Source organism: Abramis brama, assembly GCF_963993115.1.
Source record: "Abramis brama genome assembly, chromosome: 1".
Taxonomy (NCBI): domain Eukaryota; kingdom Metazoa; phylum Chordata; class Actinopteri; order Cypriniformes; family Leuciscidae; genus Abramis; species Abramis brama.
In genome coordinates, this window is record NC_139963.1 from 58,037,207 (window position 1) to 58,180,148 (window position 142,942).

A 142,942-nucleotide genomic window follows, 5' to 3' on the forward strand; every position below is an offset into this window, starting at 1 on the left:
TCCGCCATCGTCTTCTCTACTCCTCAGAACCTGAGCCGCGCGGGCGGAGGCGGAGGGGAGTATAAGCTTGTGGCACCGCCCAGTGGAGTTACTACGTCACAACTCCAGTCTATTTTAGCCGGCATTTTAGCGTCTGCTACTGATTCACAGCCATTTGAATGCAGAAATACTCAGAAATACAACTTTGAGCTTATTTTTCTCAAGATATGTCCTCTAACATCAGAAAAATGCCACAAGAACATGTTAACACCTAGAAAAACATGATTTTCATCGGAGTGGGTCTTTAACACGGTTTTGCTTTACGTGTGGTCAGTGTTTGGGGTTTTTAACCCCCTGGGGTCGACGGTATCGCCGGCGATACCAGCTCGCTTTTTTTCAGTTCAGTTCAAAAGAAATTAATTTTGCTCTGTGGACTTTAATATTACAAGCAAGTTTCATACATCAATCGATTCTGTTAAATGTGTATTATTTTTGTGTATACACACAATAAAAACAAAGTGTTGTGCTTTTTGCCAAATAAAGAAAAAAACATGATGCGAGTTCTGCCTTCTCTCTGTCAGTGAAGACCATTCTGAAACGCGTCCGAAAATGAACTAACTCAGCGAATACTCAGTCAAACAGGCATACAGACACACAGGCACGAAGCTCTCATCTTGTGAAATCTGTATTAAAAGAGAGCGATTCCAGTCGAGCTAATTAGAGCTCATTCAAATGTAATGTGACTCCGCCCACGGAGAGCGCGTGCTATTCAAACGCAAATTACTGAGGCAATCCTGCAAACCTGTGAACGCCCCCATATCAGCTCGAGAAAACACAAGTTTAATCATATCATTGTAGCCTATGTGTTTACACCATCTGGCAGCGCTGTGAGGAATAATAATAATGGAAAATCAACCTCAGAGTACGGGTATTGTGAGGAGCAAGGATCCGAATACTGTAGTAAGTTTTTTTCCTTCTCAAGTTAATCGCGTTTCTGTGAATGAATGAACGGCAGCCGCAGAGATGCGCGCTGTTTACACTGCAGGAACTATGTAAACTTCTGCCCTACCATACCGTAACCTTATGCTATTCTCACCTCTTGCAAAGCTTTCCCTATTTCTTCATCAGTTATTAAATTATTTGTTGCTTTGAATGAAGGCTGGCCTGCAAGCCTGCAATCACTCCGAAAGGAAATGGGGTCCTGGACCTCCATGCACAACTGACACAGCAATCATCTTTCCTGCCAGGTAGTATTCATCCTCCCTAACAGCTGTGAATTAATTCATATTGCAAAATAAAACAAACAATGCATTACTGTATATACTGTAATATACAAGCATATGTCATGTGATACATGTGGTCAATGAGCATTAACCAACCATTAGTAGCCTATAGTACACATCTAACCAATATGCATACCATTTGCATTGTAGACCAAGAATCGATGTCCTTCTGGTCCATCAAAAATGGGCCGGTCTTTTAGGTGTTTCATTAGTAGAGTTAAAAACTCTCGTCTTGGACCACCAGTGTCAATTCCCTCTTCCAGAACACCATTATCATCAGTAAATTTCACCAGCATGTCACAGGTTTCAGAATATGTTGTACGCTTGAAACCTCTGACTGCCCCATCCCAAACATTAGCCCTTGAGATGTTGAACCGGCTGACTTTTTTATGATCAATAGGAAGGTAACGTAATGTCCGTCTCCTCTCTGTAATGACAAAAAGTGACTTCATTTGTGGTTACTCCAGATATACCAGAACTATTGTACACTACAGTGAAAAAACTGGAGTGCTATAGTCAAAAGCTGTCATATTACATTGCTGTGTGTTGGAAATTCTTCACATTGACAGCAACCGGCTCTTCATCCTCTTGCTCAACATTTGGTGAATACAGGTCTGTGTATTTACTGTTGGGAAATTACCATTTCCATGTTAAAACATCTTACAAACACAAATGTCTTCCCCATGTAATCAGTTAAAAATAGGGCTGTCAAAGTTAGCGCGTTAATAACGCGTTAACGCAAAATCATATTAACGGCACTAATTTTTTTAACGGTCGATTAACGCAGCGCGTATTTTCTGTTTGACACATGGCCCAACCACTAGTTGGAGAAACGGAGATACACAGTGTTGCCAACTTAGCGACAATGCAGACCCCTTTAGCGATTTTTTCCCTTCAACAAAGCGCGCAAACCTTATTTAGTTTCTGAGAACCGGTACCGCGTCCGCCGGTACTGCTCTCTCAGCACGCGCGCGCTCCTCCCTCTCTCTCTTTCTCTCTCTCTCTGCGTCTCGCGTGGAGGAGCAGCGCTTTAATTCAGTTAAACACAGATGTTGCTTCACTAATTTGACAAGTATAGCCGAAATCAGAGCACGGATATTGGGTCTCATTCATGAAACATTCGTAAATATACGAGTAAATATGTGAGTGATTTGCGCGTAAAGAGACATTCCCGAAAATTCTTCTCCTGATTCACAAATACTTCGTAAACGTCAGATTTGATAGTGAAATGTGTGTGTGGGTTAATGAATTCCAAACAGTCGTAAATGGGACGCGCGTGCACGCTCATTCTTAATTACCATAAATCCCGCCCATTAAAACCGACTGACAACTATATATGGGCATCATATTATGACACCAAACGAAGGATTTCAACATGTCTTCCCAAAAGCGAATGAAGAAGAGAAATTTCTCAGATGCAGAAATTGAAGTTTTATTATCAGAAGTTTATTCAAAATGCCACTTTTTTTTTTTCAAGCGTACATAGTGGCGTATCAGGTCTTAAAAAAAGGATTTTTTAGGTAAAAATGCTTGGCAGCATATTACAGATGCAGTTAATGGAGTTTCATCTGTTAATCGAATAGTCCCAGAAGTGAAAAGAAAATGGTTCGACATGAAGCTTGACTGCAACACTTGTGACTTGCTGACTTGTAAAAAAAAAAAAAAAAAAAAAAAGAATAAACAGCTTGAATATAAAACAATTTTTTAAAAAAATTAAAAAAAGACTTGCGGACTTGTGTTCCGTTTGCAGATGCTATTACTGGCTCTCGTAATAAAAGTAAAAAGAAAAACCGTATGTAATTACTATATATAATATTTTTTCAAAATGCTTGTAAATATGTACCCGATTAAGGTTAATTAAAAGGCAGCCTTATTAAAGAGCAAAACGTTCGGATGTTAAACGCACTATTTACGCGTGGCTGGGAGCAGGTGTAGATTTCTTTCGTACCAACTAACTTTTGGCAAATACGAACATTTTAATGAATCCGAAAATTTACGCCAGAACCCCTTTACACACGATTTACACACAAATTTGTTCTGCTCGTGTTTCATGAATGAGACCCATTGTCTTTATCTTATGTGTATTTGATTTCACCAGACGACGGCTCGATTATCAGAATCTTTGTGCAGATTAACATCTTGGAAGGGAGAGCTGTTTATGTTTATTGGGTCGCGTTTCAGTCACCATTTCAAATTCATTCCGTTGTTTGACAACAGAAACAGTAAAATATACCAATGAAAACAGTTTTATTCAGAATTTAGCTTCATCAAAATGGGCGCAGAGAGAGACAAACTACAATGTAGCCTAATAATAAATCCTAAATGTACATTTAGCATTTTCAGAAGAGCTGCCCTGCATGCAAAAATCTAAACATGTTTGTGTTAGTAAATTGCTCAGTGCAAAGAAAGAGAAGTAATGGAAACCTGGTATTTCTTTGTTCTTTCTACATGCATCTAATAGACATGAACAAGTTCTTTGAAAAACATCTATGACCTTTGAAACATGTCTCGTCTTCATGCTCTATATTGACTATGTTTATGGTTTCAATAATAAACATACATTTGCATAAAGCATCTACAGTATATTTATCCATGCCCATGTTGATTTAGAGTATTACAAACTTGAAAAGTATTCATTTAAAGTACATTTAGAACAAATTAAAAAAAGTGTGATTAGATGCGATTAATCGCGAGTTAACTCATGCAATCATGCGATTAATCGCGATTAAAAATTTTAATCGATTGACAGCCCTAGTTAAAAACATTTAAATTATGTCAGTCTTTATCTTCTTTTTATTTTTACTTACCTGTAGCAAGAAGTTTTTTCTGGATTTGTTTCAGGTGGATCCAGATCCTCAGAATCAGAGATTACTATCTGAAAAACAGATTAAAATGTCTGAAACAACAACACTGAAAGCAAGAAATGTCATGCTGTCACAGTCTGCCTTATTACCTGTCCTGGCTGAATTGTTGATGATTGTCCTGGTGCATCTCTGAAACATGATAAAACAATCTGGCATGGAAATGTACCAAAGTCATTCCATTGTATAAAGGAGGGGACACTCAAAACATGAACAATTACAGACCTATCTCAATAATTAATAGTATCGTGAAAATTGAGAAAATTATTTTCGATCAATTATCTAATTATCTCTCTCATTAGGCCTGTCACGATTATGAAATTTGGCTGACGATTAATTGTCTAAAAAATAATTGCGGTTATGCCGATTAATTGTCAGTTTTAGGGCTTTGACGATTAATTGTCTGTGTTAGGGCTTTGGCGATTATGCCGATTAATTGTCTGTTTTAGGGCTTTGTGCTTCATTCATTAAATAATTGTGATGAATTTAATCCTTTGTAAGTTATCATTTTGCAGTGTAAGATTACAGTTAACACCTTTAAATATTAAATAAATATATTCAATAGCTATGACAATTTGTTTATTAAACTTAGTGAGTGTATAAATCAGCAGCAAAAAGTAATTTTTGAAAACATCTGCACAGTAATTTTATAAAATCTAAACATGTTAATAAAAACAAATGTGCACAAACCATAATGATATGATACGCTTCAAAACAGAGCGGAACAAAGCGTGTATGCGCATCGCGGGTGCAGAATGATGTGCTTAATGCAACATGGAGTCGCAGTGTGCAGCGCTCGCTGCACAAGTGCGCATTTAAAAGTTCACGGCACAAAGCGAAGAAATGTCGAGGGCACAAATCCTAGTGTATATCTGTCCAACAGTTTATTGATCATTTGTTTCTTCACAGTTTTAAACTCCAGTTATTGTGCGTCTGATGCCAATTCATAGTCCTTGTGCTGTGTAGGCACACGGTAGAGAGCGAGTCATTTAGAAATAGCAAAAAACTCCAGCAAAATAAAGTCATTTTATGCAAATCCACAGCCTTTTATCTACAGATCAAGCATTATAACGTCAATGTCACATTGGAGAAAGTTTTACTGTGTATCCTGTCGTAACCGGACGACGCGCGCTGTTTGAATGCTGAATGGAATGATTGACAGCTGCAGAGTTTGAATGCTGAACGGAATGATTGACAGCTGCAGATGAGTTTGTGAACTTTAATTTAACAATGTAAATATACTACTGTCCCTCACATTAAGCTATGGAATGGCTTCAGATGACTTTGAATATATTGCTAGAAAACGTAATTAGTGCTTGTCTATTTATTTTGGTTCATGACTCCCCCTTGTGCCGTAGGTCTATAAAAGAGCGCAATAATCGCGGTTGTCTGAAACAATCGCGGTTAGATCAAATAATCGCGATCAGACGGTTATTTAATTATCGCGACAGGCCTATCTCTCATAACAATTTACTATCTCAATGCCAGTCAGGTTTCAGGAAACACTTCTCAACTAACACTGCTCTTTTGAAATTTACAAATGATATTTTTTCTAGTTTTGATAACAATAAAATGTGTACTGGTGCCATCTTTTTAGATCTTACAAAAGCATTTGATTTAGTTGATCATTATCAACTACTGGATAAATTATATTCTATTGGCCTCTCCCGATCATCTCTTCTGTGGTTTAACTCTTATTTCCATCACCGCCGCCAGTGTGTGTCCTTCAGGGGCAGTCAGTTGAATTTTACTGGTGTAGATAAAGGCATACCTCAGGGCTCTTCGCTTGGGCCTTTGTTATTTTCCATTTTTATTAATGACTTGCCACTATGCTGTTCAGAATGTGACATTCATCTTTATGCAGATGATACAATTATGTATTGCTCTAAACCAAATATTCCCGATATAAATTATTCTTTACAACATGATTTTGATTCTGTACAACAGTGGCTGTCATTTAATAAACATTTGCTGAATAAATCCAAATCTTACTGTATGCTTTTCCAGAAGAAAGATAAAACAATCTTAAACTGCATTTTCTTGATTCTACTCCTCTAGAGCCAACCGAAAAGTTTAAAGGAGCTGTATGTAAGAAATTTATTTCAATTAATCATAAAATGGCCCTGATATGTCACTAGACATTAAGAAATCATGTTCATTTCAAATACTTATATCACTGACAACAGTAGTACGGCCAGGATATTGTCATTTAAAAAGTGAAGTTGCAGCCCTCAACTGATGTTGATGTTGTCATGTTGTGTTTTGGCCTGATGCCCCACCCTCCACCTATCTGCCAATCACGAAGTTAGTTGTGTTTCAGCATCCGGGTTGCCAGCTCTGCTCTAGTTACCACAGCTGCAGCTACAAACTGTAGCCTAAGTTCCTGCTGGATCCTGCAGCCTATCTGGCAACCTCGAGTCAGGGGGGAGGGGGAGGGGATACAGTAATTTGAAAGTGATTGCAGTACCAGTTTTGGCCACAATCTTACATACGGCTCCTTTAACAACAAACTTAGCTTTCGTCTTAAAACATTATATCAATCTATAGACTGCTTTAACTTTCAGGTTAGGAGAAGAATAGTCTCTCAGTTGTTGCTACCTATTCTGGACTATGCGGTACCACAATTTTAAAGAATTCAGCAATTTTAAACAGATCGTCCTTGCGACAGCGATTAAACTGTTCTGTGCTCGGAGATAGTGTAAAGGCAGTCAAAAAGCAGTCAAACAAAGAATGAATTGTAATGACTTACCAACTGCGCAGCCACAAGAAGAGTTCATGGATACATTTTTGCCATAATAATCCGTTTTTTTGTGAACGAGCCCCCAATTAATGTTACATCCCTGGTCTAAGGTCCAGGAGAATAACATAAATAACTTCCAATACAACTGACTTCTTGTTTCTTTCTTTTTTTATTACTTTTTATAACAAATTGTTCAAAATGGAAAACAGCAGCACAAGACATCAAAAAGAATCAAATTAACTTCAGGGTTGAGAAAGCCAAAATAACAAACAAAATTCAATCAACCTTTTTTTAGAGAAAACTTATTATCCTGTCAAAGAAAAAGAAAAGACAAATACAGACTGAACCGACTCCCTTACTAGCCAAAAAACAGGAGAAAACGTATGTTCACAATAAAGCAAAAGTGGCACCCCAACCCCTACGGCTTCTGTGCTGAAGTAGTGACATTTACTATAATTATAATAATAATAACACCATACACAACACGTCTCATCATAACATACCTGATACACTTTTCAAAAGTTTTGTGAAGAAATAATCAGTATGGGTTTCATGACCTTATTTCAGTGACAATTTTTTTTTGTATTTTCACAAACCACACATAAATGACATTATCTCAAAACTACAAACTTTTACATACATGCTGCTGATATATTATTGTAGCAGAGTTTGTGCTGAATACAGTGTAATCAGACTTTAGCCATGGAAATGTCAAAAGTAACAGAAATAAGCACAAATGTCAGAGCAAGTCAGAACACCTCCAGGACCCAGAAAACAGCTCAGACCCCAGAGGGTTAATAGATATCAATCAATCAACAAAGTGTCCTGTGCTCACCACACACCGGCTATAGGTGGAGAGCAGAGATTTGGCTATAGAGTGATGTGTGTCTAACTTACACAGAAAAGACTTTGTTGCTCAGCACATGAACATAAACTACTTACCGTGATCTCAGACTGTGTTGATGTGGTTTCTCCACTGTATGGATCTTCATGTGTCGCTTCAGGTGAGTTTTAAAAGAGAAACTCTGTCTACACTGATCACACGTGTGGATCTCTCCAGTGTGGATCCTCTCATGTGATCTCAGATGTGATGACTGACTGAATCTCTTGTCACAGTGTGAACACTTGTAAGGTTTTTCTCCAGTGTGAATCCTCTGGTGCAGTTTTAATTGATCAGCTGTAGTAAAAGTCTTCTCACACTCAAAGCACATGTATTCTCTCACACCAGTGTGAGTTTTCTTATGTCTGTGTAAATTACCCTGCAGTGAAAAACTCTTTCCACACACAGAACATGAATGCGGCTTCTCCTTCGTGTGAACTCTCAGGTGTGACTTCAGGTGTGATGCACAGATAAATGTTTTGCAGCATTGATCACATGAGAACGGCTTCACTCCGGTGTGGATCCTCATGTGTCTTTTAAGGTGTGAAGATCGACTGAAATCTTTCCCACATTTATCACACTTAAACGGCTTCTCTCCAGTGTGGATCATCATGTGTCGCTTCAGGACACTTTTAAAAGCAAAACTCTCTCCACACTGATCACACGTGTGCGGCTTCTCTCCAGTGTGGATAAAGATTTCATGTGATCTCAGATGTGATGATCGACTGAATCTCTTGTCACAGTGTGAACACTTGTAAGGTTTTTCTCCAGTGTGAATAATCTGGTGCAGTTTTAAATCGCTCGCTGTAGTAAAAGTCTTCTCACACTCAAAGCACATGTACTCTCTCACAGCACTGTGGATTTTCTCATGTTTATGTAAATTACCCTCCAGTGAAAAACTCTTTCCACACACAGAACATGAATGCGGCTTCTCCTTCGTATGAACTGTCAGGTGTGACTTCAGGTGTGATGCACAGATAAATGTTTTGCCGCATCGATCACACGAGAACGGTTTCTCTCCAGTGTGGATCCTCGTGTGGCGCTCAAGACCATCTTTGCGTGCGAAACTATTTCCACACTGAGTGCAGGTGAAAGATTTCTTGGCTCTTCTTTTCTTTAAAAATGTATTTTTAGTCTTTGAGCGACTCAGTGGTTTTTCTCCAGGTTTGACATGATGTTCCTCCTCCACTTCACTCAGTTCTTCACTCTCCTCCTCCACTTCACTCAGTTCTTCACTCTCCTCCTTCGCTTCACTCAGTTCTTCACTCTCCTCCTTCGCTTCACTCAGTTCTTCTCTCTCCTCCTTCGCTTCACTCAGTTCTTCTCTCTCCTCCTTCGCTTCACTCAGTTCTTCTCTCTCCTCCTTCACTTCATTCAGTTCTTCACTCTCCTCGCTCTCTTCCATCAAGTCTGACATGAAAGAAAAATGTATGAAATAAAATTTTCAGAACATCAAAATAATTCATTGAAAGAAATATAAATTGAAAGGACATGAAAGTGAGCCCTAAAGTAATAGTAGAAAGTAGACAACTGTTATAACTAGAGGTGGGCCGTTATCAGTGTTAACGTGCTGCGTTAACGTGAGACTCTTAGCGGGCGATAAAAAAAAAATATCGCTGTTAATCTATTCTCAAAGTTGGGTTGGGAGCTGGGTCTATACTACGCAAGCTATGATGACTTTCACCTTGATATTTTAGCGTGGATGTATACCTAGCAGAAGTGCACTATAGGGGGCTTCGAACCTGTGTGTATGACTACTGTGAAATTACCACATCAAACGTGACGTGCTAACATGGATGCAGCTATGAAGCCGCCGGGTTTGCTTCAGGGAATATGGATTTCTCAGATTCTCAGATCGGATAGCTATGTGATTTAACAAAACGATTCCATTTACACCTGGTCACATAAATGTGTTTTTGCGAAACGGATTTAAATCCGATCTTCAATGCCCGCGCTATGATTTAATGGAGCGCACGTCACCGAAAGCAACAGATATGAGCTGCATTTTATTGATCAGCTAAAATTTCTAAATCAAAGACCGCAATAAGAGAGAGCGGCAACAGCCCTGGTAAGATCATTTAGTTTCTTTACTTTTAATGACGATGATTGGGGGTTAAGCGTCTGTGACTTACTTTCACTTTGATTTGCGTTAGTTTGCACGTTGGCTTAATGAATGCTCATCATCTGCGGTGACGCGCGTGTTGCAGTAGCGTCGTCATATCTGGCTATAACATTACATATAGCCTATTACACGCTCTCACACGTTTATTTAGTTTTTTAGGGAGGAGTACAATTTATATAATTATGTGGTTTCAACAACCAGATGCATTTACACTTGTCCAGTTTCGTCTGGAATGCGTCTCAGATCTCCTCCTGAAGTGGTTTGAGCGATCGGATTCAAATCCGTCTCGAATGCGTTTCGGAGGGCACTTACACCTGGTCTCTTCACGATCGGATAGCTATCCCATCTGAGAAAACGCATGAAGTGGCCAGGTGTAAACAGCCTTTTAGTCATTATTTGGGTAGCACACATATTCTGAATGCCTTCGGCAGAATTCAAATGAGCCATTTTAATCTAGATTAATTCCAAGATTACAGTGAGATTAATCTAGATTAAAAAAAAATAATCTATGCCCACCACTAGTTATAAAATATTAGAATAATTTAATGCCTTTTTATACATTGATTATTTATCAGTTAAAATAGTATTTAGCTTGATCTGATGTTGATAATCAATATACAAATTTCTCAAACCTCCCTTTACTGACAAATTTGTTGAAGAAAAACCCAGAACATTCTGTTCCATTTTATAATTGAACTGTTTATCTAAAAGTGATGAAGTGCTTGAATGTTTCTAACATGAATGTTCTTCAGCATCATGAATGAATGAAGAATAAACACCAACCTCTTTGTTCTTCAGGATCTTCAGTGTGTTTCATTCTGCAGGGTTCTGGATCACTCATGTTCTCACTGTCCTCTTTAATAAACTCAGTCTTTGCAGATTTCATCTTCCTGATGCCCTGATGCTCGTCTTCACTTGTAGCTGATGGGAATTTACAGCATTTATTGGAGAATTACAGTGGGAGGAGCTTCACTGACCATGTGACTGATGTGGGAGGAGCTTCACTGATCTGCCCAAAATCTAAAATATATCAGTTACTGAGTTTGTTTTTATACTAAATTACACTTCTATGCAACAAATAAATGTCACTTCTAAAATATTATGATTATTTGCAGAATGCATTTTTATAAATTGTATGTCCTTGAAACTTTCCTTGAATGAGGATGAGGTAAATTTATCTTCCAATTATTATTTTTAATTCATTATCGAATCTGAATCCAGGGACAAATCCCATTGTTGCCATATTTTGTCTCCAACTTTGAGATTGATATTTATTTTACTAAAAACGTTTTGAATTATTAATGGCCATTCACACTAGCCTAGACTTTTCCTTCCACTGACTTCCATTCATACACATGTGAAAGTGGGACACCAGAAACACAAGCTCAAGTGAATAACCTGTGAGAAATAACAATCCATTCATTATTTGTATTGCTAATCCTAACATTATTCTGCTTTTTCATTAAAATACAGGTATCTATAGAAATAAATAAAATAATATAACTAATTTAAATTCTTCCAAATATGAATAATGTTAAGAAAAACAGTTAAAATCATAAACACAGAAATAAACAGTCTCTGTTCCAGTATGACACTTGATTTGTGAATTATTTGATTTTCACTTGATACTCGACATTCAGTAACAGTTCTCACTCCAAACATCGAGACAATCACACAAACAAACACAAAATCGCTCAGGTCTGAATGAACTCAACATATTCTCCTCATGCTCGCTGCTGCTGCACTAAATGTTTATTTCAGAAGGAAGACGCCAGAAAAGACGCACAAGTATCGCTGTGATCGATGAAAACAATACAGAAATGAGCCTGTCGCTTAATCAAACTGTGTAAAGTGTGTTTGATGGTTGTGTAAATATGAGAAATACCGTGACCTGCTCTCTCCCATAGACAGTAAAAGAAATGGACACAGCAACTCCATTGGATTCAACGGAGACATAAGCTGTGTCCCAAAGTGAAGGCTGCGTCCTTGGAAGGCCGTATTTGAAGGCCGGATGGCCGTATTTGAAGGCCGATTGCGTCACCGCGGCGAGACGAAACGTCACATCGGCGCGACGAAGGACGTCCCAATTCAAAGGCTGCATCCTTGGAAGGTCGCATTTGAAGGCCGATTGCGTCACCGCGGCTCGATGAAGGCTGTCCCAATTCAGTTCTGCATCCTCCGAAGGCCGTGTTCGAAGGACGGTTGCGTCATCGCGCCGCGACGAAGGCTACCCTGATTCAAAAGCGACGCCAAATGCGCCCTTCGTTTCCCCGTGAAAAGAAGGATACATAAATGGACACTTAGCGGCCTATCCTACCCCATAAGTCATTGCGCGCCGTTGACGACAGGCCGGCGGCCGAGACTAGACATCGGTGGTGGACAGCAAATTCACATTTAAATGTAAGTAACGTTAGCCTGTTATGTTTTCATTTACTCAAAAAGCTAGCGAAACCACAGTTAAAGTTTATTATAAACTTCATCTTAACTCCTTCGTCATCATTGCATGGCTTCATTTGTCAGGTAGTTTTAGGCAAAACTTGTGGTAATAAAGTTATTAGTTAAACGACCTATTTGCACTTGTCTATCTCACTTGTGTATTATAAGAAATATCACTCACCCTAAAGCCTAAAACAACCAACCCCCAAATTTGGTTTTTAATGTTGGTCTAAATTGGTCTTGTGTCATATTTTGCAGTGTTAACAATGCACTTAAGATTGCACCCCTGTGTTAAGTACCCTTTTCTGCTTTTTTAGAACAATTCAGGGAAAAATGGGTCTGGGGTAGGGTGACCATACGTCCTGTTTAACCAGGACATGTTTGGCCAGGATTTCGAGATCGCCCAAAATGCCCGGGATTCGGCTTTTGCTTTCTACAGTCACCATTCATTATGTTTACATTATTACATTATTTGACACTGACACGTACGTGCCAGCTTTGCAGGTCATGCGTTCTGCTTCACACGGATCCCGATCGAGACGAAAACACAGGAATTTTCTTAGCAATGATAAAACGCAAGACAACCGATCACTTGTTTAGCGTTCATGTAAACACTACATTCAGATTCACCAATCGGAATTAATTCAGTCCTAATGAATTAAAAGGTATGCATGTAAACAAAATGAATGGCGACGATAAAGCAAAAGCCGTATCCCGGATATTTTGGGCGATCTCGAAACCCCGGCCGGACATGTCCTGGAATATGGTCACCCTAGTCTGGGGTATGTAACTCCCATACAGGCACAAAATAATATATATTTTATATATATATATATATATATATATATATATATATATATATATATATATATATATATATTATTTTGTGCCTGTATGGGAGTTACATTCCCCAGACCCATTTTTATATGGGTATATAATTTTATATATATAAGAAAATTAATACACACATCTTTGCTGAAATGTATTGTGCTGTTGTATTGTGCTGTTGTTGTTAACAAGCCATGGTTAATTTGCTCTGCCTTAGTGTCCTGGGACAGGAGAGGGTGTGAGTGGGAAACCCACTGCTGAAACTTGGCCCTGGTTTGTCCTCATGGATGAGGTGTTGGGACAGAGGCGTTGCACCAACCCCCTGTCCTCATGGCCTCAATCCCTGAGGACAGACCAGGGCCGAGTTCAGCAGTGTGTGACCAAGAAGAGGAGGAGGCAGGACCAGCACCAGCACCAGCACCAGCACCACGAAGAAGGCGAGACAGAGAGGATGAGTTTTTGGACTTGATTAGAGAAGACATGGGACTGCAGAGGCGAGGAGAGCACTGGAGAGTAGGGAGAGGATGGACAGGCTGTTTTCTCTTCTTGAAAGAATTATTGAGAAATATATATATATATATTCTTGTTTAACTTTTTTTTCACCTATATTTTTTAAAAGGAAAAAAAAATCTGTACATTTATTTATTTTTATGCAACTTTAAATGTGTAAATAAAAGAGAATTCATTGCTCTGGACATTGTTTATTTTTGTAATGATAGTCATAATTTCTACATGAAACAAATTTTTCTATAACTTTTTTCCCCCCAACTATTTACAACATACGTTAAACATATCAAATTCAACATAAACATTTAAATTTACAGTACATAAAATAAGAAAAATGATGTAGACTTTTATTCAGCTGAGTGGGAGACCCTGGTGTGCTGCTGGGATGGGCTCCACAATAGAGATCCTGGTAAGGCCTCCTGCTGGTGGGACATCATCTGGGATGCTCTCCAGAGTGTTTGACTGCATATTTTCACTATCCACTAAGTTGTCTACCAACAGGTTTGCAGGGCTGACTCATGGAATAAATATTGAGATACTTTATTACACTAAAGTACTTTTAATAACCACTAATACCACACTGGCGAAAAACTACTAGTCATATATTTTAAACCTTAGTTAAGCAATTTTTTTTATTTATTTTTTCATTATCTTGCATACTCTAATGTACTTAAGGTATCAAGAGTAAAAGTAAAGGAATTCTGCATTTCTATTACTGCATGTTGCATTTTACTTAAGAATATTTTCAAGGTTGATACATTTAAACTATATACTTTTGTGTAGTTTAATGTAAAACAATGCATCATGTTGTAAAATAACAGTTTTGTAGTGTTGCTGTCCCGTGTGGGAAAATTACTTCGAGTATTAACGAAGTATGTAGTTCCTTACATACCACCACTGGTTATTTTGAAAATTAAAGTAACAAAATGTAGGCCTATTGTTACAATATTAACAAATTGTTGCTAACTACAGCTCCGTCCCATTTCAAAGGGCGCATCTGAAGCGCTCGGACCGGTCTAGCCTACAGAGGATTGTTCTTGTCGCCTAGCAACAGTGACTGACAGCTGCCGATGACGAGCGGGAGTAACATTCGCACTGGACTTTTTATATTCAAATGGGTTTTATATTCAAATGGGGTTAAAAACCTGTGTAAATATATTTACCATGGTCCATTTATGTGCATAATAAAAAGAATACACTAGCCTACAAAATCGCATCAGGGTAAGATATAGGCTAAATGAACATTTGAATCTTCGGCTAAGCCGAAAGTATGACCTGAAACATCCTTAATACCATGTCCTCCAGTAAAAAATAAAACATAAAAATGACAATAGCCAGTTCTGGCTCCATAGCATATCAAATGAATTGTCAGGATGGCAGCATACTCTCGCACCGTTGCTTGGCGCCTGGAGCGGTAATCGGGAACACCTGGCTGCGCAATTAGAAAATCCTACGGAGGCTACATGGTGCGTCCTTCGGAGGATGCATAGGCTGCATCCTTGAAGTCTTCAGTCCTTCGAAGGATGCAGCCTTCACATTGGGACACAGCTAAAGTGAAGCCCATTAGAAACTCTTACTTCCTGGGGGTCCAGCGTACTGCGCAGACTCAAACTGAGCTTGATGACGTAGAAGTGACGTGAGCAACCCGTCTGACAATTGTAAGTCTTCTAAAAGCTGTGCCAAGAGAAATCAATCTGAATCACCCACCGAATCTTGCAGAGACGGCGAACGTGAACAGCAGCAAATTTTGGTAAGTATTCTGATTAATTATTTTGTCATTTTGCGTAGTATTTATTTCTTTATTTTAAAATTTAACGCCAGTACGCTATCTTTAAAGTTAATGCATAATATTAAGAAGTTATGATAGAACCTGTGATAAGTAAGCATATTCTGATTAATTATTTTTTGTCATTTTGCATAGTATTTATTTATTTTAAAATGTAATGCCAGTACGCCATATTAAGTTAATGCATTGCATACTATTAAGAAGTTAAATGTATATTCATATTACAATAATGAACATGATAATTTACATTATAGGCCTGACACAAGAAGTGGCTAAAATCGACATTAAAATATAGCCTACTTTGGATTGGAATCGTGAGAGTAGCCTGTTCTTAGTAATTTTAGTTTGTTTATAATAAACTATAAATTATAATAAAACACACAAAATAAAATATATAACAGAGAAATAAGTAGCCTAAATGTAGGCCTAAATCTCAGCACAATCTTCCAAAATTCAAATATGATTCAAATAGGAATTTTTGGAATTCAAATTTAAAAAATTAGACCCGTTTATGCATATGTGTGCATAAACTTGTCTAATTTTTTTAATTTGAATTCCAAAAATTCCTATTTGAATCATATTTGAATTTTTTCAAAAAAATTTACCAAAAAGCACATTTACCAAAAAAATCCTATCTTCTCCGTTTCCCTCTATCTACATTAAACCGAATAATAACCCATTCAAAACAATACTATATAAGCCAAGGAACCATACTGTAAGTCGGCCTATACAATATACTATCCCCTCGAGTCATTTTCGTATCCATTCAATATTAATTTTAAATAGTCTCTTAAAATGACTCATTGTACAGTTCATCTCTTCACGTAATACATTGACCATATAATATTCCAATTTATAAAAAATGATGAGCTGTTAAATCATGCAGTTTTGGCTAATAAATCATGGACAAACACACTTGAACAGAAACGGTTTTCTTTATTTTTTACATTAGGTTATGTAGGATAGGACATGTTGTATATGGCTTCCGACCAGGATGAAAGGGATCACATTCATCTTCAAGCGTATCTGTAAATAAATAAAGGAATAAAGTTAACCGCGATTGACATTGAGATGTTTTTTTTTCCATTGCATAATTTCATGATAATTTCTCCATCCCCCGTTAATACCCCGTTACCCATACTTCATTATTTAATTAAGTAGATACATTATTTAAAGATCGTGGATAAATGTTAGGCTACTTCATGTATACTTGCCACATACCGAATTATTTCCAATTCCTCAAAACGTTGTTGCACAATTTTTCCCCGTTGCTTTTATGGACTCTATATGGGCTTCTCCCTTGACTCTACGTCCCCCCGATTGCCTCATAGAGAGCCTAAGTCCCTCCCCTTCCTGTCGACCACCATGGGACCTTATTTCGGAAAAATATTGTATGGTAGTCAATGGCGAGAGACAACAAATATTTTGATCTCGTTTGAATTGTGCCCTGATTTACACATATGATGTTTGTCAATTTAAAAGATACATTTTAAAGTCAAGAAAGTCGCAGTTTGATGTAAAACTGCTGAGGTATAAGACTGTGAAAATACGTAATTACAAAGACTACAAACCCAAAAGGCGCACGCGTGACGTCATACCTTTTCTCTCAATGAATGAAGCTAACTTTACTGAAGCTAACGTCTGTCGTTTTTTCTATAGTCTTACATTATAATCGTAACGTAAAGCCGTCATGCCTGAGTGTTTTGAGCCAGACTGCACACATACGAGCAACGGATCTTGTGACGTACATAGTGCGAGACGAGAGATGTAGTTCATTGAGCGATTTTCACATAAAACTAAACGTTACTCTTCTGTTTTATGAAAAACTGCGACTTTCTTGACTTTCATAATTACCTTTTAAATTGACAAACATCATATGTGTAGTTCAGGGCACAGTTCAGACGGAATAAAAAGATAAGTTATCTCTCGCCATTGACTTCCATACATATTTTTTCAGAAATAAGGTCCCATGAGCCGGAAGCGGAGGGGCGGGACTTAGGCTCTCTATAGACGTCTATGCTCATAAAATATTGCCTGCGAGCTTCTCCTCCTGTCCATACGGTAATTTTTTACTGTGCGACAGAGAGTCGCGTGGCTATGACGCAATCATTAGCCTACTTTTACAAAAACTGCTTCTACAGGGCCATAACATAAGCTACAAGGTAATGGAGCATTTTATACATTGTCGTGTTTCTTTAGAAATAAATAATGGACAAATGGAGTCTTTAAACGCCTCAGATGTGAAGTTATTCGCTGTCAAAGTGACGCCAAAATGAATGGGAGTCAATGGGATGCTAACTGCAGGTGGGGTTACGTTAGCCAATGGCGGTGTCCATCAAAATAATACAAATCCCTGCACCCTTGCTCTCTCCTCACCTCAGAAGACTCGACGCTGAAACTCAATGACGGAAGAGACGGCGCGCGCTGTGACGTCATCGGCCGCCAATGGTGGATGATCAAAGACGCGCCAAATATTTAATCCTCAGTAAATAAGTAAGCAATTAAAACTATTTCAAATTGTAATTACTTTAATTGGTTTACACTAAATGATGTATAAAATGTATAAAATTAAATCTTACACTTTTTAATGTTTTTTCTATCAACTATTTCTCCTTTATTTTATTTTTATCTTTGTTTTAGTTAGTTACGCATTGCTAACTTCTTCCTTTATTCTGTATGTTCAGATAACATTGTACATATTGTTGTTACATTTTGTACATCTTTTTTATAAATTTGTTACAAAATTGTATTGTATACCATGATTGTCATCTCTGTACTGTTTGCAAGCATAATAAAATAAAGTAAATAATAAAATAAATAAAAAAAATGCGGCAAATACCCGGGGCATAAAACAAGGACATGCGGCGGCTCCATTCTTATTTCTTCGAGACTTTCCTCGCTAGTATGGCAAGCCGTTTTAGCATTAAATACCCCTGGCACGACTAGTTGTAATTTAGTTTTAACTTGTCAAAATTAAAATTACAGATATCTTAAGTGATCTACAAACAGTATTTTAGATATCTTAAATGTATTTTATGACTAGTCAAAATTCAAATTCCAGATATCTTAATTCCAATTTTGACTTGTCATAAAATACATTCAAGATATCTACAATACTATTTTGACTAGTCATATTCTTCCATTGTAAAATATTTCCTGATATCTTCAAATGAGTTTTGAGTTTTTAAAGATATCTAAAATTGATTTTGTACCGGGCATAATCCTAACTAGAGATATCTCAAATTACAATAGTGATCATTCAATTAGAGATATCTCTAACTGAATTATTACTAGTAAAAATTCTAACTCAAGATATCTCTAACTGTTTTTTTACTAGTGAAAATCAAATTGAATATATCTATAGTTCATATTTTTTAAATATATCCAAAATACATTTGTAGATATCTGAAAGTAATTGTTTACTAGTCAAATTACAATTGTAGATACCTTGAATTGGATTTTTGACTATAGGCAGAACTTAATAAGAGATATCTTGAATTGGAATTATTCCTAGTCAAATCTCATTTAAAGATATCTGCAATTCTGTTATGTATTTCTCTAACTTATTTTTGACTAGGAAGTCCTTTCTTTGGAGATATCTGCATTTAGCTTTGTAACTAGGAAGAATTTCAATGTAGATATCTGGAAATAACATTCTGGCTTGTCAAAATTACTCTAAAGATATCTAAATTGTGTATTCAAATCACCCCGCTGCTAAGCATTGCCTTTTCTTTTCTAACCAATCCTGATGTGCATTTTGAAACCCAGCGGTCTTCAGGAGCACGCCGAAAAACGACTTACACTCTGGATTGATGTTTTCAGGTAATATTACTGTAAAATGCAGGATATTAACACTTGGATTATAACTGCATTATTTGCTAACGGACATCACGGGTATGTTTTCCGTTATTGTTAATGAACAGCTTTCTGAAGTAATATTACAGTGGTCAGAATGCTATAGAATTTGCACGAAATCATTTACATCCATGTTTTAATGTTGTCATATGGAAGCGCCACAGAATAAAACATTTTAAAAGATAACTGCTACTTTTCATCTCACAATTGCGAGTTTACATCTCGCAATTCTGACTTTATTTCTCAGAATTGCAAGATATAAAGTCAGAATTACATGAAATAAAGTCGCAATTGCGTGTTATAAAGTCAGAATAGCGAGATATAAAGTCAGAATTGCATGAAATAAAGTCGCAATTGCGTGTTATAAAGTCAGAATAGCGAGATATAGAGTCAGAATTGTGTGGGTTGGACGCAACCCATAGGGGGTTGGAGCTAATGCGCTAACAGACCTATCACAGATCAGTGCGAGTACGTTTGATTTCACCAGCAGAAACCTGCCGAAAACATGGATGAAGAAAGCTGAGTAGTAGGGGTTACCATCAGGGCTTTACATTAACACCCGCCAACCCGCCAAATGCGGGTGGATTTTGCTCGTGGCAGGTAACATAGTCGCTACAACTAGCCAATTTGGCGGGTTGAATAATTGTAGTCTTTTCAAAAGGCATCTGAAATAAGTGTGACACTACAACACTACAACTCCCATGAGTATTAGGGCTGTCAACGAATATTCTAGTTTTAAAAAACAGAATTTCGAAGGTGAAAATTAATATTCGAATGTGGAAAAACGCCCGCGGTAGCAGAGGCGCGGCTGTCTGCTTTGCGAGTGGGCGCGCTGCCTGAGGGGTCAGGGACAGCTAACAGGAAGAAGCTTAACGTTAAACAGAAATAAGGTAGCTTAGATACAGCAGTTTCATGCACTGAAGGCTTCCACTGGTTTGATTATTTACCGTTTCATGGCAAGGAAAATTCCGTTTACCACAGCACAGCTCGCTCGGAGCATTCAATGTCGGTTCTATATACTGTAAAACTTCAATTAATGTTAATAATATTTGTTTCAATCACTGAATGAAGCCTGCTATATAAGAGTCACAACCTTAAATTGCTTGCACAAAACTCTTGATCAGCACTCAACATTTGCTATTTGTTGTTGTTCATTTAAACCGTTATTATGCGCAGAAAGCGCCGCAAGACCTCCAGACGCGCGTAAACGCGTCTTTACATTGACTTAACATTGAAATCACTCGCGCCAGACGCTGTATTCGCCTTTGGTGTGAACGCAGTATGAGGGTGAGGGCGAGAGAGAGAGAAAGAGTGCCTGCGAGTGAGCAAGCGAGCGAGCGAGTGAGGTCTGGTCTTGGCCATTAGTTGATTTACTTGTTTTTGTGCTTTGTGTAGTAGGTAATACGTAGTCAAATATGTTTAAACTTAAATAAACTACCTATACAAGTAGTTATGTATTAATTATGTATTAATTTATTATTTGTATTAATTTGTCCTGTTACTGATATAATGCAACATTTGTTACATAATGCAACATTGACAAAATACGCAAACCAGATGTTCGAATAGTTCGAATATAGGCTGTGGTTTTTTTTTAGAGGGAATATTCGAACGTCATTTTTGAGCAATTTTGACAGCCCTAATGAGTATTACATGCACACAGTGTTGCCTTGCGCTTGCGGCTATGGGAGCTATGTGGTGACATATAATACATAATACATGGTTTTATTTAAAAAAAGGAGCTTTACACACAACCTTATCAGAGCTAATAATAATGACCTGTATTGTTATATATTTATGTAGTCTTGATTTGGGTGTGTACAGTGGTTCTCTTACGAGAGTTCTCTCGTACTGCGTTTTATCAAAACGCTACGGGAAAAGTCTCTTTTCACGAAACACTGAAGCAAAAATTATCCTTTAATTTTTCATATATGTAAAACGCGTTGCGGCAGCAGCAGACAGCTGAAGCAAGACGGCTTGTCTGCTCATTGGCTGCTCTGCGGCAACTGCATAAGCCTATCGAGCGCAGGCTGATGCAACATCAGACCAATGAGGGCGCTTCGCGCCCTCCTCGCCACTTCCCGCCGAGACGGGCGTGGCTTACCTCTATAAAATGAGCTCGAGAAGGCTGACTCACTTGATTTTAATCTCTTCAGCGAAGCGCACGCATCGCTGGATCACGGAAGCAGCGTCGTTCGAAGCAAGCACTTCAGCGGGACGAGCCCTCGAAGCCGCTGGCCTACGCCGCCTTCTACAGCCGTACCTGCTGCGCTTTCCGACGCCCATATCCTTTATTGTGCTCTGTTTTGTGTGTGTGTGTGAGTGTTCTCGTAGCACTCACCCCCTAAAAGAGCGGCGTCTTTCTAAAGATGCCTAAATCCTGCGGCTCGTGCAGAGCCCCACTCGCCGGGGGAGACGACCACGTCATCTGTGTTTCCTGCCTCGGTGAGGACCATGCAGCGCTCGTGCTCGCTGACGGCGGCTGCCCTCACTGCGAGCTTTTGCCTATGGTGGCTCTGAGGACCCGCCTGGCATCCTTCTCGAAGCCTGCATTCTCCGCCGCGATGCCGCGCTGTAAGAAGCGCCGCTCGCAGCGGGTCCCGGAACCCTCTCCACCCCGACCAAGCTCGCCGGTTCGCCCGCCAGCTTCACCGACCTCCCCCGAATCACTTCCTGATGCTCAGCGCCCGCAGCCTGCCGCCGCTTCATCAGAGGAAGTTGTTTCGGAGGCCGCGTCGGGGGAAAAGGATTCCTGTTCTCTCCTCGCTTCAGGCAGTGAGGATTGGGCGAGCTCTGAGGACCTCGCGCCTCCTGCCCGGAAGCCCTCAGTGAGAGCCAACATTGAGACGGAGCTCATGCGAGTACTCGCTTTGGCCGCGACGAGCCTCGGCCTCGAGTGGTCTGCACCGGAGCCCCCCTCTCGCACCCGGCTCGATGGTAGCTTCCTCCCAGGCGAGCGCAATTCTCCGGAATCTAAGCCCGCTCCTTTCTTCCTGAGTTACATGAAGAAGTTGCGAAGGCCTGGAACGCGCCCTACTCTGCGCGTACGCGCTCATCTGTGTCGCCTGCATTCTCCTCACTGGACAAGGCGAATGAACGAGGCTACCTCTCTCTGCCGCCGGTGGAACAGGCTATAGCGACCCATCTGTGCCCGCCCTCTGCTGGACGGCGGACTAAACCGGTGTTGCCTTCAAAAGCCTGCCGCATGACGTCGACGCTGCTCGCGCGAATATTCTCCGCCGCTGGGCAAGCCGCGTCAGCGCTACACACCATGGCTACATTACAGATTTTCCAGGGTGATCTCCTCCGTAAATGGGACGAGGTTGGACCTGATGCTGTCTGTATTGCGGATTTGAGGAGTGCTTCGGACCTCACGCTCCGAGCCACCAAAGCTGCCGCACAAGCCATGGGACGCTGTATGGCTTCCGCCACTGTCGCTGAGAGGCACTTATGGCTGACGCTCATGGAGATGGCCGATTCCGAGCGCATCGCGTTTCTCGACGCCCCGCTGTCTTCCGCTGGCCTCTTTGGTTCTTCTCTCTCCGAGTTCGTGGAGAGATTTACCGAAGCCCAGAAAGCGTCTCAAGCCTTCAAGCACTTCCTACCGAAGCGCTCTGGTTCCGCGGCGGGTCGAGACAAACGGACCCCGTGAACCTCACAGCCTCAGCCCCCGCCTTCGGCCGCCTCTTCGCAGCAGCCTCAACAGCGCAGCTCGAGACCCCGCTCTCGATCGAGCGCCCGGCGCCCCGCGCGCGCGCCGCGACCGAGGATTGTGGTGAAACCAGAGGCCCCGAAGAAGTCCTAGCCCGCCTAGGAAAGCGCAGGTGTGTGAGTCCCGTTGCGGCCGGCCTCCCACCCAAGCGCCTCGCTGTCTCAGCCCCAAGCTTCGCGGCTGTCCCAGCGTTCTCTGCAAAGCGCAAGCCTGTACAAGTGCCCGCTTGCCTGCACTCAAAAGCCGTTTTTACGGCTACCCAGATACGTCTCGAAAAGAGTGTGATTTCTGGTGTCCCGGCCACGGCCGATGGTGCTATAAATGTAGTGTCGATGCCCACTCCTCTGTGCCCATCCATACACATAAGCACAGCCCTGCACTCAGGGCTCGCGCAAATAAAATCGACTCAGGTCGATTGCGCCCCCCACATAGTAAAAGTGCCCACTACTCAGTGCCCACGAACACTATGTCTATCAGATCACAGGCTCTCTGTAAAAACGAGACCTGTGAGCGTGTAAGCAGCGCGCCCCAAGCAGTAAATGTGCCCGCTCCCAGCCCACATCTATTTGCACACATGAGTCCCACGGGGCTCGCGCAGCCCTCCCTCACTCAGTCAAACACTGTTGTAAGGTCGAGGGCGAGCGCTCCGCCCGCTGTATTAAGCGCGCCCCCCGCCTCAAATGCCGCAGGCATAACGCCTATGTTTGTGAGCCCCGTAGCACCTCTGTCGCACGGCGAACAGAGCGCGCTCTGTATCCGGCCCTTAGCCAACCATGCAGATGCATGGGCAGCGCTTCCAGGGGTTTCGGACTGGGTCTTAGGCATTATAAAGAGAGGCTTCTTGCTACAGTTTTATCGACGCCCTCCGCGCTTCACAGCGCGCGTCGAAACTTCGGTACCGCTGAATGTAGCACACCTACTTCGCGCCGAAATATCAAAACTGATAAGCAAAGGGGCGATAGAGCTTGTTCCCCGAGTTCAAAGCGAACAGGGGATATACAGCAGATACTTTCTAGTCCCCAAAAAGGACGGCGGTATCAGACCCATTCTGGATCTAAGACGACTGAACAGAGTATTAGTGAAACGCCGTTTCAAAATGCTCACAACCAGCAAAATTCTCGCGCATGTTCGCCGAGAAGACTGGTTCATGTCGATAGATCTGAAGGACGCGTATTTTCAAATACAGATAGCGTCACATCACAGGCGATTCTTGAGATTCGCCTTCGAGGGTCAGACATACCAGTATACAGTCCTGCCTTTCGGCTTGTCCCTGGCACCTCGTACTTTTACGAAATGCATGGACGCAGCGCTCGCTCCTCTCAGACTCAGAGGCATGCGAGTGCTGAACTATTTGGACGACTGGTTGATCCTAGCCCAATCACGATCTCAGCTCATAGAGCACAGAGCCATTTTACTCGATCACCTCGAGAATCTTGGTATCACGGTCAATTGGGCGAAGAGTTCACTGAACCCCAGCCAAACGATTCCGTTTCTGGGTATAGTTCTGGACTCACAGTCTATGACAGCGCGGCTGTCGCCACAGCGCGTGCTGAACATTCAGCGCGCGGCGATGTCTTTCCGCCGCGGCGCTTTCACCCCGCTCAGAAAATTTCAAAGGATGCTGGGTCTCATGGCCTCAGCATCGTCAGTTCTCCGGCTGGGCTTGCTCCGCATGCGCCCGCTGCAGTTCTGGTTGAAAGCGCGGGTTCTGCGCAGAGCGTGGGTGTCCGGTCATTTACGCCTCAAGGTCGATCAGGACTGTGTCACAGCCCTGGTACCTTGGATGGCGAACGACTGGTACCAATCAGGTGTAAGCCTGGGGACTTCCTCGAGGGTGAGGATGGTGTCTACGGACGCATCCACCTCGGGATGGGGAGCGCTGCTCGAGGGCAGACCGTCCTTCGGCCTATGGTCGGAACGGGAAAAGCTCCAACACATAAACTGCCTAGAAATGCTGGCAGTGCACAACGCGCTGACGCGTTTTTGTCCCCACATCAAGGACCAACACGTCATAGTCCGTTCGGACAACATGGCAGTGGTGTCCTACATAAATCGCCAGGGCGGTCTGAATTCCAAACCCCTGTACAGGCTGGCGAAACGCCTCCTGCTATGGGCTCAGCACAACCTACGCTCGCTGAGAGCAGTACATGTGCCCGGGCTGCTGAATGTGGGCCCGGACAGACTGTCCAGGAACAACGTTCCTACGGGCGAATGGTCTCTACACCCACAAACAGTCCGGCTGTTGTGGGAGAGATTCGGCAAAGCGGAGGTGGACCTATTCGCGTCCCGCGAAAACGCTCACTGCCCCGCATTCTTTTCAAAGACCGACAGCGCGCTGTCCCAAAGGTGGCCGCGCTGCCCGCTATACGCTTTTCCCCCCGTCTCCCTCCTGCCTCAGGTGTTGGAACGGGTCAGGAAAACGAAATGCCCAGTGCTGCTTGTAGCACCGTTCTGGAAGAACCAGGCATGGTTCCCAGTTCTGATGCAGTTAGCAGACATCGCTCCATGGCCAGTGCCGTTGAGGAGAGATCTCCTCTCGCAGGCCAGGGGCTCGATCTGGCACCCACACCCGGAACTATGGTCCCTTCATGTGTGGGCGCTCAACGGATACCCGTTGGTCTCGCAGAGGGAGTCATGAATACCATCACGGAGGCTAGAGCGCCGTCGACCAGGCGACTCTACGCTTCAAAGTGGTCGGTTTTCTCCGGCTGGTGTACAGCTCGGAGCCTTTCACCCCTCGAATGTGAGGTAACGGAGGTTCTCTCCTTCCTACAAGAGCTGTTGGATAAGGGCAGATCCCCTTCCACGCTCAAAGTGTATGTGGCGGCTATTTCAGCGTTCTCCGGTTCAACGCTGGGTCAGTCACTAGGAAGGAATGATTTAGTCATCTGCTTCCTCAGGGGAGCTAGGAGACTGAATCCACCCAGACCTCCGTCAGTCCCTATGTGGGACCTTTCTACGGTCCTGGCGGCCATGAAAGGTGCCCCTTTCGAGCCTATCCAGTCAATCAGCCTCAAACATTTGTCTTTCAAAACAGTGTTTTTGATGGCTCTCGCTTCAGTGAAGCGCATAGGCGATCTGCACGCGCTCTCCGTGAGCCCGACGTGCTTGGAGTTTGGTCCTAATGACTCTAAAGTCATACTCAAACCTAAGCAAGGCTATGTGCCGAAATCCCTCAACACGCCTTTTCGGGCTCAGGTCATTTCCCTGGCTGCCCTGCCGGCGTCGAGTGAGGAAGGGGACTCGAGTTTTCTTTGCCCTGTTAGGGCTTTAAGAACTTATATGTCCCGCTCTGCTGCCTTTAGACAGACAGAGCAGCTCTTTGTCTCGTTCAGCGGACGTTCCAAAGGAACGGCTGTTTCGAAACAAAGTCTATCCAGATGGATAGTTGACGCCATAGCGCTGGCTTATACTGCCAAGGGCATTCAATGCCCGTTGGGAGTCAGAGCGCACTCTACGAGAGGCGTTGCCTCCTCGTGGGCTTGGTCCAGCGGGATTTCCTTACAGGATATATGTACGGCGGCAGGCTGGGCCTCTCCGTCTACATTTATCAGGTTTTATAACCTAGAGGTTCCCGCCTTACAGGCTAAGCTTTTGTCGGTGTAATACTATACCGACTATACTGGGCAGAACTGTGTAAGACCCACGTTTTCCCACATTAGTGCAGGCTCCCTACCCTGGCTATGTGATGTCATATTCGCGTCTGTGGACATGTCTATATAAGGACGGATGAAACCCCTCCTGTCCTGTAGACTCTCCCTGTGAGGTCATGTTAAGCCTGCAGACGCTACAGTATAGGGAATTAAGGCTCCCCCCTTATTCCCTGACTCTGTGTGAGTCTATCTGGTGATTATGCACTGTATGCCTGAAATAGCTTCCGGTGATCAGTGTTTTTATCCCAGCACGCACGGCGTTTTGCAAGGGGTTCCCGTAGCGTTTTGATAAAACGCAGTACGAGAGAACTCTCGTAAGAGAACGTACTCGGTTACTAACGTAACCTCGGTTCTCTCTAGAAGAGGGAACGAGTACTGCGTTCCCTTGCCGTGCGTTTGGTTCACTCTGGTTCGCTTCGGCGATCAAAATCAAGTGAGTCAGCCTTCTCGAGCTCATTTTATAGAGGTAAGCCACGCCCGTCTCGGCGGGAAGTGGCGAGGAGGGCGCGAAGCGCCCTCATTGGTCTGATGTTGCATCAGCCTGCGCTCGATAGGCTTATGCAGTTGCCGCAGAGCAGCCAATGAGCAGACAAGCCGTCTTGCTTCAGCTGTCTGCTGCTGCCGCAACGCGTTTTACATATATGAAAAATTAAAGGATAATTTTTGCTTCAGTGTTTCGTGAAAAGAGACTTTTCCCGTAGCGTTTTGATAAAACGCAGTACTCGTTCCCTCTTCTAGAGAGAACCGAGGTTACGTTAGTAACCGAGTACGTTTTATATATAGTCAACTTTTATCAGGTAATTTCACAACAACAAAAATGTGGCTAGTAAAAATGCTGTGTGGCTAGTAACTTTGAAAAACCACTAGCCACATTGGCTAGTGAGCAAAAAAGTTAATGTCAAGCCCTGGTTACCATACACTTTTTTCCGGACATGTCCAGCCGTCGAGATCGTCCAAAATGTCCGGGATTCAGCTTTTGCTTTCTGCTGTCGCCATTAGTAATCACAGTAATACAGGGAGCAGGACGAGGCTAGCGCCGCGGGAGAAAGACGCGAGGCCGGTGGCGTGATCGGTTGATGTGCGTTTTACCATTGCTAAGAAAATGCCCGCTCCTCCGTAAGAGATACGAGACCAGTGCCTCACCATTCTCCTGCGCCCCTCAGCCTCGTCCTGCTCGCCACAGTAAACATGATGAATGACGACTGTAGAACGCAAAAGCCGAATACCAGACATTTTGGGCGATATCGAAATCACGGGCAAACTCGTCACGGAGACTCACTCGTAGCCTAGCCTTGCCTTGTTGTTTTCAACTGCGCTCTCTTACCGGTAGGCGTGGCTTGGGAGTGGCCTCGTAGGGCAACGAAGCAAGTGCATTCTGGGAGTTGTTGTCTTTCATCCACATAAGCCAAAAATACATTTTCTGGCTTTTCTCAGTCTGAATGTTCCTTTAAGGCCTATGATGCCGTAGAGCTGAAACATGATGGTAATTTGATTAAGGTAATAAAACACATGAGGATTGCATGTGGAGTCCCATGATGTCCCATAATTCTCTAACACATTGATAGAACAAATAACTGTTATTAACCCTCATGTATGTATGTTTGTGTTAATGCACACCCTTATGAATGTATGACCTTGTATATGTGACTTGACAAAAAGTAATGTGTGACTAAATTAATGATTAAATCAATTTAGCAATTTGGCGTTGTCTCCACTGGAAAAGGGCCCAGGAGGGACACCACTGGAATCATCAAAAGAACTGAAGTGGCGTAAACTGAGACTGGTAAGAGACAAAGTCTAGATTGTTAAAAGGTAAAAGAAGGGGGATGTTAAAGGAACACTGTGTTGACTAGTACAGATTACTAGTCCAGATAAGTACTGGGATACTAGTCTGGTGGGTTCACTTAGTAGTGTAATGGGGGAAACCCAGAGGGTCTGTTTGATCAAATTTGTGAGCAAGTTGTGAGTGCTCACCTATTTAGTTGGTGAAATGGAGGTGAAAATTGATCTCTCTAGAGACGTGCAGAGTTATATAGGCGCGCCAAGGGAAAAACCACAGAGAAGAGTGTCCATTCAAGGGTTGGGGTCAGAATACCTTGTCTCTTCAAATATATATAGATGTATCTTTTTTGAATGATTACTTTATTCTTATTAAAAATACAATAATTAAGTCTATGCATGCTATCATAATCATTTCTGTATTCATTGAGTTGATCAAATATATATATACAGTATACTGTATACATATATATGTACATGTATATGTACCCATATGGTTTCTGTGTTTAACCATTTTCTTTTAGGTGTATTCCAATGTGTATTCCCCTTGGGTCGTGTTCACATGCAAGGGGTCTTTTGATGATGATTCTCTTGGGATTCAGAGAGCGGTGAGAGAGACTCTGTACCCATGTGTTGCTCTATATATCTGTCTTAGTTGACTTGTATATGTTCGAGGGTCAATTTCTACACCATTTCATCTGCTTTTCATTAAGTGAACATCCTCATGTGTATTTCTCTAGGGAGTAAAGGGGGATGTTATCGTTCCTGCTTTCTGAGGAGTGAAATGTCTTATCAGCCTGTTCTGGTGGACTGCTCTTCTGATAATGAGCTCAGGCCTTCTTCAGCCTTGAAGAGAATTGTTGTTTCGTCAGTGTTGTGTGTGTGCGGTTGATACTCTTTGCAAGTTTTGAACTCTGTGATATACAACATATAGACTCGAAGACGTCTTTCTCGGACCCTGGAAGGTCACCACGGACTTAAATCTTGGAATTGGGCGACAACTATTCTGATTAATGACGATATACCCACTTATCTATCAAAATGAATTATTGTTTAGACTTTATGTTCTCTTAGCCAATCAGAAGTAAACGATTGTGTAATGTATGTCCTTGGAAAAGGTATAATTGGTGTGAGATTTTGTGTAAGGTAGAGTTGGCTTGCGACCTCCTCGTGAGAGTTTGACGCTGGCTCTACCAATTTAACTGCAAACTATTCTTCAGTAAAGTTTTACTTGTTTGATTGAACTTCACAACTCCTGGTCTTCTTTCATCATATCTGGTCTTGGGCCTTACAACTGTACCCCCCTTACACCATCATGGGGAAATCTCAGAGTAAAACAGGCTAAATAAAAATTAAAATAAGAATAGCACATGGGAAAAAATGTTTGAAGGGTATGAATGAAACTAATAAAATACCATGATTTCCCTGAGGAGGGAAAATTAAGTGTCACGAGGCTTACAGCGGTGCAAGAGTCGGTGGAAGAGGGGAGTGCACAAAAGGGGTGTTGTGTGAGACGTGTGTGTGGATTGTAAGAAAAAAAAAGGATTGCTGGTTGGGGGAGGCAGAGCGGAGAGAGAGAAAGGAATGCGAAGGGAACTAGCGTATAGGGCAGTACCCATACACAAAAGAAATATATTGAAATATATTTTAAAGTGTCAAAAATATATGTGGCATATATTCCAAATACATTGAAATATATTTGCATTGTTGTTCACTTATATTTATCATTTTGAAATATATTTTCTGAAATATAACAAAAATATATGATGTTAAGTGTGAAATATATTTACATTTATAACATGTAATGTAAAATATATGACAAAATATATGGTCATAAAATGTTTAGCTTGCTAAAAAAGGGTCGAAAATGACCCTATAAAAAATATTTTCCCCTATACACAACAGTAGGCTACCATATTTCACTACTGTATTATGACACACAGCTATAATAAATACTGTACTTACATTTAAATGACTGCAATGTAAAATGACAGATAGTTGCTTTCCTGGGACTATTAGGCCATATTAGGTGGCACATACCTAACACTAAGTGCAATTATTAGATTTATTGTTGTTTTATTGACATCTTTCCTGAAGTCATTTAAATATTGAAAATATGCACAATATATGATGCAAGTATAACAGTGACACTCCAACAGTGAAGTGCACTTAAACAATATATAGAACTCAGTGTCTAACACTGCATACACACACTATTAAATAACTGTATTCAATTCTGTAAAAATAGGGGAAAAACTCTGCATTCTGTGTTATTTCCTACATAAAATTGTCATTTTAGGCCAATAAAGTCAGTAAAGGGGCAGCTGTGGCCTACTGGTTAGGGCTTCAGACTTGTAACTGAAGGGTTGCTGGTTCGATCTCCGACCAGTAGGAAAAATGTGGGAAGTGATAGAGCACTGTTCTCACATACCCACAGCTGAAGTGGTCTATCTAAATAAATAAACTGAAAATGTATTGTTTGTTTGTGAAAATTTTAACTTTTTAAATTTCAAATGAAACAATTTGCAAAAGCTAAAACATATATGTAAACATATATGAAAATATATTTACATATATTTAACTAAAATATTTTTATTAGGCCATTATCAAATATTTGCATATATTCCCAAATATTTTTTGAAAATATATTATATAACTCCCACAAGGTCAGCTGCAACTGAACGCTCGGGTAAGTCAACTCGACTGAAACCTGGAGTGACAGTGAGAACTGAGAGAAGAAGAGGAAGAAAAGGAGTTTCAGCTCCCAATGATTGAAGTGGCTGGACCGGAAGGTTCGATGCTGGTCTACAGACCGTGGACTGAAAAACAAATAAACCGAGCCATGGCCCATAAACTAAGTGACTCAGGTGAGAAAGGCGCTTACTACTTTCTGTAAAGATTTTAGTCCCACCATACAGGAGCTCAGGCCCATGTTATCTGTGAGTCTGGGAGCGAGCGACTGGCATAAAGTGAGTGGCAGAGTGCCAACACCGGACATCAAGCAGAAACATCAGGACTGGGATCATGACGAGAACGAGAGGCATTTTGTACTGCCATTATTAAAATTCCTACAGAGTTGACATGCCATTCTCAATGGGTTCTTTACCTGGATGACCATCACTCTGTCCACAGACATTATTCATCCGTGCTGAGGAGCCATGCTGATGCACAACACTCGTAAAGATGATTACGCAAATAACTGCAATTGCAGATTTCAAACAGAGACGGTGACAAAGAGGCACAACTTACAGACTGCGCAACTTACATTTTGTGCGCAAAAACAAAATAAACAACTTTATTCATCAATTTCTTCTCTTCCCTGTCATTCTCCAACGCTGTTTAAGTTCTATGTCAGAACGCAGACTCAGCATGCGTTGTGCTGCTCACATGACCATTGTCGGCCAATGTGTGTGATCCTGACGCAGAACTGGCCAATAACGAGGCAGCGTTCTGACGTAGATCCCGGAAACACTGCACTGTGTACAACAACATGTGTTGGAGAAGCGTGTGCAGAGCAGAGGAGCATTAAATGAAGATATAAACAAACCCAAGAATTTATGATTTCTGTGCTTTTCACATTCAATCTAATTGCTACATTTTATTAAATGCTGCATAAACTAGTTTCAGAGCTCTGTACAGATCATTATACAAAAACATCTGCAGCGTTTTAATTGGAAAGTTAGTTTACATATTTATATAAACAAAAACCATTGGGGAACGTTCTACATTTGGTAACTATTTCTATGTTAATATTAAAAATGTCTATGTTGTTAAAAATAACTATCCTGCAACCTTTTGGGAACATTATTTTATTGTTGCAAAAAAATAAAAAGAGCATTCCTAGAGCATTATTATTTAGTTCCCAAAACAATAAAAAGACAGGAACCAAAAACTAACGTTAGGGGAACGTTATCTGTGTGTGCTGGGAAGCCCCAGAAGCAAACGTAATACTTGGCTTTCAGAACTGAAAATTATGGAATTATTCCTGAAGCAAGAAGAATCAGCAGGCAATAAAAGTGGACAATAAGCTGAAAATTATGAGTTTAATCAATCATAACTTGAAGTACAAAAAAAATTATAAAAATTAAAAATAATGAGACTGATCTCAAACAATGAACGAGTTAAAATTAATATCAGATTCATGTCTCTGTTGAAAGTGTTACGGCCTCTTCTTCAGTTCTTCGCAGTTAGTTACCTATGATCAATCGCGTGAACTCGACAATTGACTACTTCAAACACACAAAACAAAACACACCCTGCAATAAAGCCATAAAATGCACCCTGGACAGCAGATAGCAAAGACAGAGCACAGAACCTTGTCCTGCCCAAACTTATCTTGTTTGACTTCAACTCATCCCCCCTCTCCCTCCTCAAGTCACTGAAAGTTAATTAAGATTGTCTATATATTGTTTTTTCCTTTTCATGTTTGGTATAATTTTAAGTGTCTCAGTGCGATTGGTAAAATTGTCTTCATTTCATTGCAGTCATTCTTATTATGAGAAAGATTGAGAACTTAGGAGAATCCTGTTCTCCTCTCTGGGTGAGATCTCTTAAAGATATCTCCCGAAACCAGGTGCTTCCTCCTGGGGTCATGGATTGGCCCAAACAACGCTAAACAACATTTGTATAACCCCTTTTGTTCTGATCTGGTACTTAAGGCGAGGTGACAGAGCAGACTTGGGGACTCAGGATCATCCCCCATAGTGATGTTTCCTGTTGGAAAGCCCTGACACATGGACATACTGTTTCAGTGTTTTCCTGTTGCACTCACACATCATAAAGTTAACAAAATGTGATTTCATTAGAAAATCATTAGATGAGAAAATTAGATACATTTTTTGATATATTTCTCAAGTTGGTATATCTATATAGAATATATAGGATTAACATAGTTTATATAAAATCCACAAAAAGCAGCCCTCTGCAGATTCCTTTTGGGGTTGTAAAACTCTTATCAGTCTAACAGTGGGTCCGGTAACAGGACCGCATTCTGTTAGTGATAAAAATTTTTTTAACATAAGCACTCAGTGTTCAAACTACACACTAGGAAAATCACAAATATGTCAATTGTAAGGGGGGTACAGTTGTAAGGCCCAAGACCAGATATGATGAAAGAAGACCAGGAGTCGTGAAGTTCAATCAAATAAGTAAAAGTTTACTGAAGAATAGTTTGCAGTTAAATTGGTAGAGCCAGCGTCAAACTCTCACGAGGAGGTCGCAAGCCAACTCTACTTTACACAAAATCTCACACCAATTATACCTTTTCCAAGGACATACATTACACAATCGTTTACTTCTGATTGGCTAAGAGAACATAAAGTCTAAACAATAATTCATTTTTGATAGATAAGTGGGTATATCGTCGTTAATCAGAACAGCTGTCGCCCAATTCTGAGATTTAAGTCCGTGGTGACCTTCCAAGGTCCGAGAAAGACGTCTTGAGTCTGTATGTTGCATGTCACAGAGTTCAAAACCTGCAACGAATATCAAACGCACACACACAACACTGACGAAACAACAATTCTCTTCAAGGTTGAAGAAGGCCTGAGCTCATTATCAGAAGAGCACTCCACCATAACAGACTGATAACATATTTCACTCCTTAGAAAATCAGGAACGACAAAAATCCCCTTTACTCCCTAGAGAAGATACACATGAGGAAATTCACTTAATGAAAGTAAGGTAAAATTATGTATACATTGACCTTCTAACTTATACAAGTCAAGTAAGTGTCACAGTGTCTGGTTTATGTTTCCCCGGGTGTCCACTAGAGGTCTCTTCCCCATAGTCACCATTCACTCTGGAACTGCATTTCCCATAATCCTTTGTCTGTACTCGTGATTGCACTCAGCTGTTCCCTATCACATTGTTAGTGTCTGTGTATAAATACCCTGTCTGTTTTAGTCCTTGTCACAGAGTCATTGTTTTACTGTCACCACATGTCAGAGGTCTGTGTTTCTGCCTGTTTCTTGTTTTGTTTATTTGTATTTGGCTTGCTAACCTTGTTTGGCTTGTAACCTAAGTTTGAACCTTGCCTGGAGGATGATGAGTTGGATTATACTTTAATAAATCATTACTGCCATGCTGCTTTTGGATCTACCTATTTTCCCATGTGTCCTCGTGACAGTAAGACATATAGATGCAGATATATGGATATATAAGCCACAAATAGGTGCAGAGTCTTTCTCGCCACTCTCTGAATCCCAAGAGAATCATCATCAAAAGACCCCTTGCATGCGAACACAACCTGGGGACATACACTGGAATGCACCTAAAAGAAACTTGTTAAACACTCACAGAAACCATATGGAAATGATACATGCATATACTTGATTATTGATTTTCTTAATAGGAATAAAGTAATCATTCATGAGAATACATTATATATATATATATATATATATATTAAATTGAAGAGGCAAGGGATTTCTGACCCCAACCCTTCACAATGGAAAACATGCATGCATACAAGAATGTCATATACATTTAAGAATTTTTTACATTCTGAGTTGAAATACAAAGGATGTGCGCGTGTGTGTGTGTGTGTGTGTGGTGGGCTTCCTGTGAGAGCTTTACTGGCCATCTAGTGTTGCTGTTGCAGAGTCTGCAGAGTCACAAACGTGTCAAAAAGATCAATTCAGTCCAGACTCATCGGTGCTAAGCTGTAATTTACATCTATGAGGTTAATGGTTAAAAGCTTTTCTGAAATTTAAATTGACAAGTCACCGTGAGATTGTCCATACGCTACACTGGACAAAAACAACAAGCTGTTGATAAAATTATGAGTTTAATCAATCATAACTTGAAGTACAAAAAATTATAAAAATTAAAACTGAGAAAGATCTCAAACAATGAATGAGTTACAAATTAATATCAGATTCATGTCTCTGTTGAAAGTGTTACGGCCTCTTCTTCAGCATGAACATGAAAGTGTTTTTCCGGTGTAATTTTTCTGGTGCTCTTCTTCTGAATGAGAAGGCAGAAGTGATTTCAGAACGAAGGCCCGAGTGAAACTCTTCCCGCATTGATCACATGTGTAAAGTTCCTCTCCGCTGTGGATCCTCATGAGATTCTTCAGACTTGATTTACATGTGAAGAGTTTTTTATGCTTCTGTTTTTCCTTTCTCGTTCGCGTCCATCAGGTCTAAAATAAACATTAAATCATGAGATTTCAAATGAGAGACAAATGTGAAATGAAAAGCGAAGCTCAAAGTCAAGATCACTAATGAGTTCAACAGTAAATTTAATCTCATCAAATCTGGTCAACAACTGCTGTGCACGATTATGATCTATTTTAATGTCATGAAGATGATTTGTGTTATAAATCAATAGTTTGGTCATGAGACATTGTAAATCTGGTGAGCATCAGCATGTTCTTCATCATGAAGAATGAATGAGGAATCAAGAATAAACAACTTAGTCTTAAATATTGATTATTCCTCTCTCATCATGTCTGTTAGAAATGAAACTTGTTTGTTTTTAGCAGAACTGCCAGAAAGCATCTGGAAGGAGAGGACAGAGGAAACGCCAGTGATCCAGAACCTGCAGAATGAAACATCAAGATACTGAAGAACAAAGAGGTTGGTGTTTATTCTTGATTCCTCATTCATTCTTCATGATGAAGAACATGCTGATGCTCACCAGATTTACACTGTTTCATGACAAAACTAGTTTAACACAAATAGTAGTACTAAGGCTAATCGCATGTTTAAAAAAAAATAGTGACCCTGATCATGTAACTTAAGAGTGTTGTTCAATAAAATCCAAACGATTACTTACTTTGATACTTTATTTGAACCAATTATTGCTTGCTATTATATATTTGTATTTTAAAGGCTGTTGTTTCACTTGGATCTATCTTTATTACCACATTTTGGTTTGATTACTCGATTAATCAGTGGAATAATTGGTAAAATACTTAAATTACTAAAATAATCGATAGCTGCAGCCCTACTTTACTTTTATTCATCTGCCTCCATAAGGCTGCTGTTAAAGAAAGACAAGGATCCCGACCTCTGCGGTTCTTACAGACCCCTATATCTTTATTAAACGTGGATGCTAAAATCCTTGCTAAGGCTTTGGCCAGCCACATGGAAATATTTCTCCCGGCCATGATTTCAGAAGAGCAAACTGGCTTTCTAAAGGGCCGTCAGTTATCTTACAACGTCCGCACCCTTTTAAAAATAATATACTCGAATAATTCCACAATAACCCCTGAAGAGGTCATCTCAGTTGACACTGAAAAGGCATTAGACAGGGTCGAATGGAACTTCCTGCTTGCCGTACTAAATACATTTGGGTTGGGTGATATATTCATTTCATGGATACACCTTCTCTATATATCCCCACAAGCTAGTATCTCCACCAATGGCGTTCAATCTGCTTATTTTCCTTTATCTCGAGGCACACGGCAGGGTTGTCCTTTATCTCCTTTACTCTTTGTGCTGGCCATAGAGCCTTTGTCTATCTATCTGAGATCCTCCTCCATTTTTTCTGGTATATCACGTTTTGGAATGGAATTTAAACTTTCTCTTTACACGGACGACTTGTTGTTAAATGTCTCCAACCCCGGCCGCTCTATACCAGTAATTGTGTCCTTTATTCAGAAATGTGGCTCATTTTCAGGTTACAAAGTTAATATCTCCAAAAGCGAATGTTATCCTGTTAATGCTCTGGCCTGTCAACTGAGTCAGTCTGATATCCCCTTCAAATTGAGCCCCTTAGGTTTTAAGTATTTATGAGTTAATGTAACCAGAAAGCTAACCTCCCTTTTTTCTGCCAATTTCTCCCCTTTAATGTCTAAAATTAAGTCTGACTTTCAAAGATGGAGGGGCTTGCCATTGTTGCTTATAGGTAGGATCAACACAGTTAAAATAAACATTTTACGCAAGTTCTTGTTTCTATTCCAATGTCTCCCTCTATTCCTATCTAAGCGCTTTTTTAAAACTATTGATCAGGATATATCTAGCTTTTTATGGTGTGGAAAGGCATCCATAATAAGTAAATCAATTCTTCAGAGATGTAAACTTAATGCCGGATTCTCTCTCTCCCAAATATCCAATACTACTGGGCAACACATATTCATAAAATCTCATTTTGGTCCAAATCTACGCATCCCCCATGGTGCAAGTTAGAGATACATTCATGTGGCTCATCCTCTCTGTCGGCTTTGCTCACCTCCTCAATCCCTACCAACTTCTCTGGCTTTACAAATAACCCAGTGGTAATTTCCACTCTAAAAATCTGGTACCAACTTAGAAGATATCTTAAATGTACTTCTCCATCTATTTCAGCTCCTTTACTAAAAAAACACACGACTGAAAACTTTTAAAGATTTCTATAGAGATGGCACTTTCCGTAGCTTTTGCAGACTTGTCAAATGAAATCCGACTCCCGTCATCTCACCTCTTCCGCTATTTCCGAATCAGACACTGCGCCAAATCCTTGTTCCCAGGCTTTCCCTCATCACCCCCACTCCAACTGTGGGAAGAGTTTCTTTCTCCGGACCCCCCTCAGAAGTCTTTTATTTCAGAAATCTATAACAAACTCCTGAATCATGATACCTCATCCATCACTTAAGTTAAGGCTGCCTGGGAGGGTGAACTTGGGTTGGAGTTGCATGACACTTGGTGGGACGTTGCCCTCAACAAAATCCACTCTAGCTCAACCTGTGACCGTCTAACTTTGATACAATTGTACAGGATCCATTTCTCCAAGGCACGCCTGTCGCAAATTTTTACCACTGTCACCGACAGCTGTGACAAATGCCATACCTCTCCCTGCAATCTAACTCATGTGTTTTATTCTTGCCCGTTAGTTTTTTCCTTCTGGCAGAGGTACTTTGATATTATCTCTGAAACACTTGTGACGACTGTTATTATCTCTCACATATTTCCATATTCGTATGCCCAGAGGATTACAATAGATTTACATCAAAACAATTAGACATCTTTGCTTTCACATCTTTACTGGCGAGACGACATCTCCTTCTTCACTGGAAATCTACAAAAGCCCCCTCCAGCACTCAATGGCCTCTTAAATATTCTCTAAGAGGTGAATCCATCAAGTTTTACAGTAAATGGCAGCCCTTTTTAACTTTCTTTAAATCTCTTCATTCTTTACCCCCTGATTGATGGAACACCCCCCATTTATCACTTATTGGTTTTATTGTATTTTTTTTTCTGCCTGTGTGAATTTGTGAATGCCTGAATTTTTTGAACTTTGTACTTCGCTGTTTGCTTTGTGTACTCGTATGTTTACATATTGTCTGTAAAAAAAGGGAAAAACAGCTAAGTATGGCTTTATTTTTGCATCATCTCTATCTCACTGTTATGTATTTTTCATTCTGCCATATTTTTCACAAAAAAAAATATTGAAAAAAAAAAAAACATAATTCTGTGTTGTGCTGTTAATACTGCGCTGAATTCAAATGCTTTCTCACTAGATCTCGCTGTGATGTTATTAATACTGATTTAAAGGCATATTTCACTCAAAAATTAAAATTAGCACATGATTTTCTCACCCTTAAGTCATCTTATGTGTATTTGACATTCTTCTGAAGAGGCCTGTATTAACCCCCCGAAGAAGTGTGGAGCACTTTTATGATGGATAGATGCACTTTTATGGACTTTAAAACAGAAACAGCAATTCACTGCATTATAAAGCTTGGAAGAGCCGGACATTTTTTCACATAACTCCGATCGTATTCGTCTGAAAGAAAAATATCATAGGCTACACACCTAGGAATGAGTTGAGGGCAGCCGCGGCGCAACCATTGGGCCCGGGTGGGCCTGGGCCCAGAGCCGGATTAATGCAAAGGCAAACTAGGCACGTGCCTAGGGCCCGATTGACGGGATGGGGCCCAGACAGAGGGACAAAAAAATAATAATAATAATAATAATAATAATGTACAAATGTCCTATCTACAATTTATTTCAATATTTATTAATTAACTAAAAATAGTGACGATGTTTATCTTCACCATAGACTGTTACATTACTGCAGTTAAACCAATTAATGTGTCCGTTACAAAGCGGGTGCCGGCTTCTGAAAGTATGTGTAACGAACGCATCCATCAGGTGCTGCGAGGCAAAAGCCTAAGCACACAAAGAAGCACAGCTCAAAATGCAGGTGTGTGAGTTGTCGTCATCTATTTTGGAGTGATTGCAATGTATTCTAAATATAAACTTGTACTGTAGCCTAGATCAGCGTCATTTCTGGAAAAATCATTCACCGCTTTATTACGAGTTTAAAAGAGCGCGAGCGTCATTAACGTGCCCAGACGCGACGCTTTGAATTTGCGCGTACAATGAATAACATCGCGTTGGGAGCTGACTAGTAAAAAACCTACAAAATTAAAAGACAAGACGTCTGTATTCTAAGTTAAAAAGCCAACACACTACAACATTTTTAAATTTTTCAAATAAAGGATCTCATGGGTCTATCTTCTAAATTCTGCTGATGATTAGATTCCTGACATTACGCCAATAATATCACTTTATACATTTTTTTCTGCTCAGTAGCGATCGTGTCTTTCTCTTCCACTTGATTTGTGTATAGCATATTTAAAGTAGCAATGCAATATAAAAGCACTTATGCTCATTTACTGAAGTGGGAATCTGGAACTGTGAATAAATTGAATAAAACAGCAAAATAACAACAACAACAACAACAACAATAACATCTTCATTAAACAAAAAAGAGATTACCTTAGATAAAGTTTGATTAATATGTACATACAGTAGGCTACTGGTAAAAGTCTGGACCCATTACTATTTTTAATGTTTTTTGAAAGAAGTTTATTATTATGCTCTACAAGCCTGCATTTATTTGATCAAAAATACAGAAAAAAAAAACCCAGGAATATTCAGCAAGGATGTGTTAAATATATAAAAAAGTGATAGTGAAGACTTTTTTAAAACAACTTTTTAATAATCAAAAATCCTGATAAAAAGTATCACAGGTTATAAAATAAATATTAAGCACCATTTCTAACATTTGATAATAAATCAGAATGATCACGTGACACTAAATTCAGCTTTGCATCACAGAAATATAAAGTATAGTAAAATAGAAAACCATTATTTTAAATTTTAATAATATTTCACTATATAATTTTTCTGTATTTTTGATCAAATAAATACAGGCTTGATGAGCATAAGAGACTTCTTTCAAAAACTTTAAAAATAGTAATGTGTCCAAACTTATGTACTGTGTAAGTAAAAATATACTGCTTTTAAAATTAAATGTTGTATAAATAAAAAGGTTAGGAATCATATTTGTTTCAAGTGTTTTTTTTTTTTTTATTGGGGGTGGGGGGCCTCCAACATGAATTTTGCCTAGGGCCTCCTAATGTCTAGAACCGGCCATGCCTGGGCCCACCCATTTTATGTCCGGGCCCACCCATTTTCTACTATGGTTTTGTACGTTTCTTCATTCGGATCTATTTGCGATCCATTCCATTCTAAACAAACAACGCAGTTTACATGCTTCATCCTTGACCTTGTTTCATTATTCATTAAGATAATAATTAATAAATGCAAGCATAACTATCAGTGAACTTGATAAATGTTGCAGAGACATGCATGCACAAACAAATGCCTTTCAACTTATGTGTGCAAAATTCAGAATAAAATGAATGTGCAGCAATTTGTACAAATACAGAGTCTGTAGGCCTACTGTGGTTTGTTACCATTAAATATGCTCATTTAGTTTCATATTTGTTAAAATATAATAATGTTTTTTTTTTTTCATCTATGTTGATTATGAAAAGTGAACCGCACACACGAGTACGCAATATCGAGAGACATGGAGTGGGTCAGACATGATTTTGACCACTTGATTAAGTTTTGTTTTGCAGAAAACGATTTTTTTTAGTGAATTTCGTTTTGTATTTTGTATCTTAATTTTAATTTTTTTTTTTTATCAACCAATTTAGCAATAAAATACCAAATATAGCAGACAACACAATCATAGAGGCGCCCGCGCGGTCACTTGCACTGCTCGTAAACAGGAGCGCATCTCATCCTAACTTAACGAAACTCAGCATATGCCTCACAGACATGAAATATATCTTAAGAAAGCTTGAAATTGTCTTTTTAACAATTTAAAACGAAAAGAAATAGGCTACTCTCTGGTTTTGTAATGATGTGCATTTCTCTCTATGTGCGTTCACGGAGATGGCGATCGTCAACTTCATCTTTACAGCTGTTGTTGCTGTTAATAATCTAAAAATAATAGGCTTATAATTTTATTAAACAATAAATTAAATTAAATTTTAATTGTATTAAAAAAGCAACAAAAAAATCCTGTTTATCAATATTGTGTGTGTGTGTGTGTCGAAAGAATTTGTCCGCAGCTGCTCAAAAAAAAAAAAAAAAAAAAAAAAAGTCAAAAACCCCACTGTCAGTGTTTTGTAAGGAACAGGCAAATATGTTCAATATAGCAGGAGACATTTTAATTGATAACTAATAAAACAGCTATTTTTTATGTCAGTGTCGGCTAGACAGATGAAGTTGACGACTCGCGATCTTCGCAGCGCCAGAGAGAAATGCACATTTCATTTCATACGAATTACATAAGCAGCGCAGTCTGTTTTCTTTTGTTTTGAATTGTTCTGCTTAAAAGTAGACATTTCAAGCTATTTATATGTCTCAGGTCTGTGAGGCAATAGGCTACCTTATAGGCCTACGCTGAGTTTCGGTTCATTATGAGACGAGCTCCAGGTTCGCCAGCGCCTCCGTGTCCTGATTATCTATTTTCTAATAGCCTATATTTACTTCTTATTTATTAAATCCAGATAAATTGTTGATGAAACATCGATTAAAATTAAGATACAATTAATACAAAACGAAATTAAATTTAATGACAGGATTCGTGCTTTCAGTTTGAGGTCTCTGAAAGTTTTAAAACATTATTTTAGTGCCGCTTTAGAGCGCTCACGTCCTTAAGAGAACTGTCTGTAACTTTTTTTTTTTTTTTGTGAAATACATTTCTAAAAAAATGCGACTTAGTCCAGTGCAACTTAGGCATATCCTATGTTTTTTTCTTCCTCGTGACGCATTTTTTGACTGATATGCGACTCTGGAGCGACTTATAAAATAGGCTACGGTAAGTTATTTATTCTTTTTGTGCAAATGTCCCATAAAGTCCCATCCTTTAAGGATCAATTTATGTCCCGTTGACCGGTCCATTGCATTACGAATAAAAGCAGAATCAATAAAGTCAAAAATGTGATGTGCAGTCAGGTGGTTTGAGTGTGTGCGCGTTTTTTGACGAGTTTTATAGTCTTGATATTGTTTCCTATTCAAAAGTGGTGACGCCCTACCCACCCCCAAATCAGCACCCCCAACATAAGACCTCTTCCCGCGGCCCTGCTGTCCTCAGTGCCGCAGAAAAGCGCTGAAACGGAGATGAAGGGGAACCCGTTTTTTTTTTTTTTTTAACTGGCCCATCCAGTTTTCCGGAGGGCCCACCTACAATCAAAATCCTGGCGCCGCTAGTGGTTGAGGGTGAGTAAATCATGGGCTAATTTTCCTTTTTGGGCGAACTATCCCTTTAAAATGCTTGTTGTTTCGTGATCGAGATCGGCCCACGAGTAAACCGCTGTCTAGCATTGCTCTGAGCTGATCTTGAGTCTAGAGCCCTGCATAGTGCTTTATTTCTGCTTTTACATGAGCGCCACCTACTGTCAGAGAGCAAATTTGTGGAATTTTTTGCATTGGTCTAAACTTACAAATTAGACATTCCTGTTGGTTGAACACGATTGAACACTGTGCTCACCACACACCGGCTATAGGTGGAGAGGAGAGATTTGGCTATAGAGTGATGTGTGTCTAACTTACACAGAAGAGACTTTGTTGCTCAGCACATGAAAATAAACTACTTACTGTGATCTCAGACTGTGGTGATGTGGTTTCTCCACTGTATGGATCTTCATGTGTAACTTCAGGTGACTTTTAAAAGAGAAACTCTCTTCACACTGATCACACGTGTGCGACTTCTCTCTGCTGTGGATCATCTCATGTTTTTTATGATCTGCTGACTGAATGAATCTCTTGTCACAGTGTGAACACTTGTAAGGTTTCACTCCAGTGTGGATCCTCTCATGGGTTTTCAGATGTCCTGACTGAATGAATCTCTTGTCACAGTGTGAACACTTGTAAGGTTTTGCTCCAGTGTGAATTCCTTCATGTGTTTTCAGATTTGCAGACTGACTGAATCTCTTGTCACAGTGTGAACACTTGTAAGGTTTTGCTCCAGTGTGAATTCTCTGGTGCACTTTTAAATCGCTCCCTGTAGTAAAAGTCTTCTCACACTCAAAGCACATGTACTCCCTCACACCAGTGTGAAATTTCTCATGTGTATGTAAAGTTTGCAGCAGTGAAAAACTCTTTCCACACACAGAACATGAATGCGGCTTCTCCTTCGTATGAACTGTCAGGTGTGTCTTCAGGGCTGCTGACCAAAGAAATGTTTTGCCACATTGATCACAGGTGAACGGCTTCACTCCGGTGTGGATCCTCATGTGAGTATTAAGATTACTTTTGCATGTGAATCTCTTTTCACACTGATCACACATATATGGCTTCTCTCCCGTGTGGATCATCATGTGTCCTTTAAGGTGTTCTGATCGGGTAAAACTCTTCCCACATTGATGGCATACATGTGGCTTCTCTCCAGTGTGGATCATCATGTGAACATCAAGAGTCTGTTTGTTTGAGAAACTCTTCCCACATTGATCACAGGAGAACGGCTTCTCTCCAGTGTGGATCCTCATGTGTCCTTTAAAGTGTGAAGATTGACTGAAACCTTTCCCACATTGATCACACTTAAACGGTTTCTCTCCTGTATGAACTCTCATGTGAACATCAAGAGTCTGTTTGCTTGAGAAACTCTTCCCACATTGATCACAGGGGAACGGCTTCTCTCCAGTGTGGATCCTCATGTGTTGCTTTAAGTGACTTTTAAAATCAAAACTCTTTCCACACTGATCACACGTGGGCGGCTTCTCTCCAGTGTGGATCATCTCATGTGTTTTCAGATGTTCTGGTCGACTGAATCTCTTGTCACAGTGTGAACACTTGTAAGGTTTTTCTCCAGTGTGAATTCTCTGGTGTAGTTTTAAGCAGTGTGCTGTAGTAAAAGTCTTCTCACACTCAAAGCACATGTACTCTCTCACACCAGTATGAATTTTCTGATGTTTATGTAAACTATCCAGCCGTGAAAAACTCTTTCCACACACAGAACATGAATGTGGCTTCTCCTTCGTATGAACTCTCAGGTGTGTCTTCAGCTCTGATGCCCTAAGAAAAGTTTTGCTGCATTGATCACATGTGAACGGCTTCTCTCCGGTGTGGATCTTCATGTGACCCTCAAGACTTTGTTTGTATGGGAAAATCTTTTCACATTGATCACATGAGAATGGCTTCTCTCCTGTGTGGATCCTCATGTGTCCTTTAAGGTGTTCTGATCTGGTGAAACTCTTCCCACATTGATGGCATACATGCGGCTTCTCTCCAGTATGAACACTCATGTGAACATCAAGATGTCGTTTGCTTGAGAATTTCTTTTCACAATGATCACACAAGAATGGCTTCTCTCGAGTGTGGATCCTCATGTGACGCTCAAGATTTTGTTTGTTTGTGAAACTCTTCCCGCATTGATCACACTTAAAAGGCTTCTCTCCAGTGTGAACTCTGATGTGAATCTCAAGACTACATTTACTTGTACATCTCTTTCCACACTGAGTGCAAGTGAAAGATTTCTTGGCTCTTCTTTTCTTTAAAAATGTCTTTTTAGTCTTTGAGCGACTCAAAGGTTTTTCTCCAGGTTTGACATGATGTTCCTCCTCCACTTCACTCAGTTCTTCACTCTCCTCGCTCTCTTCCATAAGGTCTGAAATCAAAGAAAAAAATATTAAATTTAATGTTCAGTTCATCAAAATAATTCAAAGAAGGAAAAATAAAGTAAAAGGACATGACAGTGAGCCCTGATGTAATAGTAGAAGGTAGACAAATGTTATAAAATATTATGATAATCTGATGCCTTTTTATAAATTGATTATATGTCCTTGAAACTGTCCATGAATGAGGTAAATGTATCTTCCAATTATTATCTTTAAAATATTATAGGCACAAATCCCATGTTTCTTTATAGCAAGAATTATTACATATATTTGAGAAATGAAACAATTATCTAACATGATAAAATAAACAATACTACCATATTGGTAACACTTTACAATAAGGTTCATAAGTTAATATTAGTTAATGTATTAACTAACATGAACTAACCATGAACAATCCATTTGTTACTGTATTTGTTCATCTTTGTTAACATTAGTTAATAACAATATAGCTGCAAGCAGCCATTACCGGAGCCAAGCAGAATAAGACAAGACATGCCAACATGTCTGAAAGTGTCAGACCAACTGCAACAATGTGCAATTAAAGACATTTAAAAAAGGATTTTAGGCAAAATGGTTGAAAAATCATAGAAACAGTAATTAAAAATATGATTTAATGGATTATCACTTTTGACCAATAGGTGGCGCAGTTACAAAAATGATGTGATGTGGTCAGACTGAAGTGACAATGACACATACAAAGTTTGGTGTCAATATGTCAAGGCATTGCAGAGATGAAGCTTGAATAGCCCTTTTGGCATCATGCTTCAAATTTGTTGCTGCATACAAAAACGGTTTTGTCTATCAACACGAAATCTATATCTTTTTGTCGGCAGTCTGGAGATGATACGATTCGATTTTAATGAAAATCGGACAAACTGTCTAGGAGGAGTTCGAAAAAGTAGGTTTTGAATGAAAATCAAGATGGCCAATCAATAGCCAGATTTATTCAAAAGTTATTAGCCTTTTTGAAAATTTTGTTATAACTTTTGACCTCTAGGTGGCACTGTCTTGAAATATTTTGAGTACATTCAGGGGATGGTGCTGATGGCACATTCTGAGTTTCGTAATATTACACCAATGCATTTGTTTAGTATAGCATTTTATTTCACAAAACTGTATTGAAGTCAATGGGAATTTCATGTTTTGTTCTATTATAGTGCCACCAAGAGTCTCAGTCGCACCATTTTTTTTATGTGTCCTCAGAGTGAGCCCATACATATGTGTGTCAATTTTGGTGAAAATATCTCAATTCGCTTCGGAATTATAGACATTTATATGAAAAAAACATGTAAAAAATGTCACACCAGATTTTGATTGGATTTTACTACCCCTTACTATCAATATTTGCGCATTTGGGCATTGGCGTTCAGCTATCGACTTATGTTTCCAAACTTCTGACGGTGGTTTTGTCTTGATCAGACTAGCAGTTTCGAAGATATTGCAGAATGTTTTTTTAAGCGCTAAATCACAACGCTGCACAAACCCTAAGCGAAACCTAGCATATTTGGTATTGTTGGACTCGGCAAGGATTCAGGAGTCTAATGAGATGAGTTTCGTGAAAATAAGTCGACCACACCCAAAGTTATAAGCCTTTGAAAAAAGAAATTCACCACTAGGTGGCGCTGTTTTGAAACTTCTCAGACTTGTTCAGGGCATCGTGTTGATCACCCATACCAAGATTTGTAACAATCCATTGATGCATTCTTAAAATACAGCATTTTGGCACAAATGGTAAAATTGGTTATCAGCATGTTGCCCTGAATCTAACAAGACCAATTTGATGATTTTTGGACAAACTGTTCAGAAGTTATAAGCAAAAATAGCCATTTTTCATATCTCCAGACCAGTAGGTGGCGCTGCACCGAAACGCAGCATGTAGCCTCAGGTCATGCTTGTGAGTACATGTAGCAAGTTTGGTCTGAATACGATGCACGGTTGCAGAGATACAGCTTTACGACTATTTTTGCAAGTGCTACGTAAAATTTGTTCGTGCGTTTATTGAAAACGGTTTGACGAATCAATTTGAATTGTACAACTTTTTGTCAGCACTGGCTGAAGATGACCTGGTTCAATTTTCATGCAAATCGGACAAACCATCTAGGACGAGTTTGAAAAAGTAGCTTTTTGGGAAAATTCAAAATGGCGGTCATATTTTTATGACGGAAAATGACGTCATAGGGTGCAATCGAATCGCCATGAGCTCAGAAATCAGAGGAATTTTGTTGATTGGCCTTAGGGTTCAAAAGTTATTAGCGTAAATATGAGTGTCTATATGATACTCTTTACTTTTGATACTCTTTATATTTTATATTATATTATATTTTATATTTATACGAATCACGAACTTCGAGACGAATATGATACTCTTTACTTCAGACTTACGTGTCATCCAGGAACTTGCGCTCTGCAAGTGAACGACGTCTTGTGATGCCATCTCAAAGAGGCACAAAATCTTTCTCGGACCTTTACCATGACTGTTGATCCAGTAATACTAACACTTTTTCTACTACTCTATTCTATTCTGTTCTATAACAAACAAAAAACAAAAAAAACACAGAACGCAAACACAGAACGTTGGCACAACGTAGCCAACCTTCTAACAACGTTTTAACAACATGGCCAAAAGGTTGCTATAACTACGTTGTGTAGTGAAGGTTGTTACAGCGTTGTCACAATGTTGACATTAAACCACCGTTCAGGGCCATTGCTTAAAGGGATAGTTCACTTTGAAATTAATTTTTGATATGTTTTAGCTTACCTCAAGGGCATCCAAGATGTAGGTGTCTTTGTTTCCGCAGTAGTTTCAATTTTGATATTTTTAGGTCAAACCGTTCTTGTCTGTCAGTCATATAATGCAGGTCTATGGTCACTGTCTCAAAGAGCATGCACAAAGTCCAAATAAAAACAATTCCCCATCGTCCAAATTAAACAATTCCCCATCATAAGTACACATTGATGGCCTAAGACACGAAACGAGCGGTTTGTGTGAGAAAACGAACAGTATTTATATTGTTGTTATCTCTTGAAAACAGCACACGTCCAACTGATCTGACGGCGCGGGCGGGTATAGATATATACACTAGACGTCGCCTTGGCTACTGCAGTTCATTGGAACGAAACCGTAGCCAAGCGACATCTAGTGTATATATCTATACCCGCCCGCAGGCGGGTATAGATATATACACTAGATGTCGCCTTCGCTACTGCAGTTCATTGGGATGAAACCGTAGCCAATGCGGAATCTATGTATATATCTATACCCGCCCGCGCCGTCAGATCATTTGGACGTGTGCTGTTTTCAAGAGATAACAACAATATAAATACTGTTCGTTTTCTCACACAAACCGCTCGTTTCGTGTCTTAGGCCATCAATGTGTACTTATGATGGGGAATTGTTTCATTTGGACGATGGGGAATTGTTTTAATTTGGACTCTGTGCTTGTGTTTTGAGACAGTGACCATAGACCTGCATTATATGACTGACAGACAAGAACGGTTTGACCTAAAAATATCAAAATTGAAACTACTGTGGAAACAAAGACACCTACATCTTGGATGCCCTTGAGGTAAGCTAAAACATATCAAAAATTAATTTCAAAGTGAACTATCCCTTTAAGGTTGAGCCTAGGGTGTCTTGACAACCACTGGACTACATATGTACTCGTCACTGCCCTGAAGCGGGAAAATCAGCCTTTTAAATCCCAACCACCTGTTGTTGGGCTCATTGTGTTCTCATTCATCGAGCCAGGATACTCGAGTATTGCGTTTAGCCTACCTCAGCTATCAAACACAACCTACAACTTTAATTTCTAATGTGATTAATAGCATCGCTCGCACTGTTTAGTTTTTCGTTTGATTTTTCCGCTATTTAGTCTCATTCGTTTCTTTGCTCCTCTGGATTTGTGGATGTTTCCCCGGTGACACCTGCTCGGCTACTGTCTGCCATACAGACCCGGTTTTGTTCATTAAATGTTCTGATCTGCCTTTGCTTTTTATGTTTTATTTATTATACTTAAAATAAATTTGTATATTCGTTTATTTCTTTTTTTTTTCTTTTTTCACAAATGTATGACTTTTGGAAGTGTAATTTGATTATATGTATGTAGTTTTAATAAAGTTGAATTAACGAAACCTTCTGTCATTTTTACTCTTCAAAGTGTAGGCTACACTTGCAGGTGTTGATAGCCCTATTAAATAAAAATATAGATAAACAATAAACGATAAAAGTATATACTTTTTTAACAAAATACACCATATAAAAATATTGTAAAAACGTCGTCTCTCAGTTGCTGAATGTCGCGCAACAACGTTGCTACAGCCCTGTCACGTCTTACAATTCTACGTTGTTACAATGTTGCGAGCACGTAGACAGCGACGTTGCCATAGCAGAAACGCAACGTGCCAGAGATGTTGCCACAACGTAAATGTGTTTGCTGGGAAGGGTCATAGCACTTGCATATTGTTGTCCTACTGTTAGTTGAACTGCTTCTATTTGTTCTCATTTGTAAGTCGCTTTGGATAAAAGCGTCTGCTACATGAATAAATTTAAATCTAAATGAGTGAAACTTTAATTCAACTTCTAAAGGTGTGCTCAGTTTGTTTCTAGCATAAAGTATCAGGGAGATATGCCTCAGGATTCATGAATATAAATATATAAACCCTTTTAGCATGTTTGGGTGATTCTGGGAGTTAAAGCCGAATTTGAGGTAACATTGTTTTGACCATAATTACAAGTTTCCAGCAGCTTGTTGACCGGGTTGTCCACCCAGGTTGTGATCCTCAGACATCATAGATTTCATTTTTATATGACAACCTTTTACAGCAGCCCATGTCTGATAAACCCCCTTTGCCCCCTGGGTATATTGTCAACTAACGAACCTTATTGTAAAGTGTTTCCGCCATATTTTAACACCAACTTTGAGATTGATATTTATTTTACTAAAAAGGAGAAGGAAAAGACTTTTTCTTGCACCGACTTCCATTCATACGCATGTGAAAGAGGGACACCAGAAACACAAGCTCAAGTGAATAACCCTGTGAGAAATAATACAAGCGTTTAGCATTAAAGTGGAGTGGATTGTTAATTTTTTTAATTATTATTATTTGTTATATGTTGAACTTGTGTTTGTAAAAAAGCTGCCGCAGAATGTGACGTCATTTCACGACCGTTGCAGTGTTTGTAGAAATGTTTACATGCTCAAAAGTGTAGAGCGGCCGTGGCTTTATCTAGTTTTAAATGAACTCTTTTTATTAACTTTATCTGTGTCCTACATGTTTCACTCAACCAAGTCAAGTCACCCATGAAGTGACATCATCTGGGCTATTTCTAAAGCATGATGGGAAGACAAGAAAATAATCTCGATCCATTGTCTGTTTCTACACAAACTGTAAGAAGAATCTTCATAACTATGAATAACTTATATGATATTTGACAAATACAACTTTATTAGTAACTTGGTGTTTACTAATCATTCCTAAAAAAAGTAATTTTGTAAACTATGTTGAAAATGACAAAAAAATCTGTCAACGTTGTTGCAAATTGGGAACCAGATATAGTTAAAATAGTATTTAGCTTGATCTGGTGTTGACAATCCATATAAACATTTCTCAAACCTCCCTTTACTGACCATTTGTTGAAGAAAGAAACACCAAAACATTCTGAACCATTTCATAGTTGAACTGTTTATCTAAAAATGATGAAGTGCTTGAATGTTTCTAACAAGAATGTTCTTCAGCATCATGAATGAATGAAGAATAAACACCAACCTCTTTGTTCTTCAGGATCTTCAGTGTGTTTCATTCTGCAGGGTTCTGGATCACTCATGTTCTCACTGTCCTCTTTAATAAACTCAGTCTTTGCAGATTTCAGCTCTTCCTGATGCGCCGATGCTCGTCTTCACTTGTAACTGATGGGAGTTTACAGCATTTTTTGCTGAACTCCAGTGGGAGGAGCTTCACTGACCATGTGACTGATAAGCTTCATTGATGATGCAATTGGTGTGGGAGGAGCTTCACTGTTGAAAATTTGAAAAAAATTTGAAACATTTGGAAAAACGACTTACACTCTGGATTGATGTTTTCAGGCAATATTACTGTAAAATGCAGGATATTAACACTTGGGTTATAACTGCATTATTTGCTAACGGACATCACGGGTATGTTTTCCGTTATTGTTAAAGAACAGCTTTCTGAAGTAATATTACAGTGGTCAGAATGCTATAGAATTTGCATGAAATAATTTACATCCATGTTTTAATGTTGTCATATGGAAGCTTATTTCCGCCACAGAATAAAACATTTTAAAAGATAATTGCTACTTTTTATCTCACAATTGCGAATTTACATCTCGTAATTCTGACTTTATTTCTCAGAATTGCGAGATATAAAGTCAGAATTGCGTCTTATAAAGTCAGAATTACATTCATTCATTAATTGTTCTCCAGTATGAACATCAAGATGCCGTTTGCTTGAGAATCTCTTTTCACAATGATCACACAGGAATGGCTTCTCTCGAGTGTGGATCCTCATGTGACGCTCAAGATTTTGTTTGTTTGTGTAAGAACGGATTTTCCTGCTAAAACAAAGCTCACCCTGCAATAAAGCCATAAAATGCACCCTGGACAGCAGATAGCAAAGACAGAGCTCAGGACCTCTTCCTGCCCAAACTTATCTCCTCGTCCCCTTGTTTGACTTCAACTCAACCCCCCTCAAGGCACTGAAAGTTCATTAAGAATGTCTATATAACACATATGGTGTATCTTGTGAATGTATTGTTTTTTCCTCTTCATGTTTGGTATCATTTTAAGTGTCCCAGTGCGATTGGTAAAATGGTCTTAATTTCATTAATTTAATTTCATTGCAGTCATTGGTTTAATGAGAAAAGTAAAGTATTTAGCAGTCTCTGTTCCAGTATGACACTTGATTTTTTTCTTTATTTGATTTGCAATTGATTTATTTGAGATTGATTCCCATATCAATTCCCCTCACTGATCTCAAACTGACTTTAACTTCTGACTTGACGAAACAATCACACAAACGGACACAAAATCACTCAGGTCTAAATAAATTGAAAACAAAAAAAGTTAGGAATATGATAAAGACTACAAAATAAAAAAAGGAGATGAAAAGTTGAAAAGAATAACTAAAAAATTCAAAAGTAGAAGTTAAAGGAACTACATAGGAATCCTAGCAGTGAAAAGAGCGCTGATAAGACACTGGGAAAAGGAGAAAGTTCCTGACAGAGACTAGACTTATGGGCAAGTGAAAACAGCCGATCACTCCTGCTTCAAACATAGCTCAAGAAAAGAGGGACGGTTAAAGTCAGGAAAACTGAATAATATGAAACAATCGTATTTTAAGTAGGTTATGAATTTATGAGAATGATAGAGAGAAAAAATAATAAACTATTAAACATTAGAAATAAAGAGAATGCTGTAAACAATAAAAAAGTCAGCAAGCAATAAAGCTCTTAAACTCAGAGATATCTGAGAACCCTGAGAGTGTAGAAGCAAAGCAGAGGAAGGATGATAGAAGGAGACCTTTGACTTCTGTTAGGAGAGGAATCCAGTCAGACAGCTGCAGTTCAGAAACACAAAGAAAAATGATTGGAGCCGTAGTTAACAGATGCGGACAGAAGAACAGATAGAAGAGAAGACCACAACGCTTATACAGATCGTATAATTAAAACATCTAAAAATGTGAATTTAAGTTGAGACGCTATAACATTGATTAAGTTGGTATAGCTATAACAAAAGCTGAAAGCTAATAGGAGAAGTTTAACAGGGACAGAGGAGAAATATTCGCAATGAAAGGAGATGTTAGTTAATGCATCTAAAGACCAAATTCCACTATTAAGTGTATGGTTATCAATAGAGGATGAAATACCTATAACAGATAGAGTAAGGTTACTAAGAGAAGAAGGTAAGAAAATCACAAAGTAGATAAATTAGTAACTATCTTAAACACTGTAACTAAAAAACAAATAGAGGAAAATATAGCTGTGTATGATTTAATGTCTCAGCATGTGAGAATAGTGAGGAAAACAGAATAAATTAATATAGAAACAAAAATTAAACCTTTGATAGCACAAACTGTCAAGATGAATGAAGAAAGAACATATAATACTTGTTTTCAAACGAGGTATGGAAATGAGGATAGTATATTTAAAACACTTAGTATACTTTAATTCCCTGTTGTCACTGTAAAGACGCTTTGGAACAATCTACATTGTTAAAAGCGCTGTATAAATGAAGATGACACGACTGAAAACAGAAGAATAGAATACAAAAGCCTGGCAGAACATAATGCAGGAATTTGTGAGGATGAAAATTAAAATAGTATACAAAAGATAAGTTATAGTCAGGTTATGCGTAAAATAGAAAACTCAAATCTAAAAAGACTTGAACAGAATAAAATCATCACAAAAAAGAAAGAAAAGAAATACAGCTTGATGAATATAAAGAGCAATAGATAAAAAGAAGGAAAGGATACATTGAAAAATGCTTGGCCTGTTGAAGAGAAACATTTGTGACCAAAGGGTATAATTAAATTGAATTTTAAAGATATGGTATTAAAGATTAGATTAAAGATAACATAATCTAATGATATAATGATCATTAAAAAAGATGGAAATGCCTTTGTTAATGAAAAAATTTAATTTATTTTAGATCAAGGTGCTCAGGTGTCCTCAACCAACAACAGAGCCAATGCAATTTACAGATGATATTTTTATTAAGACAAGAAAAGTGAACGAGTAGGAGAGAAATTCAGCATTAAAATAATAAAAAGTGCAGACAATTTACACGCAGGAAGAGACTTACAGAAAGTCTTAAGATTAAAAGTAAATATTGAACAAGAATAAAAATGAATATGGAATAAAATTATAGAATTAAAAGAGGAATAACTATGAGCTTCACGAGAAATTCATTATATGGAAAATATAAAAACGATTGTGGAGTAAAGACTATTAGTGATTAGTACTGGGATACTAGTCTGGGCTGCGTTTCCCAAAAGCATCGTAAGACTAAGTTGATCGTAAAAACGATCGTACGACTGATCTTAATATTACGGTCTGTTTCCCAAAAGCATCGTAGCTTAAGTTGCTTAAGTTGCACTTGAAGATCTTCGTAGATCTACGAGTGCTCTGGAGTAATCGTACATCCTCAAGAGTCAAGTTCATCGTAAGAAGACAGATTTATGAGGACACCTGCAGGACAACCGGCAGATTACACCTTTAACTTTATTCAAATGCAATGTGATTATAATATAAGGTTTTGATTGTACTTTATTGTACACTTTTTTACTCTTTTTTGTTGTTGGTTAAATTAATGTATAAATTAAATAATTAAAAAGGTCAGAAAACAAAACAAAAAAATAGAAAAAATTTAATCTAATAATTTTAATCAAAATTAAATGAATGAACAAAAAAAGAAATAAAAGAAATCCTTTAAATCTGCTAAAAATTGCATCTTTGTTTCGCTCTATCTCCTCTAAAAGGACATTAATTTCATCTTTTTGAAAGGTATCTTTTCGTGTGTGTTTTTTTCAGCCATTTTGTCAGTGCCTCCGCCTGTAGGTGCTTTATATAGACTTGTCTTGATTGCTAATCCACAACAGATGACAATTATTAGGTTAAACGTTCAGAATACGATTCCATATAAGGTTATGTTTCAGCACTTCGCGAATGGACAGCGACTCTTAAGTAGCACGTAGAGCGCGTTCTCGCGCGTTCATGTTAAGTGCATTTTTGGGAAACGCTCGTGGAATTGCTGCGAGCGTTCGTAACTTTGCACGTAGAAAGCGCTCTTAAGAGCTAAGATACATCGTTATCGGGAAACCCGGCCCTGGTGGGTTCAGTTAGTAGTGTAGTGGGGGAAACCCAGAGGGTCTGTTTGATCAAATTTGTGAGCAAGTTGTGAGTGCTTATCTTTTTCAATTGGTGAAATGGAGGTGAAAATTGATCTCTCTAGAGACGTGCAGAGTTATATAGGCCCATTGAAGAGTCAGTGTCCATTGAAGGGTTGGGGTCAGAATACCTTGTCTCTTCAAATATATATAGATATATATTTCCTTTTTGAATGATTACTTTATTCTTATTACAGTAAAAATACAATAACCAAGTGTATGCATGCTATCATAATCATTTCTGTATTCATTGAGTGGATCTATATATATATATATATATGTTGAACATTGGTTACCTTGAGTGTGCTCTTATTATGACTGTTGTCTAAGGGGTGTGAACCTAAGGGGTGTGGTTCATTCATTGTGGCTGTTCAGGTGTTGCAACTTAATAAATGACTGCATGCCCCTGTGTGTGTGTGCACGCGAGTCAAATGAAACCTGATGGCTATGTGAGTTTATTCCTCCGTCATGTTTTAGCCGGCTTTCTACCCTTTATGTTACGATGGCAGCTTTAACAGGTTATGGGCCCAGAAAGGAGTTTGGAAGCCGGTGGAACCGTTTATGCTTTGACGGGGATGAGAAAAATTATGAACTGTGGGAAACTAAGTTTCTAGCGCACCTGCGTCTGCTCAGTTTGAAGAGCACCATACTGAGCGAACCACCTGATGATGACGGTGTAGAAGAAGACGCAGAGAAAAATGAGGATGCGTATGCAGAACTGATTCAGCTGTTGGATGATAAAAGTCTTTCCCTCGTGATGAGAGATGCAGCGGATGATGGAAGAAAGGCGCTGAAGATTCTGAGAGAACACTATGCTGGTAAGGGGAAACCACGAGTGATCAGCTTATACACAGAGCTTACGTCTCTCCAGAAAGCTGTCAATGAGAGCGTCACAGATTATGTCATTCGCGCAGAGACCGCTATTACAGCGTTGAGAAATGCGGAAGAGACTTTAAGTGATGGCTTGTTGATCGCAATGGTTCTGAAGGGCCTACCAGATTCTTTTAAGCCATTTTCCATTCATATAACTCAAAGTGATGAAACGATAACTTTCACGGAGTTTAAAACAAAGCTGAGAAGCTATGAGAGCACAGAAAAGTTTAGTGCTGTTTGCTCAGAGGACGACAGCGTGATGAAAGCAAGAGACGGATGGAACATGAAATTGACCTGTTTTAACTGCGGACAGAAGGGACATAAGGCTGTGGAGTGCACTTCTGCTACGAGCGAGCATAGAGAACAGCGACAGTGGTGTCATCTTTGCAAGAGTTCCACGCACAAGGATGTGAATTGCAGACGGAGAAAGCGGGACAACGCGAAGCGGGTGATGGACGAGGAGGACCACACCTTTGCTTTTAAGGTGGGCCAAGTGGATGCCGTCCTGGTCAGCGGAGTGAAGGAAAAAGGCCTCATGGTTGATACAGGAGCCACGTCGCATATCATTCGGGACATCACACAGTTCAAAGACTTTGACGAAAGTTTTGAGCCACACAAGCACATCCTAGAGCTGGCTGATGGAGAGAGGACCAGCGGTGTCGCCTTGAGGAAAGGTACAGCCAAAGTTCGCCTGAGAGACAACAAAGGTCGAGTGGTGGAAACGATGCTGATGGGGGCGCTGTACGTCCCATCTTTTCCACAGGACATCTTCTCAGTCAAGGCAGCGACGTCACAGGGAGCGACGGTCATTTTCAAAGAAGGTCAGAACAGACTTGTTCATAAGAACGGTGTAACATTTGACATCCAGGTGTATGATAGACTGTTCTATTTAAGCACTGTTACAGACGATGTTGATCAATGTCATGGATGTTATGATATACACACATGGCATGAAATTCTTGGTCACTGTAATTATGAGGATGTGTTGAAGCTGGAAAATGTTACAAAGGGGATGAAAATCAAAGGTAGAACTGAACTGTCTAATTTGAAATGTGAAGTGTGTACACAGGGTAAATTTGTTCAGAGCAGGAACAGGGAGGCAGATGAAAAAGCAAAAGTTCCTCTTGGACTTGTGCACACAGATTTAGCTGGACCTATGGAGCCAATAGCAAAAGATGGTTTCAGATATATCTTGGCATTTACTGATGACTATTCAGGTGCAATATTTACATATTTTTTGAGAGCAAAGAGTGATACAGTCAAAGGAACAGAGAAGTTCATTGCTGATGTTTCACCTTATGGTAAAATTAAATGTATGAGATCTGATAATGGCACCGAGTTTACATCCAGGGAATTTCAGTCCCTGCTCAGTAAAAATGCAATTAGACACGAAACCTCAGCTCCATATTCACCCCATCAGAATGGGACAGCTGAGAGGAGCTGGAGAACTTTACTTGATATGGCGAGGTGTATGTTAATCGAGAGTAACTTACCAAAAATGTTATGGACGTATGCAATCCAGACTGCAGCTGTTATTCGCAACAGATGTTTTAACAGACGTGTAGGACAGACCCCATACTATATGTTGACTGGAAAGAAGCCTGATCTTTCAAGAATGAAAATATTTGGGTCAAAGTGTTATGCATACAAACAGAACAAGAAAAAGTTAGACTCTCGATGTGAAAAAGGGATTTTCGTCGGTTATGACAAGAATAGCCCTGCATATCTAGTTTTTTATCCAGACTCAGGAAAAGTGAATAAAAGTAGGTTGGTGGAGTTTATCACAAAGAGTGGGACAGAATGCCACACTCAGACAGATCAGTCAATGTGTGAAGATGAAGTGCGTAGGGAGAGTGCTGAAACTCACCTATCAAAACCTGAGATAATAGAAATAATAAATTCCCAGGACATAAAGTCTGGAACGTGTGACCCAAGCCCCAATACAGGTGAAAGAGAAAGTGTTGAGAGCAGACGTTATCCACAGAGAGAGAAGAGACCCCCACAATATTTGAGAGATTATGAGTGTAGAGTGAAATGTGATGATGACCATGCACTAACCAGTATTGATTATTGTTATAGAGTTGCATGTGGTGTACCCCATACTCTAAAGGAGGCTATAAGTTCACCAGAGTCAGAATTGTGGAGTAGAGCTATGCAGGAGGAGATGAACTCTCTTAAAGAGAATGATACGTTTACCCTTACAACACTACCTGAAGGTAAAAATATAGTGGGAGGCAGGTGGGTCTACACAGTGAAGGAAAACCCAGTTGGAACAACATACAAAGCTCGGTATGTGGCGAAAGGGTATAGTCAAGTTGCAGGCATTGATTATAAAGAAACTTTTTCTCCAACTGCCGACATGACATCAATACGTAGTTTAATGCAAATTGCAGCTCAATATGGTTTAGAACTGCATCAAATGGATGTAAAGACCGCATATTTGCATGCCCCTATTGATACTGAATTATATATGGAACAGCCGGAAGGATTTGAGGTTAAGTCAGAAACAAGTGAGAGGCTTGTCTGTAGACTTAACAAATCGTTATATGGTTTGAAACAATCAGGGCGGAATTGGAATAAAATGCTAGATGATTTTCTGATTCAAAATGATTTTGTTCAAAATCCTGCTGACCATTGTGTTTACAGTAAACAAATTGGAAGTGAGAAAATCATATTGATAGTTTGGGTTGATGATCTTCTTATTGCAGCAAGTGATAGTCAGATACTCAAAAATGTGAAAAGAATGTTGGAGGAAAGATTTAAAATGAAAGATCTTGGTAAACTTACACATTTTCTGGGTATTGATTTTGCACAAGGAGATGGTGAAATAAAAATGAACCAGAAAAGGTTCATTATTAAGATCTTGGAGAAGTTTGATATGATTAATTGTAAACCAAGGTCAACTCCATGTGAAAACAAAATGCAATTTGATAATGAAGGAGAATGTGTTGATCCAAAGTTGTATCGAGAAGTGGTTGGTAGCTTGATCTATTTAATGACCTGTACTAGACCGGATCTAGGTTTCATTGTCAGTAAGCTGTCACAACACTTTTCTGAACCAAAGAACCAACACTGGGTAGCTGCTAAGCATGTATTGCGATATTTAAAGGGAACTGTGAATAAGGAATTGTGTTATAGGAGAAATGATGTAAATCTTAATCTCTTTGCATTTAGTGATGCTGATTGGGCAGCAGACCAAAATGACAGAAGAAGTACCACTGGTTACTGTTTTAGTTTGTCTACCACTGGTCCTGTTATTTCTTGGAGGTCTAAGAAACAATCCACAGTTGCTCTTTCTACATGTGAAGCTGAGTATATGGCCTTGGCAGCTACTGTACAGGAAAGCCTATATCTTGTCCAGTTACTAAATAGAATGGACAATGAATGTATGTACACACCAGTGACAATTTATGAGGACAATCAAGGGGCAATTGCTTTGTCTAAAAACCCTATATGCCGACAAAGGTGTAAACATGTTGATATTAAGTATCATTTTGTTCGATCTGCACTTGAAGATGGAAAGATAACTATTGAGTATTGTCCTACAGCATCCATGGTTGCAGATATTTTGACCAAACCTGTAACCAAAGTCATGCTTGATAAGTTTGTGTGTTTTATTTTTGGTGTGATGTAAATGTACATGATAACTGTATGTTATTCAGCCTAAGAGCAAGTGGGGGTGTTGAACATTGGTTACCTTGAGTGTGCTCTTATTATGACTGTTGTCTAAGGGGTGTGAACCTAAGGGGTGTGGTTCATTCATTGTGGCTGTTCAGGTGTTGCAACTTAATAAATGACTGCATGCCCCTGTGTGTGTGTGCACGCCAGTCAAATGAAACCTGATGGCTATGTGAGTTTATTCCTCCGTCATGTTTTAGCCGGCTTTCTACCCTTTATGTTACGATGGCAGCTTCAACAATATATATATTTACATTTAGTCATTTAGCAGACGCTTTTATCCAAAGCAAATTACAAATTAGGACTAAATTAAGCGAGTCATCATGAAGAGGTAAAAAACAACGCAAGAAGTGCTCAAAATACGAAATTCAGGCATTATTCAGAGTAGCTTAAGCCCGATAAGTTTTTTTTTATTATGCGGTTAAATGCTCACGGAATAGATGGGTTTTCAGCTGTCATTTGAATGTTGTCAGGGATTCTGCATTCCGGATGAGGGTAAGGAGAGCGTTCCACCAGCATGGGACTGTGAAATGACAATTTGATACACAATTTCAAAGATGCCCCAGACAGGACTCGAACCCACGACCGGAATGGTTCGGGATTCATGACACATGGTGTGTGTGTGTGTGTGTGTGTGCGTGTGCGTGTGCGTGCGCGTGCGCGTGCGCGTGTGCGTGCGCGTGCGCGTGCGCGTGTGCGTGTGTGTGTGTGCGTGTGTGCGTGTGTGTGTGTGTAAGGGCTGTCAATCGATTAATAAATGTAATGCGATTAATCGTATTTTTTTTATTTGTTCTAACTGTACCTTAAATTAATACATTTCAAGCTTGTAATACTCTAATCAACATGGGCATGGGTAAATATGGATGATTTATGCAAATGTATGTTTATTATTGAAACCATAGTCAACATAGAGCATGGAGACATGTTTCAAAGGTCATACACGTTTTTCAAAGAACTTGTTCATGTCTATTAGATGCATGTAGAAAGAGCAAAGAAATACCAGGTTCCCATTACTTCTCTTTCTTTGCACTGAGCAATTAACACAAACATTTTTAGATTTTGCATGACAGGGCAGCTCTTTAAAAATGTTAAATGTACATTTATTATTTATTATTACATTAGTTTGTCTCTCTCTGTGCCCATTTTAATGAAGCTAAATTCTCAATAAAACTGTTTTCATTGGTATATTTTACTGTTTCTGTTGTCAAACAACGAAATGAATATGAAATAGTGACTGAAACATGACCCATTAAGACATAACTCTCCCTTCCAAGATGTTAATCTGCACAAAAATCCTGATAATCGAGCCGTCGTCTGATGAAATCAAATACACATAAGATAAAGACAATATTTGTGCTGTAATTTCGGATATACTTGCATGTAAAATTAGAGAAGAAACATAATATCTGTGTTTAGCTGAATTAAAGCGCTGCTCCTCTCTCCAGCGCGAGACGCAGAGAGAGAGAGAGAGAGAGAGAGAGAGAGAGAGAGAGAGAGAGAGAGAGAGAGAGAGAGAGAGAGAGAGAGAGAGAGAGAGAGAGAGAGAGAGAGAGAGAGAGAGAGAGAGAGAGAGAGAGAGAGAGAGAGAGAGAGAGAGAGAGAGAGAGAGAGAGAGAGAGAGAGAGAGAGAGAGGTGCACCAAATTCAACAGGTGCACCGATTAATATATACGCATGTAAAAAAAACAAAAAAAACAAAAAAAAAAAACACACACAATAACAATACAAATATGTAATGTATGTATGTTTACATTTTAAACGGGTTCAAGTTGAGTTGGTTCTATTCTAGAGGAATGTTAAAATTGTTTATTGACCGCATGAAACCACTGACAATCACAGTTTGGAACATCCAAGGCATTAACTCATCAAGTTTTGGATGTAAAATCAAAACCTTAGATTTTAAGAAAAGTGTTTTAGATATAGACATAATAATATTACAGGAAACATGGCGCAGAACTGATGAGGTCACTCTCTGTCCCCCAGGATATCGGGAAATACTCATATCGTCCCAAAAACACAAAAAAGTCACACGTGGGAGAGATTCAGGGGGCATCATAATCTGGCACAAACTTGAAATTAATAAATACATCCAATATTCAAAAAAGAAGAATCTCATATCTGGCTCAAAATTAATAAACAGCTCAGTCAAACTACACGAGACATATTCTTATGTGCTCTGTACATTCCTCCCTCTGAATCTCCTTACTATAACGAGAACATCTTTGAGACCCTCCACAGCCAAATCAACCACTTCCAGGCCCTGATCTCAACGCCAGAACAGGATCCCTACCCGACTACACCACAGACAACGGGAATAATTATATATTTGGACAGAGCTTTCAACAAAACAGTGTTAACTTTTCAAGGACTAACTCTGATGCTCAGGAGAATAAAACCGGCAGGCTTCTACTTGAGCTCTGACGAAGCCTCGGTCTGTACCTCGTCAATGGCAGGGTGAGAGGGGACTCTCTAGGGAGATACACCTACAGCTCATCTCATGGTTGCTCAACAGTTGACTACATGATCACAGACTTAGATATATTCTCTTTCAGAGCATTCACGGTCAAACCACTAACAACCCAATCGGATCACAGCCAAATTACTCTGTATCTAAAAAGGGAAGAAAATACTAACATACACCCACAACCCAGTAAGCTGTACAACATCCAAAACATCTACAGATGGGCTCAAAACAGCACTGAACAATACCTGACCGCATTTGACCATCCCCAAGTGGGCTTACTCATGGATAACTTTATGGATTATGATTATCCTCATAATGAAGATGGCGTAAATCTGGCTGTAGAAAACATAAATTACATATTTGATTATCTGGCAACAATATCTAATCTTAAAACCACTAAGAAAAACCATAAGCAAAAACAAAAGAATGAAAAATGGTTTGATTCGGATTGTAAAAGAATAAAGAAAAATTTAAGACAGCTTGCAAACCAAAAACACAGACAACCAGACGATTCAGATTTACGTTTTCATTATTGTGAGGAGCTTAAAACATATAAAAACACACTCAGAAAGAAGAAAGAACAGTACATCCAAAAATCAGCTCAAAACTATTGAAGATTCTGTCCAATCAAACAGTTTCTGGGACAAATGGAATCACCTAAACAATAAGAAACATGAACAAATTACAATACAAGACAGAGACACCTGGAAAAATCACTTTGAACAACTCTATAGCAAATTAGACATGAATACCCATACACAAAAGAAATATATTTAAAATATATTTTCAGGATATATTTTGGAATATATGCAAATATTTGAAATTGGACCAATAAATATATTTCATACTTATATTTCATATATTTTTGTTATATTTCAGAATATATTTCAATGTATTTGGAATATATGCCACATATATTTTTGACACTTTTGGGGACCCATACAGAAAAAAATACATTGAAATATATTCTGAAATATAACAAAAATATATGAAATGTAAGTATGAAATATATTTATTGGGCCAATTTCGAATATTTGCATATATTCCAAAATATATCCTGAAAATATATTTCTTTTGTGTATGGGTATAAATCAAACACAAATATATGAAAAATTAAACCATATAGAAAACATAATTGGCAAACACCAAAATCCACTAGACTACCCAATCACAGAAGAAGAGCTGATGGATAAAATACAGGCTCTGCCAACAAAAAAGGCAAGAGGACCAGACGGCATCCTAAACGAGATGCTTAAAAACATAAACCCCAAATTCAAATTGGCCATCATGAAACTGTTCAACTTGGTTCTGAGTGTTGGCCATTTCCCTGACACCTGGAATAGAGGACTCATATCGCCCATATTCAAGAGTGGAGACACATCAGACCCCAACAATTACAGAGGCATCTGTGTGAGCAGCAATCTGGGGAAGCTGTTCTGCAGCATCGTCAACACGAGACTCGTCCACTTCCTCACAGAGCACAGTGTCCTGAGCAAAAGCCAGATCGGATTCCTACCAAATTTTAGAACATCAGACCACATCTTCACCCTGCATACCCTAATTGATAAATACATCAACCAAAACAAAACCAAAATTTTCGCTTGCTTCGTAGACTTCCAGAAGGCATTTGATTCGATTTGGCATGAAGGCCTGCTTTCTAAACTTCTAGAATCAGGTATTGGGGGCAAAACATATAGCATTATAAAAACGATGTACTCAAACAATCAATGTGCAATTAAAATTGGCCATAAACGAACCGAGTTCTTCACTCAAGGGCGGGGTGTGAGACAGGGCTGCCCACTATCACCGACCCTCTTCAACATCTACATTAATGAATTGGCGAAACTCCTAGAAGAATCAGCAGCTCCTGGCCTCACACTTCACGACTCCTCTATAAAGCTCCTGCTGTATGCGGATGATCTGGTCCTGCTGTCTCCAACAGAAGAGGGTCTACAGCAGAACCTGGACACCCTGCATCAGTTCTGTCAGACCTGGGCCCTGACCGTCAACCCAACCAAAACTAAAGTAATAACGTTTCAGAAAAGACCCAGATGTCAGGGAAAGGGACACAAGTTCACCCTTGGTATGACCAACCTTGATCATGTCACAAGCTACACATACCTCGGGCTGAAGATAAGTGAAAACGGAAACCTAAATTTGGCCGTGAATGAACTGAAAGAGAAAGCAAGAAGGGCCTTCTATGCCATCAAAAAATCTATCCAAATTGAAATACCAATCAGAATCTGGCTCAAAATATTCCAATCAGTCATAGAACCAATTTCATTATATGGCAGTGAAGTTTGGGGTCCTCTCCTAAATCACCAATTCGACAAATGGGACAAAAATCCGAATGAAACCCTGCATGCCGAGTTCTGTAAGAGTATCCTGAGAGTACAGAGGAACACGCCGAACAACGCATGCAGGGCAGAATTAGGCCAGTACCCTCTCCTAATACATGTGGAGAAACGAGCCATCAAATTTTGGAAACATCTAAAAATGAGTGACCCCAACTCTTATCATTATAAAGCCCTTAAGAACCATGAGATGAACCCTGAGAAGAGCCCGCTCATACAGCTGGTCCTGAGGCTCCACACACAGACGAACACCACTAACACTAACCAGCCTCAGGACACTGACACCCTCATCCACACAATCCGGCCCAACCACATTATAAAAGCTCAACGAGAGCATTACCTGACCTACTGGACTCAAACAACACAAAAACAGAGTAAACTAGAATGTTATTTGGCCCTAAACAGAGACTACACAACCGCAGAATACCTGAGTGCAGTAAAGGACTGCACACTCAGAAGAAGAATGACGAGGTACAGACTGAGTAACCACAGCCTTACTGTGGAGACGGGCAGATACAGGCAGAGCTGGCTGCCCAGAGAGAGACGCCTCTGCCCGTACTGTGCCCAGGGAGAGGTGGAGACAGAGCAACACTTTCTCACCAGCTGTCCCAACTATGAGGATATTAGAGGGACTTTCTACACACAATTTGAAAAACTTTGCCCTAACTTCCTCAAATTGAACAACAAAACACAATTCCAACACCTATTAGGTGAAAAAAGAGATTGTATCATACTAGCGGCAAGATACATCGATGCCTGCCACAAAAAGAGAGAGTTGACGACCAATCAGTGATGCGCTCACACACACACACACGCTTGTACACAAAACAAACACACAAACACTTACACACTGAATTCTAAGTTGTTCACAGAATTTTGAAATGTTCATAAACTGTTTTACTATTTTTATTTATTATTTTTATTTAATTGAATTATTATTATTGAATTATTATTATTATGTTTTGTACTAAATGTTCAAAATCATTTTATATGTTGTTTTCATGCTTTGGCAATACAAATGTATTTTTGTCATGCCAATAAATGACATTTTATTAACAAGGTTTGGGAGGAGCACGTTCAGATAATTAACACAAGTGGAGAGCACTCAGCAATCAATGGTAAGAGGTGTATATATACGCAGCAGTCTCATCTCATTTCATTGACAGTTTTTGCAGCATCCCTCCACCACCCCTTCTCCACGCTTCTAGTCCTAAACACTTACATACGGGGGGAGTACTCTGGGTTCGAGCTCGGAGCCCTCCCTCCGGACAGCACGCCAAATTCGCATTAAACTTTACCCCTTCAAAATTATATGTAAGTGTGAACTCGTGAAAGCTTTATTGAATTGAATTGAATTGAGAGAGAGAGAGAGAGAGAGAGAGAGAGAGAGAGAGAGAGAGAGAGAGAGAGAGAGAGAGAGAGAGAGAGAGAGAGAGAGAGAGAGAGAGGGGTGTGCGCGCGCGTGCTGGGAGAGCATTACCGGCGATTTTCAGAAACTATAAGGTTTGGCCGCTTTTATGAAGGGAAAAAAATCGCTAAAGGGGTCTGCAATGTCGCTAAGTTGGCAACACTGTGTATCTACATTTCTCCAGCTAGGGGTTGGGCCACGGGTCAAACAGAAAATACGCAAAAAAATAGTGCCGTTAATATGATTTTGCGTTAACGCGTCATTAACGCGTTAACTTTGACAGCACTATATATATATACATTTTCTTTTAGGTGCATTCCAATGTGTGCTCTTGGGTCGTGTTCACATGCAAGAGGCCTTTTGATGATGATTCTCTTGGGATTCAGAGAGCGGCGAGAGAGACTCTGTACCCATGTGTTGCTCTATATATCTGTCTTAGTTGACTTGTATAAGTTTGAGGGTCAATTTCTACACCATTTCATCTGCTTTTCATTAAGTGAACATCCTCATGTGTATTTCTCAAGGGAGTAAAGGTGGATATTATCGTTCCTGCTTTCTGAGGAGTGAAATGTTTTATCAGCTTGTTATGGTGGACTGCTCTTCTGATAATGAGCTCAGGCCTTCTTCAGCCTTGAAGAGAACTGTTGTTCGTCAGTGTTGTGTGTGTGCGTTTGATATTCTTTACATGTTTTGAACTCTGTGATATACAGTACAACATACAGACTCGAAGACGTCTTTCTCGGACCTTGGAAGGTCACCACGGACTTAAATCTCTGAATTGGGCGACAACTATTCTGATTAACGACTATATACCCACGTATCTATCAAAAAATAATTATTGTTTAGACTTTATGTTCTCTTAGCCAATCAGAAGTAAACGATTGTGTAATGTATGTCCTTGGAAAAGGTATAATTGGTGTGAGATTTTGTGTAAGGTAGAGTTGGCTTTGTGACCTCCTCGTGAGAGTTTGACGCTGGCTCTACCAATTTAACTGCAAACTATTCTTCAGTAAACTTTTACTTATTTGATTGAACTTCACGACTCACGGTCTTCTTTCATCATATCTGGTCCTGGGTCTTACCACTGTACACCCCTTACACCATCATGGGGAAATCTCAGAGTAAAACGGGCAAAGAGGATCGATATGATAAACCGGTGTTTGGTCTGCTAAAAAAAAGAACATGGGAATTTTTTCTAAACTAATAAAATATCATTATTTCCCTGAGGAGGGAACCTTAAGTGTCACTAGGCTTACAGCGGTGCAAGAGTCGGTGGAAGAGGGGAGTGAACAAAAGGGGTGTTGTGTGAGACGTGTGTGTGGATTGTAAGAAAAAAAGGATTGCTGGTTGGGGGAGGCAGAGAAAGGAATGCAAAAGGGGACTAGCGTATAGGACAGTAGGGCCTGATGATACATTTTTTTAGCAATGAGATAAAACCCTCATCACCGGAACCAAAAGACGAGGGAGCAGCAGGGGTACTGAGAGAACTCCCACAAGGTCAGCTGCAACTGAACGCTCAGGTAAGTCAACTCGACTGAAACCTGGAGTGACAGTGAGAACTGGACTGAGGTCCCAAATAACAGAAGAAGAGGAAGAAAAGGAGTTTCAGCTCCCAATGATTGAAGTGGCTGGACCGGAAGGTTCGATGCTGGTCTACAGACCGTGGACTTAAAAACAAATAAACCGAGCCATGGCCCAAAAACCAAGTGACTCAGGTGAGAAATTTGCTGAGGCGCTAACTACTTTCTGTAAAGAATTTAGTCCCACCATACAGGAGCTCAGGCCACTGTTATCTGTGAGTCTGGGAGCGAGTGACTGGCATGAAGTGAGTGGCAGAGTGCCAACATCGGACATCAAGCGGACACATCTGGACTGGGATCATGACGAGTATGAGAGGCATTTTGTACTGCCATTATTACAATTCCTACAGAGTTGACATGCCATTCTCAATGGGTTCTTTTCCTGGATGACCATCACTCTGTCCACATCAATCCACAGACATTATTCATCCGTGCTGAGGAGCCATGCTGATGCACAACACTCGTAAAGATAATTACGCAAATAACTGCAATTGCAGATTTCAAACAGAGATGGCGACAAAGATGCACAACTTACAGACCGCGGTTTATGAAGCGACTAGAATACATTTTGTGCGCAAAAACAAAACAAAATAAACAACTTTATTCATCAGTTTCTTCTCTTCCCTGTCATTCTCCAACGCTGTTAAAGTTGTTCTACGTCAGAGCGCAGACTCAGCATGTGTTGTGCTGATCACATGACCAGCGTCGGCCAATGCGTGTGATCCTGACGCAGAACTGGCCAATAACGAGGCAGCGTTCTGACGTAGATCCCGGAAACATTGCACTGTGTACAACAACACGTGTTGGAGAAGCGTGTGCAGAGCAGAGGAGCAGTAAATGAAGATATAAACAAACCCAAGAATTTATGATTTCTGTGCTTTTCACATTCAATCTAATTGCTACATTTTATTAAATGCTGCATAAACTAGTTTCAGAGCTCTGTACAGGTCATTATACAAAAACATCTGCAGCGTTTTAATTTGAAAGTTAGTTTACATATTTATATAAACAATAACCATTGGGGAACGTTCTATATTTGGTAACTATTTCTATGTTATTATTAAAAATGTCTATGTTGTTAAAAATAACTATCCTGTAACCTTCTGGGAACATTATATTATTGTTGCAAAAAAAATAAAAAGAGCATTCATAGAACATTATTATTTAGTTCCCAAAACAATAAAAAGACAGGAACCAAAAAGCAGACAATAAAATTAGACAATAACAACAAGCTGTTGATAAAATTATAATGAGTTTAATCAATCATTACTTGATACAAAAAAAAATGTATAAAAATTAAAACTAATGAGACTGATCTCTGAAAAACAATGAATGAGTTAAAATTAATATCAGATTCATGTCTCTGTTGAAAGTGTTACGGCCTCTTCTTCAGCTCCTGAACATGAAAGTGTTTTTCCAGTGTAATTTTTCTGGTGCTCTTCTTCTGAATGAGAAGGCAGAAGTGATTTCAGAACGAAGGCCCGAGTGAAACTCTTCCCGCATTGATCACATGTGTAAAGTTTCTCTCCGCTGTGGATCCTCTTGAGAATCTTCAGACTTCATTTACATTTGTAGAGTTTTTTAGGCTTCTGTTTTCCTTTCTCGTTCGCGTCCATCAGGTCTAAAAGAAACATTAAATCATGTGAGATTTCAAATGAGAGACAAATGTGAAATGAAAAGTGAAGCTCAAAGTCAAGATCACTCATGATAGATAGATCACACAAAATAGTCCTTTTAATCTCATCAAATCTGGTCAACAACTGCTGTGCACGATTATGATCTATTTTAATATCATGAAGATGATTTGTGTTATATATCACTAGTTTGGTCATGAAACAATGTAAATCTGGTGAGCATCAGCATGTTCTTCATCATGAAGAATGAATGAGGAATCAAGAATAAACACCAACCTCTTTGTTCTTCAGTATCATGATGTTTCATTCTGCAGGTTCTGGATCACTGGCGTTCTCTCCGTCCTCTCCTTCCAGATGCTTTCTGGCAGTTCTGCTAAAAACAAACAAGTTTCATTTCTTACAATCATGATGAGAGAGGAAAAATCAATATTTCAGACTCTGAACTAAGTACTAAGGCTACTTGTACTTTCACATGTTGAAAAATATAGTGACCTTGATCATGTAATTTAAGATTATCAGGTTTTGTTGAAGCCACAACAACACAACAAACAAAACTAACATAAATCATCTAGTGCTGAAACAAGCCAAGTTTTCCTAAACATGAAAATGCTTCATATTCAGCGCTTCAAATAAACTCTTAAGCATACAGTTTAACACGTCGTACAGATGCATGTGATGTTTGCTCTGATGTGGTATTCCCTTTGTGGAATTCCACTTATTAACCTTTTTTTTTACCAGGAAAATCACTGAAGAACAAGCTCTTATTTTCACCAACAGCTTGACAGAAATGAAATCATACATTACCCCACATGGAAAAAACCTATATGAGGATACATATATGAAACCTATATGCAGTTTATATGCACATAATATGCTGCATATATACAGCATATATGCACATATATGATAATATATATGCTGCATATATGCGTATATATGCCACATATAGGCAAAATTGAGGTGCATATATATGTGCATATACAGGCCATATAGGTCTCCTGTATTGCTTCTTTATATCCACATATAAGCCCTATATTTACATACAAGATATGTCTCCTATATAGCTCATGGCAGGTTGGTCATTCTGTAGCTCATATCTCACTTTGGCAACTGTCATACATGATGCCTAGCTCAGATAGGCACATCTATCAATTCGAAGCTCACGGAGCTGAGAAGATCAAAAAGATAAATTGTTTTTTTTTTTTCTGTTCAGTTTTTTGTCTTATTTTTGTTCTTGTACTATTTGTTTGTTCTTAAGTAAATAAATAATGTAAATTTCTACATTTTGGGGTTTTATTTATGTTGTCTACACTGTAAAAAAAAGTGTAATTTTACAGGTAATGGTCTGTATTTTTTTTACAGAATTTTACCGTTTTGTCATTACAGTGAATGCCTGTTATGTTACAGATATTTGCTGTAATTTAAAGATCCACTATTAAATGTACAGGTAATTGCTTGTATTTTGGTTTTACATATATTTTACGTTTTTTAAAAGGAACTTGTCTGTATTTTTACAAAGTAATATTTTACAGATTTTTTCTGTGAAATTAGAAAACAAAGAAAAGAAGGTATAACTGCAGAAATCTGCATCTATTCAATATGTTTTCCTTACAGATTATTAAGCATGTGGGGGTTAATGTGAGTTTTTTTAAGGTTAAATAATAGTATTTGTACATACAGTAGCCTACCCTACATAGGCTACACCTGTATTGAATTATTAAAAGATAATTACTGTAGATAGACAGTATTATTATAAAATAACTTTATAAAACCCTAAATTTACAGTTTAACTTGAAAGTTAAATGTTTTTTAATGTAATTTGACATCATTTATCAGTTTTTCCACGGTTTAATAAGCCATTATCAACAGTAATGTACTGTAATTTAATTCATTTTGACTAAAGCCAATTCTGTATTTTCACGGTTTTTGCCTGTAATTTTGTGAAATGGTTATTTGCTGTATTTTAACGGAATCCGTCTGGAAACTTTGCTGCCAGAGATTTACCGATTATACCGGATTTTTTTTTTTTTTACAGTGTAGGCCTAGTAGCTATGGATTTTAATAATTTGACTAATATATAGGTAAACATATAGGTGAAAATATAGTTACATATATAGGTGAACATATAGGTGCATATATAGGTGAACATACCTATAGGTGCATATAATATAGGAAAATGGCCAATTTTATATATGCCACATATATTAAAAACCTATATTAAAACCTATATTAAAACATATCTTTATATAGGTTATTTCCATGTGGGACAAAACACACACATACACAATTTTTTTTTGTGAGAACAATGACAAAAATTGGTGTTGCCTACACCGTGTTATCCTCTTTTTAAAATTTGCACCCTGTTGACTTCAATGGGGCAAGTTTTAAACCTGCTTTTAGCCTCTTAACATCCTTGATGTGTCATTACAAGTGCACATCCATGTTAGATGATTCCTTCAGAGTGAACATGTGTGAATCTGACTGCAGTAGATGTGAAAGATATGAATAAAAGTGATGTTATTTCAGCCAGCGCACATACCTGTATTTGAATCTGACTGCAGTAGATGTGAAGTCCACAGTAGTCGATTGTCGAGTTCATGCAGTTAGTTATCTATGATCACAGGCATGAACTCGACAATTGACTACTATGGACTTCAACCGAAAACAGGAAATAAATACAGGTATAAGCGCTACATTTGTCTATTTCTGCCACAATACCATGGTTACAGTTAGCATTACTACATTAAATCCACAGGGAATATTGGTGATGGACTTTTAAAAGCCTTATAATTTAAAACTTCATGAACTTGTTTGTTCAAGGCTCAATGTTTCTCCTGGCTTCCAAATCAGTGCCCATGATTTACTCACCCTCAACTCATCCTAGGTGTATATTACTATATATTGCTGTTTAGAACATGAAAATAAACTACTCACCGTGATCTCAGACTGGGTTTATGTGGTTTCTCCACTGCATGGATCTTCATGTGTCTCTTCAGGGGAGTTTTAAAAGAGAAACTCTCTCCACACTGATCACACGTGTGCGGCTTCTCTCTGCTGTGGATCATCTCATGTTTTTTCAAAGATGATAACACACTGAATCTCTTTTCACAGCGTGAACACTTGTAAGGTTTTTCTCCAGTGTGGATCCTCTCATGTTTTTTATGATCTGATGAACAAATGAATCTCTTTTCACAGTGTGAACACTTGTAATGTTTTTCTCCAGTGTGAATCCTCTCATGTGTTTTCAGATGTGATGATCGACTGAATCTCTTGTCACAGTGTGAACACTTGTAAGGTTTTTCTCCAGTGTGAATTCTCTGGTGCAGTTTTAAATCGCTCGCTGTAATAAAAGTCTTCTCACACTCAAAGCACATGTACTCTCTCACACCAGTATGTATTTTCTGATGTGTATGTAAAGTTTGCAGCTGTGAAAAACTCTTTCCACACACAGAACATGAATGCGGCTTCTCCTTCATATGAACTGACAGGTGTCTCTTCAGCTCTGATGCACATATAAATGGTTTGCCGCATTGATCACATGAGAACGGCTTCTCTCCGGTGTGGATCCTCATGTGAACCTTAAGGTGTGAAGATCGACTGAAACTTTTCCCACACTGATCACATGCATACGGCTTCTCTCCGGTGTGAACTCTCATGTGAACATCAAGATCATGTTTGCATATGAAATTGTTTCCACACTGATGGCATACATGCGGCTTCTCTCCAGTGTGGATCATCATGTGTATCTTCAGGTTACTTTTAAAAGAGAAACTCTTTCCACACTGATCACATGCAAGTGGCTTCTCTCCAGTGTGGATCCTCTCATGTGTTTTCAGATTTGATGAGCGATTGAATCTCTTGTCACAGTGTGAACACTTGTAAGGTTTCTCTCCAGTGTGGATCATCTCATGGGTTTTCAGACTTATTAAATGATTGAATCTCTTGTCACAGTGTGAACACTTGTAAGGTTTTTCTCCAGTGTGAATTCTCTGGTGCAGTTTTAAATCGCTCGCTGTAATAAAAGTCTTCTCACACTCAAAGCACATGTACTCTCTCACACCAATGTGTCTTTTTTGATGTCTTTGTAAAGTTTGCCGCAATGAAAAACTCTTTCCACACACAGAACATGAATGCGGCTTCTCCTTCGTATGAACTGTCAGGTGTATCCTCAGCTTTGATGCACAGAGAAATGCTTTTCCACACCGATCACATGAGAACGGCTTATCTCCGGTGTGGATCTTCATGTGACGCGCAAGATTTTGTTTACATGAGAACCTCTTTCCACACCGATCACATGTGAACGGCTTCTCTCCGGTGTGGATCCTCATGTGAGCATCAAGATTACGCTTGCGTGTGAAACTGTTTCCACACTGAGTGCAGGTGAAAGATTTCTTGGCTCTTCTTTTCTTTAAAAATGTCTTTTTAGTCTTTGAGCGACTCAAAGTTTTTTCTCCAGGTTTGACATGATGTTCCTCCTCCACTTCACTCAGTTCTTCACTCTCCTCGCTCTCTTCCATCAGGTCTGAAATCAAAGAAAAAAAAATTACATTTAATATTCAGTACATCAAAATAATTAAAAGAGAGAAATATAAAGTGAAAGGACATGAAAGTGAGTCCTGATGTAATAGTAGAAAGTAGACAACTGTTATAAAATATTATGATAATTTGATGCCTTTTTATAAATTGATTATATGTCCTTGAAACTTTCCATGAATAAGGTAAATTTATCTTAGGCACGAATCCCATGTTTCTTTAGCAAGAACTATTACAAATTTTTGATAAATGAAACAATTACCTAACATGATATTAACATTAAAATATACAATGCTGCCATATTGGTAACACATTACAATAAGGTTCATTAGTTACTGTAACATTAGTTAATAAAAATACAGCTGTTCATTGTTTGTTCATGTCAGTTCACGGTACATTAATATTTGAATGATTTTAATAAAGTATTAGTGTAAGAACTGATTTTCCTGATAAAACAAGCTCACCCTACAATAAAGCCATAAAATGCACCCTGGACAGCAGATAGCAAAGACAGAGCTCAGGACCTCTTCCTGCCCAAACTTATCTCCTTGTCCCCTTGTTTGACTTCAACTCATCCCCCCTCTCCTTCCTCAAGGCACTGAAAGTTCATTAAGATTGTCTATATATCGCATATGATGTATCTTGTGAATATGTTGTTTTTTCCTTTTCATGTCTGGTATCATTTTTAAGTGTCGCAGTGTGATTGGTAAAATGGTCTTAATTTCATTGCAGCAAAAGATTGAGAACTTAGGAGAATCCTGTTTCTCCTCTCTGGCTGATATCTCTTTACGATATCTCCTGAAACCAGGTGCTACCCCCTGGGGTACATGGATTGGCCCAAACAACTCTAAACAACATTTGTATAACCCCTTTTGTTCAGGGGCCGTATTCACAAAGAATTTTAAGGCTAAAAGTAGCTCCTAACTGGCGAATTTAGGAGCAACTCCTAAAAATAACGGGCGTGTCACTCGTAACTTTAGGACTCCTAATTTTTTTGACTAAGAGTAATTCACGAAGCATTTTAGCTCTAAAAGTAGCACCTAAGCCTGGGACAGCTTAAAAGAAGTCGAGAGGACTCCTAACTCACTAAGACCTATTCACAAACCGCTTTTTGTGGCATTTCACGTTGCAATGTTTTGAAATGTGTATGCGGCGGCTACAGGAGCTTTCAATCGCGAGGGAACAAGTTTGCATTGTAGGCATAACTAGGGATGCAATAACGCCACCAACAACAATCAAAACTAGGCTACTCATTGCATGTAAACTAATTGTAACGTTTCATTGTGAATCAAATTAAAATGTTCTTCTCTTTGCAAATGTAGGCAGAGGCATATAGTGACAGATTAATTCAATAATGTTGCAAAGATATTGCATCAATCCATGTTTCATTAGGCTACTAGGCTATTTGTTTAGCCTTACTCTTTATTCATTTAGGCTATTTATTCAGTTATTCATCATCTTCCGTCCTTCGCACTACTTGTGTAGCGCACGCATTCTCAGACCTGTCACCTGTCACTCATCATCGTAGGGGAGGAGTTTGGAATCATTCCCGCGTTACAATCATCAGCCAATCAAGGTGGTCACTTCAGTCAAGCTCGTGCATGAGTAATGACGTCATCTATAGCAACGAAGACTCACTCTTAGTTTAGGAGTTGTCATTTTTCTTTACTAAGAGTAGGTCTGAAAGGCGTTGTGAATAACTTTTAAGAGAAAACTCCTAGCTAAAATCTTTTAGTGCGATTTAGGAGTACTCCTAGTGGTAAGATAAAATGCTTTGTGAATACGGCCCCTGATCTGGTACTTAAGGCGAGGTGACAGAGCAGACTTGGGGACTCTTTACCAGGATCATCCCCCACAGTGATGTTTCCTGTTGGAAAGCCCTGACACATGTACATACTGTTTCAGTGTTTTCCTGTTGCACTCACACCACTGTGTATCTCTGTCAGGAAAACATTGCTTACTTTTAGAGTAATCTTTGAGTGAATGATGTTATATATTTTCTGAATTGGTTTTTAATCATTTACTTCTGTAATTGGCATGATACATTTTTACCTGACAAATAAATGTTACATCTTGATTTATTCTGAAGTTTTAGAAATCATTCATTAGAAATCATTCATTTTAGTAGATTAAAAGTGTAGTCTGGTGTTTCCGCAAATATTTGTCCAGGATGAGCTGGACAAATGCGTTTTTTTTTAAATGTGTTTTATGAAGGATTGTTCCAGTGCACCTATACACCCATTCTAGAGGTTTTGGGGAAAGCAAAAGAAACCTAAAATTCTCGGGACAGCAGCATGTGTCAAAATTTTAATCTTAACCGTTCTATTTAATCAGAAACGATCTGTAAACAGGGCTTTAAGTGTAAAATACCGAACTTACCCTTTAACTCTTGCAGAGATCAACTTAATTATTAAGTTCATGTTACTTAGAAATGTGTTTTATTGTGGCCAAAAAACTTCACCTAACTTAAAACATTATGTTGGATCAACTTAATTACTTGCATTCATGTTGAAAATTATTAAGTTCATGTTACTTAGAAATGCGTTTTATTTTATTACCTAAAAGGTAATTCACCGTACTCAAAACATCGCTTTGAATTAATGTAATTCTGCCAGCAGTCTTAACGTAAAAATTCTAGTGGAAAACGTTAACATATTTTTTTTTGTTGACCCAATGTTTTATTTTTTAGAGTGCATCATGAATGAATGAAGAATAAACACCAACCTCTTTGTTCTTCAGGATCTTCAGTGTGTTTCATTCTGCAGGGTTCTGGATCACTCATGTTCTCACTGTCCTCTTTAATAAACTCAGTCTGTGCAGATTTCAGCTCTTCCTGATGCTCTGATGCTTGTCTTCACTTGTAGCTGATGGGAATTTACAGCATTTATTGGATAATTACTGTGGGAGGAGCTTCACTGATGATGTGACTGCTGTGAGAGGAGCTTCACTGATGATGTGATTGACATGGGAGGGGCTTCATTGATGGTCAATTTTAGTGGGAGGAACTGATCTGCCCAAACTAAAAAAATATATCAGTTACCGAGTTTGTTTTTTATACTTATTGGTAACAGAATACCAATAACGTAATGAAATTATTCGGAATGTAAATAATGGTAAGAAAAAGAGTTCAAAAAAGCATAAACAGAAATAAACATAGGCTACACATAGTAACCAACAAATCCCCTCAGTCTGCTGACACCAATGAAATGAGCTTTAAGTGTCAATTTACAGGAGATCTGAAGACATCAGCATAATAAATGAGGTGAAAACAGGAACTATTGTCATGAAATAAAGAGTGTTTTCAGCAGATCTGTTAATATTGATGAGCCTCAGACTATCAACACTCATTCAACAAGCCATTCAGGATCATCAGCAGATCATCTCACTTTATTCTGAGAGTTTGCTGTTAGAAACACATTATTTGAGTCAGGATAGGTGATAAAAGCCTGTAAAACTGCTCTATTGAAAGACAATACTGTTATTTCTCACACTATGACATGGATAAAATATCAATAACACAAAACAATGACACTCATCTTCATCAACCACTACAGATAAATAATTACAGCAGCATAATGTCCAAATTAATCTACATATAGCTAGTTTGATCTTATGATAACTATATTAATCACTATAAAATAGTTAGATCGTTAAAATGATAACGCACAGAATTTATATATATTTATAAGCACAGAAATTGAAAATGATCATAAAACTTTCCAAATAGTTATGGGAACTAAGGGAATAGTTATGTTCCAAAGAGTTGCACTATTGATCCTAGGGTAAAACGCTATTCATATTTATTAGTATTAATTTAACACGTGGCTCATTATAGGCTCAATGTAAAGCATTTAGCAGTCTCTGTTCCAGTATGACACTTGATTTTTGATTTATTTGATTTTCACTTGATTTATTTGAGATTGATTCCCATATCAATTCCCCTCACTGATCTCAAACTGACTTTACCTTCTGACTTGAAACGATCACACAAACAAACACAAAATCACTCAGGTCTGAATATAGTGAAAACAAAAATAGTGAAACAAAGTTAGGGATATGAAAAAGACTACAAAATAAAAAAGGAGATAAATTGCAGTTGAAAAGAATAACTAAAAAAATAACGGTACTTGTACTTGTACTTGTACACATTTTCAGTACTCTTTCCTTTGCCTTTGGCTTGCTCAGTTGGGGATATTTTGGGGATATTTAATTTTATTCTATCAATCAATAAATTCCACAAGAAACAAACCTTGTTGTATTATTTTATTTTAATTTAATACTGTGAAGCTGCTTTGATACAATCTGTATTGTGAAAAGCGCTATATAAATATACTTGATTTGATTTGATTTCCACCTCTGATTAAACACTAGAAGTAAAGAGACTAAAGCTAATGCTGGAAATAAAAAAAAAAGTCAGTGAGCAATAAAGCTCTTAAACTCAGAGATATCTGAGAACTAGGAGAGTGTAGAAGCAAAGCAGAGAAAGGATGATAGAAGGAGACCTTTGACTTCTGTTAGGAGAGGAATCCAGTCAGACAGCTGCAGTTCAGAAACCCAAAGAAAAATGATTGCAGTCGTAGTTAACAGATGCGGCCAGAAAACAGAGAGAAGAGAAGACCACAGCGCTTATACAGATCGTATAATTAAAACATCTAAAAATGTGAATTTAAGTTGAGAAGCTATAACACTGATTAAGTTGATATAGCTATAACAAAAGCTAAAAGCTATTGACAATGTGAGAAGTTTAACAGGGACAGAGGACAAATATTCACAATGAAAGGAGATGTTAGTTAATGCATCTAAAGACCAAATTGCACTATTAAGTGTATGATTATTAATAGAGGATGAAATACCTGTAACAGATAGAGTAAGGTTACTAAGAGAAGAAGGTCAGAAAATCACAAAGTTGATAAATTAGTAACAATCCTGAATATTGTAACTAAAAAACAAATAGAGGGGAATATAGCCGAGTATGATGTAATGTCTCAGCATGTGAGAATAGTGAGGAAACAAAAATTAAACCTTTGATAGCACAAAGTGTCAAGATGAATGAAGAAAGGACATATAATACTCCTTTTCAAACGAGGTAGAAATATGGAAATGAGTTTAGTATACTTAAAACAATTAGTACACTTTAATTCCAAGGAATAAGAAGAGCAATATGCCAATATGAATAATGTATTTAAGCTGGGAAAATCCAGAAAAGAAATTTCTTTCTGTAGAGAAGAAACTAGCAGCTATGAGTAAAATACATGCAGAATTACCAGTTCTTGCAAGAGAAAATAAAATAAATAAATAAATAAAGGAATAGACTAATTAATACTGATAAAACAATAAAGAGGCATTAAACTAAAGATAAGTATAAAATGCAAAAACCCAAACTTATTTGAGCAAGTATAGGATAATAAACTCTTAGATCCAAATGAGGATATTAAATAAAGAGCGTAAAATGTGACAGAAGAAATATGAATGTATTTAAAGGTACGATAGTTTATACAGATAGATCAAAGACTCTTGAAGAGTATAATGCTCACTGGGTGTATATTATAAAACATAAAAAGTGTGAAGAAATAAGAGACAGGGGCTTAGTCCTGGGTACTACTCACTATGTAGAAGTTATAGCTATATTAAAAGCACTAGAAAGGCTAAAAGAAATAAATGCTGCACACGATATTATTATAACGGAGAGCAAAATGGCTGAGACAAGTTTAAATGAAAACTTAGACATTTGGAGATAGAACATGTTCGTTAAGTTTAACAGAAAACCTGTTGAACACCGTGACTTATGGAAGAAGATTAATGATCCAGTGAGGAATTTGGACCTAGCAGTGATTTATCGACATGGACATTCAACGTGAAACACAGAGATAGCTTTAAGAAACAAAGAAGTAATTAGCAAGAATAAGAAGAATTATAATTAAAGAAAATGAGACAGTTGTATTAAGAAAATACACAATTATAGGAAATATTCTGTAAACCTAAAAATGATAATATAGATAATTATATTAATGGGGAAAACAAAAATTATAAGTTATAAGTAAGTTGTTAGAATCCCACCAGAAAGAGTCGTCCATTGGTGTTGATTGTAAATAGCTGAACATTAAATCCTAGGTTAAAGTAGGAAAATAAATATATATTAGTAGCAGTAGATAGTATTTGGGTAAATACCATTAAAAACTATTGTAAATCCCTTTATAAAAGCAATAGAGGAGTTACTGACAGAATGGGTTAGACCTGAGAATATTAGGGTTGATAATATAACATACTCTGTCAGAGGAAAGTTAGAGGTTATCTGGAAAACAAACTGTTTTGCACAAAGCTTTGCGGTATATGCACCAGAAAGTAATGTAACTGTAAAATGTGCAGTAGGAACTTTTATTTAGAGCAAATCATAAGGACATAAGATGGGATGAAAAGATTGAGGAGCCATTATATTATAATAATTTAACTAAGGTAAATAAAAAAATAAAATAAAGAGAAAAATAAACAATATAAAGACAAACGTCAGGTTGTGTAGATAAAATTGAATAATGAGTTAATTACTAATAGTGTTACTAATAGTATTACTAATATACATGTAAATAGTGTTGTTTTTGTTTCTGTTATTATTTTGTAATTGTTTCTGTTTGTATTTTAATTGTAATATGATATGCAACGCTCATTTCTTAGACTGGGCAAATGTATATTGTCCATCTAAGTATGAACTGATTGTTTGTTCTTTACTGTTATTGTGAAGCGTCCTTGAGCTTGGGAAAGGCGCAAAGTAAATTAAACATATCAACTAAACCTTTTAAGGATTTAATTACTAAGAAAGATAAAGTAGTAGTCTCTCCCTATGGAGGATCCCTTTCCCACTCTACAGATAAAGCGCTGTCGGGAAAATTCAATTCGCATACCTACCCCGAAGTGACAAATAAAATACAATTCTGTATCAAAAATTTTAAGGAAAGACCAGTACTTTGTTTAGGCTTGGCTTGTAGGGAATTACAAACCTGCGTACATATATTCAAACGCACATAACTATAGAACCAATTCTAAATGTGCATGTGAACGCCATCAGCGTTTCTCACAGGATCGCGTTTAAAGTCTGTGTAGAGAGAATGGTGTCGTCTTAGCGGCCCCTAATTTAATAACAAATGATCGTTGCGACGGAAGCGAATCAATCAAAACTAACTTTAGATGGAAAATAACTTTATTAGAGAACCGCTATAAAGCCAAAACAATCTCTGTTACCTTAATTTATACATTTATCTCTGTAAAGCTGCTTTGAAACAATCTACATTGTTAAAAGTGCTATATAAATGAAGATGACTTGACTTAAAGTATTTACAAAAAAGTTGATAAACATACAGTATGATTTGAGAAAATGAGCTTTGGAGTTAGAAGAATTTGATATTAGTGGAATAAGAAAGGAATGAAGGTAGAATTACCTTAAAGAAAAAAAATTGTAAAATAACTAATTAAAGACCAAGAAAAGAAAAAAAAGAGTATAAATGACTTCTAACATGCTCTTTTATTTAAAAAGAGTGAAACGATATAAGTAGATAGGTCTCTTACCTATATGTGTGATAACTGCGTTAAAGATCCTAGAATGGAACAGAACAAACTCCTTCTAGTGTGTGTGTGTGTGTGTGTGTGTGTGTGTGTGTGTGTGTGTGTGTGTGTGTGTGTGTGTGAGAGAGAGAGAGAGAGAGAGAGAGAGAGAGAGAGAGAGAGAGAGAGCAAGAATGCAGATCTATGGGGTAATAAAACTACTGATAGCGTGTCTCTGGATGGAGCGAGGTTAAAGAGAATAAAATAAGCAAAGTTGAACGTGAGTAAAAGTGTTCAATAACGTGCCATATATGATACAAAGATAAATATGAAATGAGACTGGACATGGCAGAGCAAGTAAATGAGGCTGTAAACAAATAATGTAAATTTGTTGGCAATGGCTTGGATATCTGACACTGTAAGTATACGAATTAAGAAAACCCTTAACAGAAGGGGAATATGTGTTAGTGGAGTTTTAGAAGGGGAATAAAGCCCAATTTAAAGAGAAAAAACTAACAACACATAAAACAAGAACTTGGAACTTCAGAAGCAAATACTGAAGAGTGTTTAAGAAGGAGCCGAATGATTAATGACTAAGAGATGTCTTACGGAGAGCTCAACTTTGTTATATCTTTCAGGAGATAGAGTCTGAATCGAGATGTTGGGCTAACAGAGCAGCAAATTAGCTCTATTGAAATATTAATAATCAATAATAACTAATTATTAAATAATAACTAATAATCAATAATAATCAATTAATTGATTATGAATATTTGGATCAGTTAATATAATTAACTTACTGTCGTAAATTAATATTACAATCAATTAGCCTTTTTGTCCCGTGAACACTCAGGATTAATTGTTTATTAACTCTAAAAAATGTACATTTCTGGGGCATGGAAAATGTCTTTCTTAATTTACAGTACTACTACGACTTGTCATAATTGGAATTAAGATATCTACAATGTGATTATGACTAGTCATATTCTTCCAATGACTTCCATTGTAAAATATTTCCTGATATCTTCAAATGAGTTTTGAGTTTTTACCTATATCTTGAATTGATGTTGTAGGCATAATCCTAACTAGAGATATCTCAAATTACAATAGTGATAATTCAATTAGAGATATCTCTAACTGAATTATTACTAGTAAAAATGATAACTCAAGATATCTCTTGAGTTTTTGACTAGTCATAATCAAATTGAATATATCTATAGTTCAAAATGTTTAAATATATCCAAAATACATTTGTAGATATCTGAAAGTAATTGTTTACTAGTCAAATTGCAATTGTAGATACCTTGAGTTGGATTTTTGACTATAGGCAAAACTTAATAAGAGATATCTTGAATTGGAATTATTCCTAGTCAAATCTCATTTAAAGATATCTGCAATTCTGTCATGGATTTCTCTAACTGATTTTTGACTAGGAAGTCCTTTCTTTGGAGATATCTGCATTTAGCTTTGTGACTAGGAAGAATTTCAATGTAGATATCTGGAAATAACATTGTAACTAGTCAAAATTACTCTAAAGATATCTAAATTGTGTATTCAAATCACCCGCTGCTAAGCACAGCCTTTTCTTTTCTAACCAATCCTGATGTGCATTTTGAAACCCAGCAGTCTTCAGGAGCACGCCGAAAAACGACTTACACTCTGGATTGATATTAATAATAATATTACTGTAAAATGCAGGATATTAACACTTGGATTATAACTGCATTATTTGCTAACGGACATCATGGGTATGTTTTCCGTTATTGTTAATGAACAGCTTTCTGAAGTAATATTACAGTGGTCAGAATGCTATAGAATTTGCATGAAATAATTTACATCCATGTTTTAATGTTGTCATATGGAAGCTTGTTTCCGCCACAGAATAAAACATTTTAAAAGATAATTGCAACTTTTCATCTCACAATTGCGAGTTTACATCTCGCAATTCTGACTTTATTTCTCAGAATTGCGAGATATAAAGTCAGAATTGCATGAAATAAAGTCGCAATTGCGTGTTATAAAGTCAGAATTGCGAGATATAGAGTCAGAATTGCGTGAAATAAAGTCGCAAATGCGTGTTATAAAGTCAGAATTGCGATATAAAGTCAGAATTGCGTGAAAGTCGCAATTGCGTGTTAAAAAGTCTGAATTGCGTGTTATAAAGTCAAAATTGTGAGATATAAAGTTAGAATTGCGTCTTATAAAGTCAGAATTATGACTTTTTTTCTCAGAATTGCATGTTTATATCTCGCAATTCTGACTTATAATACGCAATTGGGAGATATAAAGTCAGAATTGCATGATATAAAGTCGCAATTGCATGTTATAAAGTTGCGTGTTTAAAATAATTGTGAGATAAAAACTATTCTGAGGTAAAAAAAAATTAGAAAAATTTAAATTCCTTAGAATTGGACTTTATATCTATAGTTGTGAGTTTATGTCTCACAATTCTGAGAAAAGATGTCAGATATAAACTTGCGGTTATATCTTATAAAGTCAGAATTGCGAGAAAAAAAGTCAGAATTCTTTCACGCAATTCTGACTTTATAACACACAATTGTGACTATTTCACGCAATTCTAACTTTATATATCGCAATTGCGACTTTATTTTACACAATTCTGACTTTATATATCGCAATTGCGACTTTATTTTACACAATTCGAGAAAATGAGAAATAAAGTCAGAATTGCGAGATGTAAACTGAGATAAAAACTCACAATTATCTTTTAAAATGTTTTATTGTTTTAACAAGCTTCCATATTGTCATAATTGTTGTGAGAATGATAGTTATAAGATCAATTGGATATTTCAGGAAGTGAGCAGTTTTCTGCTGTAATCTAAAAATGTTTTAACTTCTTGTAACGCTAACGTTAAGGCCTATGATGCTGTAGAGCTGCTATGATCTGTCGTAGAAACATAGAATCGTAGAAACAAGATGGTAATTAGATTAAGGTAATAAAATGCATGAGGATTGCATGTGGAGTCCCATGATGTCCCATAATTCTCTAACACATTGATAGAACAAATAACTGTTATTAACCCTCATGTATGTATGTATGTGTTAATACATACCCTTATGAATGTATGACCTTGTATATGTGACTTGACAAAAAGTAATGTGTGACTAAATTAATGATTAAATCAATTTAGCAATTTGGCGTTGTCTCCACTGGAAAAGGGCCCAGGAGGGAATCTGGAATCTGAAAACCACTGGAATCATCAAAAGAACTGAAGTGGCGTAAACTGAGACTGGTAAGAGACAAAGTAGATTGTTAAGAGGTAAAAGAGGGGGATGTTAAAGGAACACTGTGGTGACTAGTACAGATTACTAGTCCAGATTAGTGCTGGGATACTAGTCTGGTGGGTTCAGTCTGGTGTAGTGGGGGAAACCCAGAGGGTCTGTTTGATCAAATTTGTGAGCAAGTTGTGAGCGCTCATCTTTTTCAGTTGGTGAAATGGAGGTGAAAATGTATCTCTCTAGAGACGTGTAGAGTTATATAGGCGCGCCAAGGGAAAAACCACAGAGAAGAGCGTCCATTGAAGGGTTGGGGTCAGAATACCTTGTCTCTTCATATATATATATATATATATATACAGTGAGGAAAATAAGTATTTGAACACCTTGCTATTTTGCAAGTTCTCCCACTTAGAAATCATGGAGGGGTCTGAAATTGTCATCGTAGGTGCATGTCCACTGTGAGAGACATAATCTAAAAAAAAAAATCCAGAAATCACAATGTATGATTTTTTAACTATTTATTTGTGTGATACAGCTGCAAATAAGTATTTGAACACCTGCGAAAATCAATGTTAATATTTGGTACAGTAGCCTTTGTTTGCAATTACAGAGGTCAAACGTTTCCTGTAGTTTTTCACCAGGTTTGCACACACTGCAGGAGGGATTTTGGCCCACTCCTCCACACAGATCTTCTGTAGATCAGTCAGGTTTCTGGGCTGTCGCTGAGAAACACAGAGTTTGAGCTTCCTCCAAAGATTCTCTATTGGGTTTAGGTCTGGAGACTGGCTAGGCCACGCCAGAACCTTGATATGCTTCTTACAGAGCCACTCCTTGGTTATCCTGGCTGTGTGCTTCGGGTCATTAAGACCCAGCCTCGACCCATCTTCAATGCTCTAACTGAGGGAAGGAGGTTGTTCCCCAAAATCTCGCAATACATGGCCCCGGTCATCCTCTCCTTAATACAGTGCAGTCGCCCTGTCCCATGTGCAGAAAAACACCCCCAAAGCATGATGCTACCACCCCCATGCTTCACAGTAGGGATGGTGTTCTTGGGATGGTACTCATCATTCTTCTTCCTCCAAACACGTTTAGTGGAATTATGACCAAAAAGTTCTATTTTGGTCTCATCTGACCACATGACTTTCTCCCATGATCATCCAATTGGTCATTGGCAAACTTAAGACGGGCCTTGACATGTGCTGGTTTAAGCAGGGGAACCTTCCGTGCCATGCATGATTTCAAACCATGACGTCTTAGTGTTTTACCAACAGTAACCTTGGAAACGGTGGTCCCAGCTCTTTTCAGGTCATTGACCAGCTCCTCCTGTGTAGTTCTGGGCTGATTTCTCACCTTTCTTAGGATCATTGAGACCCCACGAGGTGAGATCTTGCATGGAGCCCCAGTCCGAGGGAGATTGACAGTCATGTTTAGCTTCTTCCATTTTCTAATGATTGCTCCAAAAGTGGACCTTTTTTCACCAAGCTGCTTGGCAATTTCCCCGTAGCCCTTTCCAGCCTTGTGGAGGTGTACAATTTTGTCTCTAGTGTCTTTGGACAGCTCTTTGGTCTTGGCCATGTTAGTAGTTGGATTCTTACTGATTATATGGGGTGGAAAGGTGTCTTTATGCAGCTAACGACCTCAAACAGGTGCATCTAATTTAGGATAATAAATGGAGTGGAGGTGGACATTTTAAAGGCAGACTAACAGGCCTTTGAGGGTCAGAATTCTAGCTGATTGACAGGTGTTCAAATACTTATTTGCAGCTGTATCATACAAATAAATAGTTAAAAAATCATATATTGTGATTTCTGGATTTTTTTTTAAGATTATGTCTCTCACAGTGGACATGCACCTACGATGACAATTTCAGACCCCTCCATGATTTCCAAGTGGGAGAACTTGCAAAATAGCAGGGTGTTCAAATACTTATTTTCCTCACTGTATATATATATATATATATATATATATATATATATATATATATATAGATAGATATATATCCTTTTTGAATGATTACTTTATTCTTATTAAAAATACAATAACCAAGTGTATGCATGCTATACATGGGTCTTCTCTTTGGCTCTCAACGAAGGCGGTCGCATTTTCTTACCCTCCTCTCCCTTATCTCCCCTGCTTTGCTCCTCTCGTCTCGTCTTGTACTTTGAGAAACTCTCTCCGCACTGCTCTCCAAACTAAGAATTTATGGTTTTGATCAACTGGTCTCTCAACGCAATTGACACCATCTTCTCGACGAGAAGCTTGGGTTCGGGGGAACCTGACTGCCCTGCCGGAACGTTCGCAGCTGGCTACACGATGGACGCGTGGGAGAGGTGGCGGGTCGTGTGTCTGGCAGCTCTTTCCGTGGAGGACATTGAAGATATCTACCTATTCGGAACCATGATAACAGGTTTTCTGCTGTTTGGATTAGGCAGTGCCCTGGTTTATCGAGGAATTAAGAAGACGGTGACAGCTGTCCAAAACCCCACAAGGCTGCCCGTCATGATTGAAGCAGTGGGCAGAGCTGTCAGCATTCAGACTGTGACTTTGGTGACTATGAACCAAAATATTGATAACATCTTGGAGAAGCTTACAGCTTTGCAAAGGCAAATGGATCGTTTCGGAGACCCGAATGGACCAGGAGCTGTGTAAATTGGAATGCGGCTACTCGTTCCAAGACCAAACAATCCCTATCTTATCTGCTTTCGGCCCCCCTCTACCAGCAGTGGCCTTGGCCTTGGCTGCTGCTGCAACAACAACTCCCTCTGGTGAGAGCACTGCAGTGAGACGCTCTTGCGTTCCTTACCCCACTCCACACTGACACCTGCTGATTGTTGACTCTGTCTGGGACCTGATCAAGGTTGACTCCATGGCAACTGCTGTGTATCGCTATGACATCCTGCGGACTGAGGCACCTAGATTAGGATGTCAGGCGTAGCGACTCTCGAGGCCTACACATACACAAACTCTTACACATATACAGATATGCAATCACCCCCCCTACCCCCATCCCTCGCCTTCGACGCTTTGTACCCCCAGTCTGACAGGCGGGTCTGTGACCAGCGCCGAGAATGGCTGCAGGACCGGATGGCTGCTTGCCTGTGCTGGGTTACCTCCACCCCCCACTCCCCTCCCCTGTTGCAAGTCTTGTGTGTTCATGTTGTGTACTGATTATGTGCAAATGTTGCTGAGGTTTTTTTACTGTTCCCAAACTGTACTCCTTACAGGAGCATAGTCTGGGGGTTGCCTTTTTTTTCTCCTCACCTCTCCTCATGTTATGCTGTATTTTTTTCCTCAATGCTCTGTCTTCCTGTTCTGTCTACCCCAGGGCTTGACATTAACTTTTTGAGGCACTTGTCCTTCGGACAAGTAAATTTACGTTTTACTTGTCCATGCACAAAAGTCACTTGTCCGGGTAAAAATGTATAATTTATAATTTTATCATTTATCTATTTTTTTGTGTTTTGCTAATGCAGAATTCGAACAAACCATTGAAAGCGTCCAAAACACTATCAATATTAATAAAATTCAGTTGAAACAGTAGAAAGGAACGTGTCCCAAGGACAGAGTTCCCATTCAACAAGAAATAAGGATCTCCAGACTCCATAATACAAATTAATACTTTGCACGCTGGTGTGCAGTGCATCACCAGAGGAAGTGGTGACTCTTGTAGGTATCCTCAGTATTTGCAAGCTAGCTAGACAAGCTAGCTAGACTTACTGTATACTATATCTAAAATAATTTTGTAGACATAGAGATGCACCAAATACAATTTTCTGGGCCGATTCCGGTTTTTCATTGAGTTTGACCTGCCGATTCCGATTTATTTATTTTTCTAACCACTTTACAGCACACACAAATATTTATTTTCGATCTTTTCTTTAACCCTTTGACGCGTAAGTTAAAAATATTCTAACTGACACCCCCAGAGTGAGTTTTTTCAAGGCGAACGTTCCCTTTAATGTTTCCATGGCGACGCGTCACGCGATACACCGCAGCCACAATAATACTGTATGACAGATGTGTCGCTTTTATTTCGCTTTTCCTTTTTTATTCAAAATATTCTCAAATACGTGTAAGTGAGTGTGTTTGGTCGTTTAAAAACCTTTATAAATAATCTTGAACTAACATGAGATGGGCGCCACAATGTTGTCCTGTCAGTCGGATTTACAGCACGTGAATTCATCAGTTTCTCCCGAAATAAATGCAAGAACGTGGCCGGTGAACTGAGAAGAATAGAGTAAACTTTATAGTTACTTCCACTATGTTTGTCTGATATGAATAACACATGTCGGCAAATTATATTTGAATAGATTGTTATTGCTGCTTCCACAGACATCAGTGTGTATTTTACAAACTCCAAATGTATTGTTTTACTCGTGCTTATAAATATCTGAAACCTAAAATAAACATTATGAGGTTGAAAACACTGCTTATTTGTGATATATGACAGCGCTGAACGCGTCCGACTCGGGCTCAGCGCCAGGCAACGCGCGAAAGCAGTTTGAATCTGGCAGTTATGCGACGTCTCAAATCGGTAAAATTAAATCTGTAAAATTATAGACATAATGAGTGGCACATAACGTAAAGTAACATGGCATTTTATTTTGTTTGAAATTTAACTTGTCCAGTGGGACAACTAATTTTCTCTTCCACTTGTCCTACAAAAAAATCCACTTGTCCCGGACAAGCAGACAAGCCTTAATGTCGAGCCCTGTACCCCCTTGTCATATTGTATGTATGTTTGTATGGACAGGTTGATGGCGGAATTTCGCTGGTACCTGTGACTAGTGACCAATAAAGCTACTACTACTACTACTACTACTACTACTACTACTATCATAATCATTTCTGTATTCATTGAGTGGATCAAATATATATATATATATATATATATATATATATATATATATATATATACCCAGATAGCACACGTACGTCGGGCCGACGTTGGCCCGATGTACAAAGTTCCATCGGCACGATGTCGCTCAGAGATCGTTTGCTCATCGGCAATATGTCTCCTCGACGTCGGCCTTTGATCGCAAATGATATCCGGCCGATGTTTGAACGATGCAAAGCTGTAAATCTTTTGGCTGCTCAGCATGGGTTTTATAGGACCTTTATTTATAGGTCGGACCTTTCGGGCTACTCTTTACATTAGACACCATGCGCTGCTTTCATTGACGCACGCACTTACGAACACACACACACACACACACACAGAGAGCGGAGATCGCGCTGCAACACTCATTCAGCAGCACATAAACTGTAGTCAACATTGCCCCGAGACTTAAATTGATAAAATAGCTTTGATACTGAACACATGCAACTTTCATCCCTCAAAATGGCCATATTCAAGAAAAAAAAGTAGTTTGTTTTACACTTCCATCTTACCTCGCACTCTTTCAACGTTAAACTGATGAAATGCATGCTCTGCTTCTGTGAACAGTAAACCCCGCCTTCTATGATTTGATTGGCTATCTATTTGGATGGTCTCTGTAAGGTAGACCAGCCTAAAATGTAACTTTTAAACCTTTTTGCCATCCTAAAAACAGAGTGGAGCAAGAATTTCCAATATTGAATTTCCAGTTTGGCCATTTCTAACTATTGACATACTATTGTTATTATTGACATATAATTATACACTGCAAAAAATGCTTTTCTTGCTTAGTATTTTTGTGTTGTTTCCAGTCCAAATATCTAAACATTCTTAAATCAAGAAGCATTTACTAGAGAAGTAAAATAACATAAGAAATTCTATTTTGTTTTCAGATAAACATAAAGTAATTTAAGTAATTTTTGCTTAAAACAAGATAAATTATCTGCCAGAGGGGTAAGAAAAAATAATCTTGTTTTCCAATTGAATCAAGATTATTTTTTCTTACCCCACTGGCAGATAATTTAGCTTGTTTTAAGCAAAAATTACTTAAATTACTTTATGTTTATCTGAAAACAAAATAGAATTTCTTATGTTATTTTACTTCTCTAGTAAATGCTTCTTGATTTAAGAATTTTTAGATATTTGGACTGGAAACAACACAAAAATACTAAGTAAGAAAAGCATGTTTTGCAGTGTAGGACTTGTCCCCCTCAATGTCTATGTACATATATACAGCCCTGGAGTTACTTGACTATCCAATATGAAAAAAGTAGGCTATACTGACATTGAAAAAATCTTCTTAATTTTGTGTGTAACTGTCTCTAGTATAATGAACAGACACAATTCAAGTTAAGACATTTTAATGACACCAGAAAGAACTCCAGGAGAAAAGGGATCAAAAAGGAACAGCAACAATGTAGAGAAGGATTCTTCCTGGCAACCTGCAACAGAGTGAAAAACATTGAGAAAAAGCAGTTAGGACTAAAGCTAAGAATAAAATTGTCATTACACTGGATAATATAATTAAAAATCTAACAACAATCAAAGGTACATCAGCTGGCAAACCATTTAATAGTTTAATAGGTTTAATAGTCTATTTAAAGGGAATGATTGTTGTGGGGAGTTTGCTCAAACTATGGCAGCGATACAGCGAATAGTTGTTCTAAAAGACGGCGCCGTCCGCGGAGCGCTTTCAAAGGCCAGTGAAAGCATACTGTCAGTTAAATTGTAAGTAGATGCTAACTGTTTCTCATGGGTTCGTATGGTATTTTAAACATTTACAGGGGTAAGTCTGTGATTTTATTGCCATCCAAATCCATAATGTCAGTGTTTATTTTCACCCAACCCGCGTACATTTCTTAATTGCTTTTATAAAGAACACCGCTTTCTCAGTTAACGCAGTGAAGCAGCCCCTGCACGAGTGAATAATTGATTCACGAGCCATCGATATCAGCAGATTCAGCAGCATCGCCACGGGCAGCACTGGGTAACGTCACACGGAAGAAGGAATATCTTTAGCAGCTTTCTAAGTTATGGTTCGGGGAACACGCCTATAAATGGTATACCTTTAGTTAAATTATACCTTAAGAGTCTTCGTAGCACGCTAAGAGACAACGCTATCAGGAAACCCAGCCCAGGTGTTTATGAATGAGACACTGAATTAATTGGTTTTAAAAGTGTTTGAATTAATGATTCAATTGAGTATCTTTTTTTTTAAGTAGATTGAAACATGTTATTCTGATGTATGTTATCGTGATCTCCATTTTAAACAAAACAAAAATGATTTTAAACCAAATAGATTCTCAGTTTATCCTGAATTAGGGGCCGTTCACATATCGCGTCTAAAAATGTGTGGAAAGCGCTCTCTCCTTTCTACAAGCACTTGCGCTCCCGTGGCGTCTGTCGTTGCTATGCAACCATGAACTGCGCTCTCCATGATGACAAGGAAGTATCAGCAAAGGAATAATTGATTTCTAGCCCTTGCATTAGCTTTACTACTAGATATATTTATAGAGATGAGAAATAAAAACTCGCCCTGTACAGCTATGATCGGCTGTTCGGCCGAGTTTTCCATGTTGTTACGGAAAGGCCAAAGCTGATCGGTTAGTTTTTGTCACATGACCTGCGGTGCGCTTGTGGCATTCTGAAAAGTTGAGATGTTTTCATCTCGCTGTGGCATATGCGTGCCTGGAAAAACGAGCACGCTGCATCGCATGCGCGTCACTTCTATTATGGTATTACCAGTGTTGTCACACTTTGATTAACCGGTGGGGAAATATCCGAACGTATGACTTACAGAAGGTACAATTAACTAAGAACGTTTCGGGAAACACGTATTAACAATAAGGTACAGCTTAAGGTATAACTTAGGAATGACGTAGCGTTAAGAAGGTTTGGGAAATCCAGCCCTCATCATAATTAAAACGTGTTTCCTGAAACGTTCTTAGTGTTGCGCTTTTATTGAGCAGGTCATGCAATAACATAAATTAGTTATTTACACCAATAAGGTGATGCGGCTGCTGGGCAATCTGGTGAGTTTTGGAGGTGGAGCATTGAAGAGAGGGGTGTGTTTGTTTGGGTCCATTCCAAATATCAACAGTGTCCAACAGCGTTTTTGAAATATCGCTTACCCCACCTTAATATCTGGCAGTTTTTTTATGTCCATCTATAGTTGCCATCATCTGAAGTCTTCACAAGTGAGGCTGGATCCACACTGGATCTCGCTGTAATCTCTAGTGAACTTGCTGAGCATCCTGAGATAGAAACAGGGAAGCAACAGGAGAAAGATTAGCATAGCTGCAGTTCATATTATTTCAGGCAAAAGATGATCATGTGCACTTTTTACTATTTGATCACATATTAACTGTAAAACAAGATTATGAGATGTGTTAATTGAATGCTTGGCTAAAGAGTTGTGTCTTTAGTCTAGATTTAAATTGGGAGAGTGTGTCTGAGCCCCGAACATTATCAGGAAGGTTATTTATGAGAGTAAAAGAGTAGCAAAACTCAAGAGCATAAAAATGTGAATTTGAGAACTTGTCCCCTGTAAAATACCAAAGTTCAAAGTTGAATTTAGAGATTTGCACTTGTAGAATGTGACTTAACGCATAGACAGTGATATTAAAATAAATAAATGATAACTCTGTAAACACCATACTAATTAAAAATATACTACTATGTACAGTTAAGCGTTTTCCTCACATAGAAAACTGGTTATAAAACACTTAAAGGTTGCATGGTATGAAATTTCACTTTATGAGGTTTTTTAACATTAATATGAGTTCCCCTAGCCTGCCTATGGTCCCCCAGTGGCTAGAAATTGTGATAGGTGTAAACCAAGCCCTGGGTATCCTGCTACGCCTTTGAGAAAATGAAAGCTGGTAATAATCATAAATTTTTCTTGAGCGTCAAATCATCAAATTAGAATGATTTCTGAAAGATCATATGAAGCTGTGATGCTGAAAATTCAGTTTTGATCACAGGAATTAATTACATTTTACAATATATTCACATAGAAAACAGTTATTTAAAATTTGTTATATTATTTCACGATATTATTGTTTTTAATGCTGTCTTGGTGAACATAAGAGACTTCTTTCAAAACATTATTTTTTTACCAACACTAGTGCATGTTAGACATTAGTGTATGTTTGAAGTTTTACTTACTAATCATATTGTTCATAGCGCCTTAGAGATGATGATCCGCCCAACTCTGCTACGGTGGAGGCCAGGGCATCAACATTGAAGGATCTAGGAACACAACAAACCATTTGTCACAGAGCCAACAATATTATTATATAATGCCAGGTTTATTACAAGTAAGAAGCTATAGCTAAGCTATATTATATATAAGCTACAGCAGAGGTGAAATGCTTTTCTGAGATGAGTTTCTGAATCTATTTGACCTGCATCTGGGCATGGAGTACCTACGGCCTGAGGGAAGTAGCTTGAACTGGGAGGACAAAGGATGACTAGGGTCAGCTGCAATAGATAGTGCCTTCTTTGCCACTCTGTTGGTGTAGCTGCTAAATGTGTGAGAGAGGGGGAAAGTTAAAGCCTGCAATCTTGCTACACGTCCTAACAATACTCTCTAATCGTTTTTTGGAGACAAGGAACCAAACCAGCAGATAAAACAGAAGGTTAAACAGACTGAATAAAACAAGAATAAAACATTCTCATCAAAGTGGGGTCAATGTTAAAATTCCTCAGTCTACGGTAAAAAATAAAAATACATTCGCTGCTGGGCTTTGGCACAAACAGCATCAGTGTGTGATTCAAAACATAGCTTACTATCAATTATTGTGCCAAGGTTGTATTCTTGTATTATCTCAATAGGTTATGATAGTGAGGGGAAGAGGGGGACTCTGTTTCCTAAAATCAGTAATTAATTCTTTAGTTTTGGATTTCCTAACGTTACCTACCTGCCTGTATTTCCTACTTCTCCGGCAGTAGCTTTCTTCAGAAATGTTGAAGTCGTGGAGCTTTCCCTCTGTTATGGGTTATTTTGTTGCTGCTGAAATCACAGAACATTTTTTTTAATCAATATTTGTTTACCATTGAGCTAGTTTCAACCATGTAACTTAAGTGTAAGTGTAAGTTCTCCATGTAAGTGACGTCACCGATTACATACGTTTATGTTTACGTTTGTGTAAAATAAATTAGCTCACTTCCAAGTAAAACCTTTACAAAACCTCTCATATACACATAAGAGGTGATTAAAAGCCCAAACTTTCATAAACAAAAGCTCAACCGAGTTAACGTTAACTTAGCTTAGCTTAACTTACCTCTTCTGAAAACAGTTGAGATGCTAACGGACTTTTTCCGAAGACACATAGCCATATAAAAGTAAATATTCACCATAAGCGTATCAATTACAAGTAAGAGAAGTGTCAAGAACAGTTGTGTGTATTATCCGTGTGATTTTAGAGACTAATATGACCTGAAAGCAGTGAATTTGAAAACAACAGCGAGAGAGGGAGTTTTCCTGCTTACCAGTCGCAGTGGTCCCGCGGCGTTTCCATGGCAACTCTGCGCCGCGGCCGCTCCAGTGTTTGAAAGCGACTTGAAAGTTCACAAGCACAACGCGACATCGGCCTCCCGTATAGTGGGCCGACCTAAAGCCGACGTAACGGAGCTGGGAAATAGAGCACTGACTGACAAGAGATCTGCCTACGCCTGGCCGACGCCTTTGCGATGTTATAGGGAGGGAGGCCGACGCTCGATGTTGGGCCAACGTCGGCCCGACGTACGTGTGCTATCTGGGTATATATATATATATATATATCCATGTACCCATATGGTTTCTGTGTTTAAACATTTTCTTTTAGGTGTATTCCAATGTGTGCCCTTGGGTCGTGTTCGCAGTTGACTTGTATAAGTTCGAGGGTCAATTTCTACACCATTTCATCTGATATTCATTAAGTGAACATCCTCATGTGTATTTCTCAAGGGAGTACAGGGGGATATTATCGTTCCTGCTTTCTGAGGAGTGAAATGTTTTATCAGCTTGTTATGGTGGACTGCTCTTCTGATAATGAGCTCAGGCCTTCTTCAGCCTTGAAGAGAACTCTTGTTCGTCAGTGTTCTGTGTGTGCGTTTGATATTCTTTACATGTTTTGAACTCTGTGATATAGACTCGACATATAGATACAACATATAGACTCGTCTTTCTCGGACCCTGGAAGGTCACCACGGACTTAAATCTTGGAATTGGGCGACAACTATTCTGATTAACGACGATATACCCACTTATCTATCAAAAATGAATTATTGTTTAGACTTTATGTTCTCTTAGCCAATCAGAAGTAAACAATTGTGTAATGTATGTCCTTGAAAAAGGTATAATTGGTGTGAGATTTTGTGTAAGGTAGAGTTGGCTTACGACCTCCTCGTGAGAGTTTGACGCTGGCTCTACCAATTTAACTGCAAACTATTCTTCAGTAAATTTTTACTTATTTGATTGAACTTCACAAACTCCTGGTCTTCTTTCATCATATCTGGTGATGTGATGAAAGAAGACCAGGAGTTCGTGAAGTTCAATCAAATAAGTAAAAATTTACTGAAGAATAGTGTGCAGTTAAATTGGTAGAGCCAGTGTCAAACTCTCACGAGGAGGTCAAGCGGACACATCTGGACTGGGATCATGATGAGAATGAGAGGCATTTTGTACTGCCATTATTACAATTCCTACAGAGTTGACATGCCATTCTCAATGGGTACTTTTTCTGGATGACCATCACTCTGTCCACATCAATCCACAGACATTATTCATCCGTGCTGAGGAGCCGTGCTAATGCACAACACTCGTAAAGATGATTACGCAAATAACTGCAATTGCAGATTTCAAACAGAGATGGTGACAAAGAGGCACAACTTACAGACCGCGGTTTATGAAGCGACTAGAATACATTTTGTGCGCAAAAACAAAAGAAAATAAACAACTTTATTCAGCAATTTCTTCTCTTCCCTGTCATTCTCCAACGCTGTTTAAGTTCTACGTCAGAACATAGACTCCGCATGCGTTGTGCTGATCACATGACCAGCGTCGGCCAATGCGTGTGATCCTGACGCAGAACTGGCCAATAACGAGGCAGCGTTCTCACGTAGATCCCGGAAACACTGCACTGTGTACAACAACACGTGTTGGAGAAGCGTGTGCAGAGCAGAGGAGCAGTAAATTAAGATATAAACAAACCCAAGAAGTTATGATTTCTGTGCTTTTCACATTCAATCTAATTGCTACATTTTATTAAATGCTGCATAAACTAGTTTCAGAGCTCTGTACAGGTCATTATACAAAAACATCTGCAGCATTTTAATTGTAAAGTTAGTTTACATATTTATATTAGGGCTGTCAAACGATTAATCAAAATAAATCCAAAATAAAAGTTTGTTTTTACATAATATATGTGTGTGTATGGTGTATAATTATTTTCTATATATAAATACACACACATGCATGTATATATTTAAGAAATATTTGCATGTATATACTGTGTATATATATTTATATTATATATCATTTATATTATATATAAATATTTTATATATAAATAACACATTTTTCTTAAATATATATGCATGTGTGTGTATTTATATATAGAAAATAATTATACTCTATACACACACATATATTATGTAAACACAAACTTTTATTTTGGATGCGATTAATTGCGATTAATCGTTTGACAGCCCTATATATACAATAACCATTGGTGAATGTTCTATATTTGGTCACTATTTCTATGTTAATATTAAAAATGTCTATGTTGTTAAAAATAACTATCCTGCAACCTCCTGGGAACATTATTTTATTGTTGCAAAAAAAAAAAAAGAGCATTCCTAGAATATTATTTAGTTCCCAAACCAATAAAGAGACAAGAACCAAAAACTAACGTTAGGGGAACGTTCTGTGTTTGCTGGGAAGCCCCAGAAGAATCAGCAGAAAATAAAATTTGACAATAACAACAAGATGTTGATAACATTATAATGAGTTTAATCAATCATAGCATGAAGTACAAAAATGTATAAAAATTAAAACTAAAGAGACTGATCGCTGAAAAACAATGAATGAGTTAAAATTAATATCAGATTCATGTCTCTGTTGAAAGTGTTACGGCCTCTTCTTCAGCTCCTGAACATGAAAGTGAGACCCGAGTGAAACTCTTCCCACATTGATCACATGTGTAAAGTTTCTCTCCGCTGCAGATCCTCATGAGATTCTTCAGACTTGATTTACATTTACATTTACACACATTTTTCCTTTCTCGTTCGCGTCCGTCTAAAAGAAACATTAAATCATCTGAGATTTCAAATGAGAGACAAACGTGAAATGAAAAGTGAAGCTCAAAGTCAAGATCACTGATGAGTTCAATAGTCATTTTAATCTCATCAAATCTGGTCAACAACTGCTGTGCACGATTATGATCTATTTTAATGTCATGAAGATGATTTGTGTTATAAATAACTAGTTTGATCATGAAACAATGTAAATCTGGTGAGCATCAGCATGTTCTTCATCATGAAGAATGAATGAGGAATCAAGAATAAACACCAACCCAGGGTTTCCCATACATTCATTAATTTGTGGCGGCCCGCCACATATCAACGCTGACCGCCACGGATTGATTCAGATTTTTTAACTATTTAATATGGGTAAAATTGTATTTTATTCGCGCTGCTTGCCCCCCCTCTCTCTCACAAACTGACAATGGAGGCACGACTAGCCCCTCCTTCTCTTATAGCACGATCTGAATCAAAACATGAGCATGTAGAGGGCGGATTGTTGCCGGTGCTTAATGCTTATTCCCCCAGCGAAGATTCCAGAATCAATCCGGAGTTGAATGGTTAGTATAATGAACTAGGGCCGCAACGACGCGTCGACGTCATCGATTACGTCGACTATGAAAATACGTCCACACGCATGAAATGCGTCGACGCGTCACATTATTTATTTACGTTTAAATATCGAGTAATGGCGGCTTCAGCTTCATGGTGAAAATGACAGACCACGATCATCCAAAGTATGGGAATACTTTAAACTACGGTTTTTAAAAGTTATGCACATGTAGACTGGAGACCTGCACTCCCGCGGGACCCAGCGCAACAGAGTGCGGCACGGAAATATGGATCTGATGGCCGAGTGCGGGCGCGGGCGGTAATGCACCCGTGTGTGTGTGTGTGTGTGTGCTGGTTGCGGGAGAATAAAACGATTCGCGAGACTCCCGCAAAATAGAATTATCTATAAATTGAACATCTATAAACAAATAAATTGTCATTCATCTGTTGCACAAAAGCAACAATAACAAACAAAATAGAAACGATTTACAGGCCAGAGTCTCTATCTATTTATAACATGTTTGCAGCGTTGAACAATGTAGCCAATCACAGACAGATGTGTTGATTTCTTGAACGCAAATCAGATGCATTTACGAATCCCCTCACCGCTCAAAGTTGACTTTTTGTTCAGTGCTGAATTCTGCACACTGGCAAATCATCTGATTATAGCAAACAAAGTGTAGATATTATGAAAGATTAATTGTGCAGCCAGTTTCATTTATAATAACAGAGATTTGTGAGATCGCGAAGAATTGAGCTTTTTAGAAATTATTAAGGGAGAAATCCGTCCCGCGCAGGTCTCTAATGTAGACTTTAAAAACAAACGACTAACGTTATATTTACGTTAACAGTAGCCTAGGCTGCAATCTAGTGTATGTGAACCTTTTTGCAGATAAACACAAGTGCATTTTCGGACAAGTTAATTGAGTAAATCATACTCCCACTAAAGTAATTAATAACAGACTATATTAAACACGTTTCCTAAATAGGCCTGTGACTGTATCTTACATTTTATGAAACAGTACCATTAGTTAAAAATAAAGCTTAAAATGCTTCCTGTTCGCATATTTCATAATAAAATGACAATTACCCTTTCTGAAATACATTTTTTTTTGTCGTCATTCATAGATTTCATGTTAAAATAATATACAGATGCACTACCCTCTTCAAAATACAGCTGATATATTGTTGTACTTATTTATTGTAAAGTTTGCCAATGGATAAATCAGCTAATCCAAAAAATAATCATTCGATTAACCGGAAAAATAATCGTTAGATTAGTCGACTAATCGAAGAAATAATCGATAGATTAATCGACAACAAATATAATCGTTAGATGCAGCCCTATAATGAACACTGTTGCTCAACATAACTCTGAGAAGTTGTCTAGATGTTAAGCGCGGTCGCGTTTCATTACAGATTCGCGCAAAACTTTTGCGTTTTTTTTTTTTTTCTAAATATCAATTAACGTTACAACTATTGTGAAATGACGGCGTTTCCATTAACCGATGTTATGCGACTAAAACGTAATTTGTTCCTCTCGCGATCAGTCATTCCAAAAATCATTGCAACGGACGTTGGTAGGTTCATATCACAGCCACCAGACTAGACATTATATTATTATTATCTCCAGGTTCAGGTTGGTGTGTGTTGGTTTTTGTCCACCTCAATCTCCAGGTGTGCGTGTGTGTGTGTCTGAGTCTGTGTGTGTCCACCTCCAGGTCCAGTTTGGTGTGTGTGTGTGTGAGCCTGTGTGTGTCTGAGTCTGTGTTTGGGTCTGAGTGTGTGTGAGTGTATGGAATGCCAAAGCTGCCAATATTAAAAATAAATAAATACATAAATAAATATACAAATAAATGTAAAAAATAAAAAATAAAATAAATATATATATAAATAAATATGCATAGAAAAGCAAAAAAACTAAAATAAATAATTATTTATACATTTATTTCCTTATTTATGTATTTATTTATTTTTTTCCATTTTTATTTATTTATTCTTTTATTTATTTCTACATTTATTCATTTATACATTTATTTATTTTTACATTTATTTATTTCTACATTTATGTATTTCTACATTTATTTATTTATTCATTTATTTCTTCCTGCGTAGGGTAATGAGGAGGGGGTGGTTTACTTCAGACAGAGCAATCGAGCTCAGAGTAAGCGCAACCATGTCATCGAAGGGTTTGAGGCCACAGTGACACCCTGTGGCGAAATACAATAAGTATAGCTCACTAACGTTGATGCGGTCTGTGACTGCGAGGTATATGGTCAAAATCCTAAATCTTACTGTGTGACATGGATAGGCTACTCTTTATTCCGGACATGGCCGTTGAACATCGTTTGTCTGGATTTGTAAAATGTCCTGGGCAGGCCCGGCTGCAGGATGAAATGACTGAGGGGGCATGTGAAATTGTTAAGGGGGCTTAACTTTATACCAGTGGTTCTCAACTCCAGTCCTCGGGACCCACTGCTCTGCACATTTTGTATGTCTCTCTTATCTGACACACTCAGTTCAGTTCATGGAGTCTCTGCTAACGAGCTGATGATCTGGTTCAGGTGTGTTAAATAAGGGAGACATACAAAATGTGCAGAGCAGTGGGTCACGAGGACTGGAATTGAGAACCACTGCTTTATACCATCAATGAACAATACACACTGATAACTTGCTTAGTAAAAAAGATAAGCCAGCGTCATTTATTATGCATATATTTTAACCCTTTCACGCTTAATTTTAATATTCTAACTGACTCCCATAGTGAGTTTTTTCAAGGCGACTGTTATTTTAGAACGTTCCCCCTTAATGTTTCCATGGCGACGCGTCATATTTGTCACGTGACACACCGCAGCCACAATAACTCTGATGTATCGCTTTTATTTCCTTTTCCTTTTTTTATTCAAAATATTCACAAACTTGCTTACCATGTCATCAACTATCTGATATTCCGATTCTCAAAAATGTGTATGTGAGTGTGTTTGGTCATTTAAAAACCTTTATAACTAATCTTGATCTTGATCTAACAGTTACTATAACGAGATCTTTGCGCCGCAGTTCAGAGAATCCTGTGGCTGTGAGTCATCAGTTTCTCCCGAAAAATAAATGCACGAAAGTGGTCGGTGAACTGTGAGAAGAGTAAACTTTATAGTTAGTTACTGTGTTTGTCTGATATGATAACACACGTCGGCAAATTATATTTAAAATGCAATGGTCTCGTTTCCAAAGCATTGGTCAATATGCTTGCGTCGACTTCACTGTAGCCTAACTTATATGTGCCCTGCTTCCTTTCCGTGAGTTCTGACTGAAAAATGGAAAATATCTAGCGCTTCCGTTTCAGAGTCCCTGTTTCATGTTTGTTAGCCCAGGACATTTTACAAATCCAGACAAACGATGTTCAACGGCCATGTCCGGAATAAAGAGTAGCCTATCCATGTCACACAGTAAGATTCAGTCACAGACCGCATCAACGTCAGTGAGCTATACTTATTGTATTTCGCCACAGGGTGTCACTGTGGCCTCAACCCTAACCCTTAAATACATAAATAAGGAAATAAATGTATAAATAATTATTTATTTTCGTTTTTTTGCTTTTTTATGTATATTTATTTATTTATATATTTATTTATTTATTCTTTTTTACATGTATTTGTATATTTATTTATGTATTTATTTATTTTTAATATTGACAGCTTTGGCATTCCATAGAGTGTGTGTCTGTGTTTGAATCTGTGTGTGTGAGTCTTTTTGAATGTGTGAGTGTGTGTGAGCCTGTGTTTGAATGTGTATAAATATATATTTTTAAAATATATTTACAGTTCACAGTTATTTTGTTTTAAATGGGGGGAGAAAAATCGAATCGAATCGTAAATCGAGTTTTTTATAAAAAAATCGCAGATTTTTTTAGGGGAAAAAATCGCCCAGCTCTAATATATCATTTATTTTTATATGATATATTTAACTTAACCAACCCCCCCCCGGTCCCCGGTCCCCAAACACCACACCACCGCAAATAGAGTCTAATTCTGTGGGAAACACTGCCAACCTCTTTGTTCTTCAGTATCTTGATGTTTCATTCTGCAGGTTCTGGATCACTGGCGTTCTCTCCGTCCTCTCCTTCCAGATGCTTTCTGGCAGTTCTGCTGAAAACAAATAAGTTTCATTACTTACAGACATGACGAAAGAGGAATAATCAATATTTCAGACTCTGAACTAAGTACTAAGGCTAATCACATGTTAAAAATATAGTGACCTTGATCATGTAACTTAAGATTATCAGGTTTTGTCGAAGCCACAACAACACAACAAACAAAACTAACATAAATCATCTAGTGCTGAAACAACACAAGCCAAGTTTTCCTAAACATGAAAATGCTTCATATTCAGCGCTTCAAATAAACTCTTAAGTATACAGTTTAACACATCGTTCAGATGCATGTGTTGTTTACTCTGATGTGGTATTCCCTTTGTGTAACTTATTAACCTTTATTTAACCAGGAAAATCACTGAAGAACAAGCTCTTATTTTCACCAACAGCTTGACAGAAATAAAATCATACATTACAAAACACACACATACACATTCATTTAAAACATTTACAAGCTGTGATAAAAACTCACTAGTAGTTTATTAAATGTAGAGATTGAAATAAATGTAATTTCAATGACTTTTGAGGCACATTCTTATATTTAATGGTTATATCCTTTATCAGTAAATATTAGAAAGTCATGTGTGTAGGGATGGGGCCGATCCGATCCAGTATCGGTATCGGGACCGATACCAGCGTAATTCACGTATCGGATTTTCCCGATCCAACCTGCGGAGATATCCGATATCCACGAGTCATGTCTGCGCTTTAACGTTGTCTGCTGAAATGACTCCAAAAGTGATTCCCGCCGGCTAGTGTGCTAGCTGGCTGCAAACTGCGGAATGGATTTCCTGAACGGAGGCGCGGCTCAATGAGACTCAGAGTTATGAGACATGCCCCCGCTCAGGAAATCCATTCCGCAGTTTGCGGCTAGCCAACAACGTCCGCTGTGTGGAAATACTTCACACTGTAAACACCGCAGAGCAAGACAGTAAAATGCAATGTTTGCAAAGCCGTAATTCAGAGCTCTTTGAAGCTCCCTCGCGTCGTACAACACAACGAACGCAATCAAACATTTAAAAAAGCACCACGTTACTGTGCGTTCATGCCAAACGCGAATAGTGCGTCAAATTCGCGTCTACCACGTCTACCGGACGCTTGAATATTTTGAATCCATTCGCGCGCCCAGAGAAAAATTGACGCATGTAAAAAGTAAAAGTTTGAAGCAAAATTGACGCGCGTCTGAGGCAAAATCCGCTTGTCTGTTTGCAAGATGCTGATGTTGATCGAGCATTCATCGAGAGAGAGTTACCGCATCGGAGCGAGGATCACCCTTAGATAGTGTGTGCGTGTAAGATGTTTACACTTGCACTTTTCTTATATTTCAAGACTCAAGTATTTGACATTTTGGAAATGTAATAAATATTGACATGACAATCATGAAACCCTTACAGTTGCATTTGTTTTCAGAATGGGATTTTTCCTATTAACAGGATTTCCTGTCATATAAAATAAACAATAATGATAATAATAATATTAAAGCAAACACAGCTCTGGTATCGGAATAGTATCGGTATCGGCCGATATCCAAATTCAGGTATCGGGATCGGATCAGAAGTGAAAAAATGTGGATCGGTGCATCCCTACGATGTGTGTATTTCCATTTTCCTTAAATGCTTGTCCCGAGAGCGAGTGAGTCTCTGTTCAACTTTACAGAACGAGCTTCAGGACCTCAAGTTGATGAAGAGCAATAATTCTGACTAAAATATACATTTGTTTATTCTACATTAATCTACATTGTTCATAGAAGATTAACATGAAGGATTTAAAACCTACATTTAACGTCTATGAAAACAGAAACTGTAACTAATGTGTCATATTGTTACGCTGACAGCTGAAGCAGATGCAGAAGCAGGATCCAATTGCAGCAGGTTTTATTACACAAACTCAAAAGATAATAAACTCAGACAGCAATACAGGAACAGCCAACATACAACATTAAGAACTCACAAAGACTGAAACAAGACACAGGGCTTAAATACACAGACAGACAAGCTAAACAAGATAACAAGGGGGCGTGGCTAATGGAAAACACCTGAGAAGACTAATCAACATAACGGGGAACTGCTAAACTAAGAATGAGACAGGGGAACACAGACATTAATCGTGACATAGCCCCCCCTCTATGGGCGGCTCCCGACGCCCATCAAAACAAAACAATAGTTCAGGAGGGTGGTGGAGCGGAGGCGGACCCGGGGGTGGGATGGAGGGCCAGGCCCGTGGAGTGGAAGAGGACCTGGAGACTGCGGCAAGACGGGAGGCCAAGGCGGATCAGGCTGTGCAGGCGACCAGGGCGGACCAGGCTGTGCAGGCGACCAGGGCGGATCAGGCTGTGCAGGCGACCAGGGCGGAGCAGGCAGTGCAGGCGACCAGGGCGGAGCAGGCAGTGCAGGCGACCAGGGCGGAGCAGGCAGTGCAGGCGAAGATGACCATTCAGGCGGCCAGGGCGGAGACGACCCTTCAGGCGGCCAGGGCGGAGACGACAGGCCATCTGGCGGCCAGGGCGGAGACGACCCTTCAGGCGGCCATGGTGAAGCAGGCTGAGGAGGTGGCCATGGTGAAGCAGGCTGAGCTGGTGACCACGGCGGAGAGGACCCTTCGGGTGGCCAAGGCGGAGAAGGCCCTTCGGGTGTCCATGGCGGTGAGGGCCCTTCAGGTGGCCACGGCGGTGAGGGCCCTTCGGGTGGCCACGGCGGAGAGGACCCTTCGGTTGGCCACGGCGGAGAGGACCCTTCGGGTGGCCACGGCGGAGAGGACCCTTCGGGTGGCCACGGCGGAGAGGACCCTTCGGGTGGCCACGGCGGAGAGGACCCTTCGGGTGGCCACGGCGGAGAGGACCCGTCGGGTGGCCACGGCGGAGAGGACCCGTCGGGTGGCCACGGCGGAGAGGACCCGTCGGGTGGCCACGGCGGAGAGGACCCGTCGGGTGGCCACGGCGGAGAAGACCTGTCGGGTGGCCACGACGGAGAGGACCCTTCGGGTGGCCAAGACGGGTCAGGGCTGGACGAGGCCAGCGATGAGGGCAGGTCAGGACTAGACAGGACCAGTGATGAAGAGGGCTTTGAGCTGGGCAGGACCAGCAACGAAGAGGGCTTTGAGCTGGGCAGGACCAGCAGCGAAGAGGGCTCTGAGCTGGGCAGGACCAGAGGCGAAGAGGGCTCTGAGCTGGACAGGACCAGCGGCGAAGAGGGCTCTGAGCTGGACAGGATCATCACAGACTCTGGCTCGGCGTCGGCGGCCATCTTGTCCAGAGACACTGGCTCGGCGGCAGCCATCTTGTCCGGAGACACTGGCTCGGCGGGCGTGACGTGAAGCTCTGGCTCGGCAGGACTGACGTGAAGCTCTGGCTCGGCAGGACTGACGTGAAGCTCTGGCTCGGCAGGACTGACGTGAAGCTCTGGCTCGGCAGGACTGACGTGAAGCTCTGGCTCGGCAGGACTGACGTGAAGCTCTGGCTCGGTGGCGGCCATCTTGTCCAGAGACACTGGCTCGGCGGGCGTGACGTGAAGCTCTGGCTCGGCAGGACTGACGTGAAGCTCTGGCTCGGTGGCGGCCATCTTGTCCAGAGACACTGGCTCGGCGGGCGTGACGTGAAGCTCTGGCTCGGCAGGACTGAAGTGAAGCTCTGGCTCGGCAGGACTGACGTGAAGCTCTGGCTCGGCAGGACTGACGTGAAGCTCTGGCTCGACTGGGTAAATGACTGGTTCGGTGGTTTTGGTGGAACGTGGAGCAGACCTGCGAGCTCCCCGGACGGATATCCAAGCGGGGTCAAACACTTTAGACACCAGATCAGCACTGTTTGAAATAAGTTTTCGTGCTCTGGGCCATGTGATCTCAGCCACTGGTCCGAAACGGATACGGTGCTCAGCAGGGAGTGGTAATGTGGGTTTGCCTGGGCTGACAGTGTGAGCAGGTTTGGCTGGGCTGGGTGAATGTAGAGCATACTTGGGAGTAAAACTCTCCCAGCAGATGGCAACTGCTTCTCTCCAGTCCAGCCCCGAGAGATCGGGGAGTGGTCGAGGATCGACGCATCCGGCTCCGATTATATAACCAGTTTTTAAAGTTTCATCACTCAGATCACAGTTTGTAGCTAGCTCACAAAATTTCTCAGTAAACTCAAACAGATCGTGGCTTTCCTTCACTATCGCCGTGAGCCGATCCCAAAACATCTTGAAGGACGCGTACTGCTGGATCCATAAATGGTGAGTTCTTCTGTTACGCTGACAGCTGAAGCAGATGCAGAAGCAGGATCCAATTGCAGCAGGTTTTATTACACAAACTCAAAAGATAATAAACTCAGACAGCAATACAGGAACAGCCAACATACAACATTAAGAACTCACAAAGACTGAAACAAGACACAGGGCTTAAATACACAGACAGACAAGCTAAACAAGATAACAAGGGGGCGTGGCTAATGGAAAACACCTGAGAAGACTAATCAACATAACGGGGAACTGCTAAACTAAGAATGAGACAGGGGAACACAGACATTAATCGTGACACATATAAACAGAGATGAGTTCTGAAACATTATCAGTAATTCTAATAACATGCCAGATGAGATGGACTTGGTAATTGCAATGATGTATTCGTTGTTTTGTTTACTTTTCTGACAATGTATATATATATATATATATATATATATATATATATATATATATATATATATATATATATATATTCCAGTGAATATTCCATTCTCTTTACTCTTAAGTATAACTGTAGTTTTAAATCTTCGGTCTGTTTTCCTACACTTTGAAACATTTAGTTTTACAAATGGTTTAACAATCAAAGTTTAGTTTAACAATCTTTTAAGGATGAACAAATCATGGTTTTGGTCATCACATTAAAAATAACATTAAAATGGAAAAGTGCTGGAAAAAGTGTGGAGGACTTGAAAGTTCTTGATTAGTGCTTGATGTATGAACCCTGAAATGAATAATGTAAAAACATTTGTCTATTTCTGCCACAATACCATGGTTACAGTTAGCATTACTACATTAAATCCACAGGGAATATTGGTGATTTGTGGACTTAAAAGCCTTATAAACTTAAAACTTCATGAACTTGTTCATTCAAACCACAATGGTTCTCCTGGTTCCCTTTCGTAGTCACTCCGAGTTACGTCGGATGACGACGAATGGGGTTTCGCTTAGAAAGCCTATCATCTTCGAGTATATAAAACGAGCCAATGGCAAAGAAATGCCATGGGTCTGCGGAATTTGCATAGCGTAACTCCGCCCCACCCTGGGGCTATATAAGGAAGTGCGCTGGCAACATGCAGATATGTTTTTGCTTCGGAGCCAAGTTGATGTACTTCAACTCCACAAGTCAATCCTGAGATTCATCTCTTCTCTTCGAACGAGCTTCTCTCCAAGTGTTGGTGTGACAGCGAGTTCCAGCGAGTGCACATTCCCTGCTTATCTGTGCAGTGATTTGCCAATGTTTGAGTGTTCTCTCCCTGGTCGCTTCAGCATTTGCGGAGAAATCTCCTTTCTAAAAGAGCTTGCACGCGGCAGGTCTTTTTAAAGATGCCTCGCCCGTGCACTTCTGGTTGTGGTCTATTCATTTCTGACTCTGATGGGCACAATCGCTGTCTTGTGTGTCTGGGCATTGAGCACGCTAAGGCAGCGTTTGTGGATGAGTCATGTTCCCATTGCGGGAACATGCCCATCGCACGGTTGCGGTCAAGACTCAATGACCTTCATGGTAGAGTCCCCTCACCCGCACCCCGATCAATGAGCTCCAAGAGAGCTGGTACTTCGGCTGGCGGCCAGGGTGACCTGAGGGTTACGGTGTGGCGCCGACTATTCCACGCTCCACACCGTCCTCTAGTGCCGTGCAACCCGCGAGTGTTTCAAATGAGCCCGCTGTACAGTCCTCTGACTTGACGCGGGTCTCATTTGGCGCTCCAGAGGAAGATGTGATGTCGATCGCTGCATCACAAGGTGGGCAGGAGTCCTTGGGAAGTGAGGATTCGGCTGTGCTGCCACCTTCGGGTGTCCCAGCATTGCCCGGGTCTGATCCTGAGATGACGGCCATGCTTTTCCGGGCAGCCGCGGCCATCGGTCTTGAGTGGTCCCCGCCACCTGGTCCGGTGCGCTCGCGGCTGGACGATTGGTTTTCTCCAACACTCCAGGTCTACCAGGCCCAGATGTTGCGTGACATGCACGAGGGGAGGACTGACCCAGGGCTCTTTGATGAGCTGCGTGCCGCCACCGACCTTGCTCTCCGAGCGACGAAGGTGACCGCACGCTCCCTGGGTCAGGTGATGTCCACTTACGTGGTCCAGGAGAGACATCTGTAGCTCAACCTGGCCGCCACAACCCTCTCCCGCCCCGTGCCCCGCTAAACGCCAGGCCAAGCGGCGCTCCTGAGATGGGCTGCTCAGAGATGGCGCTGAGTTCTTTCCAGTAGACGGTAGCAGGGCCGCTCCTTCCCCCGGTGGAGGGCCGGGGGAGAATCCTTGGTTGTCCCACTCCCGCTGCTCGTCCCACGACGGGCAGCACCCTAATGTGGTTAAAGAACTCACTTCCCCATCTCTGAGCACACAGAGTGCGCGGATGACAGTGTGCGCCGCTCACGAGCCTCGCCACTCTCGTCCCCCTCTGTCGCCAGTTCCCTGCCAGAGCACGCCCCCGTGGGACGCTGGTCCTCCCCTGGCCTCCTCTGGCAGGACGAGGCTAATGACCGTGCCCCCGCACCGTGCCGCTATGCCACCCACGCCTGGGCCGGTCATTCCGCCTCGCTGCACCACCGAGGGTACGTCTGTGGTCTGCATGACCCCGCTGGTACAGTTCCTGGAAGCCTGGTTAGAGCTTCCCAGGCTGTCCCGCTGGGTCGCGAGGACCATCAGGCTCAGCTACACGATTCAGTTCGCGTGGTCTCCTCCCCGCTTCAGGGGAGTCCGCTTCACTATGGTCGGTGGCAATGCCCCTGTTATGAGAGCGGAGATCGCTGGGAGACCTGAACCAGGCGGCCGACGAGCTGTCTCGGCTTCGGCCTCTCGGTGGAGAATGGAGACTCCATCCCCAGTCGGTTCATCTGATTTGGGATCAGTTCGGGGATGCACAGGTAGATCTGTTTGCCTCCCACGACTCGTCCCATTGCGACCTGTTTTATTCCCTGATCGAGGGCACGCTCGGCACGGATGCACTGGCGCACAGCTGGCCGCAGGGACTCCGCAAGTATGCGTTTCCCCCAGTGAGCCTCCTTGCGCAGACTTTGCGTAAGATCAGGGAGGACGAGGAGCAGGTAATATTGGTTGCCCCGTATTGGCCCAACCGCACCTGGTTCCCAGAACTAGTACTCCTCGCGACAGCACCTCCCTGGCCAATTCCTCTGAGGAAGGACCTGCTTTCTCAGGGACGGGGCACCTTATGGCACCCTCGTCCCGATCTTTGGAACCTCCATGTGTGGCTCCTGGACGGAACGAGGCAGGTTTGAGTACCCTACCACCAGCGGTGGTGGCTACCATCACTTCCGCTAGAGCATCGTCCACGAGACATGCCTATGCGTTGAAGTGGAACCTCTTCGTCAACTGGTGTTCTTCTAAAAATCTAGAACCCACGAAATGCCCCATCAGTGTCGTGCTTTCCTTCATGCAAGAAGGGTTGGAGCGAAGACTGTCTCTCTCCACCCTGAAAGTGTATGTTGCCGCCATTGCCGCACATCACGACGCAGTTGATGGTAAGTCCTTGGGAAAGCACGACCTGATCGTCAGGTTCCTGAGGGGAGCCAGGAGACTGTATCCTCCTCGTCCTCCCCTCGTACCCTCTTGGGACCTCTCAGTGGTTTTAACTGCCCTGCAGAGTGCTCCCTTTGAGCCTCTGCAATCAGTGGAGCTTAAGTTCCTGTCAATGTAGACAGCACTCCTGGTTGCATTGGCCTCCATCAAGAGGGTAGGGGACCTGCAGGCATTTTCGGTTGACGAAGCGTGCCTGGAATTGGCGCCAGCTAACTCTCACGTGATCCTGAGCCCCCGGCCTGGATATGTACTCAAGGTTCCCACCACACCCTTTCGAGACCAGGTGGTGAACCTGCAAGCGCTGCCTTTGGAGGAGGCAGACCCAGCCTTGGCACTGCTCTGTCCAGTACGCGCACTCCTGTCAACGGAGTGCTTACGTTGACAGAACGCAGTGTTTCAGGACCTCAGACCAGCTCTTTGACTGTCATGGTGGGAAGCTGAAGGGAAAGGCTCTCTCCAAGCAAAGGTTGTCTCACTGGATAGTGGACGCCATTGCTTTGGCATACCAGCAGCAGGGTCGACCATGCCCCCTTGGTGTGACGGCCCACTCCACTCGGAGTGTGGCATCCTCTTGGGCTCTAGCGCATGGCGCCTCGCTAACAGACATCTGCAGAGCTGCAGGCTGGGCGACACCTAACACATTCACTAGATTCTACAATCTCCGAGTAGAGCCAGTTTCTTCTCATGTACTCGCTTCAACTAGCCGATAAGAGATTATGCTCAGGTGTCTTCGCTTGCTCGCCATTCCTCTCCACAGACGGGATACGTGCGATATTCTCCTCAGGTGAGCCTAATAAGCCCTGAGTCTCCTCCAGCACTGACGACGTCAACGCCAGAGTTGCCACCGGCAGCTTTCGCACTTGGCTAGGTGCCTCCATGTGCATGGTTCCCCCTCTGGGCGACCCCCACATGTGTATTCCACTGTAAGCCTCTCTGAGCATGTGTCTTTCCCTTGGCAAGCCACCTTGCCACCCCTGGGGTTGAAATATTCCACCTGCGGCTGGACACCCCAGTGATATGACACCTCCATATGCAACCCCCCGGGTTCATATGTGTATTCCAAGTCCCCCCCTTCGGGCTGGGCATAATTGCATATTTCCACTGAGATATGCTTCCCAGTGTACCTTGGTATTCCTGTGTTAAGTAGGAGTCCTTCGTCCATGCCAGTCTCACGACAGGGAGCTCAGACTTACGCAGGGCACTGGAAGACAGTCGAGAGGTGGCGTGATTACACTGGGAACCCCATTCGTCGTCATCCGACGTAACTCGGAGTGACTACGAAAGGGAACGTCTCGGTTACGTATGTAACCCTCGTTGCCTGAGTAGGGAACGGAGACGTTACGTCTCCCTGACACTTCCGCTGTACCGCTGGAACGCCTGAGTTCAGTCTCGGCTCCTCAGCGAAGACATATCTGCATGTTGCCAGCGCACTTCCTTATATACCCCCAGGGTGGGGCGGAGTTACGCTATGCAAATTCCGCAGACCCATGGCATTTCTTTGCCATTGGCTCATTTTATATACTCGAAGATGATAGGCTTTCTAAGCGAAACCCCATTCGTCGTCATCCGACGTAACGTCTCCGTTCCCTACTCAGGGAACGAGGGTTAAATACTTAACCAAGACGTTTCCAAGTCAGCGCCCATGATTTACTCACCCTCAACTCATCCTAGGTGTGTATGACATTCTTCTTTTAGACAAATACTATCGGAGTTATATTTAAAAATATGTCCTGGCTCTTCCAAGCTTTATAATGGATTAATTTCCATTTACTCGCAGTCTAGAGCCCTGTATAGTGCTTTATTTCTGCTTTTACATGAGCACCACCTACTGTCAGAGAGCGCAAGTTAATAGATATCAATCAACAAAGTGTCCTGTGTTCACCACACACCAGCTATAGGTGGAGAGGAGAGATTTGGCTATAGAGTGATGTGTGTCTAACTTACACAGAAGAGACTTTGTTGCTCAGCACATGAAAATAAACTACTTACTGTGATCTCAGACTGTGGTGATGTGGTTTATCCACTGCATGGATCTTCATGTGTCGCTTCAGTTTAGTTTTAAAAGAGAAACTCTTTCCACACTGATCACACGTGTGCGGCTTCTCTCCAGTGTGGATCCTCTCATGTGATTTCAGATTTGCTAACTGACTGAATCTCTTGTCACAGTGTGAACACTTGTAAGGTTTTTCTCCAGTGTGAATTCTCTGGTGCAGTTTTAAACTGTTCGCTGTAGTAAAAGTCTTCTCACACTCAAAGCACATGTACTCTCTCACACCAGTGTGAGTTTTCTCATGTCTATGTAAATTACCCTGCAGTGAAAAACTCTTTCCACATACAGAACACGAGTGTGGCTTCTCTTTCGTATGAACTGTCAGGTGTGTCTTCAGGTCTGATGAACAGCTAAATGTTTTGCCGCACTGATCACATGAGAACGGCTTCTCTCCGGTGTGGATCCTCATGTGTCCTTTAAGGTGTGAAGATTGACTGAAATATTTCCCACATTTATCACACTTAAACGGCTTCTCTCCAGTGTGGATCCTCATGTGTCGCTTCAGGGCACTTATGAAAGCAAAACTCTGTCCACACTGATCACACGTGGGCGGCTTCTCTCCAGTGTGGATCATCTCATGTGTTTTCAGATGTGATGATCGACTGAATCTCTTGTCACAGTGTGAACAATTGTAAGGTTGTTCTCCAGTGTGAATCCTCTCATGCGTTTTCAAATTTGTTGGAACACTGAATCTCTTGTCACAGTGTGAACACTTGTAAGGTTTTTCTCCAGTGTGAATTATCTGGTGCAGTTTTAAACTGTTCGCTGTAATAAAAGTCTTCTCACACTCAAAGCACATGTACTCTCTCACACCAGTGTGAACTTTCTCATGTGCATGTAAAGTTTGCAGCCGTGAAAAACTCTTTCCACACACAGAACATGAATGTGGCTTCTCCTTTGTATGAACTGTCAGGTGTGTCTTCAGGGCTGCTGAACAAAGAAATGTTTTGCCGCATTGATCACATGAGAACGGCTTCACTCCAGTGTGGATCCTCATGTGTTCTTTAAGGTTTGCAGATTGACTGAAATCTTTCCCACATTTATCACACTTAAACGGCTTCTCTCCAGTGTGGATCCTCATGTGAACATCAAGATTGTATGTGTATGAAAAACTCTTTCCACACTGATCACATGAGAACGGCTTCTCTCCAGTATGAACTCTCATGTGGCGCTCAAGACCATCTTTGCGTGTGAAACTCTTTCCACATTGAGAGCAGGTGAAAGATTTCTTGGCTCTTGTTTTCTTTAAAAATGTATTTTTAGTCTTTGAGCGACTCAAAGGTTTTTCTCCAGGTTTGACATGAGGTTCCTCCTCCACTTCACTCAGTTCTTCACTCTCCTCCTTCACTTCACTCAGTTCTTCACTCTCCTCCTTCACTTCACTCAGTTCTTCACTCTCCTCCTTCACTTCCATCAGGTCTGACATGAAAGAAAAATGTATGAAATAAAATTTTAAGAACATCAAAATTGAAAGAAATATAAATTGAAAGGACATGAAAGTGAGCCCTAAAGTAATAGTAGAAAGTAGACAACTGTTATAAATAGTGGTGGGCCGTTATCGGTGTTAACGTGCTGCATTAACGTGTATACCTAGCAGAAGTGCACTGTAGGGGGCTTCGAACCTGTGTGTATGCCTACTGTGAAATTACCACATCAAACGTACGTGCTAACATGGATGCAGCTATGAAGCCACCGGGTTTGCTTCAGGGAAAATGTATTTCTCAGATTCTCAGATCGGATAGCTATCTGATTTAACAAAACGATTAATTTACACCTGGTCACATAAATGTGTCACATAAACGGATTTAAATCCGATCTTCAATTCCCGCGCAATATGCAGATTTAATGGAGTGCACGTCACCGAAAGCAACAGATATCAGCTGCATTTTATTGATCATCAGCTAATTTGAAAATCAAAGACCTCAATAAGAGATAGCGGCAACAGCCCTGCTAAGATCATTTCGTTTCTTTACTTTTAATGATGATGATTGTGTGTTAAGCGTCTGTGACTTACTTTCACTTTGATTTGCGTTAGTTTGCACGTTGGCTTAATGAATGCTCATCATCTGCGGTGACGCGCGTGTTATATCTGGCTATAACATTACATATAGCCTATTACACGCTCTCACACGTTTATTTATTTTTTTGTATTTTGGGGAGGAGTACAATTTATATAATTATGTGGTTTCAACAACCAGATGCATTTACACTTGTCCAGTTTTGTCTGGAATGCGGCCCAGACCACCTGAAGTGGTTTGAGCGATCGGAATTCAAATCCGTCTTGAATGCATTTCGGAGGGCATTTACACCTGGTCTCTTCACGATCGGATAGCTATCCCATCTGAGAAAACGCATGAAGTGGCCAGGTGTAAACAGCCTTTTAGTCATTATTTGGGTAGCACACATATTCTGAATGCCTTCGGCAGAATTCAAATGAGCCATTTTAATCTAAATTAATCTAGATTAATTCCAAGATTACAGTGAGATTAATCTAGATTAAAAAAAATAATCTATGCCCACCACTAGTTATACAATATTATGATAATTTGATGCCTTTTTATAAATTGATTATTTATCAGTTAAAATAGTATTTAGCTTGATCTGATTAGGGTTGCAAAATTCTGGGAATTTTTAAAGATGGAAACTTTCCATGGGAATTAATGGGAATTTAAGGGAATAAACGGGAATAAACTGGGAATTTTCAAAGTTGAAGGTTGGCTCTTCATAGGGAACTTAAATATAGTTGAGGAAAGTATATTTTAACATAATCTTGACTAAAACAAACAGATGCCATTCAAATACACTTGAATATCCATGCCATTCCTCAAACCCATGCACATAGCACACTGCTTACTGCATGGCTATTGAGACCACACCCCCTACTGGCACTGTGCATGCCTCCATCACATGTACAGAAGCCCAAAGCACAAGACTATTGAAAGCACACATTTGAGCCTGTGGACTAAACAAAGTGAATTAAGTTTTGATGATATTATGGGGAAATATACAGTACAGGCCAAAAGTTTGGACACATTTCTATTTTTAATGTTTTTGAAAGAAGTTTCTTCTGCTCATCAAGCCTGCATTTATTTGATCAAAAATACAGAAAAAAATTTAATATTGTGATTTATTATTACAATTTAAAATAATTGGTTTTCAATTTATTATACTTTAAATTATCATTTATTTCGGTGATGCAAAGCTGAATTTTCAGGATCATTACTCCAGTCTTCAGTGTCACATGTGACGTCCAGTCAATCACATGATCCTTTATAAATCATTCTAATGTTCTGATTTATTATGAGTGTTGGAAACAGTTCTGCTGCCTAATATATTTGATGAATAAAAGGTTAAAAAGAACTGCATTTATTCAAAAAAAAAAAAAAAAAATTAATATAAATCTTCTTTATTATCACTTTTTATCAATTTAACACATCCTTGCTGAATAAAATTATTGATTTATTTAAAAAAAAGAAAGAAAAAAAATGACTGACCGCAAATTACTGACCAGTAGTGTATATTGTTGTTATAAAAGATTTCCATCTTGAAAACATTTGCTTCTTTTTTTTTTCTTTTCTTTTTTCTTTTTCTTTTTTTATTCATCAAAGTATCCTAAAAAAGTATCACAGGTTATGAAAAAATATTAAGCAGCAGAACTGTTTCCAACTTTGATAATGAATCATATTAGAATGATTTCTAAGAGATCATTTGATAGACTGGAGTAATGATCCTGAAAATTCAGCTTTGCATCACCGAAATAAATGATAATTTAAAGTATAATAAATTGAAAACCAATTATTTTAAATTGTAATAATACACTCACCTAAAGGATTATTAGGAACACCATACTAATACTGTGTTTGACCCCCTTTCGCCTTCAGAACTGCCTTAATTGACCCTTCGCAAAGACCCGCCCCCCTTAGTTACTGTCGCTATGCCCGACAAGCTACGCTGCTCTCACGCCACACCATGTTTTCACGCAGTGAAAAATACATCGCGGAGCAGAGAGGAGACTGACAACACGCTGACAGACAGGACAGACCAGGTTACTTTTCGGTTACTTTTGATATTAGACATATTAAACAAAGTCTTACCTTTCAAATTTGGTCATTTTTTAAAAGAAATTTAAACGATACATACCGTTTTGTGGCTCTTAAATGTGTCTGACAGATCGCTGTAGAGCATCAGTTAAAGCTGCTCGTAAACCGATCATCTCTTCCTTCTAGTTAATTTATAGCATCAAATAAACATGAATGAACATAAGAAGGAATGTTGTTTTAACCGCGGAAAGGCGTCAGTACATTCCGTTTTTCAAGTTCAAATTCTCCCATGTTAATCTGCTATCTCTCCTGACTGCTTTGTCAGACAAAATGGCGGATGGCGGATTATGATTGGTTAGATCGCCTGTCAATCAAGCTCCCTGCGAAGGGTCAATTCTACGTGGCATTGATTCAACAAGGTGCTGAAAGCATTCTTTAGAAATGTTGTCCCATATTGATAGGATAGCATCTTGCAGTTGATGGAGATTTGTGGGATGCACATCCAGGGCACGAAGCTCCCGTTCCACCACATCCCAAAGATGCTCTATTGGGTTGAGATCTGGTGACTGTGGGGGCCATTTTAGTACAGTGAACTCATTGTCATGTTCAAGAAACCAATTTGAAATGATTCGAGCTTTGTGGCATGGTGCATTATCCTGCTGGAAGTAGCCATCAGAGGATGGGTACATGGTGGTCATAAAGGGATGGACATGGTCAGAAACAATGCTCAGGTAGGCCGTGGCATTTAAACGATGCCCAATTGGCACTAAGGGGCCTAAAGTGTGCCAAGAAAACATCCCCCACACCATTACACCACCACCACCAGCCTGCACAGTGGTAACAAGGCATGATGGATCCATGTTCTCTTTTTGTTTACGCCAAATTCTGACTCTACCATCTGAACGTCTCAACAGAAATCGAGACTCATCAGACCAGGCAACATTTTTCCAGTCTTCAACTATCCAATTTTGGTGAGCTTGTGCAAATTGTAGCCTCTTTTTCCTATTTGTAGTGGAGAGTGGTACCCGGTGGGGTCTTCTGCTGTTGTAGCCCATCCGCCTCAAGGTTGTGCGTGTTGTGGCTTCACAAATGCTTTGCTGCTAGGGGTGGGCGATATAGCCTCAAAATTATATCACGATATTTCAAGAATATTTGCGATAATGATATTTATGACGATATAAAAAAAATTTAGAATTTCTTTTTTTATTATTACATTTATCTCACCAAAATGTTTGCTCACTCATTGTGTTTTTACAATTGGGTAATTTTGTTTTTAAGAGTTTACACAACACAAGGAAGCTTGATTTCAATCTTTGAATTAAATTGAAAAAAGTAGCAAAAAATATATACAAAATAATAAAGATACAAATAAAGATAAAAGTTTTTGAGTAGGTCCGTCTAACACTATTCAGAAATACTACAGATACTAGTGAATAAGGTAATCAAATGTAAAATAACACTAGTCCTGAGTCCTGACTAAATTAAATACATAGGCTATTAATTCTGATTCCTTACAATGAAAGCTATCTTTTGTTGTTTTGACGACAACATTAATGACAGACACATATGGCTGCTGTCACTTTTAGAGCTAGTGCCCGGATCCATTACTGTTATACTGTCTGTCACACTGTCACGCGCGTTTTATGGTTATTTCAGACATAACCGACTGTTTACGAATACACTAACCATGACCGGAATTTTTACACAATTTTGCGTGTTTTTTCCCCTGTTAAAGCGATTTAATCCGCGAAAAATAACTTTTGTTACTCGCGAGCTGTTTGTGAGACGGCTTTACTGTATGTATGCACGCAGAGTAAACATCTCTTAGAGAGCGCGCGAGAGTAGTTTAAAATCGCAAATGTTTAAACTGATGACACTTAAAAAGAAGTGAAAATGCTAAACTTTAGTTACGATGCAAGTGACAAAAGATTCCGTCATGTCCTGACTGCTAAACACAAGAGTGTGGTATTGACGCTTGACTTGTGCAACCCATTTTGAGAGCGAGAGAGAGAAGACGCGGCACCGCTGAACACTGACGCGGTTGGTAAAATCAGTGTTTGCGGGGGAATTTCCCGCATTATAAGTGGTAGACCTGCGGGAATTATTAAAATACTTTTGAAGTAGCTCCTTTTTAGGTACTAAATCGTCATTGGAGGCTGACTTGCTGCTCTCGCGCTCAGACAGGTGTTGTTGTTGTGCGTGCAAGGGAACGTAATGCGCCATATCAGTGATATCGCGATATGACACTTTTTTATCATGTAAAAATTTATACCGGTATTATCGTGGACGGTATGATATGGCACACCCCTATTTGCTGCATACCTCGGTTGTAACGAGTGTTTTTTTCAGTCAAAGTTGCTCTTCTATCAGCTTGAATCAGTCGGCCCATTCTCCTCTGACCTTTAGCATCAACAAGGCATTTTCGCCCACAGGACTGCCACATACTGGATGTTTTTCCCTTTTCACACCATTCTTTGTAAACCCTAGAAATGGTTGTGCGTGAAAATCCCAGTAACTGAGCAGATTGTGAAATACTCAGACCGGCCCGTCTGGCACCAACAACCATGCCACGCTCAAAATTGCTTAAATCACCTTTCTTTCCCATTCTGACATTCAGTTTGGAGTTCAGGAGATTGTCTTGACCAGGACCACACCCCTAAATGCATTGAAGCAACTGCCATGTGATTGGTTGATTAGATAATTGCATTAATGAGAAATTGAACAGGTGTTCCTAATAATCCTTTAGGTGAGTGTATATCACAATATTACATTTTTTTCTGTATTTTTGATCAAATAAATGCAGGCTTGATGAGCAGAAGAAACTTCTTTCAAAAACATTAAAAATAGTAATGTGTCCAAACTTTTGGCCTGTACTGTATTTATTAAATGTTTAAATTGCAAATATCACATACAAATGTATTCATCTAGTAGATAGCAAGCTGATAAGTTAGATGCTAAATAAGCTAGCATAACTTTATTTACCACATAAGTAGGGCTGGGCGGTATGACGGTATATATCGTTACCACGGAAGAAAATGTCAAACGTAACAGATTTTTTTATTCCGTCTATACCGCGACATGTAAATAAGTAGCCTAGGCGTGGTTAACTCGCGTGCAGCGTGCGTGAGACTGAGACACTGATATTTGTCAAAGAAACATGAAGAAAGACTAAGAGGATCCACAAAAGGAATTACATTTTCAAAATTAACGTGATATTTTCGGGGGAGGCGCAGAAGTCAACTAGAGCAGTGCAGCACACTGAAAGTTTAGAGAGACGCACATGCTTGCAACGGGGCTTACTTGACAACAAGTTCATATATCAATATTCTAACGAATAGAAATAACCTTAAATAATGTATCTATCCATCACTTATGTGTACAGTTACTTTCAGAGTGGACGCGCAAGCGGTTGCCGTGGTAATGAATATTTCCAAAATTCCCCAGCTTAACTTCCCATGGAAATTTACCGGAAATATTCCGCCCCTTTGCAACCCTAGATCTGATGTTGATCAATATAAACATTTCTCAAACCTCCCTTTACTGACCATTTGTTGAAGAAAAACCCAGAACAGTCTGTACCATTTCATAGTTGAACTGTTTATCTAAATGTGATGAAGTGCTTGAATGTTTCTAACATGAATGTTTTTCAGCATCATGAATGAATGAAGAATAAACACCAACCTCTTTGTTCTTCAGGATTTTCAGTGTGTTTCATTCTGCAGGGTTCTGGATCACCCATGTTCTCACTGTCGTCTTTAATAAACTCAGTCTTTGCAGATTTCAGCTCTTCCTGATGCTTCCTAAAATGAAAATAACGCACAGAATTTATATACATTTATAATAAATAATATGCACAGAAATTGAAAAATGATCATAAAACTTTCCAAATAGTTATGGGAACTAAGGGAATAGTTATGTTCCAAAGAGTTGCACTATTGTTCCTAGGGTAAAACGCTATTCATATTTATTAGTATTAATTTAATGTCTCATGTGGCTCATTATAGGCTCAATGTAAAGCATTTAGCAGTCTCTGTTCCAGTATGACACTTGATTTTTGAATTATTTGATTTTCACCTAATTTATTTGAGATTGATTCCCATATCAATTCCCATCACTGATCTCAAACTGACTTTGACATCTGACTTGACGAGACAATCACACAAACGACCACAAAATCTCTCAGGTCTGAATGAACTCAACATATTCTCCTCATGCTCGCTGCTGCTGCACTAAATGTTTATTTCAGTAGGAAGACGCCAGAAAAGACACACAAGTATCGCTGTGATCGATGAAAACAATACAGAAATGAGCCTGTCGCTTAATCAAACTGTATAAAGTGTGTGTGATGGAGTGTAAATATGAGAAATACCGTGAATTGCTCTCCTCTCCTCTCCTCAGAAGAATCGACGCTGAAACCCAATGACGGAAGAGACGGCGCGCGCGGTGACGTCATCGGCCGCCAACGGTGGATGATCAAAGACGCGCCAAATATTTAATCCTCAGTAAATAAGTAAGCAATTAAAACAATTTCAAATTGTAATGACTTTAATTGGTTTACACTAAATGATGTTTAAAATGTATAAAATTAAAATTAAATCTTACCCTTTTTAAATGTTTTTTTCTATCAACTTTTTTCTTTTCTCCTTTATTTTATTTGTTATCTTTGTTTTAGTTAGTTACGCATTGCTAACTTCTTCCTTTATTCTGTATGTTCAGATGACATTGTACATATTGTTGTTACATTTTGTACATATTTTTTATAAATTTGTTACAAAATTGTATACCATTGTATACCATGATTGTCATGATTGTCATCTCTGTACTGTTTGCAATCATAATAAAATAAAGTAAATAATAAAGTAAATAAAAAAATGCAGCAAATACCCCGGGCATAAAACAAGGACATGCGGCAGCTCCATTCTTATTTCTTCAAGACTGTCCTTGCTACTAATGCAAGCTGTATTAGCATTAAATAATCCTGGCTCTACTAGTCGTAATTTAGTTTTAACTTGTCAAAATTCAAATTCCAGATATCCTAAGATATCTACAAATAGTATTGTAGATATCTTAAATGTATTTTATGACTAGTCAAAATTCAAATTCCAGATATCTTAATTCCAATTTTGACTAGTCATAAAATACATTCAAGATATCTATAATACTATTTTGACTAGTCATATTCTTCCATTGACTTCCATTGTAAAATATTTCCTGATATCTTCAAATGAGTTTTGAGTTTTTAAATATATCGCAAAAGCCACGCCCCCTAGTTATTGTTACTACGCCCGTCAAACAATTGAGAAACAGACACATGGCTGGGTTGAGCCAAAGAGTATAGAAGTAACAAGAGGCGAAACTCCGTTGCAGTTTTGACAACAGCCACTAGGTGGCGCTTCGGTAGCGCGGCCGCCATTTTGGACTGAACCAACGGCTTTACCGTTAGCACAACTACTGTACAGCATTAACATTATGTCTGGAAATAATTGGAAACAAAGAAAACAGTGTTCTGCCATCAACTGCAACAACTACCAGTGTACAACCAATCAACTAGCATTTCATAGATTCCCCAAAGATCCAGAGAGGTAAAGTAGAAAAGGTTTTTATTAACTTTAAAGTGAGCTAACGTCAACGATAACAGGTGCTGTAACGTTAATGTAAGCTATCCCATAACCGCAGTAACAGTTTGCTAATGTTATGTATTTGGTCGAAATTGTCAAGACTCGAAATTGGCTTTTTAAATCGCATACTTTCAGAGATATATGAACACCTAACCTGGCAAATGACCGCTTTATTAATTCATTGTTATCACTAAATTAACCCTTTAACTTTTTTTCGCATAAACATGAAAATCACTATCCAAACTTAATGGTTGTAATTCAGGAATGCTTTGGAATTTAGACCTATGGTTGGTCTTGTTTTAATTTGTCAGATTATTGTTGAAGTGAAATAAATTATGAAAGTGAAACAGAAAAAAGTTATATAAGTTTGAGTTTATTAAAATGTACAAATTTAAAATATAATTATTTATATTTTATATAAAATATATATATTACAAAATATATTTTACTCTAGAACTGCAAGAAAATGAAAGCAAAAAATCTGAACAAGTTGTGTTCCACATTTTAGGTTGATATATTGATATCTCGCTTCCTCACCCTTTCTGCCGTGTGCTCTACTACGTTACACGGTTTGGAGCTGCGCGCTCTTGCTCGCTCGCTCTAGATTCCGGGTGATTTTAGCTACTTTGTGGGCATCAGGGAGCCGCTATCAATATGCGGGAGACTCCCGGATCTTCCGGGAGACATGGGATGTCTGCTCTAGAGATATTAAAAACTAGAAACTACTTTTTAGTTCATTTAACCGCTTTTGAATTTGAACCGGTATCGTTCAATTCTATGACAGCTGTGTTGCGTTCAGTCCAAGATGGCGGAGCTGCAGCTCTGCGCATGGGTGAGTTTGTTGCAATGGAACGTTCTATTGAGTTTCGCCTCTTGGTACTTCTATACTCTTTGGTTGAGCTCCATACCGGTATAAGTGATTGGTTTTGGAGTAATGCTGCTCCAAGTCTGCAAGTCAAAAAATACATATAGGCTATGGTGAGTTTACTACATTTTATTTTATTAAATGCATTTATGGTGAGATTATTATATTTTCATGTCAATCTGTGTTCGTTTTGACCAAGAACCATGCGCTGTCACTTTAATTCAGCGCGTGCAGCACAGCAAAAATAGACTCAGTGCGGAAACGATTGCAGCATCCGCGTGCAGTGTGAAAGCTTTAAGTTACCTGGGGCACGTTCAAGTTCAAAACGGTGCGCAACGTTTTGCTACGGTTTCCGGGTTGAACGTTATGTTTCCTGGAGGGTTTGAGATACGTTTTCTCTTGTTTGGTGGGTGTGTCAGAACTGCAGTCCAATCAGCAGCAACATGTATATAAAGCATGCGGTATTCAGTGTTGCCAACTTAGCGCCTTTGTCGCTATTTTTAGCGACTTTTCAGACCCCCTTAGCGACATTTTTTCAAAAAAGCGACTAGCGACAAATCTAGCTACTTTTTGGACAAACCTCAGTAACCTCTAAATGTTGCCAGCACAGTCCCTGCGAGCGCGAGTTTTGCTTTCTCCCTGCCGTCACACACCTCTCTCTGCGTCTACCCTGTTCAGTGAATGGCTGAGAGAGGAGCAGCAGCACGGCAGCTTACAGACGTGAATGAGCAGTGTTGTTTCACGGACTTATTACTTTGTTTTATATTTAAAGAATTTAGTTTGACCATTTTATTTTCCTTTCTTTTCTTGTGCTTATCACTTGCATACTCACTTTAATAGTGCTTTAGTTCACAACTTCACCCAGTTCCCGAACTCTCTCAATTCAGATAATTTTACACATATAAAAAATAGTCATTCAATAGCTACTCGTCTGACAAAAAAATATAGTAAATTAGAACAGCTTTATTGGATATTCGGCTATATTATATTATTATGTTATACTAAAATACAGTATGTGAGCATGATTTTAATGAGAAAAAACATTAGGCAGGCAGAACGCAAGTACGCCGCGATGACGTCATGAATATGCTAATTGACGTATGACGTCATCTAGCGACATTTAGCGACTTTAAGGGGAGGCGTTAGCTACTTTCCTTTGAAAATAGTTGGCAACACTGGCGGTATTAAAGTTAACTCGCACAATGGGTTCAATGAAAGTAATTTACAAATGTGTTCGATGCAACAACTGAGGATATTAGAAGACATGTTTGTCGTAAGTTTTATTGTAAAAATATAGGATATCAACATACTGATGTAGTTGTTTATATTTTTAGCTTCTTTGCAAGTGTATGACATTTGGTATAGAAATAAACAATGGTAATTAAGTGCTTTACCTAAAAATGAGAAAGAAAATACAGAGTATTAAAACAGTATGAACTACAAATAAAGTCAGTATGTGAGGCTAAATAGATGTGTTTTAGTCTGAATTAGGTAAGATGTGTGCTTCCATTTCAGTTTCAGCAATCCCTTCACTCGATTGGGATGTTCTCTTTTGTTCTGCGCGGCAAGTGCAGTAACTGTAACATCGGGCATATCTTGTAGTAGCTATTAAAAACATATTTATACCGACTTCATCAGTCTCAGAAAATTCTTCACAAAGAACACAAAGAATGTAGCCTGGCTAATGTCAGACCTCTTTCTCTTTGAGACGTGGTCTGGGAACCACATGTGCATTTTCTCGTATTTGAGGCGTGGTTTACGAATGCCCAGAGCCATTTATTGGGCGCTACAATTGTCTATCAAATACGCCTGTACATAGCTCATAGCCAATCGTTTCAATTATACCAGATGACGTATGTAGAGCTACAGATATTCAACAAAGAAGAAGACGATGGGTCAGAGATTTATGTGTACACCAGAGTCCTGCACGGGTCCGATTTTGTAAATCCGCACCGCTTAAAACCGCACCCAACCCGTTTTCCGTGGCCATTTAGCAACATAACAAGCACTAATTAAAATCTGCACCCGACCCGCTTAAAATAGAACCGCTACCCGACCCGCACCCGAAATAAAATCAGTTTAGACTATCACATTATAGACACACTTACAAAAATGTTTATTGCCAGGTCATACAGAATTTATTACACGACAATAAACACAAGGACAACTTCAGCCGAAGCTGTCAAAAGGCCGGTACATGAAGAACATGGCTAACGTTACCACAAAACTGAGTAGCCTTATCACATTTTACCAATCGAACAGACGCGGCTACAACACTATATGCCATGCAATTTCGTCTAGCCTACATCTGTCAGGATACAGACCAGGAGACAGAGGTAAGTGAATCCAAACACAGCTTTATTTAAGGTGACAAAAGTGCAAGGTGAGTATTCAATGAATTTAAGTGCAGATTCCGTGAAGATGAGTCGATGTGGGGTGAAAAGCAGGTAAGCACTTTCACTTCAGATAAGTTGATGTCAAGCAATCACAGTTCAGTAATATAAGTCTCTTCTCTTTCAGATGCGGTCGGCAGCAAGCAAGCTCGGATGAAACACTGGAAACTCGAAGGAACACAGGATCTCAGGCAGCATGGAATCTTACAGGATTTCTGAAGACGGCACAACAATGACATAGAGGTTAGTGTTTCAGGTAAGTATACATTACATCTTGGAGTCTTGATGCATCAGAGGAAACGGACACAACGGAATGTGATCTGTTTCTGTTGGAGGCTTGACAATGAACTGGGGCAATGGTGAGTGTTTTATAGAGCTTGATGAGGTTACTGATTGGGAACAGGTGCGGGTGATTAATAATCCGGAGAGTGAGTGCAGGTGTGCCAAAGAGGATCCTGGGTAATGTAGTGCAGAAACAGACGGAGAATGTGACAACATCTGACCATTTTGGGTTCAAACACGCCCTGCACACCACACATACTGTACTTAACAGTGTTAAATATGAAAAATACTGTTCGATAGAACTGCTTTCTTACCACAGTTATCTGCGTGCTTCCTCAGGGATAAAGTTCCACATTTGCGGCTATCCAACACGAAAATGTTTGCAGCAAAGCCTTTCACAATATTTTCTTCAGATAACTCCAAATTTCTCCCACACACTGGACTTTATTTTTGATGACGTATTGTCGACAACTTTACAATCTCCACTAGCTATTCTTTTCTTCAACTCCTCAGCATCTATCTCGGCGACTGCAAGCAGATCGCGCGCGCGCGCGGTTATGAAGATTTTTTTAAAAATGAAAGTAACGTTAGCCTAGGTAACGTTATAGATCCTGGGAGGGCGTGGCGCGTGGGCACAAATAAACTGATGTTGATTTTAAATTATTTTATCAACTTGAAATACAGGCATATTTTTGTAGATGTGTTCCTAAAAATATGCATATATTTTTACGTCTCATGTTAGATCCATAGATATAAACAAACTGCTTCGGTGTGTCGCATAGATGTCGTCATCGTCTTGCTGCTCCCTCCCCGTTCTGTGATTGGTTCCCTAGCTGAGGCGAAAATTTGGTCCATGGTATCCAGACTGCCTAGCAGCGTGAATAAAATCGCGCTGTGCTCAAGGCAGCATGGGGAAACCCAGGCTACAAAGAATGGCCTTCTCAGCTGCCATAGTTGCAACTCTTGCGTCATCAGAACAGTGTGTTCAACGCATCACCATTTCTGTTTAAAAAACGTTGTGCAACGTTTTGTCGGGGCTGAACGCAGCCCTGTTAACATGGGTGCGAAAAAAAAAAAACGCACTGTAAACGGACTACGGAGTGAAACCGGCGTGACTGACGCTTATATATACGCTGACATATGTATGCTTATTAATCTTCGAGGCATTTAGCTGTGAGTGAGGTCTCCCACACTGCTTAATCCATTGTCGGCATCTTTCCGCTTGGGTCTTGGGTTTTGGAAAGGCGAAAAAAACGACCCCTCCCTCTAAACTTTTGGGGTACCTAGTGTCAGACTTGCAGGTGCCATAGGCGCATCGTTTCACCATGTGCTGAAATCGCAATGTTTGACGGAGGTTCTTCTCCTTAGTTACAGTTGCTGAGCTAGGATTGGACGAGGAGCGTTCGAGGGCGGGGTTTTGCGAACGGTCAATTGATGTTGTACTAGGCATAATCCTAACTAGAGATATCTCAAATTACAATAGTGATAATTCAATTAGAGATATCTCTAACTGAATTATTACTAGTAAAAAATATAACTCAAGATATCTCTAACTGGTTTTTGACTAGTTATAATCAAATTGAATATATCTATATGTAGCGGGACCGTAAGAGGAGAAGACTACTCTACATATGCACGACTACGCCACCCTGTTAAACAGGGAAATATGTATAAATTTAACTTCCTACAAAAGGACACACAGGAGCGTGGTTATCGAAGAAGGGCCTGAGACGTGGATACAAAAAAATACAAAAGCTTTATTTAAGTAACAATCTTAGAAGACAGCATTAAAAGACTGGGTCATCATTCATCACTCGACATTCACGGCTCTAATGAACCCACAAAGGAGGCCGAGGCTTAACAATGGCAGGTACACTATTTAGTGAGCACAAGGCTCCTATAAACACTCTTACCACCCTGTGCACAGGTATCAACACACGCACTCCAATAAGCTCAAGCATGAACGCACAGCACTCTGTGACAAAACCTCCACACGTGAGGGCCTACTAGCGGCCTGCCCGGAAGCCTCGGCTCCTGTAATGAAGGCACAATTACCACAATAATCTCAAACAAGGGACACTTAATTTACAACAAAACAAATGATAAACATTTAAATTAATAAATCAGAAAATCATGAAACAATACTACAATGATGGAGATCAGGATTTGATATCAAAGCTAGGTGTATGTTCACCTCAATATCCTTCTCGCTGGACCCCTCAAGCAAAACAAAAACACACTACAAGACAACTTCACAAAAATAGTCAAATAAAGAACACAATTACACAAACATTCATCAAGGAATACACTGGAAAAAAATTATAAAATAAATGTACAAAAAAACACAACTTGCAAACACATTGAAGGACTAGTTAAAGAAAAAAAGAAACAAAACACAGCGATCACGAGAACCATGCTGGAGAGCATGCGTCACTCAAACACAGCCTAGATCGAGCGCGCACATGTTGATAAAAGAAGTTCAGTTGTCACAGGAGAAATCCGGGATACAAAGCAGCAACGTCAAACAGCGTTTCCTTGCCGAACAGTCTATTCCTCCTAAAATTTAAACATTAATATATACTTGCAGTGTAAAAAAATGAGCACTACAAAATAGTGATAGTTTCACGTACCTTCATTTCATAACTAGGCGCACATCCACGTCACGCACACACAGAAGGATACCACCGTGTCACAAAGCACAGGAATGCAGGCAGGGCATATGAATAGCCACCGCCAACGACAAACCATCAGCCATAATGCTATAAACCAAATGACTATTACATAAAGTCACAAATCTATGTGCTAACTAGTCAGCCAGACAACACATACCTCAAAGCAGACGGGATGAACAAACCGGAACGGGCGGTCCCCGGCAATGACGCACAGACGGTGACCACACACACGGTGCATTCAAATCCCTTTTTTTTTTATACACTCCCTCGCGGAACATAATTGGACACTAATTACCCACAAGCATTAAATTAATTTGTTAAAAAAAAAGGAAACTCTGTACGTCCCACCACATCTAGTTCAAAATTTTTAAATATATCCAAAATACATTTGTAGATATCTTAAAGTAATTGTTTACTAGTCAAATTACAATTGTAGATACCTTGAGTTGGATTTTTGACTAGGCAAACCTTAAGATATATCTTGAATTGGAATTATTCCTAGTCAAATCTCATTTAAAGATATCTGCAATTCTGTTATGGATTTCTCTAACTGATTTTTGACTAGGAAGTCCTTTCTTTGGAGAGACCTGCATTTAGCTTTATGACTAGGAAGAATTCCAATGGAAGTAACATTCTGGCTTGTCAAAATTACTCTAAAGATATCTAAATTGTGTATTCAATTCACCCTGATGCTAAGCATTGCCTTTTCTTTTCTAACCAATCCTGATGTGCATTTTGAAACCCAGCAGTCTTCAGGAGCACGCCGAAAAACGACTTACACTCTGGATTGACGTTTTCAGGTAATATTACTGTAAAATGCAGGATATTAACACTTGGATTATAACTGCATTATTTGCTAGCGGACATCACGGGTATGTTTTCCGTTATTGTTAAAGCTCCAGTATGTGATTTTTTTGACCACAAGAGGGCGCAGTTTCCAACAATAACAAAGGCGAAGCTTGATGACGCTATGAAGGAGGTGACGATGGGAGATGTCGTTTTTAATGCGTTTTCACCATCTAGCGATGTATCTAAATGGAATTAATGAATCATGATCACGGATGAGGTAATTTATTCGTTTTTGTATTACCTGTATGTCTGATCGTATTATTTTATGTCATCATAATTAATGAACTGCAAGGAACGTGAAATGTTATGCTATATTATCCCGTTACAACTTACAGCTATTTGTCAAATTATTTGTTGGGTTAATGTTGTGCAGTTTTACGTTATTATGGTTAATGCCGTGTTGTTTAACGTGTTCAAACCAATATCTAAAAGTAAATTTGAACGAACATTTGCAAGTAATGACTAAATATATTTTTTTAACAACACATATCCGACTATGTAATTGTACTGCCATAATCTCGGTCACCACACGTGATAAAAAGCCTTACCGAAGTACAAAGAGCAATATAACTTTGTTTATAAGTGCTATTATTGACAGTTGCATGTCTTACCTGTCTATCAATACACTCGCGAGAGCAGAGTCTCTGTCAAGTCCAAGATTGTCGCGCAGCTCTCTCCATCTCGAAAACGCCTGGCCGATATTTATCCGGGTTTTATTCCTTCGTTTGTCACACAGTCCGTGACTCCGCGTGTATCAGAACATGGACGCTTTCGTTTTGTTGGCACTTCAATACTCGCCAAAGAGTAATCGTGATCCATAACAGCTATAACCATACAGTCCATGGCTATAACGCTATAACCACCACTTCCGCATTTGACCATGTGATATTCCGGTGTGGTGGGTCATATTTTTTATTTTATTTATTTTTCTTCTTTGTCAGACGTCTTTGTTGTTTATTGTGATAAGAAAAAAAACTCAATAAAGTTGTTGTAAAAAAAAAAAAAAATCCAGTGTGGTGGAATATCCGATCACATGGTCCACACCGGAAAAAAAGGATAGAGCGGACATTGCGTCACTGAGAGGCGACATTTCTTTTCCGGGACGGACAGTTATTTAAAATCGGAATTTCTCTGAAATAAAAAATCTTTGGAGACTTTTGAAATATTGTAAGTACACAACTGGAGGAAATATATCACACTGTGCAAGTTATTTTCGGAAATTTTATTACAAAATTCCTACATATTGGAGCTTTAATGAACAGCTTTCTGAAGTAATATTACAGTGGTCAGAATGCTATAGAATTTGCATGAAATAATTTACATCCATGTTTTAATGTTGTCATATGGAAGCTTATTTCCGCCACAGAATAAAACATTTTAAAAGATAATTGCTACTTTTCATCTCACAATTGCGAGTTTACATCTCGCAATTCTGAATTTATTTCTCAGAATTGCGAGATATAAAGTCAGAATTGCATGAAATAAAGTCGCAATTGCGTGTTATAAAGTAAGAATTGCGAGATATAGAGTCAGAATTGCGTGAAATAAAGTCGCAATTGCGTGTTATAAAGTCAGAATTGCGATATAAAGTCAGAATTGCGTGAAAGTCGCAATTGCGTGTTAAAAAGTCAGAATTGCGTGTTATAAAGTCAAAATTGTGAGATATAAAGTTAGAATTGCGTCTTATAAAGTCAGAATTATGACTTTTTTCTCAGAATTGCATGTTTATATCTCGCAAATTTTGACTTATAATACGCAATTGGGAGATATAATGTCAGAATTGCATGATATAAAGTCGCAATTGCGTGTTATAAAGTTGCGTGTTTAAAAGAATTGTGAGATAAAAACTATTCTGAGGTAAAAAAAAAATTAGAAAAATTTAAATTCCTTAGAATTGGACTTTATATCTATAGTTGTGAGTTTATGTCTCACAATTCTGAGAAAAGATGTCAGATATAAACTTGCGCTTATGTGTTATAAAGTCAGAATTGCAAGAAAAAAAGTCAGAATTCTGACTTTATTAATTGCGACTTTATTTCACGCAATTCTGACTTTATAACACACAATTGTGACTATTTCACGCAATTGCGACTTTATTTCACGCAATTCTGATTTTATAACACACAATTGTGACTATTTCACGCAATTGCGACTTTATTTCACGTAATTCTAACTTTATATATCGCAATTGCGACTTTATTTTACACAATTCTGACTTTATATCTCCCAATTCTGAGAAATAAAGTCAGAATTGCGAGATGTAAACTGTGAGATAAAAAGTCACAATTATCTTTTAAAATGTTTTTTCTGTGGCGGAAACAAGCTTCCATATTGTCATAATTGTTGTGAGAATGATAGTTATAAGATCAATTGGATATTTCAGGAAGTGAGCAGTTTTCTGCTGTAATCTAAAAATGTTTTAACTTCTTGTAACGCTAACGTTAAGGCCTATGATGCTGTAGAGCTGCTATGATCTGTCGTAGAAACATAGAATCGTAGAAACAAGATGGTAATTAGATTAAGGTAATAAAACGCATGAGGATTGCATGTGGAGTCCCATGATGTCCCATAATTCTCTAACACATTGATAGAACAAATAACTGTTATTAACCCTTATGTATGTATGTTTGTGTTAATACATACCCTTATGAATGTATGACCTTGTATATGTGACTTGACAAAAAGTAATGTGTGACTAAATTAATGATTAAATCAATTTAGCAATTTGCCGTTGTCTCCACTGGAAAAGGGCCCAGGAGGGAATCTGGAATCTGAAAACCACTGGAATCATCAAAAGAACTGAAGTGGCGTAAACTGAGACTGGTAAGAGACAAAGTCTAGATTGTTAAGAGGTAAAAGAGGGAAATGTTAAATGAACACTGTGATGACTAGTACAGATTACTAGTCCAGATTAGTACTGGGATACTAGTCTGGTGGGTTCAGTTAGTAGTGTAGTGGGGGAAACCCAGAGGGTCTGTTTGATCAAATTTGTGAGCAAGTTGTGAGTGCTCATCTTTTTCAGTTGGTGAAATGGAGGTGAAAATTGATCTCTCTAGAGACATGTAGAGTTATATAGGCGCGCCAAGGGAAAAACCACAGAGAAGAGCGTCCATTGAAGGGTTGGGGTCAGAATACCTTGTCTCTTCAAATATATATAGATATATATATCCTTTTTGAATGATTACTTTATTCTTATTAAAAATACAATAACCAAGTCTATGCATGCTATCATAATCATTTCTGTATTCATTGAGTGGATCATATATATATATATATATATATATATATATATATATATATATATATATATATCCATGTACCCAAATGGTTTCTGTGTTTAACCATTTTCTTTTAGGTGTATTCCAATGTGTGCCCTTGGGTCGTGTTCACATGCAAGGGGTCTTTTTATGATGATTCGCTTGGGATTCAGAGAGCGGCGAGAGAGACTCTGTACCCATGTGTTGCTCTATATATCTGTCTTAGTTGACTTGTATAAGTTCGAGGGTCAATTTCTACACCATTTCATCTGCTTTTCATTAAGTGAACATCCTCATGTGTATTTCTCTAGGGAGAAAAGGGGGATATTGTCGTTCCTGCTTTCTATAGGGCAGTAGGGCCTGATGATAAACATTTTTTAGCAATGAGATAAGAGCCTCATCACCGTAACCGAAAGACGAGGGAGCAGCAGGGGTACTGAGAGAACTCCCACAAGGTCAGCTGCAACTGAACGCTCGGGTAAGTCAACTCGACTGAAACCTGGAGTGACGGTGAGAACTGGACTGAGGTCCCAAATGACAGAAGAAGAGGAAGAAAAGGAGTTTCAGCTCCCAATGATTGAAGTGACTGGACCGGAAGCTTCGATGCTGGTCTACAGTCCGTAGAAAAAGAAATAAACCGAGGCATGGCCCAAAAACCAAGTGACCAAATTTGCTGAGGTGCTAACTACTTTCTGTAAAGAATTTAGTCCCACCATACAGGAGCTCAGGCCACTGTTATCTGTGAGTCTGGGAGCGAGCGACTGGCATAAAGTGAGTGGCAGAGTGCCAACACCGGACATCAAGCGGACACATCCGGACTGGGATCATGACGAGAATCAGTGGCATTTTGTACTGCCATTATTACAATTCCTACAGAGTTGACATGCCATTCTCAATGGATTATTTTCCTGGATGACCATCACTCTGTCCACATCAATCCACAGACATTATTCATCCGTGCTGAGGAGCCGTGCTGATGCACAACACTCGTAAAGATAATTACGCAAATAACTGCAGTTGCAGATTTCAAACAGAGACGGCGACAAAGAGGCACAACTTACAGACTGCGGTTTATGAAGCGACTAGAATACATTTTGTGCGCAAAAACAAACAACTTTATTCATCAATTTCTTCTCTTCCCTGTCATTCTCCAATGCTGTTAAAGTTGTTCTACGTCAGAACGCAGACTCAGCATGTGTTGTGCTGCTCACATGACCATTGTCGGCCAATGTGTGTGATCCTGACGCAGAACTGGCCAATAACGAGGCAGCGTTCTGACGTAGATCCCGGAAACACTGCACTGTGTACAACAACATGTGTTGGAGAAGCGTGTGCAGAGAAGAGGAGCAGTAAATGAAGATATAAACAAACCCAAGAAGTTATGATTTCTGTGCTTTTCACATTCAATCTAATTGCTAAATTTGATTAAATGCTGCATAAACTAGTTTCAGAGCTCTGTGCAGATCATTATACAAAAACATCTGCAGCGTTTTAATTGGAAAGTTAGTTTACATATTTATATAAACAATAACCATTGGGGAACGTTCTGTATTTGGTAACTATTTCTATGTTAATATTAAAAATGTCTATGTTGTTAAAAATAACTATCCTGCAACCTTCTGGGAACATTATTTTATTGTTGCAAAAAATAAATAAAAAGAGCATTCATAGAACATTATTATTTAGTTCCCAAAACAATAAAAAGACAGGAACCAAAAACTAACGTTAGGGGAACGTTCTGTGTTTGCTGGGAAGCCCCAGAAGAAAACGTAATACTTGGCTTTCAGAACTGAAAATTATGGAATTATTCCTGAAGCAAGAAGAATCAGCAGAAAATAAAATTGGACAATAACAACAAGATGTTGATAAAATTATGAGTTTAATCAATCATTACTTGATGTACAAAAAATGTATAAAAATTAAAACTAAAGAGACTGATCTCTGAAAAACAATGAATGAGTTAAAATGAATATCAGATTCATGTCTCTGTTGAAAGTGTTACGGCCTCTTCTTCAGCTCCTGAACATGAAAGTGTTTTTCCGGTGTAATTTTTCTGGTGCTCTTCTTCTGAATGAGAAGGCAGAAGTGATTTTAGAATGAAGGCCCGAGTGAAACTCTTCCCGCATTGATCACATGTGTAAAGTTTCTCTCCGCTGTGGATCCTCATGAGAATCTTCAGACTTGATTTACATTTGAAGAGTTTTTTAGGCTTCTGTTTTCCTTTCTCGTTCGCGTCCATCAGGTCTAAAAGAAACATTAAATCATGTGAGATTTCAAATGAGAGACAAACATGAAATGAAAAGTGAAGCTCAAAGTCAAGATCACTGATGAGTTCAACAGTCATTTTAATCTCATCAAATCTGGTCAACAACTGTCACGATTATGATCTATTTTAATGTCATGAAGATTATTTGTGTTATAAATCACTAGTTTGGTCATGAAACAATGCAAATCTGGTGAGCATCAGGATGTTCTTCATCATGAAGAATGAATGAGGAATCAAGAATAAACACCAACCTCTTTGTTCTTCAGTATCATGATGTTTCATTCTGCAGGTTCTGGATCACTGGCGTTCTCTCCGTCCTCTCCTTCCAGATGCTTTCTGGCAGTTCTGCTAAAAACAAACATGTTTAATTTCTAAAAATCATGATGAGAGAGGAATAATCAATATTTCAGACTCTGAACTAAGTACTAAGGCTAATCACATGTTGAAAAATATAGTGACCTTGATCATGTAACTTAAGATTATCAGGTTTTGTTGAAGCCACAACAACACAACAAACAAAACTAACATAAATCATCTAGTGCTGAAACAACACAAGCCAAGTTTTCCTAAACATGAAAATGCTTCATATTCAGCGCTTCAAATAAACTCTTAACACGTCGTACAGATGCATGTGATGTTTACTCTGATGCGGTATTCCCTTTGTGTAACTTATTAACCTTTATTTTTTACCAGGAAAATCACTGAAGAACAAGCTCTTATTTTCACCAACAGCTTGACAGAAATGAAATCATACATTACCCCACATGGAAAAAACCTATATGAGGATACATATATGAAACCTATATGCAGTTTATATGCACATATATGATAATATATATGCTGCATATATGCGTATATATGCCACATATAGGCAAAATTGAGGTGCATATATATGTGCATATACAGGCCATATAGGTCTCCTGTATTGCTTCTTTATATCCACATATAAGCCCTATATTTACATACAAGATATGTCTCCTATATAGCTCATGGCAGGTTGGTCATTCTGTAGCTCATATCTCACTTTGGCAACTGTCATACATGATGCCTAGCTCAGATAGGCACATCTATCAATTCGAAGCTCACGGAGCTGAGAAGATCAAAAAGATAAATTGTTTGTTTTTTTTCTGTTCAGTTTTTTGTCTTATTTTTGTTCTTGTACTATTTGATTGTTCTTAAGTCAATAAATAATGTAAATTTCTACATTTTGGGGTTTTATTTATGTTGTCTACACTGTAAAAAAAAAAGTATAATATTACAGGTAATGGTCTGTATTTTTTTGCAGAATTTTACCGTTTTGTCATTATACAGTGAATGCCTGTTATTTTACAGATATTTGCTGTAATTTAAAGATCCACTATTAAATGTACAGGTAATTGCTTGTATTTTGGTTTTACATATATTTTACGTTTTTTAAAAGGAACTTGTCTGTATTTTTACAAAGTAATATTTTACAGATTTTTTCTGTGAAATAAGAAAACAAAGAAAAGAAGGTATAACTGCAGAAATCTGCATCTATTCAATATGTTTTCCTTACAGATTATTAAGCATGTGGGGGTTAATGTGAGTTTTTTTAAGGTTAAATAATAGTATTTGTACATACAGTAGCCTACCCTACATAGGCTACAGTAGACCTGTATTGAATTATTAAAAGATAATTACTGTAGATAGACAGCATTATTATAAAATAACTTTATAAAACCCTAAATTTACAGTTTAACTTGAAAGTTAAATGTTTTTTTTATGTAATTTGACATCATTTATCCGTTTTTCCACGGTTTAATAAGCCATTATCAACAGTAATGTACTGTAATTTAATTCATTTTGACTGTAAAGCCAATTCAGTATTTTTACGGTTTTTGCCTGTAATTTTGTGAAATGGTTATTTGCTGTATTTTAACGGAATCCGTCTGGAAACTTTGCTGCCAGAGATTTACCGATTATACCGTATTTTTTTTTTTTTTTTAGTAGTAGCTAGTAGCTATGGATTTTAATAATTTGACTAATATATAGGTAAACATATAGGTGAAAATATAGGTACATATATAGGTGAACATATAGGCGCATATATAGGTGAACATATAGGTGCTTATAATATAGGAAAACAATTTTATATATGCCACATATATTAAAAACCTATATTAAAACCTATATTAAAACATATATGCTTATATAGGTTATTTCCATGTGGGACAAAACACACACATACACAATTTTTTTTTTGTAAATTTGGAGTGCTGTCAGTACAGAAAACAACGACAAAAATCGGTGTTGCCTACACCGTGTTATCCTCTTTTTAAAATTTGCACCCTGTTGACTTCAATGGGGCAAGTTTTAAACCTGCTTTTAGCCTCTTAACATACTTGATGTGTCATTACAAGTGCACAGGTCATGTGAATGATTCCTTCAGAGTGATCACGGGTGAATCTGACTGCAGTAGATGTGAAAGATATTAATAAAAGTGATGTTATTTCAGCCAGTGCACATACCTGTATTTGAATCTGACTGCAGTAGATGTGAAGTCCACAGTAGTCGATTGTCGAGTTCATGCAGTTAGTTATCTATGATCACGGGCGTGAACTCGACAATTGACTACTATGGACTTCAACCGAAAACAGGAAATAAATACAGGTATAAGCGCTACATTTGTCTATTTCTGCCACAATACCATGGTTACAGTTAGCATTACTACATTAAATCCACAGGGAATATTGGTGATGGACTTTTAAAAGCCTTATAATTTAAAACTTCATGAACTTGTTTGTTCAAGGCTCAATGTTTCTCCTGGCTTCCAAATCAGTGCCCATGATTTACTCACCCTCAACTCATCCTAGGTGTATATTACTATATATTGCTGTTTAGAACATGAAAATAAACTACTCACCGTGATCTCAGACTGGGTTTATGTGGTTTCTCCACTGCATGGATCTTCATGTGTCTCTTCAGGGGAGTTTTAAAAGAGAAACTCTCTCCACACTGATCACACGTGTGCGGCTTCTCTCTGCTGTGGATCATCTCATGTTTTTTCAAAGATGATAACACACTGAATCTCTTTTCACAGCGTGAACACTTGTAAGGTTTTTCTCCAGTGTGGATCCTCTCATGTTTTTTATGATCTGATGACCAAATGAATCTCTTGCCACAGTGTGAACACTTGTAAGGTTTTTCTCCAGTGTGAATCCTCTCATGTGTTTTCATACTTGCTGACTGACTGAATCTCTTGTCACAGTGTGAACACTTGTAAGGTTTTTCTCCAGTGTGAATTCTCTGGTGCAGTTTTAAATCGCTCGCTGTAATAAAAGTCTTCTCACACTCAAAGCACATGTACTCTCTCACACCAGTGTGTCTTTTCTGATGTGTATGTAAAGTCTGCAGCTGTGAAAAACTCTTTCCACACACAGAACATGAATGCGGCTTCTCCTTCATATGAACTGACAGGTGTCTCTTCAGCTCTGATGCACAGATAAATGTTTTGCCGCATTGATCACACGAGAACGGCTTCTCTCCGGTGTGGATCCTTATGTGAACCTTAAGGTGTGAAGATCGACTGAAACTTTTCCCACACTGATCACATGCATACGGCTTCTCTCCGGTGTGAACTCTCATGTGAACATCAAGATCATGTTTGCATATGAAATTGTTTCCACACTGATGGCATACATGCGGCTTCTCTCCAGTGTGGATCATCATGTGTATCTTCAGGTTACTTTTAAAAGAGAAACTCTTTCCACACTGATCACATGCAAGTGGCTTCTCTCCAGTGTGGATCCTCTCATGTGTTTTCAGATTTGATGATCGATTGAATCTCTTGTCACAGTGTGAACACTTGTAAGGTTTCTCTCCAGTGTGGATCATCTCATGGGTTTTCAGACTTATTAAATGATTGAATCTCTTGTCACAGTGTGAACACTTGTAAGGTTTTTCTCCAGTGTGAATTCTCTGGTGCAGTTTTAAATCGCTCGCTGTAATAAAAGTCTTCTCACACTCAAAGCACATGTACTCTCTCACACCAATGTGTCTTTTCTGATGTCTTTGTAAATGTTGCCGCAATGAAAAACTCTTTCCACACACAGAACATGAATGCGGCTTCTCCATCGTATGAACTGTCAGGTGTATCTTCAGCTTTGATGCACAGATAAATGCTTTTCCACACCGATCACATGAGAACGGCTTATCTCCGGTGTGGATCTTCATGTGACGCGCAAGATTTTGTTTACATGAGAATCTCTTTCCACACCGATCACATGTGAACGGCTTCTCTCCGGTGTGGATCCTCATGTGAGCATCAAGATTACGCTTGCGTGTGTAACTCTTTCCACACTGAGTGCAGGTGAAAGATTTCTTGGCTCTTCTTTTCTTTAAAAATGTCTTTTTACACTGTAAAACCCAACAAGTTAAGCTAACTCATTTCATTTGAGGAAACCGATTGCCTCAATTCAATTAAGTTTATAAAAACAATAGTTATGAGTACTCTGAACTTATTTCAGTTGAGTTTACTAAAAGTAGATATACATTGCAGTCAATAAATTAAGTGATTAATTAAGTGATTATTGAGCATTAGTGATTAACACCTGCTGTTAACGAGCAGAATCAATGAAGGAAAGAGAAACACAAGAACTACAACTGACTTCCAACCACAGCCTTAGATGAAATCAACTCAAGATAAAAGACGTTTAAATCTCTAAAGATCTCAGCAGAGGAGGATTAAACCACTACACAAACAGCATTACCAGCTTCACTTATTACTAAACAGTTTGACTTTTGTCATGCATCTACAGAAGTTGTTATTGAGAATGAACAGAGGGTTAGATGATAATGATTTATTGAGTTTCATTTAAAGACACCATGATAGTGATCCGTGTTTGCTTTAGTTGGGCTCTTGACCCTTGACTTTATAACACCAGTTTTTCCTCTGGCTGCTGTAACTGAGTGTTTATAAAACACTCTGAATGAAATCAGCAAATCAAGTCACTAAATGATGATTGTCATCATCAGTCCTTGACCATCAACACCTGATCAGACTTTTCCTTGACTTTTGTGCCATAACAAATAAGTTTTATAAACACTCAATTATAGCAGCCAAAGAAAACCTTGAGTGCAAAAGTCAAGAGCTCAACTAAAGTAAGCGCTGATCTCCATCATGGTGACCTTAAATGAAACTCAAATCATCAACTTCTAAACCTTTGTTAATTCTAATAAGAATTTCTGTAGACGAATGGCAGTAATAAAGTCAAACTGGTTAATAATAAGTGAAGCTTGTAATGCTGTTTGTGGAGTTGTTTAATCCTCATCTGCTGAGATCTTGAGATATTTAATATCTTCTTTTATCTCCAGTTGATTTTGCTGTACCTGGAAGTCAGTTGTAGTTCTTGTGTTTCTCTTTCCTTCAGTGATTCTGCTTGTTAACAGCAGGTGCTCATCACTAATGCTCAATCACTTAATTAATCACTTAATTATACAATTATCATTCTGGGATCTAGAAATGTTCTATAACTCATTCAGTTTGAGTTCTGTTTCAGTCATTCAAGTTTCGGTAATATTTGAGTGCTGTGAACTCAATTGTATTTAGTTAATATTACTGTTAGGTTTTACAGTGTAGTCTTTGAGCGACTCAAAGTTTTTTCTCCAGGTTTGACATGATGTTCCTCCTCCACTTCTCTCAGTTCTTCACTCTCCTCGCTCTCTTCCATCAGGTCTGAAATCAAAGAAAAAAAATTAAATTTAATGTTCAGTACATCAAAATAATTAAAAGAGAGAAATATAAAGTGAAAGGACATGAAAGTGAGTCCTGATGTAATAGTAGAAAGTAGAACTGTTATAAAATATTATGATAATTTGATGCCTTTTTATAAATTGATTATATGTCCTTGAAACTTTCCATGAATAAGGTAAATTTATCTTAGGCACGAATCCCATGTTTCTTTAGCAAGAACTATTACAAATTTTTGATAAATGAAACAATTACCTAACATGATATTAACATTAAAATATACAATACTGCCATATTGGTAACACATTACAATAAGGTTCATTAGTTACTGTAACATTAGTTAATAAAAATACAGCTGTTCATTGTTTGTTCATGTCAGTTCACGGTACATTAATGTTTGAATGATTTTAATAAAGTATTAGTGTAAGAACTGATTTTCCTGATAAAACAAGCTCACCCTGCAATAAAGCCATAAAATGCACCCTGGACAGCAGATAGCAAAGACAGAGCTCAGGACCTCTTCCTGCCCAAACTTATCTCCTTGTCCCCTTGTTTGACTTCAACTCATCCCCCCTCTCCTTCCTCAAGGCACTGAAAGTTCATTAAGATTGTCTATATATCGCATATGATGTATCTTGTGAATATGTTGTTTTTTCCTTTTCATGTCTGGTATCATTTTTAAGTGTCGCAGTGTGATTGGTAAAATGGTCTTAATTTCATTGCAGCAAAAGATTGAGAACTTAGGAGAATCCTGTTTCTCCTCTCTGGCTGATATCTCTTTACGATATCTCCTGAAACCAGGTGCTACCCCCTGGGGTACATGGATTGGCCCAAACAACTCTAAACAACATTTGTATAACCCCTTTTGTTCAGGGGCCGTATTCACAAAGAATTTTAAGGCTAAAAGTAGCTCCTAACTGGCGAATTTAGGAGCAACTCCTAAAAATAACGGGCGTGTCACTCGTAACTTTAGGACTCCTAATTTTTTTGACTAAGAGTAATTCACGAAGCATTTTAGCTCTAAAAGTAGCACCTAAGCCTGGGACAGCTTAAAAGAAGTCGAGGGGACTCCTAACTCACTAAGACCTATTCACAAACCGCTTTTTGTGGCATTTCACGTTGCGATGTTTTGAAATGCGTATGCGGCGGCTACAGGAGCTTTCAATCGCGAGGGAACAATTTTGCATTGTAGGCATAACTAGAGATGCAATAACGCCACCAACAACAACCAAAACTAGGCTACTCATTGCATGTAAACTAATTGTAACGTTTCATTGTGAATCAAATTAAAATGTTCTTCTCTTTGCAAACGTAGGCAGAGGCATAGTGACAGATTAATTCGATAATATTGCAAATATATTGCATCAATCCATATGTTTCATTAGGCTATAGGCTATTTGTTTAGCCTTACTCTTTATTCATTTAGGCTATTTATTCAGTTATTCATCATCTTCCGTCCTTCGCACTACTTGTGTAGCGCACGTATTCTCAGACCTGTCACTCATCATCATAGGGGAGGTGTTTGGAATCATTCCCGCGTTATCAAGGTGGTCACTCCAGTCAAGCTCGTGCAAGTAATGACGTCATCCATAGCAACAAAGACTCACTCTTGGTTTAGGAGTTGTCATTTTTTTTTACTAAGAGTAGGTCTGAAAGGCGTTGTGAATAACTTTTAAGAGAAAACTCCTAGCTAAAATCTTTTACTGCGATTTAGGAGTACTCCTTGTGGTAAGATAAAATGCTTTGTGAATATGGCCCCTGATCTGGTACTTAAGGCGAGGTGACAGTAGGGTTGCCAACCGTTCCGTATAATACGGAATCGTTCCGTATTTGACACATAAAAGTCTTGTTCCGTATTGAACTGATACGAAACGCACTTTGTTCCGTATTTTTGAAAATAAATTCAGTGTACTAAAATAGTCTAAATGTTTAGTTTTTAAAAAGCTGGCTGCGTCTATTTTGATGTTTCTGCGCAAGTTCAGCAGACAGTGGTTCGAGTTAGTTTCCGATCAGAGCTCGTGAGCGGAGAGCGCATTTCTGAATACCCCGCTCCGCTCGCTCTCCGCAGGGTCGCTCGCTCAATCCAGAATGGCCTGCTGGTTCGAAAACATGTGGAATAAGGGCTGCCTTCGACTAATTTTTTTTTCTAGTCGACTTGTAGTTGTTCATTTAAGCCATTTGTGGACAAATCGCCCCTTTATTTTAATTTAATTAGGCTACTTAAATAGGCTGGTACAGAATAATAAGCGTTATGACCGCATGCACGCATAAAGCTTGCCACAAAGAACCGGTTAAAGTAATGATTATGAATGTGTCTAAATTAGCAAGGAGACATTTATTTGTTTAGTAATAAATTGGTGTTTTCTGTGTCGCTGCAAAGAGAAATGCACATTTCATATGGATAATCAGAGAGTAGCCTATTTATTTTGAATAGCCTATTATGGTTTGAATATTTTAGTTTAAAAGTAGACATTTCAAGCTTTCTGTAATAGATAGTCAATATTTCTCAAATCTGTGAGGCACAAGCTGAGTTTCGGCGCCCTCCAGTTCACGTAAAATGCAAGTTGTGCTGCATGGCACCTTATTACATTGCCTGCTATATATTTGCTTCTTATTTAATAAATACGGGCAATTTGTTGATAAAACATTGATCAAAATTAAGATACAATTTATACAAAACGAAAATCTTTTAAAAAGAGTTTTCTACAAAACAAAACTTAATGAAGTTGTCAAAATCATGTTTTACCAAAAACAGCGCCGCAGGAGGGCGCCAGCGCCTCTGCCTCTCAGCGCCTCTGCC

The 142,942-nt window shown here is 39.2% G+C and overlaps 4 protein-coding genes and 3 long non-coding RNA genes across 10 annotated transcripts; all 7 read right to left on the reverse strand.

Moving 5' to 3' along the window:
• Positions 1–7,022: 7,022 nt before the first annotated feature.
• LOC311079294 (uncharacterized protein) lies at positions 7,023–9,037 on the reverse strand. The gene has a single exon (XM_084108563.1). The coding sequence runs from the start codon at positions 8,579–8,581 to the stop codon at positions 7,802–7,804; it is 780 nt and encodes a 259-aa protein (XP_083964689.1). The 5' UTR covers positions 8,582–9,037; the 3' UTR covers positions 7,023–7,801.
• Positions 9,038–16,338: 7,301 nt separating this feature from the next.
• LOC311096376 lies at positions 16,339–16,753 on the reverse strand. The gene is made up of 2 exons (XR_014609019.1): positions 16,644–16,753; positions 16,339–16,448 (listed from the first exon to the last, which is right to left on the reverse strand). It is a non-coding gene; the product is annotated as an uncharacterized lncRNA (long non-coding RNA).
• A 51,969-nt stretch (positions 16,754–68,722) lies between these two features.
• LOC311077536 lies at positions 68,723–72,425 on the reverse strand. Of its 2 annotated transcripts, none has more exons than XR_014604919.1 (3): positions 72,158–72,425; positions 69,500–69,593; positions 68,723–69,210 (listed from the first exon to the last, which is right to left on the reverse strand). It is a non-coding gene; the product is annotated as an uncharacterized lncRNA (long non-coding RNA). The 2 variants fall into 2 exon arrangements; XR_014604920.1 differs by having other exon boundaries at positions 69,500–69,596.
• Positions 72,426–72,576: 151 nt separating this feature from the next.
• LOC311097555 (uncharacterized protein) lies at positions 72,577–73,740 on the reverse strand (the record flags this gene model as incomplete). The annotated part of the gene is made up of 1 exon (XM_084137337.1): positions 72,577–73,740. A coding segment is annotated over one exon (1,164 nt), but the record flags the coding sequence as incomplete, so codon positions are not given.
• A 19,831-nt stretch (positions 73,741–93,571) lies between these two features.
• Positions 93,572–95,168, reverse strand: LOC311096310. 2 transcript variants are annotated; one of them, XR_014608991.1, is made up of 4 exons: positions 94,899–95,168; positions 94,328–94,419; positions 93,837–93,931; positions 93,572–93,656 (listed from the first exon to the last, which is right to left on the reverse strand). It is a non-coding gene; the product is annotated as an uncharacterized lncRNA (long non-coding RNA). The 2 variants fall into 2 exon arrangements; XR_014608992.1 differs by having other exon boundaries at positions 94,328–95,168.
• Positions 95,169–97,382: 2,214 nt separating this feature from the next.
• On the reverse strand, positions 97,383–120,639 carry LOC311077366 (uncharacterized protein). Its single transcript, XM_084105780.1, has 5 exons — positions 120,600–120,639; positions 119,912–120,026; positions 112,130–113,609; positions 102,289–102,385; positions 97,383–97,686 (listed from the first exon to the last, which is right to left on the reverse strand). Exons 2-4 carry the CDS (start codon positions 119,967–119,969, stop codon positions 102,316–102,318), a joined length of 1,608 nt encoding a protein of 535 aa, XP_083961906.1. The 5' UTR covers positions 119,970–120,026; positions 120,600–120,639; the 3' UTR covers positions 97,383–97,686; positions 102,289–102,315.
• Positions 120,640–134,027: 13,388 nt separating this feature from the next.
• LOC311077431 (uncharacterized protein) lies at positions 134,028–138,801 on the reverse strand. 2 transcript variants are annotated; one of them, XM_084105884.1, is made up of 3 exons: positions 137,317–138,801; positions 134,684–134,777; positions 134,028–134,410 (listed from the first exon to the last, which is right to left on the reverse strand). In XM_084105884.1, the coding sequence occupies exons 1-2, from the start codon at positions 138,708–138,710 to the stop codon at positions 134,711–134,713; spliced, it is 1,461 nt and encodes a 486-aa protein (XP_083962010.1). In that variant the 5' UTR covers positions 138,711–138,801; the 3' UTR covers positions 134,028–134,410; positions 134,684–134,710. The 2 variants fall into 2 exon arrangements, with proteins under 2 accessions (XP_083962010.1, XP_083962009.1); XM_084105883.1 differs by having other exon boundaries at positions 134,031–134,410; positions 134,684–134,780.
• Between the last annotated feature and the right edge of the window lie 4,141 nt (positions 138,802–142,942).

Excerpts from the sequence above, each read along its gene's own strand:
- LOC311079294 (XM_084108563.1), bottom strand. The coding sequence starts at position 8,581 with ATGTGCTTTGAGTGTGAGAAGACTTTTACTACAGCGAGCGATTTAAAA.
- LOC311077431 (XM_084105883.1), bottom strand. The coding sequence starts at position 138,710 with ATGAGGATCCACACCGGAGAGAAGCCGTTCACATGTGATCGGTGTGGA. Across the intron at positions 134,781-137,316 it reads AAACCCAGTCTGAGATCACG|CAGAACTGCCAGAAAGCATC; the intron begins GTGAGTAGTTTA and ends GTTTGTTTTTAG.
- LOC311077366 (XM_084105780.1), bottom strand. The coding sequence starts at position 119,969 with ATGGGTGATCCAGAACCCTGCAGAATGAAACACACTGAAAATCCTGAA. Across the intron at positions 113,610-119,911 it reads AAATCCTGAAGAACAAAGAG|ACCTGATGGAAGTGAAGGAG; the intron begins GTTGGTGTTTAT and ends CTTTCATGTCAG. Across the intron at positions 102,386-112,129 it reads CACCACAGTCTGAGATCACA|CAGAACTGCCAGAAAGCATC; the intron begins GTAAGTAGTTTA and ends ATTTGTTTTCAG.